Here is a 133,269-nt window from a genome sequence, read left to right as displayed (position 1 = left end):
TTTGCTATGTCACCTTGAGACATTTACTGGATTCTCTTCCTGCAGACAGCTACTGTCTGCAAGTTTGTGTTTTACAATAAGAGATTTAAGTATTATAGGCGACTTTCCTCAGCTGTCTCCAATCTTAAAACCCTCGTATAGCTGGGCCTATGGTTTTATTTCTTTAAAGCTACTCTGTATAGATTCTGCCATGTATGGTAACTCTTCTTAAAAGAAGTTTAGTAATAGTTAAGCCTGATTTATTATCTTGAAAGGTAGAGATTGGATTGATGATGCTCCAATAGGTATCATCAGAATTGTGAACTGTGGGAGCCTTGGGTTTGTTCTTTGTCCTCCCAGTAAATACAGCCCATCACTGCTAAATTGCATGGTGGTATGAATGGAAGATAGGCTGAGACTAAACACCTCCTCACTTGTGCCTTAAACTCAGAGAGGAGCCCTGGGTGTTAGTTCATTGGGCTGCCTAAGCTCCCATGCACGTGCTACTTTGCTACATACAAAAGCCTAAAGCCTGCTTGTACGCAGTGATGTCTCCCATGTCTTGCAGCCTGACCCCATTCTAGTCTGAGCTAACTTGCCAATTTTAGGGTTGCGTTAGCTTGGTGTTGAGTCAATTGATTAAATAGTCAAGAGGCAAACGAACTAAAGTTAGTTTTGAATATTTTAAATAGTAAAGATATATTATTAATACATTTATGTAGATAAATGTCTGAAACACAACAAGCTGCTTTATACATACAAGTCAGAAACCTCAAACTGGCTAAGTCTCTTACCTCTGCCCGGAAGAATTTTACGGGAAGGATGGCCAAATGCTAAGCATGAGAATAGACAAGTGTCCGACTAAGGGTTTGTCTACACTGGCACTTTACAGCGCTGCAACTTTCTCGCTCAGGGGTGTGAAAAAACACCCCCTTGAGTTCAAGAAGTCTCAGTGCTGTAAAGTGCTAGTGTAGACAATGCACCAGCGCTGGTGGCTACGTCCCTTGTTCAGGTGGGTGGGATTTTTTGGGGTTTTTTTTTGGGGGTTTTTTTTTAAGAGCGCTGGGAGACCTCTCTCCCAGAGCTCTGCCACCACTACACGAGTCACGTTAAAGCACTGCCACGGCTATATGAATAATCCATATGAAAATGGCTAAACAGTGTGCATCAGTGCCTTTAGAGCAATCCGTTCCTCTTCCACATTTTTATAGCCCTGAGTGGTTGGTAGGTACTCGGTGCAAACTGTATGCATCTGAATTTCCTTCATAACACAAAAAGAAAAGGAGAACTTGTGGCACCTTAGAGACTAACAAATTTATTTGAGCATAAGCTTTCGTGAGCTACAGCTCACTTAATCGGATGCATTCAGTAAACTATCAACTTCATAACACAGCCTCCCTTGAGTCCTACTACTACCAGATGTGGGTTGTGTCTCCTTCTCCAAGAATCTCTCATGCACACATTTACAACACAGGCATTCTAGTAACCAGTAAGTAGTGTTATGTGGCTTTGGTTCCTCTGAATTAGGCATAGGTGCCCTTCTCCCCTCTTTTATTTAAGAGCCAGTAAAACAGGCTGAAGCGTTGGAATTTAAACCTCATTTCCCCGCTGTCCTTGTGAGTATAAGACCATCAGAGCTGATGAGGCGGCAGTGCCCTCTGAGCATTTCAACTAACTTTTTTTTGGAGGGTCAAGGGGGTAGGGTGTGAATTCACTTTTGGATTAGTTAGAACAACTAGTCTGCAAGTTTCATCTTCCAGGTGGGTGGCTGTGTTCCTGTTTATGGGATCTGGCAGGTACATCTGGTACAAATACTCTTAGGCACACTGCTAAACCTTGCTTTTTACAAATGCTCAAAACTGTAATTTTACTATTGCTAATGTTTTGTAGAAAGTAAAATGCAAAACGATTGCTGCACATATATGCAAGTAAAGTGCACGTGCAAAAGCTCTAAAATAAAAAAACTTATCCAAGCTTTACAGCAATCACTCAGCTCTATCACCAAGCCCCAAGCAGTCACTTCAAAAGCTGTGTGAAGCCAGCATGACCCCTATCAAAACTTAGCAGGTACTCAGCTTGACAAGCATAATCAATGCTAAAGGCCAGAATCTAGCTGGGTCATTAGTGTCCAAGTACACCTGGAATTTACTAGCCTACATCCTTATAGTCACTAGAATGGGAGTGGGTAGTAGGTGATCAAGACATTAGCTTGCATAGTAGTCACTTGAGCCAAGAATGTACCATAATTCAAAAGGGATTTAGAGTAGCAGCCGTGTTAGTCTGTATTCGCAAAAAGGAGTACGTGTGGCACCTTTAGAGACTAACAAATTTATTAGAGCATAAGCTTTCGTGAAGTGAGCTGTAGCTCACAAAAGCTTATGCTCTAATAAATTTGTTAGTCTCTAAGGTGCCACAAGTACTCCTTTTCTTTCAAAAGGGATTGTGTATGTACCAACCAAATCTGAATATCTGCAATATGAACATTTTGGAAGGGTTAAGATAATCACCCTCATTTGCTTACTGTGGGATCTTTACCTTACTTCAGTCTGACAACAGCTAGTAAGAGAAGTCAGACCTTTGGTCTCGGGCAGTTTGGCCATTCCTGTGCAGTAACGAGCTGCGGGTCAGTTCAGCTGCATTTCTTCAGTACCACATAGTTGTCCATACCTGTGCATTTGTTTCTAGCCACTGGAAAGTATGTTCATAGGAATGCTGCCTCTGAGTGGCTGCAGGCCAGTGCTGTCAACACAGTGATGCAAATGAGCTCTGAGCACAGGAAAGTATGTCAGATAAATCACCTAAGCAGTGGCCAGCATTCCCTGTAGGAAGAACAGTAGCAGGCTGGCTTGCTCTAGAGGGGCTATTATGACAGTCCCTTTCCACACTCATGGAAATGGTTAGCCTTGCTTATTGCAGAGTCTCATTTAAACGTTGATGTGAACACAACAGTGAGAGTACTCTTGGGTGCATGAATGGCCATTAGCATTGAATAGGTCCTTGCTGCTTGTATTTAACTCCAGCAGTGGGAAAACATTGGCAAATAAGTAACTTAGGGCAAGCCACTTAACTTAGCATTTGGTGAAAATGGGAAAGCTTATAGGCTGTGCTACCGAGCCCTAGAGAAGTATTTGATTAATACGGAAGCCTTCAAATGAAATGATGGGCCAGGACTGTGAATGCCCAGGAACTGGTGCCAAAGTCACAACTGTTTTTTGCTTCTCTACCCTCTCACTCCAGCTTGGGCTTTTGAAGTCCAAGCTGCCCAGGTAATATTTCAATGTTACAACATGGAAAGATGCATTAATGTTTCAGGATCAGTTGTCTGTGAAGTATATGTATGTCCCCCTATCTTAACTTCAGAACTCAGCCTAAAGTATTCTGAAATATGTTTGAAAGGTGACATCTGCTTATTTTTACAGTACATTGACTGATTAAATATAAAAAGGTTGAAAGATGCTTTCTGTGTGGTCTCATCCTCAATAAAGGTTTTTCCCTCCCCCTCCTAGGAATGTGGAGTATTCACATGCAGAAATGCTAATGTATTGTTTCAGCATTTCTCAGCTCAGCGAGAAGGCATGGAACATTACACTCACCGGTTTGAAAAAAAAAAGGATGCAGTTGTTGTTCCCCAGATACCACATATCTAATCACACTTGAGCGGAACTATTCATCCTTAACTCTCCATGGAATAAGAATGCTCTTCTGGCCTAAGGGAGGCTGAATGCTAATGTAGACTTGTATTTTGAACCAGAGACGTATCAGTATTTTCCTGCAGCAGAAACACCATTTCAGAAACTGGTGATATATTTTTTAAAAAAAAAAAAAAACAACCCAACTCCTAATGAACTAATGCCTGAGCTCAGCTGTGAAATATTCACTAGGGCTGGGGGTTAATTGCAATTAACTAAAAAAACCCTGCAATTAAAACTGCCATTAATTGTGATTTAAGAGAAATTTATTAAATAGTGTGGATTTTTTTTACATTTTCATATATATCTTATATGGTGTTGTAATTGAAATCAAAGTATATTTTGATTACAGTGCAAATATTTGTAAACAAAAATTGTATGAGGTGAATTGAAAAATACAAGTACTGTAGTGCAATCTTTGTCCTGAAAGTGCAACTTACACCTGTAGATTTTTCTTTTTTATGGGTTACAGAACTGCACTCAAAACAACTTAAAACTTCAGAGCCAACACGTCCACTCAGCCAATCACTAAGACAAACAAGTTTGTTTACATTTACAGGAGATAATGCTGTCATCTTATTTACAATGTCCCCAGAAAGTGAGAACAGGCATTTGCATGGCACTTTTGTAGCCCGCATTGCAAGGTATTTGGTATTTACGTGCCAGATATGCTAAACATCCATATGCCCCTTCATGCTTCAGCCACCATTCCAGAGGACATACTTCCATGCTGATGCTGCTCATTTAAAAAAAATGCATTATTAAATTTGTGAAAACTCCCTAGGGGAGAATTATATGTCCCCTGCTCCATTTTACCCACATTCTGCCATATATTTCATGTTAGGGCAGTCTTGGCTGATGACCCAGCACATGTTGTTCATTTTAAGAACACTTTCACTGCAGATTTGAAAGAACACAAAGCAGGTATCAGAGCAGCAGCCGTGTTAGTCAGTATTTGAAAAAGAAAAGGAGTATTTGTGGCACCTTAGAGACTAACAAATACATTAGAGCATAAGCTTTCATTTTTTTCCCACCAAATGCATCCGATGAAGTGCGCTGTAGCTCACGAAAGCTTATGCTCTAATAAATTTGTTAGTCTCTAAGGTGCCACAAGCAGGTACCAATGTAAGATTTCTAAAGACAGCTACAGCACTTGATGCAAGATTTAAGAATCTGAAGTGCATTCCAAAATCTGAGAAGGATGAGATGTGGAGCATGCTTTCAGAAGTCTTAAAAGACCAATATTCCAATGTGGAAATTACAGACTCAGAACCACCAAGAGAGAAAATCAACCTTCTGCTGGTGGCATCTGACTCAGATAATGAAAATTAACATGTGTCGGTCTGCACTGCTTTGGCTGGTTTTCGAGCAGAACCCATCATCAGCATGGACACATGTCCCCTGCAATGGTGGTTGAAGCTTGAAAGGACATGAATCTTTAGTGCATGTGGCACAAATATTTTGCGATGCCAGCTCCAACAGTGCCATGCGAATGCCCATTCTCACTTTCAGGTGACAGTATAAACAGGAAGTGGGCAGCATTATCTCCTGAAAATATAAACAAACTTCTTTGTCTGTGCGATTGGCTGAACAAGGAGGAGGACTGAGTGGACTTGTAGGCTCTAAAGTTTTACATTTTTATTTTTGAATGCAGGTTTTTTGTACATAATTCTGTGTGTGTAAGTTCAGCTTTCATGATAGATTGCCCTACAGTACTTAGTGTTTTTCAATTAATCTAATACATTTTTCTTTATACAGTGCAAACACTTGTAATCAAAAATAAAGTGAGCACTGTACACTTTGTATTCTGTGTTGTAATTGAAATCAATATATTTGAAAACATCCAATGGTATTAGTGATTAATCGCGATTAATTTTTTTAATTGCTTGACAGCTCTAATATTTACACTATCCATTTTATATTTTTTTCCTAGCTTTACCATAACACTGACTGGTTAGCCAGTTCCAGAAAGCTGAAGATGTCCTGTTCCTCCTTAATAGTTAGATGATCATCTCCTGAGCAGTATCCTTCTTCTCTAGTCTTACTTCCCAACACATACTTTCCCCTCATTATTTTAGTCTCTTTGCCTGCCTCTTGAAGTACTTTAGCTGGACCTGGGCACCCAGCAGCCTCCTTGTCTAAAGATCTGAAAGAATTTGGTAAGAGGATTTAATTTAACCCATTTAATAAATGGTTAATTGTAAGATTCAGTAGCAAACACTCCAGGATTCAAGACCAAGAATGGGATGTGGGGACATCAGTCACATATATCCTATAACCAACAAAGTTGTCACTCAGTAAGGGCTTGATCCTGCTCCCATTCAAGTCAGTGGTACAGGATTCAATCTTATCACTTCCCTAAGAGCAGTGAATACATGCACTAAAGAAAGGAAGCAAGTCTTTTGCCTCAGCCAGCGAGCTACTCTGAAATGATCACTCCATCTCATTGCAGACCCCTGCTGGTGAAGGACCTCTGCTTGGGTTTTGACCTCAAGTGGGAGAACATGCAATGATTTCAAATCAATGTACCTCGAGCGCTATGATGGCACAGAGGCCTTCCAGCATTTCAGCTCCAGCAATGTCTGGTGTAGACAGAGCTACAGTTGGCCACCAGTGTTTTTACTCTCCCATCACCTACCAGATCTCAAAGAAGTCAAAGCCACAGGGTCTTTAAAACAGCAGTGGCCATTGGCATTCTACTCTGAACTAGTTCTTCCATAGTTCCTAACAGTAGTGGGAAGTTTTTCACAAAAGTGCCTAGAATAGACAAGGCCTTAAAGCATTAATATAGTGTCACTAACTAGTCACTCAGAGCTTGAGGCTCATTTGCTAGCTAGTGTATCTCAGACCACTAGCATCCACTCAAGTGCCTAAGCCTCTCACCGTTTCTAGTTTACTGTGAAAGCAGTGGTCTGAGTCATTGTGGGTTGCAGTCCAAGGAAAGGATTGCTGCCCTGAGGGGTTCAAGTCAAGAAAAGTCAACTTCAGAATATTTGAGGGAATTTTCAGATGTGCTCTTGAATTACTTCAATACCAGTCCCCATGAAAGTCAAAGGGGAAAAACAGAAAATATCACAGTGCCTCTATATAAATCCATGGTATGCCCACTGTGATGCTCTGTACCTCAGGAGAACACCCTACTCCCCCATATTCATCCTTATGATTGTGTGGTATCCAATGCAAAGTTTGTCATGTCAGGTGTCTTCGGAAGGCTCATGATGCACTGAGCATTGTTATTATAGTAATGTTATAGGTTGTAATTTCATGTATATAGTTATGAGGCTGAAAATGTGTCCTCATGGCTTAAAACAAGCCCAGGCAAAAACTCTCCAAGAGCAGAGGGGCAGTTCACACCTCATCAGGGCATGTATTGGACAAACCCAGCCCAGCCTCACAGGAACAAAAGACACTAGCCTAGGCAGCAACAAAGGATCTGTTGGACTCTTGAGTGAGTCTCCCCCCCTTCCTTTGGTCAGTTTGGGACTATGATGAGGTAATGCTCACCTGACTCCGAAAGGGGGTGGGGGAGAAGCCAAGAGAGAAGAACGAACACAATAAAAGGGCGACACGTTTGCCATGCTCTTCCTCTCTCTTCTAGCTCCATCTACAAACAACACAAAGTGACTGAAACACTGATCAAAGGGGAGAGCCTGGCTGAAGGGCAACTAGCCAGGCTGTGGTGAGAAGCATCTAAGTTTGTAAGGGCACTGAAAGTGTTAAGATCAGCTTAGAATGTGTTTTGCTTTTATTTCATTTGACCAAATCTGACTTGTTATGCTTTGACTTATAATCACTTAAAATATTTGTAGTTAATAGATTTGTTTATTCTACCTGAAGCAGTGCGTTTGGTTTGAAGTGCATCAGAGACTCCCCTTGGGATAACAAGCCTGATGCATATCAATTTATTTGTTAAATTGACAAACTCTCATAAGCTTGCAACTTCCAGAGAGCGTAACTGGACACTGCAAGATGGAGGTTCCTAGTGTTGTGTCTGGGACTGGAGATATTGGCTAGTGTCATTTGGTTGCACAATCCAAGGAGCAGCTTACATGCCAGAGGCTGTGCTTGAACAGCCCAGGAGGGGGATTCTCACAGTAGAGCAGGGTAAGGCTGGCTCCCAGAGTCGAGGATTGGAGTGACCTAGCAGATCACCTGTCCAGAAAACACTAGGGGAACGTCAAACCCACATTTTGAATACTGTGTGCATATCTGGTCACCCTGTTTCTAAAAGGATGATAGAATTGGAAAAAGTAAAGACAAGGGCAACAAAAATGAGGAGGGGGATGGAACAGCTTCCATCTGAGGAGAGATTAAAAAGACTGGGATTGTACAGCTTGGAAAAGAGACGACGAAGGAGGGATACAATAAGAGGGCTATACAATCATGAATGATTTGAAGAAAGTGAATAAAGAAGTATTCTTTACTCCTTCACATAACACAAGAACCAGGTGTCACCCAATGAAATTAATTTGCAGCAGGTTTAAAAACAAATATAAGGAAGTACTTCCCATAACGCAGTCAATCTGTGGAACTGATTACCAGGGGATTTTAAGAAGGCAAGAGTATAACTCTTTACAAACGGAGTAAAACTGAGTTCAAAAGAGAATTAGGTAAGTTCAAGAAGGATAGGTCCATCAATGGCTATTTGCCAAGATGGTCAGGGACACAACCCCATGCTCTAGGTGTCCCTAATCCTCTGACTACCAGAAGCTGGGACTGGCTGAAACGATCACTCCTGGATCACTCAATAATTGCCCTGTTCAGTTGATTCCCTCTGAAGCATTGGGTACCAACCACTGTCAGAAGACAGAATACCGTTCTAGATGGACCTTTGGTCTGACCCAGTATGGCTGTTCTTTTGTTCTTATGCAGTAACTTCCAATGTTCCCTCTTAATTTTTTACATCCATGTGTGGAATGAATTTTGTTATGTGCACCAATATGGAGGTGATGTGGGGTTGGGCAAAGGGGTTTGGAGTGTGGGAGGGGGCTCAGAGCTGGGCAAAGGGTTGCGATGCGGGAGGTGAGGGTCAGAGCTGGGGTTGAGGGCTCTGGGGTGAGGCTGTGGATGAGAGGTTTGGGGTGAAGGCTGCCAGGGGGTTTTGGCGGGGAGAGAAGACTTCCCCAGCCCTCACTCGGCGCAGCAGCCGGGGAAGAGGCATCTCTCCTGGGTCGCAGCAGTTCCTTGGCCAGGGGTGAGGCACCTCTCCCTGCCTGTGTGGCCCTTAATAGTCTGCTGTGCGGCTGCACGGTTTAGAGGGAACTTGGATAACTTCTGTTTACATCACCCTGGAAGCTCCAGAATTCACCCCCCATACACCATGCATTCTCTCACCCACTTAATTCTCTCATCTCCAAGTCTACTGAAGACCCCCCTCCCGCATATTTTCTTTCAACATTTGTCCAAAGCCGTGTGGGCTAAAGAGGACTGCTGCCTGCATGACCAATTATTATGCAATCTTTAAGCTAAATTGTGCTGCCTGGCACTTGTGCCAGCCGAAGGATCCCCAATGTACTTCACAAACAACACATTTAGCACCCCGAGAGGTAAAGCAGTTATCACCCACATTTTACTGATGAAGAAATGGAGGCACCAAAAGTAATCGACGTGCCCAAGGCTACACTGGAACTCTGGAAGAACAGAGAATATATTTTGACATAAGGTCTCATATTTCCTATTCTTTATTCCTCTGGTGTTTCAGAACCCAACATACACTTTTGTTTTAGAAACTTTATCATTTACAGAGAACCAGTTTGACTTTCTCCAAGATGTGCTTTGGCCTTTCTTCCAGGATGCAACAGAAAGATTTTTGTTTAAATGGATAACACACATACACAAGAGACCCAAGTTTGCCATGAAAAACTCACATTTATTTGATTAAACAAAAATAAAATAAACTGCATAGGAACATTTTAAAGTCCAGAGAGACACTGACTTTGTTTTAAGGCTGCCAGTAGCTGATACATCATCTCCTTGCTACATCCTTCAGCCTTCTCTATGGACCACAAAGATACATTCAGAAGCCTCCATTAACACAAGAGTTCTCTAACATTGTTAGTTTGTTCTACGTAACAGTTTGCCCATAACCTGTCATGCTTTCTTCTTTGCAGTATGTAACATTTTAAGTTACAAAATCCAGCAATTTTTGTCTAAATAGACAAGTGAACCCTTTTTTGGATGGTGGGGGTTGTGCTAATGGAAGGGTTTTTTTGACCTGACCTGTTCTATTAACAGTTTTATATGCTCTGGTTTTTAATGAGCTGCTCAGAGCAAAGTCTGTCCCACTGAGAATTTTTTATTATTAGGGAAAACAGCATGGATTAATCGGTACAATAGAAAAGCAGAGTGCAGCAGAACACGAAACTACAAGAGCAACTGGCTCAAGATGCACAACTTCCAAGAGCTGACAGAATAATGCCCACTACTCGTGGCATGACTGTGCTGAACTGCATCAAGATGACAGTACTTCTAATTTAATAATTAGATTTTATAAGATGGGTTTGTATCTATAGTAAATCAAACGAGGACTTGAACGGTCTACAGAATTTGTTAGACTGGTCTTAATTGGACAGAGCTTCCATTTGTTTTTGAGGTTTCCAATGTCTGTGAATCTATGCTTCAACAAAGGACCAAATTAAATGGTACGTAGGGGCCCTCACTCTTTTTACTTAAAATGTATCAACCACCAATCAAGATAGGCATGACAAGTAATGGACAATACAAACAATAGTCACATACAGTAAGAACCCTCCCCTCCCCCCACCAATTTGGGTGACTAAACACACCTTACAAACTAGTTTAAAACTTGTTAGTCATTTTAGGAGGAAAAAAAAAAAGGCAAAAAACTCAGAAACAGGACATCTCTTCCTCTGAAGGAAACTACTACATAGACTGAGAAATATTCCACAAACCTATAAAGGAGTTTACTGGTTTGGTAGTTTAAAGAAAGGCATCTACTCTACTTCACTACATAGACACATAACATTCAGTCAGTAAGGCTCTGTAAAAAGAGCTTTAAAACAAAAATATCTACCTGAGTTTGTAAGCTGATACAATCATTAAGAGAAGGTCTAAGACCATGCAGGTACACAAATCTTTTTTAGAACCATTATTGGTTAAACCATGATGGAAAAAGATGCCAAATTGGCTAGTTAACCCGTAAGATCACTTAAAAAGACATCAAGGTACATTTTCCACCATAACATTTACCAAACCCAACACAGCATATAACCATTAGTGGTTTTCTGTACCCACTCTTCCAACTTTTGTCACTCAACAATGACTAGGGGAGAAAAACAAAGATTTTTAATACAGTAATCCGATAATGTGCTTCTCTAAACTTTACTCTACATGTAAAATAATGGGCCTGTTGAATGCCACTATTAAAGTAAAATAAAAACCCAACAAGGGCTGCCTCTGGTAAGAACATTCAGTCTGAATTGCCCTCCAGGAACTTGGTTGCACTGTCATGGTGGAAAACATCCTGTTGCATCAAGAAAACTACATATACAATCACCAAGTCAAAAAATCAATCTCATTCCCTTCAAGCATTTGGTATAGCATTGCGTTTAAAGAAATTATACCCTTAGAGTCTTTTCTGACAGGATACATTTGTAGGCATGCAAAAATAGATAAAATATTTTTCTCTTGTAGAGAGAAGACCTAAAGGTCTTAAGGACGTAAGAACTCTGCAAATAAAGACACAAAGTATGTCATGTCAACCAGTAGTGTCATAATACTGAAAAAAAATCAGTTTCCGTTTGCATAATTTCTAGTCAAGACGAATCACACTTACAGGAGGATGATTAGAATTAGATTTGCCTGAGTGTACGAATATTTGGTTTTATTTACAGTTCTTTAGAAAGGGCAGCCTAATATTTCCACAAGAAGGCAAAAACAACAAAAAAAATAGCCACTTGTACACATCTAATATTTCCATTTAAACAAAAATGCATATCCTACAGACAGGATGTACCCCTTCCCCTGCATGCAGACTAACACTTTCTTCTGAGACCTATCTGATAGTAAATTGAGGTAGGTGCTTTACTTCTCCATGGTGAAGTAGAACTTTAACAAAAACAGTTGGGTCTCTATTTGTGCATTTTATACCACAGCCACCTGGGTTCCACTGATCTCCAAAGGACTCAAGGACCTGAGGTACAATATTTGTCTAACGCAAGTACCAGTGTTTAATTTTTTAGACAGCTCCAAACTGTTTGTCTAAACATCTCTATTTTTATTTATTTTTTTTAAATACCCTATTACCTTTTGGCACCATTTGGATTCACTCCTTTAACAAATAAAAATAAAAACACTTTGGCACATTTTTTTAAAAACCAGAACTGAACATAGAAATTTTATGATCTTCAAAAGAAATAAAACGTATGGCTGGATCAAGCCTAAAGACTGCTCTGGAAATAAATTAATTTGGCTTAACTATAACTAAACAGACTGTGTCGATCGCCAGCAATTCCAATGGAACGCCACAACGAAGTGCCTTCTTCTGTTTCCAACTTGATTATTTTTGGCCCTCATATACACTAAATTTTAGGTTTTTCCCTCTTTATGGTATGCACTTGTGGGCTTCCCCATATAAGTTATACTTAAAGGGTACAAATGAAAGGAGTGACTTACCGGAGGGTACTGCATCATCTAACACCATGGCTGCCTCATAAGCCCTCAACCAGGACATCATTGAAACTCTCACTAAAACAGTTTTGAAATAACAGGACTGCTTCATATGACTGAATTAGGAGTTTATGAGAGTTAACTGATAACATTTCACATAGCAAAAATTTACTGACAGCCAACCCTGGTTTAACCTGGCACAGTTAAATTCCTTTGGGAGCATTCAGTGCACAAGTCTGTAGATCCAAATCTGTTATTCTTCTCCAAAGCTAGAGCCCGGGGGGAGGGAGGGGGGTGTTGGGATGGGGTGAAGAGATAAACCAACCTTCTCCTTCCCCTAATCCACTTCTACCAATTCAGGAGATTATACCGAACAGTTTAAGAAAATGCAGGGGTTTGTAAACCAGCGTCAAACCTTTGCTTACCTTTCCTACACTCCTCTCCTGTATGTCTATTCGCCTATTTTCTACATGTATCAGGACACTGGAGGCATTATCCAACAATTGTCCATGAACATACATAGAACAAACGCTGAGCCAGATTTGAAATCCTACCAATTATATACCAAATAAACAAGCCCCTATGGGGCATATGATGTTGGCATTAAACTTTTCCCTATAATATTACACTACTTACTCTCATCGCATTATAAGCACTCCATTTTATAAGCTACACTAATATTTTTCAATGAGAACAAGTGTGCTTAGCACTATCTATTACAGTAACAGTATAGGAAATCGTTTGGGTAGCCACACAGCCGTTTTTTAAAAACAAAAGCCTCCCAACATGTGATGTGAAACACTTCAAAGTCAAATAGTCTTGTTTGTGCTGTAAGCAGATCCAGTGAATTAAGTAAACAGCAACTGTAAAGGAAGACATTGTGCCTCCCCCAAATAAAGACAGGCTTGTGGCCTTCTCCAGTCTTGTGCAGCAACATATCACATAGTGAAGGTCAATGGAAATTCCACCAGCCTTCACATGTCTATGCAATATAGGGATGGAGATAGACAAGAAGAATTTTGTTGCAATTCAACTCAAAGTATGTCAGGAGCAGCTAAACAATTTATATTTAAAAATAAAAAATAAAAAAAAAGCCTGGGGGCTGGGGTGACCACACATGGAGAACAGAAAATACAAAAGGGCAACATCAGCAAGCATTAAGCATAATAGCTTTTCTGGCATAATCCAGCAGTGACAACCACAAAGGTCAAGGTAAAAAGGCCAAGCATTTTTAGTAAGACAGAGGTGAAATGGAAGTATTCTGCAAATTGTTAAATTAAAGCTTTCAACCGGTTATCTTTGGTATCTAGGTCTTTGAGTCTAATTTGTTTTCACAGCCAAGTTACAAATAATTCTCTCAGTGAAAAACAAACAAAAACAAACAAACAGCATCAGCTTCCACAGGCTACCACAAAAGGAAGGAAAGAGGGTTGTGAAAGCTAAAAGGAGTAATTTGCTTTCCCTTACACACAAATTCTGAAGAGCCATATACAGGTTTAATGACAAATCTCTCTAAAAGATTATCTTGGATTTTTTTTTTTTTTAAAACAACACTATCCCTAAAATTAAACCCATCTTACTCCCATTACTGACCATTTGCTTCATGAGGTATTAGGTGAAAATAGCACAGTTACGTTAGCCTGTATAATAATTTAGAGGTTTTTTCCGGTTTTAAAAGGGTTCTTCTGATCTCACTGACTCCCTCTTCGTTGTCCACCTCTTAAAATCCTCACCTTCCTATGTGGCTGCTGTCATAAGCCTGGACAAATTATTAGGATTTCTAAAAACAGGAAATGAATTTCTTGGAGATGTTACAAAAAGCAGTGGAAGCAAGTGAAAGTGCACCTTGAAATTTATTAATATGAAAAGAGTCCTTCAATATTTCAGGTTGCTTGTGTATGTGGTGGCTGGGAGAAGAGATGAACCCTTTCTTCTTCAGCCTTTTAGTTAATAACCTTGCTTCTCTTTCAGGGCTCTTCTCTTTTTGGAATTGATAAAACTAATCTTACACCACTGCAGAGGAAAAAAAAAAAACTAATTGATGCATGAACTCTTCAATTTCTGCACAATGCAAAATCTCTCCATCCCCCATATTAGCCTTTATGGTTTGCCAATAACAGTCCCATCCAGAAGGCAAGGCAATTTCTCAAGAGTCCATGTCAACATCAATATCTAACATATTAATACGCAAGCTATTGAAATGTGTACTGTAATCCACTAGGGAATAAAATTCACATGGCTTGGTAACCAAAGCCCCTCCTCAAAAATCTCAGCTTCTCAGAAAAACAAGAAATTCCTATCCCCATTGGAGCTAAATTTTGCAGTTTATTGAGTTTAAAGAATCTGACTAATTTAGACACCGTCCCCATTTTAAATGCAGTTTTTCAGTGACGCCAAGGAATGATGATGCAGAGCTTTTTATGGCTCCATTTTTCTCCATGTTGGTTACCTTTCACCAGGTGCCATTAAGAATGCCTGTACATTAAAAAATGTTCTTCGATCCTTTCAATCCAACTTTTATTTTATTTTATTTTTTTTAAAGGGGAGGGATGAAGGAAAAAGAAAACAAAAAGTTCAGCTGATGTCACTGACTGGTTTTGTGATCTGATTTTTTAAAAAATGTGGACTTCTCTGAAATGCACCCTGAATTTCCAAAGTTGTGCTTTATGTTTATTTTTGGGAAAATTTATTTTGTCCTGTCAAACCTATTAATCTTTACTCCTCTAACTAAAGCCTTTATGGGAACAAAACAAAACAAAACAAAAAGAACCCCACAGACATTTCACATGAAACAAATTTTAACTCCAGGGTTCAGTCTTCTGTGTTTTGATGCAACAGGCATCGATACACATAACAGTGACATACATATGATGGAAGGAAGAATGGAACCTTGTTTTTAAAATGTGACTAATAATCAAACAAAGGACTATAAAGAAATTATAGAATAGAGAACACATTACAGAAAGTCCTGCTTTTTTCATTAAACTTTTTATGACAACCACATGAAGTCACCAAAAATGATTTTTTTCCCCAAGAAATTTGTGCATTTTCACAGGGGCTTCACTTTGTGCTGTAGGATTACTGCACTTTTCAAAAACACATATGCAAAAAAGCAAACTTGCTTTTCCTGACTAGCGAACCCCACCCACTTCCACAAAAAGATCAAAGTCTTCTGGGAACAAGACACTATGTTGAACAATAAATCAAACACACTGAGGTATAAAATGGAGAACAGGAAAAAGTTCTCTGCTGCAGCAGCATTTAAAAAAACCAAAACCAAAACAAAAAACCCCCACAACCCTCCCCCCACAAAACCACAGTACGATCAAGAACACAAATCCTCTACAAATATCTAATGCTACCGATCCCCCCCCCCCATTAAAAAAAATTAGAGCGCGCCTTTTTGGCTTAGTCTACAGAATTCATCATGCACCCACCTCATGTGCACAGCAACACATGTTGGTGCATGATGCCCCATGTGGGGAAGAGGTAAAACTTACTGCGGGGGGTAGGGGTGGGGGAGAAAAGAGGGGGAGAACAAAAAGATAATGAGGTAGATAGAATTTATAACTTCACAGGATCACTCCCTGCAGAAAAGATAAGTACATTCATCTGTAAAAAATTAAAGATGAGGTAGGTTTGAATTAACGTTGTATTTTTCGTTCTCTTAAAAAGAATTTCCCTGAGACAGTTTCTTCCTAATTCAGATAACACAGATTAGAAGATGAGAATTCGATTGTTTCCGAAGTCAACCACAACAATCATTCCATCAGGGGTGACAGCTATACCTGAAGGTCGGTCCATCTGACCAAAGCCACTTCCCTGAGTGCCAAATTTGCATAAAAAACTACCATTTGACTCAAATATCTGCACTCGGTGATTCCTGGAATCAGCCACAATGATGCGCCCCTCTTGATCCACAGCCACGCCTTGTGGGCGCAGGAACTGGCCGTTGCTGGTGCCTTCTGACCCAAGGAAGCGTGCCGACTGGCAATCTGGATGGATGACCAGGAGGCGATGGTTGTTGAAATCTGTCACTACCAGATGGCCTTCATGATTGAAAGTCACACCCCTTGGAGAATCAAAGTGCTTCCAGAGTGCCCCTTCGAAGCCATATTTATTCAGAAATACACCATCAGGTCCAAACAGTTGAATCCGATGGTTCCTCGTGTCAGAGACCAGGATTTTGCCCTCGGTGTTGACTGCCACATCCCACGGGTAATTGAATTGCCCATTCTTGGTTCCCTTTTCCCCGAATTTCAGAATGAACTGCCCATCAAATGTAAAGATCTGGATGCGATGATTATCCTTGTCAGCCACAACAATCCTACGCGAGCCATCACAAGCAACGCCAGCAGGGCGATCGAACTGACCAGGCCTGGAACCCAAGGTGCCAAATTTGTGGTGAAAGGTGCCACAGGGCTTAAACACCTGAATGCGGTTATTACTGCGATCAGCAACCATGATGTATCCTTCTTTGTCTACGCAAACTCCCCAGGGGCGACACAGCTTGCCATCGTTGTCTCCCTCGCTGCCAAATGAAAGCCCTGGCAGTCCAATTCCAATGTAACTACGCCCAGATTTTACCATGACTTTGAACGGACTGTTCTCTATGTGCTGGTTGCACATCATGACAGAGACTAGATGCTCTCCCTCCAGCTGTGGTCTGTAACTGACCAGGTAGGTTCCATTCTGCTGATCATTGACATCTGCACCGAACAAGTTTCCATCAGGGCCCATCACCACTGCAGAGATCATATCGCCCCCTGAAAGGCGTGGTTCACCATCATGGTCATAGCCTATCACTGTGAAGGAGGCCGCTTTGCCCTGTAGTGCACGTTTGAGACCTTCCCCAGTGGCTTTGGTCAGAGGAGCAAAAGCCCCACTGCTGACAAACCCCATTGATTTAATGGCCATATACAAAGCCTGGTCAGGAGGAGTAAACATGACTCTGTCATCCTCCTGTGGCTGCAGAAGGCCTCTCACATTCTTCAGCTCCTGCACTTGAGCCAGCATGCGATCCCGAGCCAGGAGAATATCCATGCTACGACCCTCCTCTAGGACTTGCTGAACTGCACTAATAGTGTTGTCCAGTTTATTTAGATTCTGACGCAACTTTTCAACTTGCAGGTAAAGGGACTTGGCTTTGACTTGACGAATCTTTTCCACCTTAAAAACAAAACAAACCCATTACATTTATGTTAAAAGACAGCTAATAGTTCAGAAATATTTTTCCCGTGTTGCTTTCCTACCAGTAGTAGGATAGTAGGGTGGCACTCTCCAGTACGCAGTACCGGCAAGAGATTTTTAGGGGGTACCCGAAAGACTTGGGGCTGCGCTCTGCTCCTTAAAAGAGCAGAACATGGCTAGAGAGGGCATTCATTCTTTACATGGCTTTAATAGCATAATGCATATGCTAACAAACTTAAACAAAGGCTTTGTTTAAGTTTGTTAGCATATGCATTGTGCTGTTAAATTGGTTGAGTCCTTAAGAAGGGAGCGGTGGGGGGAAGGAAGGTGTTAAACAGTGTTTTTCATTCCGTTTCTCCCCATTGGTCTGAATTATCCATGACGTTCATACAGCATCACATCAAGTCCAAACCATTAGAAGACTGCCTCTGCTTGCACTGACCAGAGGATGTTTGGATTCTGATGTAAGCCCAGTTCTGCAGCCTGACAGGTATCAGGTGTTGTCCCCAGTGTACACAGAATTCTTCTTTGCAGCCAAACTAGTCTAACAGACTCCTGAAACTCTTACTATTTGCATGTCCATGGACCACTTTTGTGGTAAGAAGTTCAGGAGTGTGTTCTGTTCCTATAAAGGAAGCTGAATCTCCCATTGAAATGCAATGTTTGGGTACAATACCATGATACAGTTTAGTTTATCTGTCCAGAGACAGTTCTCATGCATGTTCTGCCAGGCTGATTTTGATTGCCCCTCCTGAATGTCATGCTGAAAAAAATAATACATGGCACACACAGTTCTATGCTTCTTTTCCATCAAACCCAGATGGTGCAGCATCTTTGCTTTCCTAGTGCCTGGGGGAGAGCAATACTTAGATAAAGGCAAGCTGGCAGAAGCTTAGATTGGTCATAAGGGAAGAATTGATAGTGTGTTAAGGGAAAATGGGATGATTGTCTTTCCTATCCATCTTTCATTTAAGAAGTTTTCAATTTGCGGTGCTGCTGGATCCTCAATGACACCTGGAAGTACAGGTGGCACCAAAGGCCCAAAGCATCATTTTACAGATCTGTTTAACAGATGCAGTTGTAAAATTTTAGACAGGTAAGGGGGGTATTGGAGGGGACATGAAGAGAGTGGGGGCCCCGGGCTGGGAGGAGTCACATGGAGGGTCACATGGGGCGGTCACGTGCCCTTCCTTGTGTCCCTCCCACGGGCGCAAGAAATGATTTCTACTTGCACCACTGTTTCCTACATAAAATTGTAGTGTAGTTGCCACAGGGATGTTAAGAGACCATGAATGGAAGAGGAAGTAGTCTGCAGGACAAACTCTCTATGAAGATGTGGTCCATGTGAGGAAAAGAATTAGGGGAAATGTGGATGCACATTGCAAACAACCTGCTGAGAATCACTGGCCCCTCCTCTGACAAATATAGCCTTAATTAAAAACAACACACACTTCTGCCATGAAGTTTTGCTGCATTAGTTTGCTACTTAAAAGAAAGGTCATTATTAACAACTAAAAATAGTCTTCTTTCTTTGCAATTGTCCCATCTTCCCCTCACAGGGAGCACTAAGTGTCATAATAGGATTTATAGGCAGAGTGACAATTTTTTTTCAGTTTTTATATATGTTTTTCTTCAGTACTTTAGAAATCCATTCAAGATGTTAATGGCAAAAACACATGCCTTGTAAAGTTAATGAAATGTGTAATCACTTCATTGTTGCAGAGTGTACTCCACCATCAGTAATGCAGCCAAGCAAACATTCAGAAATTTCAGCCAGTGTGTCCATATGGTCAATGTACATAGCATTTGAAGACTGCAGTTATATGTTTGCTTGACTGTTTAACAGATGAAGGAAGAAGTTCTGCAATGGTGAAGTATGGACATGTGTTATTAAACTTACAAGACATGCAGTTTCTGCCAAGTGTGTTTTCAACATGGACATTTTAAAAAGATGCTCATCCCTTCCTTAGAACAGCTCCCTAAGGCCTAATATTTAAAAGTGACTAGAAAAATCACTAATCGCTTCTGAAAAGTTAGGCCTAAAATGCTATTTATATTAATAATAATAAAGTCTTTAATTTTATCACCCTGGAGGCTTGAACAGAGAAGGAATGGAGGCAGGAGGCACATATTTTAAAGCCTGGAGTTTCCATATAGTCCAGTACTTGCACTGGGGAGGGGGGAGAAACGACTCGCACTGATCAAAACTCCCAAAAAAGAACCCCAATTCTACTCCTAAAACTATAAAAAGACTATAAAAACAATAAACCACTCTAAAACTAGCTATGTACAATTGTATATTTTTAAGTGCATCACACACAAGAGAACACTAATAGTTCTGGGCCAGAGCATGCAGCGGTGAGAAGGAACTGTAAATGCGGTTGGTCTGCCCCACCCTTTATCACCTTGGATGAAACCATGAGGCAAGACAAGGGATCAGCACGGACCAACAGACACTACTAATTTCAAAATCTCCAGCTGCAGATGCATGGTGCACATGCGTTAATCCTCCATGGAATATAATACAGACCATCACTCGAAGAAGTAGTCAGAATTCTTCTGTTTAATAACTGAACAAGCCCTGTTCCCAGTGCTGCTGCAGGGCCATGCAGAAATCAGACAGAAACCAAATTTCACAATTTCTCTGTGAACCAGAAATCCTGTATTTTGGCCAGCTCGGTTTGCAGATCCAGCAAGAATCAAGAGCTACTGCATTTCCTATTCATTCCTCTGTGACCTTACATTTTTGTTCTTAAAAGTACACATTTCAAATCCAAAGGATATATATTTATTATGAGCCACATTCTACCATCCTCATTCATGTTGAAAATACCTTAATCCTCAAACTGATTTTAAAATGGGACCACCTGTATTGTAAATACCACTCAAAATACAACTCAACACAAGGGTATCATAATATGGCCCTATTCTAATTTAAAGACAGGTCAGATTTCCATCTTAAAGGTTAATTGTTAGTAATTAGAACAGCTAACTATACCAATATAAAAAGCTTTTTACCTTCCACAGCAGCTCACACTCCCGTTCTTCCAGGGCCTTCTTATGTCGAGATGTCATAGCTTTGACTTCAGACTGCACCACCTTTGCTTTCATCTCAACCTGCTCGGCCACAGCTTGCGCCTGTTCAATACTCAGCTGGAGAATAAACAGGACACGCATATTGCTTAGTCAAACCACTTTAAGCTGAATTAGGTGATGGCTCTTACATTTAACCCAATGCCTCCAGCACTAGAACAGAAACAGGTCAACTGTGCTCTCATAATGCTATTGTAGGACAAAGTTCAAGGCAGCTGTTTTCATGTAGTTTTCCTGATTGCATGTCAGTTTCACATATTAGACGCTGGAATTTATACAAAATTCACTACATAGGACCAAATTCTTCCTCAACATAGCCTGTGAAACCCCACTGATACCAGTGCAGTTGCACAGGATTCAAGTTAATGTACAATTTGGTCCAGTATGCACATGTTGATTAAGTCTGAAATCAAACCTACATTCTTTAGACATGTGTGTTGAGAATCCAAAATGACCTTCTTATCCCCAAGTATTTTAGACGAACAAAGCATTTGCTACAGGATACAAATCTAGTCTTCTAGTAAGACTGTTTTCCACTAATGCAGAGGTCCCCAAAGTTGGAGCATGCCCCCGCAGGGGGGCATGAAGGAACGTCTGGGGGGGGGGGAGTGGATGCAGTGGGCCAGGCCCAGTCTCCACAAGTGTGGGGAGAGAATGCCACCCAGCCCCTCCCCGCCCCTAGCTGTCCCTGGCTCCCAGCCCCACCCCCAGCCTCGGCTCCATTCCTGGCCCAGAGCAGAAGCTGGGAGCGGAGCCGCACTTTGCCGCAGGCCAGGCACTGGCCCCCACCACAGCCCAGCTGTGGCTTTGCTCCCACCCCCAACCTCAGCCCCTGACCATGGCCCCAGACCCACCCCCAGCTATGGCCCCAGCCTCAGCCCCCTTACACTTGTCTGTGTTTCTTCTCTCCCCCTACCCCCCCACTCCCAAGCCACAACCCTGCTCCCAGTCCTGGGCAGGGTGGGGGCTTGGACAGGGGTAAGGGGGGCTATGACCCTCAGAAGTTGGGAACTACTGTACTAATGTATGCCATTTCTATGCAAGTCAATTGCATGTAGACAGCAATACTTTTTAATATATGACTTAGTAAAAATAAATCAACTTGGAGAAAGGAGTGGCTGCACATGAAAATAAAATTAAGTCTATTGGCACTTTAAAACTGGAGAGACATGAGCAAGTGTTAGATAGAGACTGAGACTTCAAGTCCTCTAGACACAAGTGTAGTCAACTTTCCTTTTTATATTTAATAAAGTAAACTATCAGCATTTTCAGAAGCATGGAAGTTGCAATACACCAGGGTTGTATGGTTAGGACCTCATGTTTTGACAGCCGAGGCTAATAATCCTCAGAAATGCAATCTTGAGAAACAGAATAGAGAAAAAGTGTTGCAGGTAGCTGTCTATCTAGTAGGGGCTTCAAACTAGGTAGAGTATCTTGTGGTAACAGTCATTGGATGGGCTGGTAGGGAGGATGTTAATAGAATCTTATGACATCTGGATCAAATCTGACTTGGGTTAGGAACTTTTAAGAACATCACTTTCAATAAAAGACTCTCATGCTAGAACTCTATAATCTGATTATAAATGTGGGTAAGGAACATCTAAATTTAAGACAAGGGGAGCAATATTCCTGACTGGTGGTAGATCTCCTTGATAAGAGCAGAGAGGAAGTTACTTTTAAAAGGAAACTGCAAAAAATGGGATATTAAAGTTCCAGGCACCTAAATTCGGCCTCTCAAAGCCAGGATAACTTAGACCAGGGGTTGGCAACCTATGGCACATGTGCCAAAGACAGCATGCAAGCCGATTTTTAATGGCACGCTGCTGAGTCCCAGCCGCCGGCCCCGCTCAGCCAGCTGCCGAACCCAAGCCGGGACCCCAGCAGGCAGCAGGATTCCATTAAAGATCCTGCCAGCCCCAGCCCGCTCTTCTCCACCCTCCACAGAGGCAGGGTGAAGAAGCTTGGTCCTGCCGGCTGCTGTTGCAGAGCAGGCAAGCTCCTCCCACCTCTTCCCCCAGCATGCTGGGTACCTGCCCCTCCTCCTCTTCCTCCCTGCCGCCGATCAGCTGATGGCCCTTGCGGGGGAGGGGGGAAAGTGGAACCACAGCATGCTCACTGCTCCGGGGAGGAGGCAGAGAAGAGGTGGGGATGGGGGGTGGAATCAGGGCATATCCCCTCCAGCCCCTTGCTGTGAGTCACTCTGGGCAGGGGGCTGGGAGCACCGCTATGACCCCAGCCCTCTGCCCTGACCCCTACACCCCCCCACACACCCTCCCAGCCCTCTGCCCTGATTCCAGCACCCCCCACACCCCATGCCCTGACTCCAGCACCCTCCCTCACATGTCCCCAGCCCCCTACCCTGACTCCTGCACCCCCACACATACCCAGCCCCCCACACACCCCATGCCCTGACTCTTGAACCCCCCACATTCCCACCCCAACCCTGAGCACCAAACGGGAGCTCCTGCACCCCTTGCACCAAATGGGAGCTGCCCAGGTAAGCACTCCACACCCAAACCTCCTGCCCCAACCCTGAGCCCCCTCCCTCATTCTAGCTCCTGACCAGACCCTACACCCCAACCCCCAGCCTGCTTCTTCACCCCCAGCCCTGTGCTCAGTGCTCTCCCTCCCTCAGCTCAGTGCAGAAAGAGAGGAAGAGAATGGGCTAGAACCAGGGAGAAGGTAGGTACCCACCCTGTGTGGACAGGGCTGGGATCCCAGACTGGCAGCGGGCTGAGCGGGGCCGGCAGCCGGGACCCTGGCTGGCAGGAGATGGCGGACAGAACCCCAGACCGGCAGTGGGCTGAGCCACTCAGCCCACTGCCGGTCTGGGGTCCCAACCGCTGGCCCCGCTCAGCCTGCTGCCGGTCTGGGGTTCTGGCTGCCGGCCCCTTGCCAGCCGGAGTCCAGCCACAGATCCTGCTCAGCCTGCTGCCGGCCTAGGTGAACGGAACCCTAGGCTGAGCGGGCTGGCCGGTGTAAGATCAACATTTTAATTTAATTTTAAATGAAGCTTCTTAAACATTTTGAAAGCCTTGTTTACTTTACATACAACAATAGTTTAGTTTTACAATATATAGACCTATAGAGAGAGACCTTCTAAAAAATGTTAAAATTTATTACTGGCACGCAAAACCTTAAATTAAAGTGAATAAATGAAGGCTCAGCACACCACTTCTGAAAGGTTGCCAACCCCTCACTTAGACCAAATTAACAAACAGCCTGTGTTGTAGGAAGAGTGGAGATTCTATAGCTCAGTAGATGAGGTCAAGGAACTGCAGCCTCAGCAAGAATGGAGTGATGAGAAGGATTTTGAGAACGATGCATGGAGATGGCAGCAACCCATTTTCATTCCTGTAATCACAGTCTGCTGGTCTGTGAGCTCTCCCCCAGAAGCAAGACAGAGCTCCCCTTCAATGAAAGGGCTGGAATATGTGGGTTAGATGAGCAGCAAATTCTAGTTCCTCTTAGGAGTCTGCTTTAGACAGCCTTCCAAATGGCCTCTGAGAACTAAGAATCAGCTTAGTTGTAAGCTGTGTTGGCCAACTGAATACAGTTTAGAAGATGATGATTCCAGTTTTACATTGAAACAATAAAACTAAAGAGGATCTGAAAGCAAGTGCTCAGCAGAAGGCGTCCATAACTCTCACGTGAAGCTACGGATGCACACCCAGATTAATTCAGTCCTAGTCTGAGGTGTGCAAAATGAATTGCTCATCTTCTACCTCACCTGCGATAGGCCAAGTAATCTAAATATTTATCAGCTTCCTCTGCTACAGTGAAAAGGTGAGTGTTTCTTAAATTGATCTGGAGCTTCACCAGCTACAGAAAGAGGTAATCTCATTTTACAACCTGTCACTTTAATACTGCTAGGAGCCTTGTGGGGGGGGAAGGGGGAGTTGTTGTTTTTTTGTTTGTTTGTTTGTTTTGTTTTTACAGTGCATCATTAAGATAAATTTGGCTTTTTGTATTTTCCTCTAATAGGTTACCTTTCCTCAAGATAGTCAAAGAACAAATCCAAGACAAAATGAATCCTCCACACAAACAAGGCTGATTTTGTGGTCTAATTATCCAGTTCAAGTAAATCTTTTTAACTATCTGAATCAAACTCTCCTAGCTCTCCATAGACAAAATTCTGCTACCCAGTGTTTTGACACTTCCATCTTCTCTAGAAATCACAGTTCAGGCAGCCTCAAAGCTCCATTTTTAAATCTGTCTTCTTTTCAGGGTTCAGTTTCTCTCTCAGCTTGGTTTTCAGTAAATACCTCAGGAACTCTACTGTTAAGGCCACAAAAGAATAAATTTAATTTTTGGTTGGATATTGATCCATAGAACACATCTCCTCCTACAGAGTCCCAAAATGAGGTTTTACTGAACTGTATTGATAATTTCTAGTTATTTTGGAGTGATCTATCTAGATGATGAAAATGTAGTGCTCAAAGACTGCTCTTTCAGGATTTGACATGCCTCTGTTTCTGTTGTCTTTTTATTCCTGTTTTCATAGCCTAAACCTTAAAATACACCACATACAAATAAAATGTGTGCGTGTGTAAAAAGTAGTCACTACAAAACCCCAGCTGACTGTGGAAGTGAGAATAGTCTCAATGAAGGATGGCTGTAGCACTGAAACACTGCCAATCACTGAGCTATTGCAGCCAGCAGCCTTTCAACACTGCCAGCTCTCTGCCACAAACCTACTTGTATAGTAGCAACTGTGCAAAGTGTACAGAACTCTAATATCAGAGGAAATGTCAGGCATACTGTATTGTTCATACTTTCAGATTTCAAAGCACGTATTATTACATATACTGCAATAGCTTCTGTTGGAATAGTCTTTATTCGCCAAGTACCTGGGAACTTTTAAGAGGATATATAATTGTTCAGTGTATTATTAATAGGAATAATTACTTAGTACTTACACAGACAACATTTTACATTTTCAAAGCACTTGAGCTATACAAACACCCCGGCATATACAAACATAGTGAGAGGCAAGGTCTGGGCTAAGGAGCCCAATGGATAATACTGGAATCAAACATTCCATTCCAAGGTGAGACAACAGATCCAGACCTGCTCAACCAGTTCCTATACTCTGTAGCCAGAGTGGAGCTCAGTGGCGCTGCCACAAAAAGGGGGAACAGCAAACTGGTATCAGAGGCATTCAGGGACACTTCAGGCTCTATCAGAGAAGTGCATCTTCTGCCTGGACTACATACACTGAGGAAGTGCATTCGGCAATTTAATATGAGACAGGCTACCACTGAGACACTCCAGAGGCCATAGGACTAGGACTTCAGAGATGACTTGACATTAAAGGGGTGTTATCAGTTACATTCACTGTGATATAAAGGCAAGGGTGCCACAGCTGGATGCCAGAAGAAACTAGAAACTGATTGACACTCAAAATAAAAGAGGTGCATTTATTTAAAGACAAAAGGAACATTAGAGATCTGCTTATGAACTGTGTGTAGTGTACAATTACGATCATTCAAACACATAGCTCAGAGCACATCTGTTTTCTACTCTTTAAGAGGCAAGATGAATATATGAAGAAAACCGTATCCAATCATTATAAAAAAGCTATAACAAATTATATGGCATCAAGTTTTTACTTCTCTTCTATCATTATATTAGAAGCTAGAAACTGGGCCAAATGCTGGCATAAATTTTCAGAAACAGTTCCATCTTGATTATTTCCCATCAGACTGGTTTAAGTTTTTATATCAGTAGCATAAAATGACTGACTTTTTAGAATCATTCTTTCCCTATTGTTCCAAGATTTGACTGAAAGAGATATGCCATTTAAAATCTACATAAAAGGATTACTTGATAATCCCACTGACAAACTACATGAAAACAATTTGCATCTTTCAAAGACACGGACTTTCTCCAGTCCCTTTTGAATCATATGCAACACTCAAGAGCCAGATACTCAGCTGTTGTAAATCTGCATAGCTCCACTGAAATTAATGTAGCTATACCAATTTACATAAACCAAGGATCTGGCTCATGTAAATGTTATCTGTGAATATAAAAAATACATTAAAATAGAGTTAAGGTTGAAAGTATGCATCAGTAACTCAAGAGTAAAATCCTTACAGAGATGTCATAATTATCATCACAAAAAGCATTACAAGACCAGGAAACTTGGAAGGAATCCAAACATGTTAAGGTATAGGTGTCTTAACTGTGCATTTCCAAGTAACTTCAATACTAGCCTATAATGACACCATGCAAAACAAATGTACAATTATAATTAGTATATTATAGTATTTGCTGGTCTGGATTAAATTCAACTGGTTTCTAAAAAACATATTTGATTTTTCATTTTTGACTCATGTGGTCACAACAGGTGGAGTTAAGTGCCTTTACTACAGCATTTCCAAATTTTAATATGTTTACATTTCTTTTAAATTTACACCTTGACCCTACCTCTGAATTCCTGAATTAGTAATGCTTGTTTTAGGGATGATTATAACAACATCCCCCATAATGTGTTTATTCCGTGAACTACAGATATGTATCCTTCACCTTAAGTCCATTTACGCAAGTTTTATCTGGGAAGTTTCCTTTTGTAAAAAGATTTAAAATGTCAGAAATGAACATCAAGCAAGAATGCCAAAGAGACTGTTACATGTGGTATTTCTAATGGTTTGGAGATCAGCATCAGCATCTTTAAGCCTTTTTACTTTAGCTTTAAGGGCTAATTTCACCAGTACCACGTGGCTGCTCTCTCCCCACTCTGGCGCAGTGCAAAGCAGTCCGCTTCCATCTCCCCATTTCCTTGTGCACATGCCCAGCTCACCACAGGTTTTCCTCCTACTCACCTCCTCTGAATAGATTTGGTGCAACAAGTAGTTTGAGACTTTTTTTTAGGATTAATGGACATTTTTTTGCAATTCTTCATAATGGAAAGTGTCTTCTTCAGCCACTGTTTCCCACTGTTCCCAACACAAGTGAAGCCAACCTGGCTTCAACTAGGACGGTAGCTCCCCCGTGCTGTCAGGGAGCAGCATCTTAGGGCACGACTTCACTAGCAATGTTAAAGTGCTGCAGTGGCAGCACTTTAATGTGGCTGTGCAGAGAGCCCCCCAGTGCTAAAAAAACCCACCTCCACAAGGGGAATAGCTCCGAGTGCTGGGAGCACGGCTCCCACTGCTGGTGCACTGTCTAAACTGGCACCTCACAGCACTGAAACTTATAGCGCTCAGTGTGTTTTTTCACACCCCTGAGCGAGAAAGTTGCAGCGCTGTAACGTGCCAGTGTAGACAAGCCCTTAGTGAGTGAACTTTGGCACCATCACTATTGGCAACAATGTGAAAGAGGGCACCTTTATGAGATTAAATCTAATTTGCAAGTGGTAAGGCCTGAGGCTAAACAGATGGGTTAAAATAGCAAAGATGCTATATATAGCAATTAGTGACAAGTTGCATTTCTGGATTTGTTTTGGCTTTTAATACTTTGTCAAATTAGGGTAAAACTGAAAGCTTCAATTGTTTTGCTGGTATTTGGGATGTTAGTGCTGCTTCCAATGTGTCCCTACTCCAAGCCCTATCCAATGATATTCCCCAAAGTAAAAACTGACTACCCAGAGATGTATCAGTTTGTCTCTGCTCAATGTTTACCGGGTTTAACTAAAAACTATTCCCAAAATCCACCTAATTAAGCTGGTTTAAGTTTTCAACATAGACTAGGGCCAGAGACCAGCCAGGTGGAAATTTTTGTTGGTTGGTTGGTTTGTTTGGGGGTGGGGAGGGATATTGTTTTGAGCTGGGAGAGGAGCTGAAGGAAGGGGGACTAAAACAAAAATGAAGAGTTTTGATGGAAATAAGGCTAAAAAAGCTAGAACATTGGCAGACCAGAAATAATAACAAAGCTCCATTTTTAGAGCAAAAAGCAGACAACTTGGTTTGCATTTTTTACATATAAGCTTTTCCCAAAAACTTTTAGGCATGAGCAATTTGCAGAAACATCAGCTTTAGCAACATTCATTTTTCCTGACACTCCTCCCACCCCAAATTTTTAATTCAAGGAACTTAGCAAACACAGCGGGACAAAGAATAATATTACATACTTGAAGGGATTCAATCAACCTAAATATCATATGTGGTAAACAAACATTTCTACCACTTTTATAAATAAAATCTTAAATCTAAGAGTGATTTGAGTAAATCTGTTTGATCTGACACTATTTATGGTATTTACAGTTTTACACTTCTTTTAGCTTGGTCAATAAAAAAAACAAACCAGTTTCACTGGCAAAATCAGTGTCAGTTTCAGGATCTCAGCACATGGGGATGGTAGTTAAAAACAAGCTGTTCAAGTGGATTTATTTGTAAATTGTTGACATGTTTTTATCTGTCCTAGGCTTTATAGGGAGCTCCAGTTTGCCAAAAAGTTACATTTTGGACCAGATACAGGCTGACCTATAATAAAGTTCATCGCCATTGTTTGCAATGCCCTTTTACAGCGCGCACACACGCACGCACGCACACACACAAAGTCCATGACATCTTAAAACTTAGAAATAAAGACCCTTTTCTTACACAGTAACTAGCTTAATACTAGTGCAGAACCTGCACAAGGCAGGTCCTTGCAAAAGAGACAGTTTAAGGAGAAGTGTAGAAAAATTGGTTAAAGAAAAAAAAGGATACACCCAGCAGGCTTTGAGAATATTGGACTTTTGTTTGATATTTACTATGCAGCTTCACTGGTGAGACCACTAGATCTGACAGGGCACCAGCACCTCTTTGTCAGTTGACACAGCTCAGAGTAGATCTAGGCAACAATGCTGGTGAACAATGCTGTCTTGCCTACATTAGTACTCAAATCAGTTCAGCAGCAGCGGTGGTGGTGCAGACAGTTCTCTATCAAACTATAATTACGTTAAATACAGTTTGATATGACAATATTGTCCTGATAAATCAGTCTCATTTTATTCCATCAAGGGATTGGCAGCAGCATTTTAGAGTTTTCAGATTTACAATTTATGTCCGCTGATCTAAGACATCAATTACAGCTAGATAATAAAAAAAAAAAAAATAATCCCCTTCTCCCCCAAAACCCTACCAAGTAGCGTATTGTTCCACATCTCTCAAAACATTAAATTCCTACCAATGCCAGCTAAGCATGGAAAGATTTAGGGTGGCCTTCCAGACTCACTGGTGAGTGGGAGAAGGGGCAAGGGGGAGATTGATATGTTCTGCTTTTGGTCTTTCTGGATTCCTTTCAATTTCTTAAGTGTTAGGTGGTCAGACTCCACCTCATCTGCTCCCCAGCTGGGTGCTACTTATTACCTTGCCAACAGGCAATCCCCTCAGCAATCCTCTCAATTTATTTCTGTAAGACAAAAAGACATTGCCCTAATGGCCCTGCCTACCACCAACTCTGAAGGCTTTGATGTTGGAAGATAACAGAACCACTTCCTCCGTGTTCTGCTAACGACCCAGGCCTGTTACAGTCTTCAGCTTTTAAACATACTGTCAAACACCACAGCAAAGGCAACTAAAGGATTGCCTAGGCGAAGCAAGGTAGTGTATTCCTAAAATCTCGTTACCCAACTTATTTGAATCAACATGTTTTGAAACCACTGTAGATGGCGTAAATTGTATTTTAACACATTAGTCTGGAGGTCAATGCTATGGCAGGTTAATGCCCACCTCAAACATCTATTAAAAATACAACTTGCCCTTGAGATAGGGTTTTACAAACAAGTTCACTAACACGTTTTTTAAAACCCACACCTCTTTTATCCTAGTCTAGACATACCCTGAGATGCAGGTCAGCAGGAGCGGCAGACTGAACTAACTCATTTACAACATCCTTTTCAGATTTTTAACTTTGTTTCCTCCAGAACCTCAGAGAGAGTTTAAATAAATTTCCCTTTCTGCAAAACTTCCAGTTGGGGTTATCTGCATGTTTTCCAGACATCTCAACATAGGGGGCTCAATATCCTAACTCCTATCCCCACTTAAGCACAGTTTATCTTTTCTTCTCTAAGAAGCTGGTATATTTTACATAAAGTTCATCAGCATGGCAGAAACCTACCACTTCTATCTATCCTTAAGTTCCAGTGTCAGGGCAACATTCCTTTTAAAGCCTGTCAACACCAACCAGCGGGACTGCTAAAACAGGAACAGGAAATGATCCTCCAAAGATTGAGCATGTCACCTCCACAGCCCTCCCTGTTTGTATCAAACATTTTAGAAAAGAGACTCAACCAAGCTAGTCTACAAGGTCTGGATGCAGCTTCTTCTGGACCTGTCAACATGGATTTGCTAGAGATGTGGGAAGCATTCCCTATTCCATGTGCTGAACCCATAGCTTCGATTCCCTTATGGACTGGAAGAAAAATCTCTCCTCCATAACTGGCTTTCCTGTGTGGCAGTGTCACTAACCTTTTAGCTTGACCCTCACCCTCTGAATTTCACGTATACATTTTTTTCCTCAGTTCTGAATTATTTGTAGGATTCACATTTACAAGATCTTGCAGATCCAACACTTTTTGTGCTTCCCCAATTCTGAACGGTCATTAACAGCTTCACTCATCATGAAATTAGGTGTCTTCTGCCAGCTGTTTTAAGTGTGGGGAAAAAATCAGAAAGGAATGGTGAGAGAAAGTAAAAGAAGCAGAGAAAGGAATGAGGCAGATTTAGGAGAAGAGTGAATGTGATAATACACGTATGACTCTTTGCAGATTGGCACTGTAACCCATGTGGCTAATTTCTGCTTTAAAAAAAATTAAGAGGCACAGTCTGCTACTCAATCATCCCAACTGGTGCAAATAAAGCATCAACATCAACAGAAGTAAAAAACAATCTACTTACCAACAGACCTTGTGCAGGCCAGCTTGAAGAAATTCAACGTTACTGTACTACTGAGGTTCTTTTAAGCTACCATACCCTCCTCTTTGCTCAAACTTGGGGCACATTAAATATTTCTACATGGTTTCTATGGAACAGATCTGACATCTGACAACTCTTGGCTCAGGAACAAAGCTGACATCTTAAGCAGGCCTGGAAGGAGTTGCGACGTACTAGACCCTACATGAGCACAAAGCCTTAGGTGAGCCACTCACCTCTGAGCTCCAGAAACCCCAATGATTTTCTGTGTTCTGGTTCACATGTCTGCACAACCCCCCAAGAATGAGCCTCCAGAAACTGGGAGAGGAAGAAATAACCTAAAATTTAATATCTATGTTATAGTAGTACTTCTTGTGCTACTCATAGTATGAGCATAAAAGTGACAGCTGCTGCCCGAGAGCTTAATTAGCATATTTATGTTTTGTTCTTTATTTCTCTAGCTTAGGTACTTATATGGCCCCCATTACTATACTGAGAGCCTCACAATCGAACGTGTTTATCCTCACTGCATCCCTAAAAGGTAGGGATGTATTAGCCCATTTTAGAGTTGGGGAACTAAGGCACAAAGAAACTAAGTGACTTGCTCAAAGTCACACAAGAAGCCTATGGCACAGTAGGGAACTAGTCTCCCATCCAATTTCTCCCAACCCAACCCATAAATCTCTCTTCTCATGACCAGCAGCAGCTTAGAGACTCCAATTTGTAGCCCTTGGTAAGAGGACATTCTACCAGGTAGAATTAGTGATTTATCACTCAAACCTCAAAATTACCGATATGTACTCTCAAACATAGTTCCATCTTAGGGGGTTTTAATTACAAAGAGTTCCCAGACAAAAACCTCACACATTGCTACCAAACAAGGAACGGAAAGAAATACTACCATGTGGTCTCTGTAATGATTTGAATACAAGTAATATTAACCTTTTTTTCATTTTTAAAACATTCTAACATGTCAAGTTTCACTGGTTTGCTCTGGCTACTCCACCCTACTCTGGAGTAGCACAAAGTAGTGAGAACATACTGGCCTGCAGAAGTGGGTATATTTCAACAATTTCCATCCCTTTCCTGCCCTCCACATCCCTCCCTCTGAGGCCAGACTCACCCTTTCCCCTACCCTTTGGGTGATTTTGAAAAGAAATAGTTAAGAGTCGTGATTTTTACGTCATTTTTCATAATAAAGTTCATCTACCAGAGGCTGGAGCATAACATCTTCAGAAAAACTCAAATAATGTCTGCCCCCTTTCAAAATGGCTGCCTCTCATTTGTTTTTGTCAATGGGAGTGAAGCCGAATTCCCCTCAACTATGCTGAGGACACTCAGCATTTGGGGAACGATGTAGCAAGCATAAAAACATAAGAACGGTCATACTGGATCAGACCAATGTTCCATCTGGCCCAGTATCCTGTCTTCCAACCAGGGCCAATGCCAAGTCCTCAAGTGAGCCATACCCTGTCGCCTATACCCAGCTTCTGGCAAGCATTTTTGCCAAAGGTACCTTGTGGCTTCAGTAGCATTGAGAACAATAGAAAATGGCTGCCATTTTGAAAGAGGGCAGTTTGTAGCCTTCCCTGAAGATTCTGTACCATCCTCCATGGCAGGAAAAACGTTTTTTTTTTTAATGAACAGCCATAAAAAAAAATCAAAAATAATTAATTCAATTAGCCAATACAAAGAATTCAGTGAGTTTTAATCATACGTAAAGTGTTAAGAGTCTGTTATTCAGTTAAGATCATTAAAGACTAAAGAAGTCTGATACCCAGGTGCTAAATTTCTTAAAGGCCTTAATTTAAAATTAATTTTAGCTCCTGAAGAGATTTACTTATAAATCCTCAGAGAAAGAATATAGTGTTTTTCCATACATAACAAAAAGTTTTGAATTCCTGCTTTAAGAGCAAAGCTCATCCTCAACTATGGAGCTGCAAACTAGTATCTCCATAACAGAAGCAAGCTGCCAGGTATCTCTCATGCTCCAAATTGGTGATATGAAGTTGCTTGTTCTGTAGCTCCATTTTAAGGAAGGGGGGGGGGAGGTTATTACAAAGAGTTCCCAGACAAAAACCTCACACAATAGCACCAAACAAGGAACAGAAAGAAATACTACCTTGAGGTCTCTATAATGATTTGAATAAGTAATATCAACCTTTTTTAATTTTTTTTAAAAATTCTAACTTGTGTCAAGATTCACTGGTATGCTCTGGCTGCTCCACCCTAGTCCGTTTGTTGTTGGGTTTGTTTGTTTGTTGTGGGGGGGGGGGGGGGGAGGATTAAAGATACTTCATGCTGCTACTCAGTTTACTTAGATTCAAGTTGGTAAATCATAAGAGTCTATTTTTAGGTTAAAAGAATTATAACAGATTTAGATCATATGGTTCTTTGGGATTGGGACAGTATTTTTGTTTTGCATTTGTATAGCATCCAGCTCAATGGGCACAGGTCCATGACTAGGGCTCTTAGGTGCTACTGCGCTAAAGAAATAATAAAATCAAGAGTTAATTCTGCATAAACCAAACAATCTCCGATTTGTAGCCTGTGTTCCTTATAATAGAAGGAATATATAAGATCGGAGTTAACATCTGAGAGTTGAACATGCAGAATATATTTAATCACAGTATTACTGCGACCATTTCTTAATGTTCTCTTCTAACCCAGGCGCTGAACCAGACATGGCTTTTCCGCACACCCAGATTTCAAAGAACCTTCCAATACCTCAGCCATCAGCTGCATTTAGGGTGGGGTTTCTGCCCTTATTTTTAAATTTACCTTTAGTTAAACTATATTCATTAATGTTTAAAATAAACTGAAGAGTTTTAATTAGTTTCTAATTAAGTAGCGATTATCCTCCTTTTGTACTTTTATTGTGAAAGCATTAAGCATTTCTCCCCTTGATAAGAGGGAGACAAGAGCTGTGCTCTCCAGAAGGAAACGCAGCAGGTTTACTCCACAGGCTAAGCGGCTTGGAAGTAGAATACAAAATGATAATCCCAGCTCTGCTACTAATTCATGGCATTCATAAAAGTGTGTGCTTTGAGGATTTCAGATGCCCAACGGCAAAAATTCAGGGACTGATTTTCAGAAGGTCCTGAGCACCAACAGCTCCAAATGAAGTTTCACTTACACATTGTAGGTTTTCAGCACCTCTGATAATCATGTTCTAAACATCTAAAATTAAGCACTCAAATTGAGACCATTTTTGAAAATTCAACTTATGCTCAGAGCCTCAGTATCACCATCTGTAAGATGGGGACAAACAAAATACAACTACCAAGAATTGCTGAATCTCTTGATTTTACTGAGAGTCTCACAATATTTGGTGTGGTACCAAAGTCCTAGCTACAGAAGACAAATGATTATGTGTAAGTGTCGGCTTTCATTTAAAAGAAAAATTTTCTCTAGCCTTCAGAGTTCCAGAGGAAAACATGAAAACGTGAACTGAATATACTCTAAACAAAACAGAACAGAAGGCAAATCAAAAGCACTCAATTTTCAGGGAGATAGGGAGGATGGTTTAAATTGCATTTTAAAGATCTGATTTAAAGTCTGATTTATGACTTTTAAATGTTTGAGTTTGGCTATACTGCCTACAAGGGTGTTATGAAGATTAATATTTGCAGAGCTTTGAAAGTGGGCAGTGCTGTATAAATGATGTGTTGTTTATTACAACTTTGGAGAAGATAGTAATTTAGGGCCTGATTCTGTCATGCTTCTCACGCTGACCAGTACTTTACTTGGCAAGAAGTTCTACTCATATCAGCAGGATTATCTGCAGAGTCAGGTACTACTCAGTGAGAGTAAGGATGGCTGAATTGGGTCCTTACCTGTGTATCTGGTCAAATTCCTTTCTGTCTACCAAAATTCTTCCTGTCGTTTGAAGGGGTATGGCAATTTTCTTCCATCCTTGTCCCATATTTAGATTTGTTGTGCACTGTTGAACAGCTGCTGCATTCCTCCATAGAAGTGGCACTATTTAATTCTATAACACCTTGCATAAAATGCTTTATGATCCTTGAATGCAGAAATGCCTTCACCCACTCTCTGCTTAAATTTATCCGTGTTCCTATTCTGATAAGGTTATATTTGTAATAGATCCCCACTCACCCACACAGAGTGGAATTCTAATCATTCTAATCCAAGTAGCTGATGCTTACTACTTGTCATGTTACACTGCCCAAAACTCTCAACCATGCTTGGGGACCCATTGTGCTATGCATTGGTCAGAGCCATACTAAGAGACGGTCCCTGTTCTGAAAAGCTGGAGATAGTTGTTGGCAGTTATACAGCAGCAATGAGGCATGTGCCACCTCCAAACCAAGAGAGCTTTACAAGATCAGAACTTTGAGCCTAGAACAAGTTACATGTCAAACTGTGCACAGTTTCATGTGGAAACAGCATGATGTCCCTCTTTATGAACGGATGATGCAACAAAGATGCATGTCATAGTATGTTGGCATTTTCTTTAATTTTGCTGCTGACAAGGAAGTCCCTTCCTGAATAATGAAAAGACATCACCTAGCGCAACAAGGGAGAGGGTAGGGGTAGAGGATAGGGGACAGTGAAAGGAGAGGCTTTTTGCCCTTCACGCACAGGGGACATTAATTAGCAGCAGGCACAGCTGGTGGTAGACAAAAGGGAAGATTCTCTTATCCAGGTGAGCAGCTTACCTGAATAGCCTGGCGTCCTTGCTGAGCATCTGCTAGCAGCTGAATAGTGAGGGTTCTGGAATCCTGGAGGGCATCTTGGAGGTAGATAAAGCTATGACCCACATGTCGTCCCATGGTGCATTCCCGGCAGATTGGGACAGAACAAGTGTCACAGTAGAAATGCAGCACCTGGAAAGGACACAGAGGAAAAAATTGTATGACAAACTAAGCCACCCACAGAAGAAAATAAGTACCTAAACCATAAGAGAGAGATTATGGGTAGTAACGATAAGCAAAGTGTTCACAACAGCTTCTATAGAGGAAAAGCAATCCCTCTTATAAGCAGCCACTCGTACATGGACAAAAATAAAATAGAAGTGTGATTGTTTTCTTTGCAATACAATACCAGGATGTCCATCCCACCCTTCTCTCAAGAACGGAAACCATCTGCCAACACTCACCCCATTTGGGTATGTCACCTATTGCATGTTTCAGATAACTTTTCTTGCATATGCAAACATTGCATAAAGTTACTGAGCCATTTAAAATTTACTGTACTATTGTTGCACTGGGCACATCAAGCAAAAAAACAAGGACAATCCTCTCTCTAATCTTTCAGTCCATCTGGAAGACAGAACATTCAAGGCAAACTGGATGCAAAAGCTTGCCATCACCACCAAAGGTGGTGTCAAAGCCAAGAATTGTGGCAATTCTCCTGTGTCACCCAGGACTTTCAGTGTAAGTGGAACTTCTGGGAAGAAGCTGGAAATAGGAGGAAGAAATTGTACACCAAGTCAGTTACAGAATTTAAAGATTAGCCATTCCACATTTTTAAGACCAATGGAATCATGTTGATTAATAAAACTAAACCAAATCTCAAACCCACATTCACTCCAGAGTAAAACTCTGTATAGGCCATATCATGCATTTATTTACTAGCAGTAACTGCTTGCATGCTTGCATTCCATCCAACAGAGGGAAGTGGTACACAGATGTAGCATCCTATACAAATTTGTGTTTTGTTAGAAGTTAAAGAATTCAGTTGGGCTTTAAAAACAGATCTGTGGAGGAGTGTAAAAACCACCAAGCAACCTCAGAACAAGGAAGTTCAGAGTGAAATCTAAAACTCTAACTTATACCTACACACAGCATTCTTGATGTAGGAGATCATAAAAAGTCCTAGAAAACCCAAAACGCTGTTGAAAAGCCAAATCCACTGTACAATGCAAGTAAGGTCTTATACCATAAGTACAGATTTTCCATAATCCTTAACTAGTAGTTTTAATCTGCTCCATAGGAATGCCCAAGAACAAAACAGAAACAAGAACCAAGTAATGTTCATCTGAGCGTGGAGTATTGGTGGGGTGGGAGACAAGGCAAATCGAATCTAACGGCAACCAACCTTCTCTGTACCAACTTGATTTTTTTTTTTTTTTTTTGGTAGAGAGGGGTGCAGGGAAAAGGAGACTACCATCCTGATTTCCTTTTCCTAAAATTTACTCCATTTATTGATCATAATAAGCCAGGCAAGCAGGCTCACTCCTCCATCTGGCGTGGATACATTTTATATTATGTAGAACCATATCTATAGCAGCATACAAAGTTGTGTGCGTGTAGTTAATCTTTATTTCTGGATAAGTTTTTGAAGGAGGTTTTCCACAAAACCTTTTTAAAAAATGAGTTACATTTCTGGACGCAGACTGTTCTGCTAGAAAAATTAAAGCATCCTTATTAGCATCTGAACAAGACTGGTACCTCAAACATTCTAAATGTTTTGGAAAATATCAAGCTGCTTTAAGTTCTAAATATTAAATTTGGAACTGTGCCTCTTCCTGTACTAGAAAATTCCTTTTGTGCATAATGTGGTAAGTCAGTTTACTGTATTATAGTTTTCTCTTGCAATGCTGTATTTTCAATGCAAGTTTACAAAAAACATACATTAAATATTGCTGGTCCATCCAACTTTTAAACAACTACAGGGGGAAAAAAATAAAAGAGGATGAAAAGCCATGCAAGGTATCAAAGTCAAGTCAAACAAATCTGATATTATTTAAAAACATACAATATGGATTATGCATCTCACTATCAAGGACAACAGTGGAAAAGAAAATGGCGATCATATGAGCAAGAGCCCAGCAGCAAGTTAAACCGGTCATTAGCTGTTTGAGAGAGTTAATGCCAGAAGCAAAGCTAGGACAAAGGCCAGGGAACTGTCCTGTCACACAGATCCAGATGCTGCTGCTGCTCAGAATACAATTCCTAATGTAGGACTCATTCAGGCCACAGACAGAGAAACTAATCAAGCAGTTGCTCAATCAACCCACTCCTGCCCTCCCTCTCCTGATGGATGCAAATGAAGTAATCACATTTTTAATGAAACCAACTAACAAAGATGACAATTTTATTTCAGATATGCAGATTACATAGGGAACATGATAAAGTCTTACGAAAGAACTGAAAAACCAACCTTCTCATTCAAATGAGAAAGCTGTTGGCAAGTTTCTAAGACAAAGGTCCCGAATCTGTGGGGCGCGCCCCACTAAGGGGGAAAAGGAGGAACATTCTGGGGGGTACGGCAGGGGCCTGGGCCAGCCCCTATGGACGACAGGCAGGGAGAGCCACCCAGCCCCCTTCTGGCCTGGGACCAGGCCCAGATGCCGGCCCCATGAGCTTCAGCTTGGTCTCCCTGCCTGGAGCGGTGGGGGATGGGGCTTTGGCCTTGGCCCCTCCCCAGGGAAGTAGGGCTTGGGTGGGCTCAGACTTCGGTCCCCCCTCCCGGGGTCATGAAGTAATTTTTGTTGTCAGAAGGAGGCTGCGGTGCAATGAAGTTTGAGAACCCCTGTTCTAATCACAAGTTGAAAAAGGCAAAAAGCGCATTACTCTTTTGGAGCCAACTTCAGTTTTAATTCTTATACCTTCATACAACATAATGCAACATATTAGAGGCAATTTAGCTGCACTGGTTTCTTTATTTATCCAAGTGTTAGAGTCTGTATTCACCACAATGTACCCACAAAGAATCAGAGGGCCAGACTGTCCCCTTCCGTACTATCTGGGTGACAGAAAGGAGTTGCACCAAGAGGGCTCTGCGCGTAGAAGCATAGCGCCATGCCCACTCACAGCCAACTCCACAGTGAATTAGTGAGTAAGAAAACTGACTGCCATCATTTATTATTCACAATCTCCTTCTCTTAACCCAGCCCCAAGGTTCAGGGCCAGTAGCCAAGTTTCCTGTCCTTTTTTGTTTTTGGTGGTGTTTATTTTGGTACACCCTCCCTAACCCACCCCACTAAACAGGGCCACCTAAGCCCAATAAATCTAACTAACTGTGATATCTGTAGCTCAGAATAAAGTTTTGTATTGATTCTAATCGGGAAGGATTAAGATCCAAAACAACAGCCCTTGCACCAAAACGGTAGAGATTGCAGTTTTTTCTTGCAGTAGAAAGATATATATACAGGTTCTGTTTCAAGCAGGCAAATATGTACTAAATTTGTAGAGAAATCTGCTCCTCCTCCCCCTGCCCAATTCCCATCTCTGGAGTAGCAGAATCGGAAGGGTTTGGCTCATGATTATTAGACATCATGTATCTTTTTAAAAAACTACAGCTAATCTTAGATTAATAAAAACAGAATCTGTAGAAGGACAGAAAGTTAATCTTCCATTACTGAAGAGCATTCTATCATGGCAAAATGTATTCATTTTTAAGAACAGAGTTTAGGTTTGCGCGCAACAAGTTTCAAAAAATTTCAAAGTTCTTCCCCCACTCAACCACATCCCCTAAAACCAAACGTATGGAGCTACCTTGCAAAAAGTTCTTTTTCTGGATGTATATTTAATATTTGGGGGTGCCTTCCACTTAAATTGTTATTTTCTTGTTTTTAAAAACCATAACGGCATAAGATTTTTTTTTCCCATGAGACTTCATTTTTTGTCCCACTTGAAGGTACACAAATAATGAAAGGGCAGGGGCACATTGCCACGTTGTAATTTAACGGATATGATTTTGGAACGACCTCTAAGCCATGATAGCGTTATTAACTGCTGTCCATTCATCTGCACATCCCCAATTTAAAGAACAAATATTTTGTGAATCTAGCCTCAGAAATAAACAGCCATCTTGTTTGGGGCAGGGAGTGTAGAGGAGGAAAATTGGAACTAAAGATCCCCCTTTCCTCCTAAATTAAAAAAATAATTAATTAGGGATCACATGAATTATGTTTACTGGATTTACTGTTTGGTTTTGTAATTATTACTAGGCTGTTCTGCTGTAGAGATAGTTAAGGAATAAGAGATTTTATTTTTTATTTTTTAAATATACCATTCTCCACTTTGTTAAACTCTGGGCAATTTTAGTCAGTTAACTGGAATATTACTGGAAAGATAGAAATGAAATATGTAAAAAGGAAGAGTAATAATGTTCTTATCAATTTGAGAATTCCAGTTTATCACAATTAATATTTTAAGAAGCTCCCTCAAAAAAATACATCATCTTGAGAAAGAGAAAGAGGCAGGAAGGTGGTGATAGGAATGATTTTAAAGATGGTTAACAGTGATTTATTCCAAAATAAGTTAACCATGGGTTGATTATTTCCAAATAGAAAATAATTCTGTGAATTGGTGGCATACAATTTTAAACACAAAACAATAAAGGCAGCCTACTTCAAATTAAACAGAGTCAGTGAACCCTATCAGAGGGCTATTCATCTTTTACAGCCGCAGGAGCCCAAGAAATACGACAGCAAGACAATAAATGTGATTGCTTCAGGAAAGGCTGTACAGTGCACTGTAAAAACATTTTACAACAGCAGAATTCCTGGGTGTCGTTCTCCCCATTTTTTGGTCCATCTGTTTTCAAAGAGGATGGGGGGGATGGGCGGAGATGTTGTTAAATGTCCCCTGGGATTCCACAGCAATCAATCAGCATCTGATGAATGGCCACTAAAGTTAAACTCTGACCCGACTCTACAATTCCCACACCAGCTCTCCCTTCCTTACTGTTGACCAGCTTCCAGAATGCCCCACCCACCTACCTCCCCTCACCAAAATTTCCAAAATACCAGGCACAGACAAAAGCACTGGAATGTAGTAGCCACAAGGAAAATTCAGTGAAAACAGCAGTTGAGGAGCCTTCTCTTAACTTGTGTTTAAAAAGTGTCCTCTTGGTGAAGCCAATGTGTGCCTTTTTGCCCCATAGCTCTCATTGAAAACTTTGATTTGTCTCTCTGTAAAAAATGGATATTTTTAAAAATGTGTTTGCATGTAGCTATATCTCTAAGAGGGAACAAACAGATTTCTTCAAGTTCTTATGCTATCCCAGCATCATATGCAAACAATATTGACACTAAATGTGACTGATTACAATAGTTTTTAAAACTACAACATTAAGAACCTACTGATGGAGGCAATAATATTTAGAAGTTAAAGAAAGCCAGACATTAGGGCTCTAAAGTTTACTGTAATGTTTACACTTTATTTCTCATTCTGCCATGGGAACAGATATAAATATATGGTGAAAAATAGCAGTATGGGAAAAAAAATGAAGCACCTCAGTTTTACACTTTTGAAACAAGCTCAACACTATTTTTACAGAGACCAATATCAGTTTAAAAAGGCAAAAAGCATATCTATTCCATTCAGCTCAGAATTTTGGAAGTTCATATAGCAAAAAGCATTTCACTTCTTTTAGCTGTATTGACTACTGCATCTATTACTGCTGTTGCTTGCTTGGTAGCAAGTGCAGTAGTTAAGGTTGTCAGACTATGAAAGTTTTAAAATGCTACAAAAACATTTTAATCACCACATTTTCCAATTAAAAATGTGTTCGGTTTCTATTCAAGAGCAATGTTTTAGAAGAGTTTGAGAAAAGTCTTTTTGGCTGTGTGACTTCAGAAGCATATTTTTCCATCCTCCCTTGCTTGAGGGAGGGGAGGAAGTATACATGTAAAATAAAAATCAAGCTATGTGAAAAATGAAGATTTGGGTTCCGATACTCAAATTTGTATAAATAGTCATAGCTCAATTGCAGTCAACAGAGCTATGACATTTAACTCAAAAAAGTAGTTATCAATGGTTCACTGTCAAACTGGGAGGGTGCATCAGTGGGTTCCCTCAGGGGTCAGTCCTGGGTCCAGTACTATTCAATATTTTCATTAATGACTTGGATAATGGACTGGGGAGTATGCTTTTAAAATTTGCAAATGACACCAAGCTGAAAAGAGTTGCAAGAACTTTGGAGGACAGAATCAGAATTCAAAACGACCTTTGCAAATTAGAGAATTAGTGTGACAACAAGATGACATTCAATTAAGACAATTGCAAGGTACTACACTTAGGAAGGGGGAGGAAATCAAATGTACAACTACAAAATGGGAAATAATTGGCTAGGCAATAGTACCACTGAAAAGGATCTGGGGGTACAATGGATCACAAATTGAATACAAGTCAGCAACAACATGAAGTTGCGAAAAAGGCTAAATATAATTTTAAAATGTACTAACAACAATATTGTATGTAAGACATGGGAGGTACACCTCTACCCCAATATAACACAGTCCTAGGGAGCCAAAAAAAATCCTACCGTGTTATATGTGAAACCGCGTTATATTGAACTGGGTAGGGAAGGCCATTCCTCCCCAAACAGCCTGACCCCACCCCCATCTACTTCCTGCCCCCTGACTGACCCCGCAGAACCCCCAACCCATCCAACCCCCCCTGCTCCCTGACTGCCCCCCGAGACCCTCTGCCACTTATCGCCCCCTCCCGCCCTCTTAAACTGCTCAGAGCAGCATATCGGAGCCAGACACGCTGCCGCCATAGGCACCAACTCCGTGGGTGCTCCGGGGCTGGAGTACCCATAGAGAAAACTTGGTGGGTACAGAGCACCCACCGGCAGCTCCTCACCCCAGTTCACCTCTGCTCTGCCGCCGCTGCCACTCCGCTTCTCCCCCCTCCCTCTAAGGCTTGCTGCGAATCAGCTGTTCGGTAAAGCAAGCCTGCGAGGGAGGGAGGAGCGGAGCAGCAGCGCACTTGGGGGAGGAGGCAGAGCTGAGCTGGGGCGAGGAGCGGTTCCTCTGCACCCCCTAGCCCCCCGGTTACTTGCTGCGGCCCTCCCCACGCCCCCACCCCATCCCAGCTCACCTCCGCTCCACCTCCCCCCCTGAGTGTGCCGCTGCTCCACTTCTTCCCCATCCCTCCCAAGCTTGCACAAGCCTGGGAGGAAGGAGGGGAAATGCTTTACCATGTTATATCCAATCACGTTATATCAGGGTAGACGTGTAATAGTTAATTCTACTCAGCATAGGTGAGGCCTCAGTTGGAGTACTGCATCCAGTTCTGGGCGCCAAACTTTAGGAAAGATGTGGACAAACTGGAGAGCCCAGAGGAGAGCAACAAAAATTATGAAAACTTTAGAAAACCTGGCCTATGAGGAAAGGTTAAAAAACGGGGTATGTTTAGTTTTGAGAAAAGATGACTGAGGGAACCTAATACCAGTCTTTAAATATGTTAAGGGCTGTTACAAAGAGGATGATGATCAATTGTTCTACACATCCACTGAAGGCAAGATGAGAAGTAATGGGCTTAATCTACAGCAAGGGAGATTTAGTTTAGATGTTAGGAAAAACTTTAACTACTCCATAAGGATACTTAAGTTCTGGAACAGGCTTACAAAGGGAAGCTGTAGAATCTCCATCATTGGAGGTTTTTAAAAACTAGTTGGACAAACATTTGTCAGGGATGTTTACTTGGTCCTGTCTCTGAACAGGGGTCAGACTTGATGATCCGTTGAAGTTCATTCTGGCCCTAGATTTTATAATTCTATATACCCAAGGCGGGGGAGGAGAGAGAGAGAATAAGGTCCTGAAAAGTTAAACTTGTGGTATATTGGCAGTTAGTGCCACTGTTAAGTCATAAAAAAGTGGTAAAGCTAGGTTTGTAGGTCTTTAACTTTTTCAGTGGAGCAACCTTCAAACTATATTAATTTTTAAAATAAATTATATGCATGTAAAATATGAGAAGGTGCTGAGCTTGTTGGTGGAGATCATTTATTTGGGTGATTTGTTTACCTTATTGGCACTACAGGAGAAAGTGTCCAGTTGTAAGCTACATTCCAATCTGCTTTAAATACCAGTTTAGCAGAATTTAAAGCTGTTAAAACACACATATCCAGAGCTCTGTGTTCAAGTACATAATTTTAATAGTCACCTGTCTATTAGCGTGTATGTATGTTTTGAAATGTAAATATTTAGTTTGACAACAAAGCTCTGATGTTAAGCCAGTATTTTCCATACCGTCATTATAAGAACCATCCCTCACAAACCAGAAACTAAGAACCTTGGAATTCCTTAGTGTGAGTACACAACGACTCCACAGGAAACTATATCATGAAATCTGTGGCAAGACACCTGAAAATTTAAAAAACAGAACTGTCTTTGTCTTGCACCCAAGGCGAGCCGTTCCTCAATAACTGCTGAGCCCAAGTCTGCATTTAAAATTGAATATCAGATCTAGAGAGCGTTCACTCCAAAATTAGGGTTAATCTTTGTCCAATAGGATTTTTACAAGAATACTGGCAGCATCTTAAGAAATGCTAAAACTCTTAAATCACACAAGCCAATATGCAGAGAAGTTAAGCATCAGGAGGGATACCAGCTCATGATTTAGTGCTGCTCAGCAACTTGAGAGCAAAATAATGCTCTTTTAGTCTCCATTTAAAGATTCATAGAGTTTAAGTACAGAAGGAACCATTAGATGCCCTAGTCTGAACTTCTGTCTATCACAAGCCATAGAATTTCATCTAATTACTCTTGTATTGAGTCCAACAGCTGCTGTTTGGCTAATGAAAATCTTTCAGAAAAAGTCTAGTCTTGATTTAAAAGATCAAAAGATGGAGCATTCACCACTTCTTTTGGTAGTTTGTTCCAGTGGTTAGTCACCTACATTGTTAAATATTTGTGTCTGGCTTTGGCATCCAGCAGTTGGTTCTTGTCTTTCTTTGCTAGACTAAAGAGCATGTTAGTAACCCAGTATTTTCTCCCCATGAAAATACTTATACGTGGCTATCAAGTCAGCCCTCAACAAGCTAACAAATTGAGCTCTTTAGATGTCTCAGGCCAGGTCTGTACTCAACAGGCTTTGCTGCTATAGCTATACTAGTGTGTATACACACACACACACACACACACACACACACACACACACACACACAAAATACCAGCAAAAGTGCTCTTAGCGTGGACACAGCTTATACCAGCAAAAAGGGAAGTTACTTCCCTTTTTGAACTGGAGTTTGAGGCATCTGGTCCCAATTTGTCCCACTGTGCTCCATACACCTGAGACCACAGAATTCTTGCAAGTAGTGTCTGTTGGTCCCCAGCTGGGCTCTTGCAGTCCTCGTGCTCTGCGCGGATGGTATAAAGGGTGGTAAAGACTAACCCTATCTCCAGTTTCTTCTCTACCTGCACATCAGACATGATTCAAAACACAGGGGAAGGAGGGCAGGCAGTGGAATACAGATAGGGACCACACGTCTTGACAAACTCCAGCTACAGAGGGTAACTTCCCTTTCATCTTTGAGTGACAAGCAGTATTCAGATTGGTGGAGGGTGCGAGGTTGCAGATGGTATAGCTGCTTGTAGAACTGCTGTCCCAAAGGATGCTCAGACCAACCACAGATCAAAGAGGCTGGATCCAGGTGTAACATCTTGTGAATGCATGGATGGAACTCCATGTTGCTGACTTGCAAATACAAAGCAGGGATACCTCTTGAAGTGATGCTATTGAGGCTGCTACACTCTCATAGAAAGCCCTTGCCCTATGTAGGAGAGGAAAATGTCCCAACTGATAAAGTAGGAAATAACCATAGATCCATTTAGAGATTGTCTCAGAGGAAACAGCTTGTCCTCTGACTCATTCAGCTATGGTAACAAAGAGTCTAGATGACTCTTTCATCTGTTTTGTTCTCTGCAGATAAAATGCCAATACTTGTCTTACACTAAGGAAATGAAAGTCTCTTCTCTTCACTGAAAGCCTAGGGATTCAGGCATAATACAAGTAAGTGGGATAGCCTGATTTATGTGACACTCTGAAACTACCTTAGGGCTGAATTTCAGGTGTAGTCATAGTGAGACTTTGTCTTTATGGAATATTGTGTATGGTGGGTCTGCCATTAGGGCTCCGTGTCCACCTACCCATGTGGCTGAGGGGGTGATGAGGACAGGTGAAACATTGAACACGTAACTACATGTTTGAAAAGGCTGTGTTGCCCCCACTTGGATGGAGTCGGGGAGGGATCCAGTCTCTGGAGTGGATGTAGAGGGGGATCTGCTCTTGTGCCTATGAGATTGACCTTTGTTTTCATGGTGAAACTGCAACAAAAAGTCCCTGAAGTTTGCCGTTTCCTGCTTCTGCATCAGACCTTGTGCTAGGAGGAGTGCTCCTTGCTCACGCTGGCCCATGTACAGGGCCTAGGTGCAACTCGGGTCTCATTGCTTTCTCCATGCAGTGCTTCTTTAGTCAAAGTTCTTGCTCCTTTCTGACTTCTGCATTCCTCATTCTAAGATATATAACTTTGCATATGGCTGTATTAAAAGGCATTTTGTTTGACTGGGCCAGCTTACCCAGAGATCCAGCTCACTTAATACAACTGCCAGCTCACTCCATATAACTGCTCTGTCTCATTTTTACCATTATGCCAACCATTACCTGCAAATTTTAATCAGCAACGATTTTATATTTACTTTCATATCATCGATAAAAATGTTGAATAATATTGGGCCTAGCATCCCTAGGATCCCAGTGGAACCCCACTAGACATATCCCCAGGTAGCGATTCCCCATTGGCAACTACTTTTTAACTACTTTAAAAGTATGCTACATCTACACAGTTATCCTTATCAATCAAAATATTTTTATAATCCCAAAGAATAAAATCAGGTTTGTTTGGCAAGACGTATTTTCCATGAAGCGCATGTTGATTCATTAAATTATTCTTATTCTCTAATTCTTTATCACTTTAATTCTGTATCAGCTTTTCCATTATCTTGCAAGGGGTTGATATCAGGCTAACTGGCCTATAATTACCTGGGTCATCTGACTTGCCTTGTTTGAACACTGGCAAATTTTAAAACTCTTCCAGTCTTCTGGAATTTCCCCAGTATTTCATTATTAAAAGTTATCAACAGGCCACAGAGCTCCTAAGCCAATTCTTTTAAGACTCTTGGGAACAAGTTATCTGGGCCTGCTGATTTAAATTTTTTATCCCTAGTAGATGTTGTCTAACATCCTCCTTCATTTCTAGTGGAATGGAAGGTACTTCATCATCCTCCAGTTATGTGATTACATCATCCTGATTCTTTTCAAATACCGTACAGAAATATTTAATACTTCTGCCTTTTCTGCAGCATTAACAATAATTTTATCATTTCCATCTAGTAATGGGCCTGAACCATTGGTAGAATTTCTTTTGTTCCTAATGTACTTAAAAATACTCATTGCCCTTAGCCCTGACAGCCATATATTTTTCCTCAAGGTCTTTAGCTTCCCTTATCAGTTTTCTATCTTCATAATTTCTAATTTATATTGATAGCTATCCATTTCCCCCTTTTTCCATTGGTTATATATAGCTTCTCCCCCCCCCCCCCCCAATTTCTGCCTTCAGTTTGCCACTGGACCAGGATGGGCTTAGCCAAAGTTGTCCTCTTTCTTGATAGTGGAATCATGGCTTTTTGGACATCTAATCTCTTTTAAAAATTCCAAATTTTCATTTGCGTTTTTCTATCTAAGTTTTTCCCTCCGTTAATTTCACTCAATTTTCCTCAGCTTTGGGAATTTAGACCTTTTGAAGCCCCAAGTATATATACTACTGGTTAGAACTGTCTTCCATTTGTCTATACTGAATGAAATCAGGTCATGAGCACTGGTCCATAAGCAACCAACATTTTAGTGGCACTATTACTATTTCTACCCCCATTTTATTTAAGGTATTTTAGTTCTGCATCACTGTCAGCTATTTTATTTCTGGTTATGCTTTTAGTACTATGCATTGTGGGATTTTGTTTTTTTGAGATAGGAAACTCACAAATCTCATGAATATCTTTTCTAGCTCCTTTCAGTAATTTCTCTCTATTCCTACACTGCTTAGGAATGAGAGAATAAAATTTCCAAGACTCTTGCATAGAGAAAAAAGTTAGCAGAAAACATATTCAAGGGAAAAAATGGGTTAAGTTCTACGCTTGAAGTGAGTAGTGCTGGCAAATTTACCCCGCTCCCTCCCGCCACCAGGGAAGGATATACCAACCCTCTGCAGTTATGCAAAAACTAGGGCCTAGGTTTTAAAAAGGGACAGCAATTTTGGGTGCCCAACTTGAGTCACTTGATTTTCAGAAAATCCTGAGCATCCTCTGAAAGTCGGGCACTTTAAGGTGTTTTAATTTGGGCACACAAAATCACTAGTCATTTTTTAAAGTTTCTGTTTCAGTAACTCTTGTTCCTCTTATCAGTTCATAGTCAACAGGAAATCAAGAGGACACACTGCAGATTTCTGAATTCTGTCTAGTCACAGACCAGAAAGCAATAACACAAGCTTCTCCACACATCACTACACCTCAACCCTGTTCTGTCCTCACATCATTACAGGTAAAACAATCTATTCATGCTCATTTGTTCTTTGTATGGTAGAATATTGCCAGAGGTAAAGATTAACAGAAAGCGGTGTCCTTGTTGGTAATTGTGACTAACCTTAAATATACACACAAATTTGGAACTGTGCCTTTTTTACTTCTCTGATATACATAAAGTGACTAAGGAATGCTCTCTTTTAAAAAACGTAGAAATATCAGAATGTCCATTCTTGTATTCCTGAACTTGTTCGAGGACCACTGGATCACTCTGAGAATATATAGTGCTAGTCCGTACACCTTAGTTGGAGATGTGTGTTTGGAGAGGGGGCTTAATCTTTATCAAAGAGGCTCTTTTTCCAAAATGTTGCTTAGTTGATATTAAATAGGTATTTTTAAAATGACCAAAAGATTCTTGTCCCCTCTTGACTCTTCTGATGCAAGTTCACTAGATCTCTAGTCACTATAAAGTCTTCCTAGTAAAACAGATCCCATGGTCCTAAATGTACAAAGAGTATCCTGGGGTGGGGATGGGGCAGAGGGTGGAGCGTACTAGGGAAAGAATCACAGGATTTTCCAGACTTCATTGTACATCAAAGAAACACAAAGGGGCACATACCCAATTTTAAGGAGTACTTGTGGCACCTTAGAGACTAACAAATTTATTAGAGCATAAGCTTTCGTGAGTTACAGCTCACTTCATCGGATGTGAATAAAGACTAACACGGCTAACAGACTAACACGGCTGCTACTCTGATACCCAATTTTGTTTTTCTTCACAAGTCTCCTTTGATTCGAGGTGTGTTTAGTGCTTATGTATTCTGGTACTATAGTTCCTATAGAGAGACTGGGACTTTGTTGAATGTTATGGAATTTAATATTTAATCTCTTTCTGTGAGTTTTCCTCTATATTTTTTTTTCTTCAATTGAGGATACAGATTTAACACATTCTGGAAATAAAATTTTTTCTCCTTTCACATTTTTAGTGCATGAATAAAATGCTTTCCCTCTATGAAAGATGATAAAATAATGAGCAAGTACAGATTATACATTTTCAGTTCAGGATGTAAAGGGTATTAGAAAATTGTATACATTATAGATAAACTATAGCAGTAGATGCTACAGTCTTGAATGCTTTTGTTTGTTAAAGTTTCTTTGCTGGATTATAGCAGTTCATATACAAAAATGATAACTGCACTCTAAATTTGTATAAGATCCACATCTCCCCCTTTAAAAGTAACTGTATGAATTTATCCAACAATTCAGACAAGTAACACTTAAATGGATTAGAGAATATTTTTTTCCAATTTCTTTACTTTAGAACCTCAGAACAAAACATTATAGTTGTTCTTTCAAAAGTTTACAACTGAACATTGACTTAATACAGCTCTGAAACTTTACTATGCAGAAGAAAAATGCTGCTTTCCTTTAATTTTTTTTTAAAAAAAAATTAAAGTAGTTTACATTTAACACAGTACTGTACTGTATTTGCTTGGGGAGTAGAGGGAGGTAGTCTCTGCTGCTGCTGCCTGATTGTGTATTTCTGGTTCCAAATGAGGTGTGTGGCTGACTGGTCATTTAGTAACTCTGATGTTCGTAACACTGAGATTCTACTGTATTTTGTCAATTTGGCAGCTTTTTGGTATAGCTGTCTCCCTCTGTTTGTATAGTTCTTTCCCACTAACACATGAGAGGAAAGAAACTAGAAAGGGAAATTGTAAAGAACAAAACAAAAGCGACTTTGGGGCAGGTGTAGTACCTAAAAGTCCTTTCAATTCGTTTTTAAAAAATTGATTAGATTTTGACACTGTCAAGTGTCAAGTTGACACTGTCCCTTTAAATCAGGATGTTTATCATAGAATTATAGAATATCAGAGTTGGAAGGGACCTCAGGAGATCATCTAGTCCAATCCCCTGCTCAAAGCAGGGCCAATCCTCAATTTTTGCCCCAGATCCCTAAATGGCCCCCTCAAGGTTTGAACTCACAATCCTGGGTTTAGCAGGTCAATGCTCAAACCACTGAGCTATCTCTCCCCCCCCAAAAAAGAAAAAAAATTATATAAATGCATCTAGCTGGTTTTCTAATATTTAAAGTTTTGTACACCAATTTCTGCCTTTAAGACGCACACACTATTGGTTTTAGAGAGAGTATTGAACAAAGAAGGCCAAATCTGGCCCTATGTTAGTCTCTTAATTTGACAAATGTTAATTTGTTTTTAAAAATTTTACAAAAATGTTTTTGAAAATATTACAGTCTCTTTATGGGAAAGCAAAGAAAATAGTGATGACTATCTGGCTATAACAGAATTAACTCCAAAGCCCCTACAAGAAATATAACAGTTTATTTTGCTAAGTGGACATTAATAGGTTGGGATTTAAACAAGTCTCATTTTTACACTGGTGTTCGAACAGTTACTATTTATTTTTTCCACCAAATGCATCCGATGAAGTGAGCTGTAGCTCACGAAAGCTTATGCTCTAATAAATTTGTTAGTCTCTAAGGTGCCACAAGTACTCCTTTTCTTTTTGCGAATACAGACTAACACGGCTGCTACTCTGAAACCTCTATTTATTTTGACTTCCATTTGAGAAAAAAAAATAGTATGTTGGGCAAATGAGGCTGCATGTTTCTTTTTAAACATTCCCACCTACTGGGAATGTCAATATTACAAGTGGGAGTTGCACGATTTAGTGATGAACAGCAATCCCATGAAATTGTTCAGAGCAGGGACTTTGGTGCCATGCACACTGAGGGCACTGTAGATCTAGAGGTCACTAAAGTAAATAGGGTCTCTATGCAGTGACTTTGTCTTGAGGCAAGGCTTACGTACATATGATATATATATATATAGCATATGTGAGGTCAGACTGCTGCATGGTTTTTGGTTTATGCTTCAGATACTATTGCAAGAAAAGAAGTGCTATTTTGTTCAACTTTTTGGAGAAGGTCAGAAACATTACAGCTAAATTTAGAGAAGGTATAAATGATTCTATAGCTATTAACAGTTGCAGTCTAAGACAAAAAGAGAAGAGCAATATAATCTTATGCTTTAGGGTGTAAACTGATCACCTGGGATATTAGGAATTCCACCCTCCCATCATCCACTTTCTTGGTGCAATATTGCACAACTGTCCAGGTGTACTCAGGGAGGAAGAAATCTATTCCTTTAAGGCAGGAGTCTAAGGCCTGATCTACACTATGGGTTTAGGTCGAATTTAGCCGCATTAGGTCGATTTTAAAATTAATGCATCCACACAACCAACCCCGTTCTGGCGACTTAAAGGGCTCTTAAAATCTATTTCTGTACTCCTCCCTGGCGAGGGGAGTCGCGCTAAAATCAACCTTGCTGGGTTGAATTTGGGGTAGTGTGACGCAAATCAATGGTAATGGCCTCCAGGAGCTATCAGAGTCATAGAATATCAGAGTTGGAAGGGACCAAAGTGCTCCATTGTGACCGCTCTGGACAGCACTTTAAACTCTGATGCACTATCCAGGTACACAGGAAAAGCCATGGGAACTTTTGAATTTCATTTCCTGTTTGGTCAGCATGGCGAACTCAGCAGCATAGGTGACCATGCAGTCCCCCCCAGAATTGCAAACAAGCTCCAGCATGGACTGAAAGGGAAACACTGAATCCAATTGCTGAATGGGGAGAAGCATCTGTGCAGGCAGAACTCAGATCAAAAAGAAGAAATGCAAATATATTTGCCGAAATCTCACAGGGCACGTTGGAGAGAGACTACAACAGGGACACACAGCAGTTCCGCATGAAAGTTAAGGAGCTGAGGCAAGCCTACCAAAAGACAAAGGAGGCAAATGGTCGCTCCGGGTCAGAGTATCCCATTTATGCCGCTTCTGTAATCAACTGCATGCCATTCTAGGAGGGGACCCTACCACTACCCCACCACTGTCCGTGGACACCTGCAAGGGGAGAGTCTCACGCAACAGGGAGCAGGAGGAGGAGAATATGCAGCAGGCAAGCGATGAATCCGTTCTCCCCGGCTGCCAGGACCTTTTCATCACCCTAGAGCCAATACCCTCTGAAGGCGGGATCCCCAACCCTGAAGCTGAAGAAGGCACCTCTGGTGAGTGCACATTTGCAACTACAGTACAGGGTTTAAAAGCAATAGTGTTTAATGTCTGATTTGCCCTGAAGAATTGGGATGCATTCGCAGCCAGTATAGCTACTGGAAAATTTTGTTCACTTGTCTTGGGATGGAGCGGGAATCCTCAAGGGACATCTCCATGAAGCTCTCCTGGAGGTACTCTGAAAGTATTCTTGAATCATTGCAGCACAAAGCATGGCAGCGAATGCTCCTGGGTTTTGGTCACATTCAAGCAACATTCGGTCTATAGCTTTCTGTGTTAGCCTCAGGAGAATGATGTCATTCATGGTCACCTGGTTGAAATTGGGGAATTTTTGTAAGGGAACAGTAAAAGGACCCCATTCATGCTGGGCTGTTTGCGCTTGGCTAAAAGGGATCATCCCGGAGAATAGCCACGCGGTGAGGTGGGGGGAGGTGTGTGCTGAACATCCACCTGAAAACCACAGTCCCTCCTTTTAAATGTGAAACCCAACCCATTGCTTGCTATGCAATGGGAAGCCCATTGCTGCAATTTGAAACCATTCCCACATGTTATGTGTAAGAAGCCAACCCCGCGTACCCTTTGCCTTACCATGGCTGCATGGAAACCGAAAAAAATGCACTTGTGATGACATGACATGTTTTCCGAACTCATGCAGTCCTCCTGTACTGATAGGGCACAGCTGAATGCATGGAGGCATTCAGTGTTACAGGCTAGGAAAGCATTAAGTGAGCACGAAGGGCAGAGGCAGGAGGCGAGGCTGAGGCTGATGGGGGAGCAAACGGACATGATGAAGCATCTGGTGCAGCTGCAGTAAACCCAACAAGAGCACAGACCCCTGCTGCATCCATTGTACAACTGCCTGACCTCCTCCCCAAGTTCCATATCCTCCTCACCGAGAAGCCCAAGAACGTGGGGGTGAGAAGAGGCTCCGGGCACCCAGCCACTCCACTTCAGAGGATGGCCCAAGCAACAGAAGGCTGTCATTCAAACAGTTTGATTTGTAGCGTGGCTACAATAAGCAATGTGGCCTTGTCCTTCCCTCCTCCCACACTCCATCCCACCCAGGCTACCTTGTCAGTTATCTCCCTTTTTAAACAGAAATTAAGAAAGAAAGAATACATGGCCTCAAAACAATAGTTACTTTATTTCGAAGGGGGGAGGGTGGTTGGCTTACAGGGAATTAAAAACAAAGGGGGTGGGTTTGCATCAAGGAGAAATACACACAACTGTCACACGGAAGCCTGGCCAGTCATGAAACTGGTTTTCAAAGCCTCTCTGATGTGCAGCGCACCTTGCTGTGCTCTTCTAATCGCCCTGGTGTCTGGTTACTCAAAATCGGATACCAGGCGATTTGCCTCAACCTCCTACTCCGCCATAAACGTATAAACACCTCCCCCTTACTCTCACAGATATTATGGAGCACACAACAAGCAGCAATAACAATGGGAACATTGGTTGCACTGAGGTCTGACTTAGTCAGCAAACAGCGCCAGCGAGCTTTTAAACATCCAAAGGCACATTCTACCACCATTCTGCACTTGCTCAGCCTACAGCTGAACTGCTCCTTACTACTGTCCAGGCTGCCCGTCTATAGCTTCATGAGCCAAGGGAGCAAGGGGTAAGTTGGGTCCCCAAGGATATCTATTGGCATTTCAACATCCCCAATGGTAATTTTCTGGTCTGGGAAGGAAGTCCCTTCTTGCAGCTGCTCGAACAGCCCAGAGTTCCTAAATATGTGAGCGTCATACACCTTTCCCAGCCATCCCACGCTGATGTCAGTGAAACGTCCCTTGTGATCCACCAGTGCTTGCAGCACCATTGAGAAGTACCCCTTGTGGTTTACATACTGTTTGGCAAAGTGGTCCAGTGCCAAGATAGGGCTATGCATTCTGTCTATCGCTGCACCACAGTTAGTGGATGGCTTTGCTGCAATGGGTTTCCCTATGACCTGCACATTTCCCAGAGTCACTATCCTTAATAACAGAACGTCAATGATTGCATTGGCTACTTGGATCACAGCAGCCCCCACGGTAGATTTGCCACTCCAAATTGATTCCTGACTGACCAGTAGCAGTCAGGCATTGCAAGCTTCCGGAGGGCTATCGCCACTTGCTTCTCAACTGTCAGGGCAGCTCTCATCTTGGTATTCCTGTGCTTCGGGCGGGGGGGGGGCGGGGGGGGCGGGGAAGCAACTCACAGAGTTCCAGGAAAGTGGCCTTACGCATGCAAAAGTTTTGCAGCCACTGGGCATCATCCCATACCTGCAACACTATGCAGCCCCACCAGTCTATGCTTGTTTGCCAGGCCCAGAATCGGCATTCCACTGCATCAGCCAGCCCCATTGCCACCATGATGTCTCAACTGCCACAGCCTCTGCTTTCAGGAACATCTGTGTCCATGTCCTCATGAATATCGTCCTCGTGCTCTTAGCTCAGTTCTGCATATAGATTCATAGATACTAAGGTCAGAAGGGACCATTATGATCATCTAGTCCGACCTCCTGCACAGCGCAGGCCACAGAATCTCACCCACCCACTCCTACGAAAAACCTCTCACCTATCTCTGAGCTACTGATGTCCTCAAATCGTGGTTTAAAGACTTCAAGGAGCAGAGAAGCCTCCCTCAAGTCACCCGTGCCCCACGCTACAGAGAAAGACGAAAAACCTCCAGGGCCTCTCCAATCTGCCCTGGAGGAAAATTCCTTCCCGACCCCAAATATGGCGATCAGCTAAACCCTGAGCATATGGGTAAGATTCACCAGCCAGATACTACAGAAAATTCTTTCTTGGGTAACTCAGATCCCATCCATCTAATATCCCATCTCAGGGGATTAGTCCTATTTACCCTAAATATTTAAAGATCAATTACCAAAATCACATTATCCCATCATACCATCTCCTCCATAAACTTATCGAGTAGAATCTTAAAACCAGATCTTTTGCCCCCACTACTTCCCTTGGAAGGCTATTCCAAAACTTCACTCCTCTGATGGTCATATACTCCAGGATAATGTGCAAGGTGTTTACAATGCCCACAACAGCAGCAGTGAGCTGAGCAGGCTCCATGTCTGCAAGAGAGCAGAGTTGCAGCAGAAGCGGTGATGACGACGGATGCCACGAGAATAGATATTTATACAGAACGACGAGAGGACCTGCAAGGTGGAGTCATGGCACCAGGAGAGCAGAGTTGCAGCAGAAGCGGTGGATAATGACCGTTAGCAGTCTGCTGACAGCAGCACCCAAGACACAACAGCAGCAGTGACGGTGAGCTGAGCTGAACAGGCTCCATGCTTGCTGTGGTATAGCGTCTGCATGGAAAAAAGGCGCAAAACGATTGTCTGCCGTTGCTTTCACGGAGGGAGGGGCGACTGACGACATGTACCCAAAACCACCCGTGACAATGTTTTTGCCCCATCAGGCATTAGGAGCTGAACCCAGAATTCCAGTGGGCAGCTGAGACTACGGGAACTGTGGGATAGCTACCCACAGTGCACCACTCTGTAAGTTGATGCTAGCCACAGTAGTGAGGACACACTCCGCCGACTTAACGTGCTTAGTGTGGACATACGCAATCAACTGTATAAAATCTATTTCTAAAAATTGACTTCTATCAGATCACTACGAAATTGGGTCGTTGATATACCCTTAGTCTATTCCAATAGGTGGATCGGGGCCAAATCCAGAAGGCCAGACACTTTTGAACAGACTGCAAAATCTTTTTATTTACTTGTAATTATCATTAGTTATTATTTTTGTATTATTTTCTGTGGAGTCTGGACCTTGACCAAGAAATTTGGACCTTGACAAAAAATAATTGATTACCCCTGCATTAAGGCATTAGCTATTGGTGACTACTACAGGCAGGATAGCTGGCTGGAATGCTGCTCTGATGAGATGTGGTACTAGTGTTACATTGCTTTCTCCCTCGCCCTCTTTTTAAAGAAATCATTTGCATTCCTGATAATTGAGAACTTGATGGGGTTATGGTATCAGTATTGTACTGCATATTCAGCACTTGTAGATAAATGTCTAACGAATAAAAATGTATGGCCATGAACTCTGGGAATACAATTGGTTATTACAGCAAACCAACTTTTTATTGAGAATTGACGGTAAGTCCTTTTGTGTCTGAAAATTGATTTCTAGTCACAGTATTCAAGAGCAGATTATGACTACTCTTGGGGGGAATTCTACACCACTGCACATGCACAGAATTGATGTCCCCCACAGATTTCTTTGCTTCCCTGCAGAAAAATGACTTTCTGACATGGAAGCAAAGGGAAGCCACAAGAGCAGTCATGCAACCTTCCCCAGTAGTATGATTAGGGTGCTCAGGACAGCTAGCAGAGAGGTAAATCACTGTAGGACAGGAAGCAGGACTGGGGAAGACCTGGCTGGTGGCTCCTATCCTGCGCTGGGCTCAGCTGCTAGTCCCGGCTGGGCTAGGGAGGACAGGACTTCCTCTTTCTCTGCACTGTAACCGGGGCCAGGTCAGACCCACCCCCAGATTTCTCTCCCAGCTACAAGCAGCTCTGAAACGCCTCCCTCCCTGCGCTTCCTGTACCCATCGCTCCTCAGCTGCAGGGGGAGGGATTCCTGTGCAGGGAGCTGCTCCCCCATCCGCCCAACCCCAGTGCATCCAGACCCCCTCAGACCCAGACCCTCCCCTCCCCCCAGCGAGCCCGACTTCCATTGCACCTGGACCACCCCAATGAACCTCATGAACCCAGATCCCTGCCCCACCAAGAACCAACCAGCTACACCTGGATCCCCACCCCACTGAGCCCCACTCCCCCAGCACATGAACCCCCCACACCCAGACCCCCACTGCTGAGCTCTATTCCCCCCCAAACCAGACACCCCACCCCCCCACCACTGAACCCCAACCACCTTCACCTGGAGTCCCCTGCAGAGTCCCATTACCATTGCACCCAGAACCCCCCCCAACTCCTGTGCATCCAGATTCCCCCACACACACCTGGATCCCCCAACTGAGCCACCCGTGCCCAGATTGGCCCACACAGAACCCTCTCAACCCACACCTGGAACCCTCCACATTTAGCCCCTCCACACTTGGATTCTGCCTTGCTGAGCCTACCTGCCCAGACCTCGTGCACCAGGCATGGAGGGGCAGAGCCATAGGGTGTTTCTGGGGCAGCTGGGTCCTTGCACTGTGTCAGGATTGGGTGCAGCCTCACCACTTAGTCTGTGTCCCAGGGGACGGGGGGAACTGCACAGTGATCTCCCACCTCTGTGCAGCCCAGTGGCCTGTGGTCCCCAATGCCATGCTGAAGCCTCCATATTTATTTGACAAATAAAATTTGCAGAATTTTAAAATATTGTACACAGAATTTTAAATTTTTTGGCACAGAATGTCCTCAGGAGTATTTTTATACAGTAAGGTTTTGGTTACTACTTATGTACAGTAGGTTTTGTTGAAAACAACTTTAACAAGGTCTGCTTTTTAATGTTTTAAGCAGATTGCATCTCCTCTTGCAGATGTGTAGTTCTTCTATTCCTTGCACTTCCTTAACCATGTTTGAGCCATCCCTTATTATACAAGTTAGTTACACACCCCCTCTTACGGGCTCATGATGAACAAAATCTTTGCAGCAACTTTAAAAGTTTAACATTTACTTTGTAGAAATTCAAAGAGTTTTTAACTGACTTTTAGAAGAATGATGTCACAAAATTTAAAATTAGAGGCTTCTTGGCACTCAGTTCTACAATGCCAGTATAAAGATCTAACATGTTAAAAAAAACAAATTCAGAAGGAGGAAAAGAAACTCTTGCATTTTCATCCTGTATTACTATTTGCATTTAGTCCACATTATGGAGGTTTTTCTTGCAATTCCATAGTTCAATTTGGGCGTCACTTAAACAAAGCAATTATATCCTCAAACAAAATATTTGTGATGACTTCATGTGCACCAGAGAAAAGCAGCAGTTTATACAAAAGTGTACAGTCATACAGTATAAAGGTATTACATCACAATTGCTTGCTTAGATCAATGCTGAATTATATCATCCATGTAAAATAATAATTATTGGCTTTTAATTTATCAGAGCATCTTATTCCCAGAAGAGAAATTAAGATTCTCCTTTGAGAACAAGAGGCTTTGGTGTTTGTAAAAAAGAGATCCAAGACCACACTTATCTATTCTGATTAATATGCTTGTTAGTCTTCATTTTTAGGAGGATTATACTTGTGTGTTGTATGAAGGATGCCTTGTGAAAGCATTTTCTGTTGATGAGCAATTGTGCTCCACTCTCCCTCTAAGCGAGCTCTTATACTTAATGTTTGTTTTGGAAGACTTAGCTGTCTCAGCAGCCAGAAGGGCATTTCAATAATCATACAACAAGCATTACTGCAGGTTATTCTTTAATCCCCTGTGTATGACCAATGAGTGAATTCTTGTCCATCTATCATTTTATGGCACAACATGCAGTTATTGCCAAGAAGGTACTGTAAATCAAAAGAAAAACAGATCTAAGAATAAAAAGATCTAATCACATAAATCACCAATTGTTTATTCAAACATTTTCATCCCCATCACCATGTAGCAATTATACTGAATAAATATTGGCGTTGTTTGACTACAAATATTGGATCAAAAGGCCTTTTGGTGGAAAAACCACTAATAGCTTCTAAAAAAGACAAATATTAAAGATGAATTGGTACATGCTGAAGAGCTCAATTTCCTGAACATTCCAGCTTTTGAACATAAAAATCACAGGCTGAGAATCTGGAGATGTCAGTTTCAGAAATGCCAAACCCAAACAAGTCACTTTATCCTTTCGTTGTGACTGCTTCCAAATTTGTGAAGTGAAATTCTATGGTTTGTATTCTGATCATCTAGGTAGACTTTTCTGGCCTGAATCTATGCAAATTAATACATCTACTCCACAGGGTGGAGCTGTAAATCTTAATTCATTAATCTTAAAAGTACTTTGGAGATATTCTGATAAAAGAGACTGTAAAATATACACTAGCAGCAATAATCTACCCTCTCTTGGCCAAATAGTAGGCAGTTAAATTTAAACAAGGTGAGGTCAAAGTTTCTCAGAACAAAAATATTTCTTTGGGTGAGTATCAGTTTTGCTACTTTCCTCTAGTACAATCATGTAATTTTACACATCTCCTCCCTCCCCAACTTTTTAAGTTAGATATTTATTGCAAGCATTCCCTGTCAAGGAGAATAAACTAGCAATACTGCGATGCCTGGATTCTGGCACTTTGTTCATAATGCTATTGTGAAGGCAGTTTTGGTTTTAGGGCTCGGGGGGGGAAGACTATAGATTCTCCCCCACCCACCTCAATACACCACCATAAATATTTAGTGCATGTTGAAACTAGTCATTCTACAGATAGTTCTGGTGCCTTTCCTCTGTCATTCACAGGCAGTAAATTGAAAAACCCATTCAATTTTTTTTTTTTAAAAAAGTGTTCCTAAAATATATCCCACACATACACCAATCAAGAAGTTGGCTGCGTGGGGGAATGGAATTCCTACATGTATTCTGAATCAGCAAGGAAGAGAAAATCCCTGGTGAACAATGTTTTTAGAAACAGTAATAATGCATGATTCAAGATATCTTCTTTGGCTCCCTTGATTTTAAAAGTGTTTTTTCTTCCCCAAATGGCCTTTATACCACCCCAGATCTTACTACTATAGATTTTTTTTGTTGATTTTAAGCCTTGTCTAGTGTACAAAAAAATACCTTTTGCTTACAACAGGATCAGCAACAAGTGCAGCTAAACTGGTGCTCAGTACTCATCTACAACAGTAGCTAAGAGCAATTTAGATGAAGTGAGCTGTAGCTCACGAAAGCTTATGCTCAAATAAATTTGTTAGTCTCTAAGGTGCCACAAGTTCTCCTTTTCTTTTTGCGAATACAGACTAATACGGCTGCTACTCAGAAAAGAGCAATTTAGTCATAGCTGTTAAAGGCTAGAAGGACCATTATATCTAGCCAGGCTATAGAATTTCACTCGGTAATTCCTATATCAGATGTGTCTCCAACGCATTGCAAGCACACCCATTGCTGACACCCTTGTCATCAACAACAGGTATCTTCTTCAGTAGCACAGATAAGGTTGTAGAACAATTCCACCCTAGAAACAGTTGGAGACTAATCTGAGTGAGCCAGGAGTTAGTTTGTTTTGTTTGTTTAGAAAAGGGGAAGAGGCAGTGCTCAACTTAACTGGAATCATTTACATTTAGGAGTTTTATCGTGTCCTTAGATTAATACAAAGAAAATGCAAATGTGGTTTTAACTTCAATCTGTTACTGTAAGCAGTCTCAACAATAAAGCGTTAATTTGTTTAAAGTGGTTCTATTGTTATAATATTCAAGAGCATTAACATTTTTAACAAGAAAACAGCATACATCTTTCAGCGTTTAGAGATTTACAGGTCCAGCTATTTTGTCAAACGTCTATATTTGCATATGATGTAAGGTGCGCCAGAAGCCCAATGCTAACAATATTTTAATTAAAATAAATACTATTAGTGCAGTGTTGATGTTATCCATTTAACTTCCACACCCCAAAAGGAAGAAGTTATCAGGAAATGCTAAATGCTTCCACAGCAACATTATTTCTGCTACGTTACACATATTTGCATTTACTAGTTTAGATACTTTAAGTGTATTTTACTGTGAATGGACACAGTTTGTGTAAATTAATGAGAACACTAACTGTAAGCTTTATGGGCTTAAATATGTAAATATAAAATACTTAGTAGTTTACATTCAAAGGAAAAGAAAAAAACGGTTTTTGTGGTGTGGACAGGGGATAGCCACACATGTAATCAGGCTCCACAGCATGGTAGAATTAAGCTACTGAGTCAAGTCCCCACATTGAAGGCCCTTTAATTATGGAACCTGCCTTGCCTCAAACCCTCTTCAAACCACTCTTGCATCTGGCATAAAAGTCTCTGAACAGGATTTGCAAATAGCAGCTATTCCTCTTCCCCACATCTTGGCAGTTCCTATCCTGCAGTCCTTTCAACCACCTAGTTCTTAATTAAAAAGGTCTAAAAACCGAGTATCACAATCGTATGTATTTAAACACCTGTATTGTTTTGCCCCACTCTACAGTGCAACAATAGTATTCAGTTGAGGTAAGGAAAGTTATTAAATTCAAACTACATTAAGCCCCATTTAAATCCTGCCAGCAGTTTCCCAAGGCAGGCATTCTAGACAAATCAAGACCTTTAAAGAAAATAATAAGGTGATGAAGGGGCTGAAGAGGATTTTGAGCTATGTCTCACTTAAAAAACAACCAACACAAACCAAAAAACAACCACCCCCACCCTCAGGTTCCTGTGGCTCCCTGGTCTCTAAAACCATAATAGGGCACTAGTTTGCTATTATTTCATCAGAAAGAACATCTACTGAATCAGCAGCATCACTTTCTGCAACTCCCCTTTCCCAGTAATAATCAGACCCAACCCTGATTCACTTAAGACTTAACAAGATCACAGCTTGAAGTGATATAGCCACAGGCCATAAAAAAGACTAATAAAAATTTTAGAAACCCATCTGTTCTGCAAGATTAGCATCCTATGCTTATTTAAAGGATCAAGCTTGAACCCAGCTTTCAGAGTCACACTGTGGGTTTTCAAGGAGCCATGTAACCTGGGTCCCTTGACCAAGCACAGTCTGCCAATTTATTTTTGCAAATTTACTTAGTTGTGTTACTAAGAAAACAAGAAAAAGACTTCACGTGCTCAGGGAGAAGGACTGTCTATCTAATCCCTCAGTGGTCTCTTCATAGCAAGTATAAAGGCGGGGTCATGTTAGGCTGCTTTCCCTCTTCCATTATCATCACCCTTTTAATAGCAGGCTCAAGTTATATATTTTATGATCATTAGAGATCAACTTGATGTAATGTTCACCTCACATTTAGCACATGCAGTGTGTATATGGTTCTAACTCTCGCAGGAAAAACCATTACACGCAACTCTGGTCCTTTACTAACTAGCAATAGAAAAAAGGTTACAACATGAACTGCCTGCGCACCCTGCAATTTCCCACAGTGATCACTTTTCTGCCACCTCACCCTTCCTTTACCCTCTACAGAATTAGACAAACTTGCCCTCTCCACAACGAGAGATCACCTCTCTTTGGGTATGTCTACACTGCATTTTAAAACCCGCAGCAGTGAGTCTCAGCACCCATGGCTACAGAGTCTGGCTCACAGGGCTCACTCTACGGGCTTGTCTACACCACATAGCTTTTAGTGACAAGGCTGTTGACACAGCCTTGTTGCTGAAAGTCAGTGTGTGTAAACGTTCTGCCGACAAAATACTTCCGGCCCCGCGACCGGCGTTAGCTTTGTCAGGAGGAGCCGCCCTTCCCAGGCTTCAGAGTCCATGTTTCAGCCATTGGGCAGGCCCCAGCCTGCAACCATGGGCTGTAAGAATTGCTGCCCTGGGTTTTAAAAACGTTTTAAAACGTTGTGCAGACATACCCTTTATACCCATCAGTATAGACTTTCATCCACAAGTTTATACACAGAAGAGGAGTTTAAAAGCTACAACTGTTTTTAAATAAAATGGCTAGGAAAAACTAAGAGAATGGAAGGTAGGTTTTTACATTCAGTTATGTTTTGTTTTTAAACAGACCTAGAAGAAATGGTGCTTTAAAGAGATATTAGGATTAAAATACAGACTCAACAATGCATCGTAATGCAGGGCAAGTGTTCAAATCCTACCATCATATACCAGGAATTACAGTTAGGTGGTAGAATAATCTAATCTATAGTCTCACTGGAAACATGCAATCTGTAGCTCCAAAGAGTCAATGTTCTGTATTGCTCCTCCCCTTTTTTTAATTAAGAGGATTTTGTTGTTTTGTCCTCAATTCAGAAACAGGCTTCAAAATGCAAGTTACATCTGGAAACAGACAAAAGCCAAATGTCCAGCAGTTTTGGAAAATTAAAACATTGGGTCAGATTCAAATGAACTAGAAAGCCAAAAAGGTCAAAGCAGCATTAAATCATTAGTTTCCCAGCTGCCACCAAGGCATAGAGATGACCTTTGATTTTGTAAGAAGTGGCCCAAGCAATTTTCTGATGGCAGTATGGACAATCTGGCAGAGTGGAAAAATATGTTTAAAAAAAAAAAACACCTTAGGCACAAATTAAACTATAACTTTTCTACTCAAGCACCAATCTTTCATGTGACTCATATTAAGATGTGTTACTATCTTTATATTCATGGGGTAAGTTACATGTAAAAATAAGTCACCACTCTTGTGGGACTTTTTTTCAGCATACTTGAAACACGGGGCAGAATGTAAGTTTAGTAATTATGCTTTTTAGATTTCATGTGCAGTCAATTTTTTTTGTGGTGGGGATTTTTTTTAATCTTTCAAAAAGAGGGTATAAAAAATGACAGTTAATCTTTCATTTTTTTAAACCTACTATTGTTACAAGTATCACCTAATTCTAATACAAATGCAGGAAATTAACGGGGAAACCAACACACTGTACCTAGTCCTTCTGTACAGGCAGTTTTTCATATACTTGGGACACAGTGAAGTCAGAGAAAAGGAAGGGTAGTTTATTATTCTACCCTTCTCCTGGTTTCCATTGTTTTGGATCCCCCCTCCTGGGAATAGCTCCAACGCCTGTCTTTGCTGTTGTTCATAGTTCTGTCAACCATCAGCTGAGAGATACTGACATAGTTGTTCAAGTGTCGTAGCTGTGTCGGTCCCAGGATATTAGAGACAGGGTGGATGAGGCAATATCTTTTATTGGACCAAACTTCTGTTGGTGAAAGAAACGCTTTTGAGCCACACAGAGCCTTCAGGTCTGGAAAAAGGTATTCAAGCCTACTCTACATTAAGACTTTATTTCAATGTAGCTAGGTCTCTTAGCAGTGTGAAAAATCCACACCCGAGAGACTTAGTTATACCAACCTAACCCCTAGTGTAGACCTGCACTAGGTGGCTGGAAGAATTCTTCCATCAATCTAGCTACTGCCTCTTGGTGAAGTGGATTACCTACACCAACGGCACTCCTGTCGGTCGGTGTATGTAGTATCTATGCTGATGCACTACAGCCTTCAGTACACTGCTGTCTACACTTAAAATGCTGCAAGTCCTCAGAGTGTCACAGCTAAATACAACCTATTCCAGGTTGTATTATTTAGCATAAGCAGTTAATATATTCTAAGAGACCATTCAATGTGAAGTGGCTTGTTAACAGAGAACAAAAAAAGGAGGGTTAGTGGGTTTCTGATTGTTGTATCCAGTGCCTTTATTAAAATCATGATTTTTAGTGTCTAGCAAAGTTATGACTAAGCTCCCACACTCTTTTGAAGGTGTTGTGCAGATTTCATTCAGGATAAAGACTGAAGGCATGTCAACACTGCAATTAAAAACCCGTGGCTGGCCTGTGCCAGCTGACTCAGGCTCACAGGGCTCAGGCAATGCAGACATTTGGGCTCAGACTGCAGCCCAGTTAAATAGCCCCTTAGCTCAAGCTCAAGTCTGCTGCAACCAGCCAACCGTGGTTGTCTCATTGTAGTATAGACATATCTAGAGAGATCAGATATGGAGCGATCGTTTTGTGAAAAGTGTTCACCCACAGGTTATATGGTGTTTGTGTCTTTTTTTTAGGTGAACGTTCATTTGAGAGCCTAATGATTGCATGTGAAACTAGACATAGTTGTTATTGGGGCATTTAGTGCACTGAATGAGGTACACCACATATTGCAATAGGCATGCATATATAGGACCCATGGACCTTGAAAGGTGCATTGTGAGGAGCATTTATCATTGTAGCAGTGGAGATACGTCTGCAGGTTTTACATGTGTTGTTTTGGCAGGGTCTGATAATGCTTAGAGTTGGTGGTTTCTGGTCTACAAAGGGACTGCTTCTAATGATGAGCTGGGGGGTTGTTTGAAGGCCAGAAGAGGAGTCTGGGAAAAAGATGTCTTTCAAGACCCATCAAGTATGGGCTGTAATTGTTTAATGAGGCCCTGTATGGGTTATCTGTGGGCTGTGAGGAAAAGTTGTTTTTTTTAACTCCTGTATTGAAGCAGGTTCTTTAAGAGTATTTGGGTGGCTCATTCCATGATGCAATCTGCTTCTATGGTGGAGCGTCCTTGTGTACTGAAGGCTGTTTTAAGTGTGTTAAAATGCATATCCTGGACTTTCCCCTTGGAGCATATTCTGTGGTATCTGTGTATTTGGCTGTAGATAACAGATTTCTTGGGGCATCTGGCATAGTTACTGCACCTGTAGAGGTAATGGTGGTGATCTGTACATTTCCTGTACATCACTGTCTGCAGGGTTCCCTGGTTGAGGCTGATTGCAGTGACCAGGAATTTGATGCTGGTGTGGAAGTGTACTATAGAGAGTTTCCTGGATGGGTGGTGGTGGTTGAAGGTGTGGTAGAAATCTATGAGGGAGTTTAGACCACCTGTCCGAGAATGACAATATCATTGATGTTTCTCAGGTATATCACTGGTTTCATAGTGCAGTTGTCAAGAAATTCTTCCTCAAAGTGGCCCACAAAGAGTTGGCATATTGAGGTCCTGTGACGGGTTGGATCACAGAACCCCCCTTGGGGCTGATGTGCCAAGACTACTTCTGCTCCTGCTTTTCTGCCCTGGCAGCTTGGGACTTCAGTGCCCTGTCTGGTTTGAGCCAGACCTGCTAGCCTGCTGCAAACCCAGACCCAAGTCTGAGCCACGTCCCCTAACAGCTTTAGGCATAAACTGAAAGCAGCTTAAGAAGAAGTGTTCCTGTCTTTAACACTCAGTTGCCCAACTCCCAATGGGGTCCAAACCTCAAATAAATCCGTTTTACCCTGTATAAAGCTTGTACAGGGTAAACTCAAAATTGTTTGCCCACTATAACACTGATAGAGAGATATGCACAGCTGTGCCCCACCCCTCCCCCCAGGTATTAATACATACTCTGGGTTAATTAATAAATAAAAAGTGATTTTATTAAATACAGAAAGTAGGATTTAAGTGGTTGCAAGTAATAGCAGACAGACCAAAGTGAATTACCAATAAAATAAAACATACAAGTCTAAGCCTAATACAGTAATAAAACTGAATACAGATAAAATCTCACCCTCAGAAATGTTTCAATAAGTTTCTTTCACAGACTGGATGCCTTCCTCGTCTGGGCACAATCTTTTCCCCTGGTACAGCCCTTGTTCCAGCTCAGGTGGTAGGTAGGGGATTTCTCATGATTGCAGCCCCCTTTGTTCTGTTCCACCCACTTATATTATATAAAATCTTTTGCATAAATTGGGAATTCTTTGTCCCTCTCTGGGTTCCCACCCCTCCTTTTAAATGGAAAAGCACCAGGTTAAAGATGGATTCCAGTTCAGGTGACATAATCACGTGTCAACGTATGACTTCATTACCCATATGCCAGCACACAGGTATATGGAAAGGTTTACAAGTAAAACAGGGCCACCTACAGACAATTGTCCTGGTTAATGGGAGCCATCAAGATTCCAAACCACCATTAATGGCCCACTCTTTACATAATTACAAATAGGCCCTCAGAGTTATATTTCATATTTCTAGTTTCCGATACAAGAGTGATACATTTATACAAATAGGATGACCACACTCAGTAGATTATAAGCTTTGTAATGATACCTTACAAGAGACTTTTTTCATGAAGCATATTTTAGTTACATTATATTCACACTCATCAGCATATTTTCATAAAAATCATATAGAGCACAACGTCACAGGTCCCATCCCAGTACCTATGGCTGTTCCCATGATACTGACAAAGCATTTGCTGAGGAATACAATATTGTTATCGCAAAGATGAAATGGATGAGTTTGGCAGCACGTTTGGGGTGGATATCTGAGGATTGTCTATTGTCTTGTAGATATTTCAGGCAGGCAGTAATGCCATCATCATGGGGATGTTGGCGTATAGGCAGGTGACAGCCAAGGTGAGAAGGATGGTGCTCAGAGTGGGGTTGTTAATGTTGTGGAGTTTCAGAAAGAAATCTGCTGTGTCCTGAAGGAAGCTGGCCCTTTGTGCGATGAGTGGTTTGGGCATGGTTTCTAGGTGTTCTGATATTCCTTCAGTAAGAGCGCCCTGGCCAGATTTGATGGGTCTGCCTAGGTTCCCTTGTTCATGTATCTTGGAAAGCGTGCAGAAGGTCCCTGAGGCAAGTTCATTGGGAATGAGGTGGTAGAAATTCTCTGGGGAAAATAAGGATATCAGATCTTCACCCAGGAATTTGAGTTCTCTGGGGAACTATGGTATGGGGTGTTCGAGTTCTTTATAGCAGGTTGAATCAGAGTGGTTTGTTGGCCTCATTGATGTAGTCATTGAGGTTGAGAACTACGATGGCACTCCTTTGTCTGTTAGTTTGATCACTATCTGGTGGTTGGGTTTCAGGGACTGTACAGCTGTCTTCTCAATGGAGGAGAAACTGTGATGGACGTGATGTTTGTTCAGGAGAAATATTAACTGTGAAATCCTTAAGCAATCAAAAGAATGATAAAGCAAGTTGCTTTGTCCACTGTGGAGCATCCAGTCAGAGGATTCTTTTTTCTTTTGACTGTCGCTAGGGACGTGGTAATTGTAGGTGATGTCCTCATTGCTGTGAAATAATTCTTTGAGGCAGAGATGGTGAAAAAATTATTTTAGTTCTCCAAATGTTGGTATGGCATCAGGTCCTATGGTGGGGCAGAAATTCAGTCCCTTGGAGAATACAGATAATTCACCTCTGGTTGGGGTAGTCTAGATAAAGTGATGATGTTGGGCTGTCATGTAACATCCACCTGGTGGGTCCTGATGTCACGGTTTCTCCCAGATGTGGTGCTCTGTGGGTTTTTTGTATTTGGTTCCACTTTTTGTTTTTGTGCTGGATGCCTCTCAGTTCCACTACCACAGACCAGGTTCTAGGTAGCGGTCAGTTTCACTGCAGCTAAGTTTTAGAATACTGCTGCTTGACAGAGCTACAAGCTGCAGCAGAGGCATTGAAGCAGTCTTTGAGAGCAAAGTGAATATGGCATTCTCAAAAAAGCTTAAATGCTGCTTTAACAACCAGCTTCAAAAAGATTTTCCATATTTACAACCAACCAGAAAAGAAACACCTGTATTATGTTCAATATGTCAGTTAGTATAGTCCATTTTGAGTGGAGGGAGGACGTCTACAAAAGAACACGAAGGTACCACTAAACAGAAGTTGCTTGTACAGCACATGGTAGTTCAAGTTCTGTTACTGATTTTTTCGCAAAGTTGAGCCAACAGCGTGAGTATGACCTTGCTTTGCAAGAAGAAATATATACATATCAGACCATTAGACAAAAACAACAGTTCACAGGTCAATGGACTTTATTTCCAATTTAAATAAAATTCAGCAACCCAAAATTCTCATGTATGTGGACAAAGTGTGAAGCAACTGTTGTAAATGTTTTTGCTCCATGGTCAAAAGATGAACAAACTGATGCCTGGAAAGATACTGCTGATGCATTGAATCACAGACATGTAAAGTTGCTTCCTGTCTTGCTTTGCTATTTCAAGGCTTATGAATGCTGTGTATGCATGCAAACTGAACTGCAGATTTTACCAAACTATTTATGTTATCAATAAGGAATGGAAAATAAGGTTGCAGCATTCTCAGAAGATAATACAACCTTTGGTGGCCTATGCAGACATGGAAGAGAAAATTTGCACACTAAATAAAGACAAGTTTAAAAAGCGAAGTGATTGGCCTTGGATTCCCTGCTCACATTGTGCACAACTGTGCCCGAACCGTAAAGGATACAATTCCGGTAAACATTGAGAGGATTCTAATTAAGATTTTGGATATTTTCATATATTCACGGTTTGTGTGGAAAGACTGAAAAGTTTTTGAGAGTACATGGGACAAGAATATTGGAATATACTGGCATACTGTAACGCCAGATTGCCGATGATGTTACCTGCTTTAGAGACAATTCTTCAAGTTTGAGTCACTGAAGTCATTTTTCTTGTCAGAGGAAAAGTGCTCAGTAGTTCTTCACAAAGTATTTGAAGAACCATGTACAAAAATCTGGCTTGCTTTTAACCACGCAAATATGACACTTTTTCATTACACAATCAAATCACTTGAGGGAGACGATTGCTATGCTGCAGGGTTAGCCAATATCTTAATCTCAAAAAGAAGTTGATTACAAGGTATGAATACTTTGTGCCTATTTTAGTGAGCAAATTATTTAGAGACCTAGAAGGAGTGGGGGTTGTGACACATCAGTGCTATCTTAATGTGTCAAAATCTTTCTTTGATACAGCCATAAAATACATATGTGCATGGGGAAAGCATATTGATGATTTGAGAGATTTGAAGTGTCTGCTTTTAAAGAAATGTTCTTTAAGATCCAAGATTGAAACAATAGTCGAGTTACTGCAGAAGCTACACCCGAATGTGACAATTAATGAGGATGCACTGTTTGATAAAAAACTGTTAACTGAGTTTGTGACAGGGAAACCACATGAATTAAATGACACAACTACAATGATCACAGTAGGTGGCAAATGGGATGAAGTATTCTTTTTCCTGAACAATGTTTGTGTACTATTTGTAACCAGTGTCTGAAAGGTTCTTTAGTGAATGCGTCACATCCGTGGGTGATTATATGCATATTTGTTTTATATTTATAGTGCATATGTGCAACTGTTAAAATAGTAACTGCTAAAAACCATTTTGCCTCACTATGCTCCACAACTTACATGTTCAGTGTTGGCAACTTTGCTGTGTTCCCACCCTGTCTCTCCCCGGATTTGGTTTACAAAAATACGGTCACCTAACCTAAAGGGAAGCACATCCTGAGGCATGAAGTTAGGCCATCATCTGGCATAGCACTTAAATATGTGCATAAAATTCAGCACCCGAGTATCCACAGTAAAACTAGTGCTTTGTCACACAGGGGCCTTAGTGAATGGCATGATTAAGTAGTACTTAGTATGTCAGAGTACAGTCACTGGAGAAGAACTGAAATTGTTACAGACAATCAATTAGAAAGGAAATGGGAGTGGAAGCTCTAGCACAGCAATGGGGAGTGCAGGTCGCCCGGCAGTCCCCTCTCCCCCATCCTCCCAGGACAGAGATTCAGCAGCAAGGCACAGCTTTAAGACAGAGTCTGCCCCAGGAACACTCCAGGGCCCCACCCCTCCAAGAGTCTTGCTTGCATGCCCAGTCCTTCCCCCCTCCCCCCATCCAGGTGTGGGCAGGCAGGCTCAGCCCAGCAGGATCCAAGTGTGGAGGGGCTTAGTGGGGAGGGAATCAAGGTGTGGGGTGAAACGGTTCTGTGGGAGGCAATCTGGGTGTGGGCAACTCAGTGGGGGGGTCCAAGGTCAGGTGGGATTCAGATGCACAGAAGCTTACTGGGGGATTCCAGGTGCAGGGCAAATGGGCCTCTGCAGGGAGCCCAGGTGAAGGTGGTCAGTGCACAGCAGAGGGTCGTCTGGGTGCAGGTCCAGATGCAGGGGAATGGGGCAGGGATCTGGGTGTGTGGGGCGGAAGTTCCAGATCCTCCCACCGAGTCCCCCATACTTGATGCACAAAGGTGGGCAGATGTGGGGTGGGGGAAGGAAAGAGAGAAGCTCCTTGTACAGCTGGGGAGCAATGGAGAAAGGAAGTGGTGTTGGGTAGGATTAGAGCCTTCCTGCAGCTGGGGGGGAGGTTCCCGGGGATGGCTCTGACCAGTCTCCATGGGCAGCCTGAGCAGGGAAAGAGGAAGTCCCATCTCTTCTCCCCCTCCTGGGACTAGCAGTTGGAGCTCGGCATGGTAGGAGCCACCAGCCCTGTCCATCCCCAGGCACACCATGACAGTGGGCAAGAGGGACAGAGTCTTGCATGCATGCCCAGCCCTGCTCCCCGGGGCGATGATTTACAGCCCCCCCACCCCCGGCTGTTCCCGAAGCCCAGACCAGACATGCCTGCTCAAAACCGCTGCCCAGCAGGGGCATGTGAATCAATTATTCTGCAGGGAGATAGTAAAATCTACCCGGGGGGGGGGGGGGGGAATTAATTCTGTGCTTGCACAGTGGTGCAGAATTCCCCCCAAGAGTACAATCTGCAGAATCTTGGTGAATTTATGTATTGGCCCAGGAGCCACCTAATAGGGCTCAGGACCGGAGACATTATTTATTTGTCTGCCCTGGAATTAATTATCAGTGCTCCCAAACACTGGACTTTTGATGCTTAACAGAAGGAAGGATATTTATTGAATTTTCTCTGGGAATCAATGCGAGGACAGTGTAAGGGCTACTTATCTGAATTAAAAGTAAAATGCTGTGTCTCATCTAAAAAATGCCCAACTTCTAATTGGAGATAGTAAGGGAGATCTACTTTAATGAATAAGTAACATAAGGGCACTTCCCAAAGTGGTTCCATGCGAGTAGAACTTCTAGCAGCAGAATGAGGTGGTGTTCTATGGCATTATGGAGATGGAATATGGAAACATTTATGTTGGGTATACAAGCTTCATTTGCTTTGACATAAACATTATACTACAGCGACTTGAGCTTTTCTCTTGGGCACTCAGACACACGCACTGAGGCCCTTCCAGAGGAGCTCAAGGCAATGGTTCACTTGTTTAACATGGTAGTTAAACTACGGCAGAATAAGTTCTGTTTGACTTCTCTCTGGGGATAATCACTTCATCCAATTATCCTTTTCAACCAGTCTAGTCCTGGATGGAGAACTGGTTTTGCAAAAGCAGACCTCTGAGACAGAGAACATCAGAAGGTCCAATGCTAGGTTAATCAGACATGAAAGTCACAGCCTCTGCAGACCAGAAGTCATCTCTTTCCCGATCTTTTGTATGGTCCTGCGGTGCAGAGGAAAAGCTTTGTAGGGCCATTCACCACCTCGTGTTCCATGTCCTGGCACATGAAGAGGCCACCGGACACTTTATTGCGGTTTCCTAGATGCAGCTAAGTCAATCACCAGCCCACCAAATTGACTTACGATGGAAGATATTTCTGGGTGCAGGTTCTACTCTACTTAATCCAACATCTACCATGTAAATCTTAGCATTTATCACCCCTTGTATGGGAAGTGCAGTGAAATAGGAATCATTGCTCCCCCGAGGACAGGAGAAGTTGATTTTCGCTCTGGGAGCAGGCTGATCATGTTCTCTCATTTTATTTATTAAAAACCTCATCAAAGATGACAACTGTTACAACCAAAACAAATCTACTATATCCATGATAGGAACAGTGCTATGAGACCTTAATGAATCACTGTGTTCTAGCCGGATGGATGCGGTGTTCTCTTTCTGGTACATATTCCCTAATAGGGATTGGGATTTGAATAACCCACCTCCAGTATCCCTACATGGTATCGGACAGAAGAATCACTCTGCCTGGTTCACCAGCAAGTAGATTTCTTCAAAGAGTATGACTGTGTGCACACACTTGAGAGAGCAGAGAATATACAATGGGACTTTTTTTTCCCCCCCACCACATTTAACTCTGTCAGCCCTATAGGTAGAGGCAACATAAATTACTGGGTAGACAGCTTATGAGCCATCTGGTTCATTGAAGTATGTCTGTGTATAAGATGAGCATTCCCAATAGGCTCCAGTAGAAACTGGATTTTTATATCTGTGACACTACTTATTTTTCTTGAGGCCATTTTCATTGTCCATTAACATTCTTCTGAGATGAAACCTTGCATCTTGACGGCATTCATCCTCAGCCCAGGCCTATGACTGACTACCTTTGTGCCATTTGTCTGTTTATCATGAATCCAAGGTACTCAGGGAACAATACAACTGTGCATTTCCTTAAGGGTTTTGAAAACCCTTATCAGAAAAATGGTCCAGCAAGAGAGAAATTAATTTTAGTGTCAATATTAATTCTACCAAGACCTTGGAAGAGACTCTGGTTTAAACTGTCAGATCAAGTGACAACAATTCCAATTTAATATGTATGCTGCCATCCATATTCAAAATGGAAGAACTGTTTGTAGAAGATGGATAGTATCATGACCCAGCATTTCCATGGGTTGGTTGAGTTGGGAATAGGACAAATCTGTATCTCAGATTCTTACACAGTTCCATATAGAGTACTCTTCTCTCCCACTACCAACCAGGTAATGTCCAGTTGCCTCATTTTGTCCAGATCTTACAAACTGACAGTCTAGCACCAAATCAGGATAGGTAGAATTATCTGGATGACTCCCAGTCAGCCCTGAGGCAGCCAATGACTTCGCCTCAGCACACGGCCCTTGTTCTAGCTACCAGCTGCAGAGTAATATTTTCTCCTGTTGTACTTCATGGTCTGCTTCAACATGTGCCATATAACCATTAGTCCTTTCTATCTGGTAGGAGCCAGAATTTCAAGTTGATTTTCCAGATGACTGAATAGCCTCCTCATTCCACAAAGTTTCTCAGTGAATCACTAATATCTGGGAATTGATTTGCCTGAGCATTTATCTCAAGGACCAAAGCCCCCACCTATGCATGCGCATAAAAGATTCGTATCCCACTGTCTGTTCCTAGGAGAAGCCCACAGGCCGTGTGCTATTTAGGTTGTGAGAGACCATACTTTCAATGCTGTCCACCCATGTTTGCATGCTTTCACAAGCAATGCTAAGACACTTAGGGTGTCAGATGTCCGTTCATTTTGGGGGATGGCGAGGGGGATTGCTCTAATACCAATTAACAGCATGGGGAAACTTCTAAAATGCAAGCTGAGGGGCTATAAATAAATGGTGCTTTACTGCCTACTTGTTCTTCCACAGCTGAGTATTGCTCCTTTCCTCCCTCATGTGCTAGCTGTTGGAGGGGAGATGGTGTCAATGAATGGCAACCTGTAGCAGAAGCTGGAACAATAACCTAGACATTCAGGCACGGTGACCCACAGCAGCAGCTGGGAACAAAAGCCCAATACTTTCACAGTCTTGCATGTGGCAGGAAATTCCCATCCTTCCATTACATTTTCCCAGAGGGTATCGGAAGTGATATGGAGCTACCTAGCTTGTGTAAGGCAAATGCAGATCTCCCAAGCAGTGTTTCTCAGGCAGAGTACTCAGTACTGTAAGAGTCTATCCTCTCATGGGGGTTGTTCTTTAAAATATGTATTTTATTATTATCTGATCCCCCTAATCAGTTAGGTCTTAATTGATTCAGATAGCTAGCTTTGCTCACCCAGGAAGGAAGGATACAGCTATGCCCATGCCCAGAGCTTCAGCAAGTTCATGGCTTTGTCTTTTTTGAACTGATCTGCTTTGCTGCAATCTGCAGGTGAAACAATGCTATTTTATTTATTTCCCCTTTGGGAGTTTGTCCCTATAATTCTGCTTCAAGGGGTGGGGGTGTGAAATGGAGCTCAGATTCCTCTATGTATATTTCAAGCAACTAACAATTTCCCTATTAAGGCTGCACTTGTGCCCTCCTCACCCACAGGGGTCCTTTCTGGGCCTCCATGATGGACTCCCCAGAAGCTCCACCTCTCTGTACTACTTTGGATCTACCTGAGACAGATGGTCTGTTTCCCCCCAAAGGCCCCAGCCTGGGATCAGAAGGGAGCCCCAGGAGGCTTGTTATACAAGGGGCAGAAGTGGGAGTGAGCTAAGACTGACACCCCTTAAACCACACACACACAAGCAGTGTCTAGTCCCCTCCCCGTTAATAGCATGAGGGAGGTGGGGAGGATGCAGCAAAGTTCCCTAGCCCAGAACATGGCTGCTGATGCTGGCTTTAGGGAGGTAGGCACATCTTCCATTTGGCATGATACCCTTTGTCCTGCTTCCCCTTATGGAAATGGGAAAAGGGGAGCTGCTAGCCCCTGGAACCAGCCTATTCCCAATCTTGTCTGACTCCTTATCAGCCTGAGGCATAGGCCCCAAGGCGACCTCATCCGGCCTGGTCTGATAGAGGAAGGGGTTGGGGCTACTACCAAAGCCAGCTGAGCTCCCCCAAGAGAGGCTCAACAAGGAATGAAGCAGGAGACACCGACCCATCCTTTTGCCTCACCTCCCCCAAATTTTGCAGGGGGCAAATGCCTCAGAAAGGGAACAGAGCTGAGAAGACAAATCTGCCCAAAGGCGAATACAACCCTAGAACACAGCCAGAAATTAGACAAATTATTGAGCCAAAAATGTTCTGAAATCTGAAGCAAGGCTTGGAATCTCCCTCAGAAGAGCTCTGCTGCAGGGAGGACTGGCTGAGATGTCAGCCACTAGAGAGGCAGATAAAATTAGAGATGTACCCGTGACAAATAGGTCTGGTTCTTCCCCCTTATAGTATGATAAAGAAATAGCAAGGAGGTTACTAGCGAGAATAACTTGCAAGTCTTTTGTAATTGAAGGCACTATCCATCCTTCTGTATACTTGCAAAGAGCTACCAGGACTGAAGTAAAGAATTCCAGACAATGGTTTAATTTTTTGCATACACAGTTGCATCTGATGAAGTGGGTTTTAGCCCATGAAAGCTTATGCCCAAATAAATGTGTTAGTCTCTAAAGTTCCACAAGTACTCTTCCTTGTTTTTGCTGATACAGACTAACACAGCTACCACTCTCAAACAATTACTATTAAGTGTTGGCAGTATGTGCAAGATGCAATATGAAGACAGTCCCTATGCAGCTACACAGATGGATTAAAAACTCCAGTGTACACAAGGCCTTAAAATGCTGCTACTCTGAGCATACAGTTTCCTTCAAACTGAACTTAAAAAGGAGCCATCCAGTGAGACAACAGCTCCCAAATGCTTCTTGATCAAAAACTGATACAGACAGGGAAAGCGGAGAGATTGAGTGTCTAAAAGAACATTACTTAATAGCAGGAAACTTTTATTAGATGATGTCTTGGCATTTTTTAAAAAAAAAGCAGCAAGCTTGAGAGTGAAGGATTCTGATCAGTGCAGTTTGCTATTAAAAAAAAGGGGGGGGGGAGCAGAAGGTCAAGAGGAAATGATTAATCGTGTGCAGAAGCCTTGCGGGATGGGTCCTGGACTGACTTACCAAACAATGCCCTCTCTAATAAGTAGGTCAAAAGACCCTTAGTGTGAACAGAAGCCTTCTCGTCCCCAACAGTTACATTTATTCACTACTTCCAATACAACACACTTGTTTTATTTGAATCCAGCTATCATCAAAAGATAAGTATTTTGAAAGGCAAAATTATAACTTGCTGTCAAATGCAACCAGCAAGTTAGAAGAGTTAAGGTATGTTTGCAAGAATTTTGACAGCATTGTATCATTACTGATCTTAAAGATCTTTGAAATCAGGCAGAAAACTCAGGAGAGAAGGAAGTACCTAAAATAATTCATCTGGACTTTCAGTTCCATGCAATTGTTACCATGTTTCTATATATTGAAGAGTAGCAAGTGACTGCAAACTATGGAAATAGGAACTCTTCCCTATTTAGGTAAAATAATTTATATAGTCTTTATGGTGTTTAACAAACTCTTTGCAAACAGTGTAAAGAACATTCATTGCAGACAATATTTAAAAGAGGACTTGCAAAAGAGTGTGCTTTTAAAAACTACACACTTTAAAACTTCAGAAATGTCAAGTCTGGTCTTTCTAGGTGTCACTGGAAACTTATAGGTCTCAACTTATAGGCTTGGTCCATTTAATGCTCCCACACAAGTGGGCATGCTGGTAGGATTTAGTGGTGCTAGAGCGAAGGTGAGATCATTTCAGAAAATTCTCATTTTTCACAAGCACTAGGAATGCTTAAATCTTTTTGTTTCACTCCTTCCCCAGCCTGAATAGCATATCATATACTACCTATCCCAAACAACAGGAGTCAACACTCTTTTTAACTACTTAAACATGAAGACGACTGCCTTGGAAAGCTGGACCTAAATTTCATAGGAAAGCCCTGGCTTCTGTTTTTGTATTTGGGGTGGTGTGTGTGTGTGGGGGGGGAGAGGGAAAATTGTGGCAGCTTCAAAAAGCACCCAAGTTTTTACCTTATTTTCTTCATTTTCCTGTTTAATTAACAGTAGAGTAATCCTCAAGTTATTTATTGTGATATGCATTCATTTTATGGTGCCCCAACATTTTTCAACATTCCACATTTGTGCATTCCCAATACAAGCTCACTGGAGCAGTTGTCAGGGGCAAGGTGAAGCTGGAGGCTTTGGCAGGTGGATCTGGGGCTGCTTCAAAATTAATAGCCTATTTGAGTTGGGGAAGTTCACATCTCTTTGGAACTGTCTGCAGATTTCCTGGTTCAAGACAACAACATTGCATTCTATTTACGTTTGGAAGGGTCAACAGCTTTTATGGTTCTGAAGGGAAACTTATGGCTTGTATACATTTAAATGGCAAAAAAACCTCTTATGTTGGCATTATTAAAGCAGTTAAAAACAAAAACAAAAAAACACACCTAACATGGGCACAGTTATACCAGTATAAACATTCTAATTTGGGACTTCTGTGGGGGCTCAGCATACCTGAAAAAAAAAAAAAAAGTCAAGCCACTGATGTTTAATTCATTATGAATCAATTTAACTCCAAGTCACTTGATAAAACATTTATAATTCAGTAATTTTATAACAATTATTCTCTCTAGTTTTCATTGGTACCTTTAAAACTTAAGTTTGCTCACATAAGGCAGGGAAGAGCATTGGTTTTGCTAGTGACAACACAAAAACCACAACCTCCTTTTTAGCCTTAGGCCTGAACAGCTCTTTCACCGCTGCTAACTCAGTCACATACACAGGTGAACAATTGAAGATAGAGTCTGTGTAAAGGAATATAGGCAGTTTAAGGGTATTTCTATATGTATAATGATGCAGCGGCGCAGCTGTACTGACACAGTTGTGCTGCAGTAGCGTGTCTGGTGAAGGTGCTCCAAAAAAAACCCACACCACAAACCCTCTGTAAGGGTCATAAGCTAAATTGGCAGGAGAAGCTCTCCCGCTGACATAGCACGGTGCACAGGAACTCTTATGTTGGTGTAACTTACGTCGCTTGTGAGTGGAATATTCATGCCCCTGAGCGACATGCATTCACTAAGGCTGTCTACACTACAGCCTGTGTGTTGGCAAAATGTAACACAGATCTCTTGCATACTAAATCCCAGAATCTATGGTGTATTCAGACATTGAGACATTTGTTTTTTATTCTTGTGAAGCTTCTTGGAGCTAGTTCTCCATCTCTGCAGTGTCAAGAAGAAGAGATGTTTCAGAGTAGCAGCTGTGTTAGTCTGTATTCGCAAAAAGAAAAGGAGTACTTGTGGCACCTTAGAGACTAACATTTATTAGAGCATAAGCTTTCGTGAGCTACAGCTCACTTCGCATCCGATGAAGTGAGCTGTAGCTCACGAAAGCTTATGCTCTAATAAATTTGTTAGTCTCTAAGGTGCCACAAGTACTCCTTTTCTTTTTAAGAAGAAGAGAGTTTCCAGCAGCAGGGGGTTAATGAAAGCTAAAGCATCTGTAAACTGAACTAGAATTCCCTACCCCCTCCTGTGTCTCAATTTGCTGATGCATAGGACTGGCCTGGCATTGTGACCCGACACGCCAAATACATGGACATTAGAAACCCAGAAACCCTTGACTCCAACGCACATGCTCAAGTACATAAAACTCACTTTGCTCCACATGGCTGAAATCTGCTTCCCTCACCTAAGAATAAGCAGCACTACTATTGAGGAGAATCAAAATCTGACTTAAAAAAAAAAAAAAAAGGACCCAAGCTAGCAAGTCCTTAGACTAGACACACAGCACTGAAATTTCCAGACAGCTGAGTCACCACAACTGAGCTTAACCCGCAGGCCCCACATACTCAATAATTCCATGTTCATGCCATCAAGCTTTTTTTTTAATTTTATTTTTAAATTAAACTTCCAACTGTGTCTGTATTTGTAATAGTTATGGAGGTCTTGTCTTGCTTTGAATAGGTACAATGTTAACTTTACAAATTCACAGATGCATTCTGAAAGATCTAAGCTGTACTTTACAAGTGACCACTTTAAAAATGACAAAACTCTTTGGCCAGAAATGGAAAGAATGTGCTTGCAACAAAACAGAATGGTGGGGCATCGACTTGCGTTCATGGAGGGACGGACAAGCCGGACAAAGGTGACTTCAAAATGAAGGTGGCAGGGCAACACGTGATTTCCTTGCACAAAATAAAGTGTTCCATCTTCTCTCATTACCTTTTGATAGTCTCCCGTTTGTTCCTTGCAGTTCACCTATCACTCTGAGCATTCGTCGAAGGAAAAGTACTCTGCTTTAACAAGCAAGTGCTAGTAGCTCTGCTGTCCTGTTTTGTGGCTGGGGTTCACAACAGGCCAAGGTCCACTGTTGGTCACATGCTTTATGAGATATGCAAAATACTTTTGGGCTCACAACAGAGGCTGCTCATTAAAGGTAAGGAGAGAAGGGACAAGCGGCAAGAAGTGCCAGGTCACAGAACACCAAGCTCTGCAGTTCTGGAGTGCCAAAAACTCTTTTAGAACAGCAAACCAGTCCTCAGTCCTGTAACTGTACAGATGGTGCAAACTCAGGCAGGTTAATTGAGTAACTTAACTCTCCAAGGTCACACAGCAAGTCTGTGGCAGTCAGAAATGGAATCCCAATAACCTCTCATCCATACTTTAGTAAACAGGAAATCAATCCCCAGAAGTACCAGGGCCTGGGACCCATTCCCCAATATCCAGTCACACTCTTTCCCTCGCTGCAGTAGATGGCTGCCAGGCAAGTCCTCACTGGATCAGAAGACACCAAATTTATGGAAAAACAAATTTTAATCTCAGCCCCCTAAATGATAAAATGTTAAAAAGACCTAGCTTGCTTTCATAAATGAAAGTGTGACTAAATAAAACTCACCACCACCAATAGAGAAAAGCAATCCATAACAAAGACCTGAACAAATTTTGTTTGAAGCTTTATCATCAAAACAGAAGTTTCTGTGGAAAAGTTAACTGCATTTTTGTCAAAAAGAAAAGCTTTTCAGTTTATAAAATTTTTGGCTTCCTGATGAAGCCTTTTCATTGAGGTTTTTCTGAACAAAAGGTTTTGAATTTTTTGTAGTAACAAATGGGAAATGTTTCCCAACCAGCTCTATACATGCCTACTAAGTTTAGGACTTGACACAATTTGAAACGGGGGAGGAGAGAGGGAAGAGTAGGAGAGGCAAGAGAACTCTGTTTTGGACTACATGAAACATTTGTTGTTATTCTTTTAGCCACATTCCGTACAGTTAAGTTTTCATTAGGATCATTTAAGCATCAACGTAAGAGATACAACAACCATGCAATCAGGCAGCAATAACCAAAGGCTGAGCATTGCAAATATACTGAGCAGGGGTTGGGGGAAGGGAAGAGAGGAGGAAGCCATTTGGCTACTAAAAAGGATCTTTCTTTCAAAGTCATAGGGAATGAATGTCAAAATGGCTTTGGGGTGGGAGGTCAGGCATGTTTGAAGTGTTAAACTCCTGTCCTTCTATTCGTCAAGAAGTTAGGTTTTTTTCCCTTGCCCCTTCAAAATAGTTTTAAAGCAACTGAAAGTAGTTTTGAACAGATTTAAGATGATTTTGCATTTTTAAACCCATCACAGATAGATACTTAAGAGAATTTGAGAAGATAATCCATTTATAAAAGCTACTGAACAAATGTTCCATTATGGAAACATCTTTTGGGAGACTATGGATATTTTGAGTGATTTGCTTGAGAGATTTAACATTGGCCTTAAAATCCTTCATCCCCCACCAAACCCCATTTTGAAAGTGAAGTTTATAATGCTTGCACTATGTGAAAGCAGCAGCCACATTATTTTAATAATATTAATACAGACATTGAGAAGTAGCGATATGGTTAGAGATAAATATCAGCAAGACCAATATAGCACTCCAATACACCACTCATTTTTCACAAAGATTCTTAAAAGAACACTACTATTTTCTCTTGGTTTTGTGGAGGAAAACATGCAATACTGGAGTAATTGTGCATTGTTGGTTGAAGAGAATTGTGGTTGTTAAGATCAGGAATATGGCTACTTGCTTACATCTCTGTTTTAAATACTTGCACTCGCAGCACTTTTAATCTCAAAGCGCTTCAAATGATGGATAAGTGTTTGAGCTGGTCAGAAATCTGTCAAAATTGAGGGAAAAAGTAGAGCAAAGTTGTTGGGATTTTGGGGGGGGGGGGGGGGTTTGGTTTTGTTTTTTAAAAAACAGTATCACCACCATTCCTCTGTTCCCCCTCCCGCACTTCCATCTGTAACAAGAGAGCTGTAAGGATGTTAAGCAAAGATACAGGGGTGTTAAGCAATTTTCCCAAGTTCACACAACACCTTGTCTTCACTGCAATAAAAGGCATATTTTTGTTTTGTTTACGTCAACGTAACTGAGGCGCGTAAGCTATCCCAAGGCAAAAACCACAATGAAGACAAAGCACTTTAGTTTTACTCATGAAGTAAAGTAGGCAAAGAGTCAGTGCTATACACCAGCCTGGGGTTGGCCTCACTTAGTTTTACTCTAGTTTGCCTCATGAGTGCCTTTTTTGTGTTTACCACCTCAGGACAGCTCATGTGCGTTAGTAAGCCTTTTTTTTTTTTTTTTTAAATTAAAACAGTGAATTAGTGAGAAAGATAGGAACAGAACCTAGAATTCTACTGCTGGTATCATGCTAATTATTTTTGATTCACAGGCATGGGGAATCTTACAACACTGTCTCCAAGATGTCTGCAGCTCCAAAGTTAATAACTGGTGGATTCTAACTGTGTGCTGTCCTTGCTAGAGGCCTATTGTAACACACTGTTTAGTTCCTCTAAGTGGCTATATTCACAACTCCATTTGCTATGTGGACATCCTTAATCATCCCACTCTATCCTGTTCTGCTTCCTACTGTAAAATTAGGGCTGTCAAACAATTTAAAAATCACAAATCAATCAGTTTTAATATCACTGTTAAACAATAACAGAATACCATATATTTAAATATTTTTTGATGTTTTCCACATTTTAAAATATACTGTTTTCAGTTACAACACAGTATACAAAGTGTATACTATTCACTTTATAGTATTTTTAATTCCATATATTTTCAGTGTAAAAAAGATAAAATAGTATTTTTCAATTCACCTCATACTGTACTGTAATCTTTCACAATAAAGTGCAACTTACAGATGTATAAATTATTTTTCCTTAACTGCACTCAGAAGTAAAAATGTAAAACCTTGCAAAGCCAGCTACAAAAGGGCTAGGTGAATGCCTGTTCTCACTTTCAGGTGACATTGTCAATCAGAAGCAGGCAGCATTATCTCCTGTAAATGTAAACAAACTTTTTGAGCGAATCGCTAAGACAAACAAGAAGTAGGACTGAGTGGACTTGTAGGCACTAAAGTTTTATATGGTTTTGTTTTTGAATGCAGTTATGTAACAAAAAAAATCCACATTTGTAAATTGCACTTTCACGATAAAGAGATTGCACTACAGTACTTGTATGAGGTGAATTGAAAAATACTATTTATTTTGTTTATTTTTTAAACAGTGAAAATATTTGTGATAAAAATATAAAGTGAGCAGCAGATACTTTGTATTGTGTTACAACTGAAATCAATATATTTTAAAAAGCAGAAAAACCATCCAAAATATTATTATTGTTTAATTGCACTGTTAACTCAATTTGTTTTGAGTTAATCACTTAACTTGATGAAAAAAATTATTGTGATTAACTGACAGCCCTATGTAAAATATATGATTAGGCATCCCACAGCACCCCTTTCCCACATGCAGTGGATACCACTTTATAAGCCTGACCTCTGGGGACTATCCCTTGCGCCCAAAAGTATTCCATGGAGCTTAAACAGCTACATCAACTAAAAGCCACAGGTAGATTTAAAAAAGAGGAACATCAGGTTGTTTTGCTGAACATATTGCTCACACCACTGTCTGGATACACACTACTGTGCAACAGTAGTGACCAGCTGATGAACCATCTCTCTGCTTGGAGAAGCAGAGAAAATATATCTGGCTCAAGAAGGATATAGGTTCTCCTGGCTATATGGAGCAAGGAGAAAACACACAGACAAATCTGAATTCAGTCAATGGACAAAACTATCAGTAAATCCCTAAAAGCACTTTGCTGGGAATGGGAACCTGTGAACAGATGTGCAAGATAAATTACAACAAAGTCCATGAAAGGTTTAATATGATATGGGTAAAAACTTCAAATAAAGGCCTCCATGCAACTGTTTGTGGATAGTGGGAAACCTAAACCCAAGGTCTCAGGAGGAGATGGGAACAGTAGGCTGAGGAACCCATATAGCAACGGGGGAAGGCAACCCCCAATTCAGATATTTAACCTATATCTGTTGAAGTGTATAGTTTGAGGCATGGATGGTGCTTGCGATAGGAACGAGATGGAGCCAACCTACCCAGGTGTTCCTGACAGGATTAGATCATTATCAGTGTTAATATTTTCTCCAGCCCAACCACCAACCCTTACTGAATGACAGAGTGGTCATACTTCCCCATGCATGTGATTGTGGAAGTAGCATTTGCTAACAGCATAAAGACAAGATAGATTAAATCGCGTTGCTCAATATTGACACCTCAGTGCCTGAGGTTCCCTGTGATGGATTCAATCCCTTCAATAAAGGCATCCAATTTGATCCCAATTCCCCATATTGAATTACATGAGAGGAACGCTCAGGAGTCACAGTGGGTAACAAACAACTAAAGGCATCAGGGTTGCTAGCCGTAAACAAGGAGCTAAATCCTTCACAAGCCCTGCCAGTGTTACTGAATTCTACACGTTTTATAGCAGATTAAACAAGAATTAATACCACTATCTAATCTAATGTAGCTGGATGCAAGGTGAGAGGAGACAGTTTTCAACCCTTAGAGTGTCTAGTAAATATGAATGTCACATGAATGATGTCATCTGAACTTCAGTCTGACAGACAAGGCAAGTTCTCAATTAACCTTATAAAAAACAAAAAACAAACACACACATACCACACATCTCTCTCAAGTTAAGCTTCCCTTAATTCTTTTCATTGTGGTTTAGGGTGGGGATGGCAAACAGAAGGAAAGGACAGCAGTGTAAACAGATATTAACAACCCAATATTTAATAGCTGGCCTAGGGAAAGCCCAAGACTGCCTTGCCACTAAATTTTTTTATGTGGCTACCATATATTGGAAGATGCAGCTTCAATCCACATGTTCAGGCTGGGCCAGACATAGGTGTCAAGGTCACAAGCTCTGCCACACCACGTTGTTTATGGCAGCAGGGGTATTTAACAAAGAAGAGCCTGAGACCTCAAGAAATGGGGTCCTTCTGGAACACCACATGGGAAAAACAACATGACAGGCAGGACAGCTTACTCTGAAAAGCAGTTTCTTGGACTGGGAAGAGCTTTTTAAAAGTGTTTAAAATGGGTAACCTCCCATACAATAAGTTCTACTTTACTTGCTCAGAAAAAGGAAAAAAATAGATAGCAAGCCTTTCTGGATATAACTCAGAGCTACACTGCTCACGTTCAGCAAGAACTTAAAACAAACAACCCCCTTCTTCCTCCCCCTCCTCCCCCCCACACGTGTGTTCTCTCACTCATGTTCCCAACTGAAAACTATGCAACACTTTTGTAGGCAAAAACCAGCCTTCCTGTTGTCTAGCCACGTGGCAGCTGGAAGCACAGTCAGGCAAGTGCTAAGAACATCAGATATGAATTATTCTCTTTTCTTAGTTCTCAATTCATTTAAAGAAAGGTAGTATTCTTCTTTCCCCACCCCCACCCCTAAGTGTTGCGCATCCCTTTTTTGCACAAAGGACTTACATTTTTAATGTAATAATTTAAATAAACTTTTTAAAAACTGGTTTTTGGACCCATACCTTAGAAGTAACCATGGACATTTCTTCTACCTCCTCCAGAGAGGACTAGCATAGGTGCTGCTATCAGACCATTAACACCAGCACAGCCAGCTACACAATTAACTGGAAAATTGCTAATCAGTTTCCAAAAAGAGAAGGTTACTTACTTCATACTAACTGGAGTTCTTTGAGCTGTACGATTCCCCCCCGGGTGCTCACTGTGGGTGTGCACACACTTGAGACTGGAAACTCTTCAACAGAAGAGTCAGTTGTTGGTCCATGCCTGCACTCTTTGCATCCTTATGCTCCCAACCAATGGCATCAGAGGCAGTGGGGAAGAATGACTTCCTTAAGTTCATTGCAGAGGAGGATGTAGTTAGAAATCCATTTTTAAAGTCTTTGGGAAGAGACTGCTTCCCCTTTCATTCTCTCAGCGATAGAGATAAATCGCCTCAGAGATCTTTGGAAGGGCTTTGTCCTGGTCAGATAGAAGGCTAGAGCTCTGCATACATCCAGGGAATGGAGGCTGCTGTCTTCACTACTATTGTGAGGATTTTCTGTGAAAGAAAACGTAAGCCAAGTCTGTCATGAGGGCCCCAAGCTCACCTGGCCACGGTGATATGGGTTAGGAAGGCTACCTTAAAAAAAAAACACTTATCTTTGGTGTGTTTGTTTAAGAGGGACCAGGAGGCCAAGGGCTCAAATGGAGGGGTCATAAGTGTCAACTGCACCAGGTTCAGATGCCAGACAGGTGTAATGCCAACAAGAATGTTCCGATGATGCCTTTTAAGAACCTTACAGTTGTAGAATGGGTGAAAACTGACTAGTTTTCCCACTGGCAGATAAAAAGGGATTAATATTAATAGCTGATAAATGTACCTGCAGTGACTTGATAGATAGGCCCAGTGACTTCACAAGAGAGAAGACATTCCTGAATAGGTGGTTAGTGATGTTGCTGACGCCATAGGGAGGAACCTCTTCCACCTGGCAGCACAGCACTTCCTTGTAGAGGATTTCCCCCAATTGAGAAGATGGACTGAACCTCCTCTGAACAAGACAAGACAAGACCTTTGCCCATCCAAAACGCTAGGCCTACCAGATGGAGGGACACCAGGCTGGGGTGGTTTGTTCGGCCTCTGTTCTGGGACAGTAGACTCAGGAAGGGCTGTAGGTGTAAGAAAGGTGCAAGAAGGTGCATGGGTAAGAAGCCATCTAGAGGATAGTGAAGAACCAGAACTGTTTCTGCCACCATGATCTGCTTGATCTTCTGAAGGATATGAGGTAGCAGGGGAGTGGGAGGGAAGACGTACATGGACAAGTTTGGCCACTGCACTAGGAAGAAATCTCCTCTGGAATTGTGCCCAAGGTATCCCAAGAGCAATAGGCCAGGAATTTCCTATTTCCCTGGGTTGCAAAGGAGTCCCATAATTGTAACGCCCACTGCCCAAAAATTCTGCTACACCACCAGAAGAACACAGCTAGCACTTGAGAACCTCATGAAAGTGTCTGCAGAGGTGGTCTGTTACAGAGTTCACTGCAGAAAAGGGTTCTCTGATGCTGGACACAGAATTACAGAACTTCATTGCTTCTCTGCAGAGAGGGGTGGATCTTGCTGCCCCTTATTTGTTTATATAATCAGAACGGCCATACTGGGTCAGACCAAAAGGTCCATCTAGCCCAGTATCCCATCTTCCAACAGTAGCCAATGCCAGGTGCTTCAGAGGGAATGAACAGAACAGGTAATCAAATGATCCCGTTACCCATTCTCAGTTTTCCGCAAACAGAGGCTAGGGACACTTCAGAGCATGGTTTTGCATCCCTACCCATCCTGTTTATAATAAACCAACAGTGGTCAAAATGTCTGACACTACCTGGACACGAGAGGACCTGATGAAGGGCAGAAATCTTGCTGTGCAAACTCTTGTGCAGCCAGGAACCCTGAGCTGTATGGTTGTCCAGGTGCACTCCCCAACCCAGTAAGGGGGCATCTGTCATGAGTGTCTTTATAGGTGGAACAGGAACAAAAGGAACCCCTATGCAGACATTGTCCTTTATTTCCCCTCAGATGAATGATTGACAGATGTTACAAGACCTGTTTATCCAGAGGGGTCTCTGCTTGGAGCCCAGACCTTTCTCAGCCATGCCTAGAGGTGCTGGAGACAGTGCCTTGCAAAGGGGGTCAGTGCACCAGGCCATGTGGCTCAGTAGGACCAAACTCTCATTGAGGGCTGAGTTCAAGATGAGTATTGAGGTCACTCATGGGGAGGAATCTGTTGAGGCTGGTATGCCCTGACTCAATTGAGAACAGATTCACGCCAAATAAATTCTATAAAACTCTTGGGTTAAAGTGGACTTTTCTGGATTTATCTGGAGCCCCAAGGAGTGAAACAGGTCAAGAAAGGAGGAGACTTCTGATATGACCATCCCCTGAAGAGCCAGTCGTCTAAGGAAATACTGGTTTGCATTGTCAGAGCTGGTGCATCACTACCACAGCGAGAACCTTTGGAAAGATTCTTGGGGCAGTTGATAGGCTGAAGGGCAACACTGTATTGGAAGGGCTCTAGGCCTACCATAAAACAGAAGAATCTGTGTACTGGGCGAGTATCCTCCAAATCAAGGACTCCATACCAATTGCCTTCATTCAGGGAAGGATTATAGCAGCCAGGGTAAACATCCTGAATCTTGATGATGGATGAAGATATCCAGCTGCTTAGGTCCAGGATAGGTCTCCAGACCCCCTTTCTTTTGGGGATTAGGATGTATGTGAATTAAGGGTCCTTCTACCTGTATTGAGGCTATATGGGGTCTATTGCTCACAACTGTATTAGGGAGCCCACCTCCCGTTTGGGAATCCTCTCATGAGTGGGGTCCTTGAAGAGGGACAGGCAAGGGAGTTTTGGAGAAAGGGGAGACAGGAATTTGATTGTGTAGCTGATTGAAATAAATGTACAAGACCTCTCTGTCCGAAGTTATATGCTGCCACTTTGGAAGAAAATGAAACAGGCAGACACCAAAGGTGACGGGGGAAGACTGGTTGTGCAAGGACTGGTTGATGGCTCAAGTGCCCTGTCAAAATGCCTTCTTGATAGGTGCCTGGGGTCTGAAGAGGGGATTGTGATGGTGTGAGATGTCTGGCATATCCTTGGGAGCTGGTCAGTACCTACGAGGTGGCAGCTTAGAATGTTTCCTGCAAGGTGCCAGGGTGCACGTTTCCAAGGAGCAGAGCATGGCACGAGAGTCCTTGAGGGAGTGAAGCTACACAGTCTTTTCACTAAACAGGCTGTTACTCTCCAAGGGAAGATATTCAACTGTCGCATGGACCAAGGGAGCGGGCCTGGACTGGTACAGCCTGGACCATGAGGTAGCTCAGGTTAGAGCGAGAGAACAAGTATTCAGTCCCTTTAGAGGGCACAGAGTACTTCTCAGCCCTCTTTAGCAACAGGGCACAGGTGGCTGATGTGTGCCAAACAGCTTTAGCAAGCTCCCATATGGGCTCATTGACTGTGAGCACCACTTTAGAAGAGCCAGAGTGTGGAGAATGTCTAGAAGCTTATCGGTGGAAGGATCCTGAACCTTTCCCAATGGGATCTGGAGGGTTTCTATAACCCTCCTCAGGAGTTCTTGGCCTATCATCTGGGGGAGAGGAGAGACTGATGCCTCACCCAAAAATGAAGATGCTGTCAGTGAATCGGACAATACCAACTGTTCCTGTTAAGCAACAAGTGGCGGAGACTCCTCCCTTGGAGGTGATCTCTGGATGACAGTGCCCAGGGTCCTCATAGTCTGGGTTCCAAATGTATGGATTCCATGGGCCCCACATAGGGCCAGAGGGTAGGTATATAAAGGGAACAGATACAGACCCCAGCAGGGTACCATTGATCCCTAACCCCATAGTATGGGTCATAGTAGGACTTCCAGAGCCTCCTAGAGCTTCCTCTGTCTGGGCTGATGATGTCTTGTGTTTGGGCTGCAGGGGAAGCTACTAGCACTGTGTTAGTAGGGCACACTGGGGGGTGAGGAGGGAAGAATTTACTGCCAGATAGCTGGGGTAAGGCCAAGAGGGAATATGTACGGTTTGTGTACACACAGCCTAGTGCAATTAAAACCTGGTCCATGACTGAAGCTTTTAAGTACCGTAAATACAAACAAGGGGCAGGGGGGTTAATATACTCGGGAAATCTTTCCAGTCATTCGCTCAAGCAAAGATGACACAGAAGTAACTTAAAGTACTCAGTAAAGATCAAGTAGACTTTCTGCTGATTTCTGATCCCATAAAGAAATATGCTTCCCCAATAAATAAATAAAAAAAAAAGCTGACAGAAAAATGGAAGCTATGGCTCCTTTGTCCAAAAATTTCAGAATAGTTGAGTCATTTAATCCCTTCTCCTGGCCTACGGGATTAGGTTTCAATGTAGGGGATGGGGAGAAGAGGTGAACGAGAGGAAGGAAACTATAGTTTGGTACCTTTAAGTTTTATTTTGTATAGCAATCACAGGAAAAAAAAAAAATGTTTTCTTGCTCAGGGACGTTGCTCAGTTAATTTCAGTTTGCTGTCCGAATCCTGCACTTTATCTTTTTTCCCCACCCAATCTTCCAATTTAGCATGTTTAGCTGGGATTCCTCCAGCCTTAGTTCTGCAGTTGCTCCCCAATGGGTAAATATAACAGGGGAGAACTGGCTAGGAAAATTAAGCCAGTCCAGAAGAAAGCAAACAAATAATGGTTCTCAAACTTTTGTACTGGTGACCCCTTTCACATAGCATCCTCCCCCCCAATAAATTAAAAAAACACTTTTTAATATATTTTACACCATTATAAATTCTGGAGGCAAAGTGGGGTTTGGGGTGGAGGCTGACAGCTTGTAACCCCCCAGGTAATAACCTCACGGACCCTCTGTTTGAGAACCCCTGGATTACACCATAGATTTAAGCATTGACACTAGTTTTTACAAAATGAAGCTTTTTGTGAGACACTATATTTGACTTGGAGATGCCAGAGTTAAATGTAGATTCTCAAGAAATGTATTGTTTACTAATGTCTTAGGTCTTGGTTCTAGTTGTGTTGCTCTGTATAAGTATGGGCTTGAAGCAACAGCTGGAATCACATTGGTAATGAAATAAAGCTAGAAAGCAGTTTTGACACCGTGAATGACCTCCAAATCAAACAGACTATAACAAACAGAAGGGTCCATTTAATACAATGCAGTATGCAATTACCCTGCCACATGCATGATTAATGAACAGAATTGTGATATGAAAACAAGGATATTCATTAGTCTAATTGTTTAAGCCTAGTTCAAAGTGTAATACATTTTTCATTTTGATGGCAACATTAAGCTTATTTTATTACACACACACACACGCTTCCCCCTTTCTTACCCCAAAAAAGTATACAACTCTTAAGTGGGGCTTTATCAAGGAACATAAAGTCAGAATACCAGTATATATTGTGAGCAATCTCTGACACATCTCACGTCACTGGCCATCATGGATATGACACAATGATGAAAGAACTGCTAGTGTAAGAAGAGTCTTTGGAACCAGTCCAAACCCTTGTGTACAGCATGCCGCTATAAACTAAGTAATATTGAGGTTGCACATGTTGAACTCACCAATATGCAGCCAATGCCACAAGGTCCATACCAAGATGAACAACGGGGTCTATGTTCCTTGTAATTATCCTGCCACAGAATAGCAAGCAGAATCGGTCTCACCAGAAGCTCTCATTTACAAAATTAAACTTTCTAGCCCAAGAACATAACTTTCAGACTGTGACTGCTGCTATCCCATCTGCTCATGTCTACAAATTACCTCTTGGAATATTGTTTTAGTCCTAGCCTACTCCCATTCAGTTTAACTCTGAAGTCTAATGATGACAATGCAAAATGTCAGCACTGAATCACCTGACTGCTACACATTTTATTAGACATACAGCCAATGTTCTTAATCTTTTTCAGACTGACAGATAATCCATGAGAGACAGTGATGGGTGGCTGATTGTTGCCAATGATTGCTAGAATAGGGAACTAGGAGTTTAATCTCCAAAAGATCTCAAGTCACCTCTGCCCACAAGGAAGGAAGGTAGATTAATTCCTTCTCCAGGGAGATTAATAGTTTTGCCTGGTTAAGCCTCATCTAAAGATTCTCAATTCAAGAATTTTTGACTCATCTTCAATACAAACATGTCTTCATCTTCTTTTACATATTCTGCTGACTGAACTCTCTCTCAAGCAGTATATTTTGTTTCAGACTACTTACAATTCAGGGAACAAACGGCCAGATTTTCAAAGGCATTTTAGGTGCCTAAAGAAGCAGATGGGATTTTCAGAAGCACCCACAAGTGTAACTCATATTGGCGTTCGGTACTTTTTAAAGTCCCCCTAGGCACTTATCCATATCTTTAGGCACCTGTCATAAATATAAAGGAAAGGATAAACACCTTTAAATCCCTCCTGGCAAGAGAAAAAACCCTTTCACCTGTAAAAGGTTAAGAAGCTAGGATAACCTCGCTGGCACTTGACCAAAATGACCAATGAGGAGACAAGATACTCTCGAAGCTGGGGGGGGGGGAGGGGAAGAGAAACAAAGGCTCTGGGTCTGTGTGATGCTTTTGCCGGGACCAGAGAAGGAATGCAGGTCAGAACTCCTGTAAAGGGCTAATAAGCAATCTAGTTAGATATGCGTTAGATTCTATTTTGTTTAAATGGCTGAGAAAATAAGTTATGCTGAATGGAATGTATATTCCTGTTTTTGTGTCTTTTTGTAACTTAAGGTTTTGCCTAGAGGGATTCTCTATGTTTTGAATCTGATTACCCTGTAAGGTATTTACCATCCTGATTCTACAAAGGTGATTCTTTTACTTTTTCTTCTATTAAAATTCTTCTTTTAAGAACCTGATTGCTTTTTCATTGTTCTTAAGATCCAAGGGTTTGGGTCTGTGTTCACCTATGCAAATTGGTGAGGATTTTTTATTAAGCCTTCCCCAGGAAAGGAGGTGTAGGGTTTGGGAGGATTTTGGGGGGAAAGAAATTTCCAAGCGGGCTACTTTCCCTGTTATATATTTGTTAAACGCTCGGTGGTGGCAGCAATAAAGTCCAAGGGCAAAAGTTAAAATAGTTTGTACCTTGGGGACATTTTAACCTAAGCTGGTAAATATAAGCTTAGGGGGATTTTCATGCAGGTCCCCACATCTGTACCCTAGAGTTCAGAGTGGGGGAAGGAACCTTTACAGCACCTAAATACCTTTGAAAAAAAAAAATCTAACTCAGTCACTACACCCTGCTGTTTGGTATGGTTGGTCTCACTCCTATAGTAAGCCCTGTAATGGATACAGTTTGAAGATGAAATATTGCTCATTTTAGTAGATAATGACAATTAGCACCTATGTGAAGCCTTCCCCAAGCAAATGAGCTTGCCTGCAGCCATTCATCAGCTCCTCTCTACACCGAGGGTATTCTACACTGCAAAAAAACAAAAACAAAAACAAAAACAAAAACCAAACCACACACAACACACAACACAAAAACCCTGTGGCTGGTCCAGCTGACTCAGGCTGTCTGTTTGCAGCATAGGCTTCGAGTCTCAGGCGGCAGCCCGAGCTCAGGGACCCTCCCACTTTGCAAGGTTCTAGAACCTGGGCTCCAGCCTGAACCCAGAAGTCTACACTGCAATTAAAGAGCCCAACTTCCACAAGCCTCAGTCAGCTGGCAAGGACCAGCTGCAGGTGTCTAACTGCAGTGTAGAAATACCCTAAGACTCTCTATAGTCCCTGAAAAGGAAACCAGTAGCTAATGAGTCAGGAAAAAGAAAAGCCACCACAAACTAAATACAGCCAACTCATGTAAATCCACACAGACATATAAAATGGAAATTAGGATAGATGATCTGAATGTCTAACAAAGGAGATACATTGTGCTGCTTTTTAGTGAAGGTTTGTCAATAGCCATCACCTTTGAACTTCAATGGCTTTGTCACATAGGCAAACACTTACTACAAAGAAAAGCAAAAATAGTCAAGTATTAGGACACTTGTAATCATTCCCATTTAAAATTAGATTGGTGCCAACCTTGGACTAAGGCAGTTTCAAGGCTCTCATGGTTTCAGTAGTTATTTTGCGTTGTTTCTTGTAGTTACTGCTGTTTTCAGACTGATTCCTTACTATCGGGGCAGCATCCATGCCTGGCTCCAACAGAACTTCTCTGCCTCTACTCAACGGTTTGTGTTACATGGCCTCCCAAGGGTTTATGGTCTCAGAGACATTGTTTTTAATTGCATTTGTGACACCAAACCCCTTGCACTTTTGTCATGTTCCAGTTTGTTTCCAATAAATGTATCAAATCTGGTATCTGCTATTTGTTTGCTGTTGTATTAAGTCTTTGTGCTTTGGTATTTTTTAAGTTAGGTGCACTTCAGTTTTCATTAAAAAGAAAAGGAGTACTTGTGGCACCTTAGAGACTAATAAATTTATTTGAGCATAAGCTTTTGTGAGCTACAGCTCACTTCATCGGATGCATTTGGTGGAAAATACGGAGGGGAGATTTATATACATACACACACACACACACACACACACACACACACACACACACACACAGAGAGAACATGAAACAATGGGTTTTATCATACACACTGTGTTTTATGTTCTCTGTGTGTGTGTGTGTGTGTGTGTGTGTGTGTGTGTGTGTGTGTGTATATAAATCTCCCCTCCGTATTTTCCACCAAATGCATCCGATGAAGTGAGCTGTAGCTCACAAAAGCTTATGCTCAAATAAATTTGTTAGTCTCTAAGGTGCCACAAGTACTCCTTTTCTTTTTGCAAATACAGACTAACACGGCCGCTACTCTGAAACCTGTCAGTTTTCATTGCTTGCCAATGCTCTACTTTGAGAGGCATAATTTTTATCAGCTCTACAATGCCCATTGCTCTCTTGAGTTGCATCAGGGTCACATTCATTTGTGGTTTAAATTTTGGCCCAGTTATCAGTTGTAACAAATAATTTAGCTTCCACTTCGTTCATCTATTCCCACAACTTAGCTCTATTACATAGATCTCTAGCATAAGGCTCAATGATCTAATTTGCCAGACAGTTTCTTGGGAAAAGCTGTGCTTTTCCCAAGTGACATCCTTGATTCTGCTCTAATTTCTCTGCAATAACATTTGCTCTTAAGAAAAGCACTGGAAGCACTGGCATGGGGGGAAAGGAGCAACCCCACCTACCCAACAAGACACTCTACTGCACATGCTTTTCCCTCTGGGAAGATGATGAGAGAATACATACACACGACAAATGTATAGTCATGGTGCTTAATTCACTACTGGAAGCTCAGAGGCTACAGTGATGAGTAGGGCCCTACCAAATTCATGGTCCACTCTGGTCAATTTCATGGTAATAGGATTTTAAAGTTAGTAAATGTCATTATTTCAGATATTTAAATCTGAAAATTTCATGGTGCTGTAGTTGTAGGGAGCCTGACCCAAAAAGTTGTTGTGGCAGGGTTTGCAAGGTTATTGTAAAGAGGGACAGGGGTGTGCTGCGGTACTACTACCCTTACTTCCAGCAGCAGTGCAGAAGTGGCACTGCATTCAGAGCTGAGTAGCTGGAGAGACGCAGCTGCTGGTCGGGGGCCCAGCTCTGAATGTAGCACCAGCAGCAGCACCGAAGTAAGGATGGTATTGTATGGTATGGTATTGCCACCCTTACTTCTGCCCTGCTGATGGCATGGCATTGCCTTCAAGGCTGGGGGCCCAGCCAAGAGCCGCCACTCTCCAGCCACCCAGCTCTGAAGGCAGTGCAGAAGCAAGGGTCACAATACCGTGATCCCCCTAAAATAACTTTGCAACACCCCTGCATCTCCCTTTTGGGTCAGGACCACCAATTTAAGAAATGCTGGTCTCCCCCATTAAATCTATATAATATAGTGTTAAAGCACACAAAAGACCAGATTCACAGTCCAGAACACGTTTTTCATGGCCGTGAATTTGGTAGGACCATATCAATGAGCATATTAAAAGTCAATATAGAATAGTTCTAACAGGTTCCCTTCCACAGTGAGGGATTCAGGTGGCTTCATTTGCTCTATTATTTGCAAGCATATAGTTTACTTCCAGTACCATGTAAAAGTTGCAACACAGAAGTGCTAGAAGGTCTTTATCTTGACACCCTGCACCCAGTTACCTGACATGACATGGGTCAAGGTCACAAAAAAATATTAAGCTTGTCCCATGACAGAGACCTATACTGACTAGTCCAGTGGTTACTCATAATCCATCCATACTACTAAACAGAATCATATTGTACAAAAACAATGTTACCAGGTCCCTTGACATGATAGTAGGTTGTATTATTTAGTCATAATTTACGTTACAGCATCAAACAAATGGTTCTCTAGTGCAGCATATTCTAAAGATTCCTAGGGTGACGGGGTGGTTTTTTTTTTTTTTAATAAATATTTATTTTCAGGCATTTTAAAGCTACTTTCTGGGGAGGAAATGTGAAGCTTTCTAGCTATAATTAACCTGCATAATAGTGTTAGATAGTAGAAAACTAAACATACGGGGTAAAAGTCTACTTGCATCAGCCAGCCATCCTAGGCAAAAATCCTAAAACTTTGCACATTCAAGAGCAGGGGGAAAAAACCCTGTAACAAATCCTGCAGTTCATCAGCATGTGTGGGCATTGTATTTGAAAAAGAGATAGGCAATGGATCTGTAGGAAAGCAGCAACAGTAGGTTTGGAAGGATTATATATATATTTTTTTTTAATTGGTACACATCAATCTCACTGTACACACAAACTGACAAAAACAAACTTCCTCCTATAATAAAACAGAAATTTAGGCAAAGTAAGAAAAATGCTGCTTCAGAACTTAGTCAAAATCCAGTGATGTAGACTTTTGAATTAGGCTGGTTAGAAATGGACTAGTGAATTAATCATAAAACAGGTATGATTTGTTGAGTTTAAGATATTTACTTTGTATATTTTGTCACGTGGACAATTTGCATTATAATGGATGTATGAAGTTAACTTTTGGAATCTCAATGTCTATTATTAAATTGTCTGTCCCCTGCATAATTTCCTGCAACTGTGAATTTAAGAGAAATGTTTTAAAAAATTGCTTAATAAGAAGCTTCTATTACCCACCAAATAATAAAAAATAAAAAAAAATATTGCCAGGCCTACATAACAGCAAAACAGAAAGCATTTGAAGATCATATACTCTTGACATTATATAGGCTAGGAAAAAAAGTGTTTAAATTTATTTAACTCAAGTTAAATTTGAAACAACTTAGCACCTAGTATAGGCATAGGTTTAACATAAGAGAGCTGGCTGTAGTATGTCCTAGGGGGAGCCCAAGTTACACCACAACCAGCTAGCACAAGTTTAAAAAGGTATTAAGCTGTTAATAGAAAAGGAGTACTTGTGGCACCTTAGAGACTAACAAATTTATTTGAGCATCTGATGAAGTGAGCTGTAGCTCACGAAACTTTTCTTTTTGCGAATACAGACTAATACGGCTGCTACTCTGTAAGCTGTTAATGGAGCAGATGCAAGCATGTTTGAATTTTCTAGTTTTTAGATTTTTATATCTATAAAAAAAAATATCAGCCTTTAGAAAGGAAAACTAATGTAATACAAGATCTAATTGCTACAGCAAAAAAAAAAAAAAAACCCTCCCCCCCATAAAATCCACAGTTCTGACAGCTCTTCATTTCTCTTTTGAAGAAAAACAATTGTAAAGGCATCTGAACTCACAGGTTTTAATGTTAAATAGTACTGAAGCAGACAGGAGTTCTCAGTGTTGATATTAATGTTGCCAACTCTTGTAAATTAACTGCAAGTCACACAGCTTTGGAGCAGGAATTTTGTAGCAGGAGCTCTTGCGAAAATGCAAAAGTCTCCTTTGCTCCAGTGATTTTCAGAGTTGGTTTGAAAACAGGGGTGCACAGCTGTGCGCAAGAGACCCTCTGGAGGACCAGACCTGTCCTTGCCACTGCCCTGCCTTCATCCCTATGAAAGGAGCAGAGGGTTATGGTAGCAGGAGAAAGGGAGGTGTGGAAAAGCCCAGGGAAACAAATTACACCTAGCTACTTGCAGTTATGTTTGTTTAAAATAAAATTAATGTTTTCTGATTTATTGTCATTGTATAACTGATCAAAATATTTAAAAGATATTTTACAAATACATTGAGATCTTTTTAAAACAAAGATTCTAAATAATTATAGTGTTAAAAACACAGTCATGCCACACTGAGGCCCAGACAGTAGATGACTCCTTAAATCTTACCCATGTATGCATCAGTTATGAGATATCCTATGCTAGATGGACAATGCCAGGTTATGTACTGCTAGCCATCACAAGCAACAGGATTTCCGAGAGTGTGGGAGTTGGTCTCCCCATGACAAGAGACGCTCCAACCCCGTGCGAAATTCAGCCCTGTTGGAAGCTGGCAGTCTCTCCCCTTTGCTCCCTCTTGGGAGAGCAAACCAACAGCTCAGCAGAGCTCCATTCCCTCTTCCCCTCCTTGGAGGGACGTGGACAGGACAATGCCTCTCCTCCTCTCCTTCTGCACCCCAAGAACCCTAAGAGGAGCAGTGATCAGGTGGGGGGGCTGAACTGAGGAAGAATGCGGGACAGAATTAATTGCTGTGCAGGGAATGGAGGTGAGAGAGCTCCTTTAGCAGGGCCAAAAAAAAAAAAAAAAAAAAAAAAAAAAATCACCTTTCCCAATACACTTGTGAAAAGAGCAACACTAACTCTCTCACTTACACCCAACAGAATTTTTAAAAAAATTCAAGAGAGACTAAAAAACCCACAATATAATTTTCTTTAACAAAACAAAATAAAAGCACGATTTTGGGGGTCTGACTCATGATTTTTGATCTCTTGAGATCTGCATAATTTCAGTATTGCCAGAGAAGCAAAATTTCAATATACACCAATGAGCAGCTTGTACATGCACACAATATGCATGTCTTCACTGTGTTTTTCGTGTAATCTATTACAAACTCAGCAATTTATAGTTTAGTTTGTCTCTTTTAGACGTTGGCAACACTGGCTAGAAATTGTATGCAGACTAGGCTTTTTTTTTTTTTTTAAATTAAAGAAAAACAAAAACCACACACAACCACCCACACACAAAAAAGCACTTATCTAAACAGTTTCAGGGATTTTGAGTTTCTTCAAGTTTTGTTTCAGTGGAAACTGTCTGAAGTCATGCTTAATTAGGCAAATAAAGTAGCGATGTCAGAATTTACTGACACCAGAATAATAAGATTTCTAGTTTTGTTTAGCCAAAAATGCTGAGAATTGCTGTAGGAATGTTTGGGCAAAGATTGTATGGTGCTTGCTACCATAACAAGGAATGCAAACTGGCCATGTTAAACACCAAAAAACAATATTAGTAAAAAGTAAGAATCTCAGTGTGATGAAGCATGAAAGACTAAAAACTACATGTTTAAAACAAAAACAATGAGGAGCATGCCTCTGAAGAAGTGGGTTTTTTACCCATGAAACCTTATGCCCAAATAAATCTGTCAGTCTTTAAGGTGCCACCAGACTCCTCGTTGTCTTTGTGGATACAGACTAACACAGCTACCCCTCTGATGTTTAAAACACAAGATACATTTGAAGTCACTGTATGTGAGATATGAAAAGTTCGGGACCAGGGAAACTTCTGAAAGAATCAGCAAGGAACACCGCAGTCCAATACATATCCATATAATCCTCAGAAACAGAGGATTCTTTCACTGTAATATCATAGCACTATTTTGCATCAAACAAGTAAAATTTGTGCATTGTTACAAAAGCTAGACGGCTGAAGATATTTACTTCTACACTCCTAAAATGAAAAGGGTTTGAACTGCTCTAAACATGTGCACTGGGAGGACAGAGAATAGGCTACATAGTGTCCTGGTTTAATACTCTTCTGAATTAAAGTATGTATGGAGCAACAAAAACAATTTGCCCCTAGTGGACTATAATCGTGTTATATAGACTATTTCTGTTCAGGACTAAGGGGCATGTCTACACAGGAAGACAAGCCAAATTAACTCCAGGTGTGAATTTAAAAAAACAACACCACACTTGTGTGGATGCCCTCATTCAAAAGTAAGGTAGCCTTTGTGAATTATGCTGAAGTGAACTAAAATAACTCTCTTCTGAAAGAAAGTGTTCACACAGGGGATTTAAATGCGCTTAAAAGTCACATCTTTAGTTAATTTGGAGTAACTTCCCATGTAGAAAAGTCTGTGAAGATAAAGTCTTAAAATAAAGAAAAACATGATCGTTAGACTAGAGAAAGTAAAAAGTGTTCAATTGCAAATTTAAAATAGGATCTTAAACAAAAGAAAAATGGATTTTTTGAGTATCAGAATCATATTGCTTAATTTGTTTTACTGCTTAAGGCACCTGTGATCATCGAAGAGTCAACATTGCAAAGACCTTGACTAAACTAGGCTTCCCCTCTCTCCCCCCGCCCCATTTTCAAATGGAGCTGAGCCAGTGAGAGCAACGAAGTCAGTAATAATGGGGACACTAATGTAGATGGCTTCTGGCAATTGATGGTATTCTGTCTACACTAACCCGCCTATCATTACTAGGAACACAACTGAATTGGTGGTAGTAGTGATTGAAAATTTTGTGCATGAAACCAAAAAATCCCTGGTGTAGACACCCTTTAAGAGTGAGATGTGGTTACCATTTCATTTGAATTGTTTAAGTGACAGTTAGTTAGCCCTCTGCAAATCCTAGGAGACAATGGAGAGCTCAAACATAGCCAATATCCTCATCTGTGGTGCAGAACTTTAACTGTCAATTATGTGAAAGAAAAAATTAAAAGGTCACTTAAATACCAGGCCAACTAAGGAATATCAGCTGGGCTCACTTGACAGTTATCATTGGGACCCAAACACTGAATCCCACAATGCCTTTTTAAAAGTTAGTTCTTGGAGTAGAGCCATGTTTAATAAAGATGCATCTGTGTGCAGCATTTTCCATTACAGTAATGCTCCAAACTACTATTGCTAAGAAATTCTTCAAATTTCATAGCGTAGATATTGTCAACAAACCCAGACACTACATTTTGCTTACTATTGGGTTTTTACATAAAATCTTTCAGCCACAAATCTCAAGGCACTTTACAAAGCAAAGCACATTAAGCCCCTACATGAACACTTTTTATTGTGAAAGAAAGTGGTTTTAGTTCACTTGTTTAGCTTAATTCACAAAGGCCACTTTACTTTTGAAAGAGGGCATCCACACAGGGATTTGATGCACTTTAAATTCACATCTGCAGTTAATTTGGCTTAACTTCCCATCTAGACAAGCCCTTAGTCCTGAACAGAAATAGTCTACATAAACAAGATTAAAGCCCAGTTTGCTTCATTTTTCCTAAGTGCAACATTATCATATTAAAACATTAAAGAAAATGGGGCTCTATGCAATTTTCAGTGTTGCCATGAAGTCTCATTGAATTGTCAATAACTAGGGCCCTACGAAATTCACAGTCCATTTTGGTCAATTTAACGATCATAGGATTTTTAAAATAGTAAATTTCACGATTTCAGCTATTTAAATCTGAAATTACACAGTGTTGTAATTGTAGGGGTCCTGACCCAAAAAGGAGTTGTGTGGGGATCACAAGGATATTGTAGGGGGAGGCTGCAGTACTGCTACCCTTACTTCTGTACTCCACCATGGTGAGAGGCGGAAGTGGAGTCAATGGCAGTCGACCCCTGCCATGAGGATGCAAGGTAAGTTGACCTAAGATACGCCAACTTCAGCTAGAAGCATAGCGTAGCTGAAGTCAACATATCTTAGGCCGATTTCCCCCCCCCACACACACACACACACAAAAAAAGGGTAGACCAGGCCTAAGAATGGCATGATGTGGTATTGCCACCCTTACTTCTGTGCTACTGCCTGCAGAGCTGGGCCCTCAGTCAGCAGCCGCTGCCCAACTGCCTTGCAATACCAGGACACCCCTCCCTCCCTCCCCCAAAATAACCTTGCAACACCCTTTTAGATCAGGTCCCCCAATTTGAGAAACACTGGACTCCACCTTAAAATCTGTATAGCATATGGTAAAAACACACAAGACCAGATTTCACAGTCCAGGATGTGTTTTTCATGGCCATAAATTTGGTAGGTCCCTATCAATAACTTTGTATAGAAATAGTCATCGTACACAACACAGCTGTGTAGTCTGAGCATCAACAGTATAGAGCAGAACAAAACCCAACTTATCTAAAGAGACCTTCCCAAACAGACTACAAGAAACTTCATGTATCTACAGTAAAAGGCTGAATGACTATGTTGATCCTGTTGTAACTTTAACTTCCAGTCCCAAGGAACCTGGGTATTTCAATTCTGAAACTGTGAACAAGTAACTATCCATAACACTCACCTCTATCCTCTCCTAACATTAATGCATATGTACTTATGTTTTAAACTACTGTTAGAGCAAGAAGATTTCAAGGTGAGGCTGCCACTCCAGCCTTCCTTTGGAGTTTTCTGGCTTTTGTTAGTTACATTATTAGCTATTTGAATGAATATTTTCTTTTTAGTGGAGTGTTTAAATAGTGGCTCAGGGAAGACTGTTTTTCCATTAGAGGCTCCTAAAAAGTAAAAACCCTCATTTAAACAATGCATTTTGTTAACAAGATGACAATTCTCACCGTTTCTCAGCCACCCTTCCCCATGCGGTATAGTTTTGCTACCACAGATCTTTATTTCTTGGTCAGTTATGTTTCTGTAGAACGATTAGGAGGTTTCTTCCAGAGGATGGTCTTAGTATTTTCAAAGTACTTATTATTCATTTATCCAGACACCACATGTACATCAGTTAATATACAACCACCACTACGCTGCCATCAATTAGTACTTCAATAATGAAGTGCTACAAATATATTACTAAATTTCATAGATCCATATTCCTATATTTGAAGCTGTAATGTAAATGAAACATTTGCCATTTTACAAAGAAGTCAGAGTGAAGTTTTATAGAAGAGGATGACCATCACAGGAGGAGCTCCATTGCTCATGTAATAAACTTTAAAAAGTACCCCAGAAAACACATACATCTAAAATAAAAAAGAAGAATGCAAGATGGCTTACTTCTCCCTTGGAATTTAACCTGTATTAAGCGGGAGCTCGAGCTCCTGAACTGCCCTTAGCTGGTTGCTGGAGAGTACGGAGCACACACTTTGAAAGCTGCAACACCACTCTTCTCATAGTCTTATAGCATGTGGTTGTGCTTTGGTAGGAAATTGTGACAAAGAACTTTAAGAACACTTAAGAGTGAATGAATTTCACTACAGTTATCACCACACATCCAATAAGTCTGTTCTAAACTAAAGCACTATGGGTCAAATTTCCTTCCTTTAAAAATATCTGGCCCTTAATGCTGAACAAGTATTGTTTCAAAGGGTAATAGTTACATTTGTTATTTAGGACATCTACTAGTAGACAGAGAGGAATTTTGCGAACACTACAGGAGGTCCAAGTGCTAATGAGGAGATTTTTGCATTTCCGCTCATTGTCCCTCCCCCTTCTCCAAAACATGCCTTTCTAAAACACTCATTCTGTTAAATTTAAATGTTCTGTTCTTTGCTCCTCTAACAACCTTATCAAAAAACTGAACTAGAAAACAAATCAATTAGAATTATATTGGCATAAACTCTAGTAGCCTAGCTGTCCCTACTAAATAGAACTAACACTTCCTAATGCATCCAGTTTTTCAACCAATTGAAAAGATATTTATTCAGCAGCATCCATGGAATTTTTCTGCACTCATTCAGTCTTCAGGCAGGGATCTTATCTCCAAAAGTAGTACAGAATCAACAAAAAAATAACTAGAAGGGAGTAAATCATCCTGAACAATGAAGTTAATGGAAAATTCCACTGAGGCATCATGCTAAGCTCCAAAGAGGAAAGGGAAAGAGGAGTGCCATTTTCCAATTTTAAATTAAGTCAGTCCAAACTGACACATTGTTACTATTTTAGGACAGACAGACATTTCAGCTGTATGTTGAAAATGTGTGTCTTCACAACTAGTGTCGTTAAGAAACTATAGCCATCAAAAATAACTATATTAATTTTTTAAAAATTAGACTAGATTAAGTAAGAGGAGATGAATTTTGATATTACCAAACTCTTTGTAATACAAATATATAGCTATAATCTTAACCAGGAGTATGTAGACAAGTATGAACAAATTTGCAAAAACTGATTACTTCCTTCGAAAGTTTATTTTTCCCGCTGTATCATATTCTCTTCTTCCAACACCTTTTAATGGGTTTCTACTTCTACAATGGAGTATTCATAGCATTGCTAATGCTAGACCAATATCTTGTAGACAAGTCTGTCATTTTTACCGTTAAGTATTCATTTTGATGGTGTTAACTCCAGAAGTAAGATTCCTTACTGTCAAGACTTAAGTACAGTAAACTTGACTATCTAAATATTCTCTGCATTCCAACAAACCTCTTCAGATCTTTAAAGATACAGTTCTACATGTTATTTGGTTTTTAAACTTTTTAAAAAAAAAAAAAAAAAAAAAAAAAAAAGGTGTATAATGAATGATTCCCCATCCCCTCAAGCCAGTTTACCATGTATTCCAAAATTTTGATCAGCTATAAACTTGAGATTCAGGGACTCTTTAAGACTGTTTCTGATTTCACTATATGTGCTTTCAAGTTTGAGGGGAAATCTGTTACCCAAACTATTTAAGCCTATAAAAAGTAGTTTGTGCTGTGGAAAGCATACATCCCTACCCCACAACCACCCCTCCCCTCCAAAAAAAAAGTAAGTGAGAGACACCAACAGAAGTTGGCCCAATAAAAACACTCTCACTCACCTTGTGTATCTAATATCCTGGGACAGACAGGGCTACATATGCATTTAACCAAACACACACACACACACACACACACACACGCTATTAAATTTATTAAAATTTGATTAAAATTTAATTAAGTCTAATTGATTTATTAAAATTTGTTAGTCTCTAAGGTGCCACAAGTACTCCTTTTCTTTTTGTGAATACAGACTAACACGGCTGCTACTCTGAAACCTGACAAAAGCTATAAACATTCCCCATCTCACAGATCTGACCAGAAGGCAAATTCACAACCATACTCTTTGTCTATGTGTACTCATTTCTCCATCACAGAAAAACAAGAATTTTAAAAATGCACAACCATCTTTTGAAGTGAGCAATGAAACCCAATGACAACTTTTCACCTACAGTACTTTTAGGTTAGCAAAAATAGGTGTTAGATCCCTGAAGTCAATATTTCTTGTTGTTATTGTTGTGAAATATTTATATTTACAATACCAAGTGAACTGTTAAGAACACTGGTGGGTCTTCCAGCGGTTCAGAGCCAATGAAACCGTAAAAGTTTCTAGATTAGTGCTCTTAAACAATCAAGCAAAACAAAAAACCCCAACACACCCCACCACGCTCCTGGGGACTAAAAACAATCTCCAAGCAAATGGAAGTGGAAAAAGGTTTAGAACTCCTCTCTTCCCCCTTTTGATTGAGGCAGGAGAGTGCAGTCGAGATGGGAAGCTTCCCACACAGGACAGTCTGAAGCAAAGCAGCACATTCTCCCTGCCAACCAGTAAAGAGGCTTCTGGGACAGAACTTAAAGCTTAGCCGGCTCTCAGGCCCATTCGGAAGCGCTTGTTCTGAACGCAAATACCCACTCCCAGTTTAGCACAGCCAGCGTTAGACAAGAGACGCTCTGATGTTACACTTCCGTTTCTGACAGGAAAATTAAGAGCCACTAACCAGCTCCCGCCCACCCCTCGAATATTTCCGACTAGGTTTCCAAGGGAAAGGAATCCCGAGGACCCGCTGGCTGGGGCGAGGAGAAGCCAGGCACGGGCAGAGCAGCCGCCGCCGGCCCTCTCCGGGTGCAGGCGGAGGCAGCCCGGAGCCCCAGGAGGGCGAACGGACTCCACGGCACCCGGCGGGAAGAGCTGGGAGCAGGGGCCCGAGGCGGGCGTCAGGCCGGCGCTCCCCGGCGGGGAGGTTTCTCGGGGCGGGGGAGCGCGGACAGCTCCCCCAGCGGAGGGAGGTGGGGGACGGGGCCCGCGGGGCGTGAAATGCCGGCCGGCCGGCCGGAACTGGCGCGGGCGGGTGCTCACCTCGTCGTCGTGGTGCTGGCAGTAGCTGGCCCGGTCCGGGAAGACGGAGGCGAGGATGCTGTAGGGCGTGGCGGGGAACGGCTGGCCGAGGGCGAGCGGGGCGGCCGGCCCGGGGGGGGCGGCGGCGGCGGCGGGGGGGGGCGCCCCGCCGAAGCGCTCGATGAAGTGGTCCTTGGTGAGGCGGACGCGCTGGTGCGCCCGCACGCAGTTGTCGCACAGGTGCTCCTGGCAGTCCAGGCAGCGCGAGCTGGCCGCGTTGCCCTCGTCGCAGGAGCTGCAGCGGGGCTCGCCCTGCCGGCTGTGCGGCCGCCGGAGCAGCAGCGCGGAGGAGCCGCCCGCGCCGGAAGCGGACGGGGACGGGGCGGCCGCGGAGGCGCCGGCGGCCGCGCCGCTGCCGCCGGCCGCGCGGTGCTGCTGCTGCTGCTGCTGCTGCTGCCGGGGGTGGTGGTGCCGGTTGTTGCTGCCGCCGCCGCCGCCGCCCCGGCCGTTGTTCTTCTGCTCCTCGGCGGCGGCGGCCGCCACCACCACCACGTCCAGCAGGTTGCTGAGGAGGAAGTTGGAGGAGGGCAGCGCGTCCATGCCCGAGGGCTCCGAGATCACCACCTTCTGGTCGCAGATGGGGCAGCGCAGCTTGAGCGCGTCCCCCGCGCCCGGGTGCTGGTGCTGGTGCTGGCGCTGCGCCTCCAGGCACTGGCGGCAGAAGGCGTGCAGGCAGGGCAGGACGTGCAGGCGGCGGGACGGGGCGCAGGACGAGCCGCCCGCCGAGGAGGAGTTGGAGGTCTGCGAGGAGGAGGAGGAGGTGGAGGAGTTGGAGGAGATGGGAGCCGGCGAGCCGCACATCTCCTTGCACAGCGGGCATAGCTGGAAGTCCGCCTCGGGAAACGAAGCCATTTGCAAGCGGCCTGGCGGGGGGCGGGGAGGGGGGGGGGCACGAGCCGCGGGGTGCAAGCGCCTCAGCAGCAGGGACTCATGGAGGAGCCGGATTGCAAATCGCTCGGCATCGATTATTAGTCGGTGTCTGCAGGGAGCCGGGCCTCGGAGCGCCTCGCCCCCGGGGGAGGTGGGGGGCGCTGGGTGCGGTTGCCCCGTTCGCTGCTTGCCAATGGAGTCCGCCTTCCCTACCCGCAATTAGCTTCCAATCGCGGTTCGCATTGGACAAATTGTATCGATTCCCCAAAACTAGTCACAGGCTGACACAGAGTCTCTCTGCCCGTTTCCCCCGGGGTGGGCAGTTCGACAACGTGGTGGGTGACGATGTTCTTCTTCAAGTGCATGGGCGCCACTCCTGTAAACCCCCTCCCCCCCCAATCCAGTGTGAACTGGACCTAGCGCTGCGGGAGGTTCGGCTCCGATTTCCTCAACAGCGGGAGAATAGCGTCGGGGGATCTGCGGGGCAAGCCCCCCCCCCCCGACCCCGAGGGGCTGCTGGGCGGCGAGGCAAAGGGCTTCCAACTTAGCTCCTCTCTTTGGGGACGGGGGAAGAGGAAGGAGAGAAATATTTTGTTTCGGTTTTCCCCCTTTTGCGGCTCAGTCCAGCTCTAGGAGAGGCAGAGACACAAACACAGTGGCCAAGCAGACTCCTCCGGCTCCAGTCCTCCCCCGCCGACGCCTGCTCCACCAACGCATGACTGGGGGATGGGGATGGAGAGCGGTGTTGGTGCCGGACCCCGGGGACACTCAGGCTGGCGGGATGCAATAAAGAGAGACACCCAACACTGCAGCGAGATCGCTTCGGTGCTCCTCGGTCCCGCTAAGCGCTGAATCGCGCCGAGCCGCTGCCCGCACGCCCCCCTGGGCAGGCTCTGCTCCCGCTCCGGGTCAGCCCCAGACCGGCTCGCTCCAGCACGCGGTCTCCCCTCTAGCCTCGCAGCCCGGGCAGGCTCGGGGTGGCTTGCACACGCTGTAGCAGCAGCGGTAGCCGCCGGGTAGAGTAGCAGCGGCAGGTCCCCGCCGGCCGCCCTGAATTATTCATGGGGGGTGTATTATATTCGCTTGCACAAATTGGAGCCGCTGTGCAATGCTATCCGAGAGTCCCACGCTCACCCCCCCCCTCCTCTCCGCTGCTCGCTCGAGCCTCTGCAACGACGGGGATCACATTTCCTTTGTCATCTCGCCTCTTCGTGCGGTGTTTTATTAGGAAACAAAAGTAAAAAAAAAAAAAAAAAGCTTGCCCCGCAATTTGCACAACCAAATCCACTAGCAATTGGCACCAGGTTTGAATTAGCAACAGCGGCAGCAATAGCAATTACTCACTCAGCAGCAGCAGAATCCCAAGTGATACAGATAACGTTGGATTCCAGCAGAGCCATCGCACGGGGCGGGGGGGAATGGGTGGCTTCTCCCCTTCCCCTCTTTGTCGCGGTGGGGGTTTGGAGTGGTTGCTTTCCCCTCAGGTTGAGTTTGAGAGCATGGCTTTTGCAGGGGCTCCGGGCAGCTCGTGCTCTGGCTACGCGCCCTCTCCTTTTCCCTCTCTCTGGACGCCTGTTATTGAAACTGATCAGAGTTCGGAATCCTTTTAATCTCCAAAGGAGCGAACTCACTTCCGCCTGAGCTCTGAGGGGGTGGCTAGGGGGAGGGGGGTCTAAAGGCAAACAGGAAACATTAACCCTCTTACTATTGCTGGCTTTTCTGTGCTGCCTCTTGCCCTAGCAGCCGTGGATTCCTGAATCTTCTAGTAATTCGGCTTTTTAAGACTACGAGGGCTGCTTATAGTATTTTAAGGATTCTAATGCTTTGTCTGTCCGTCTTTATATTAATTAGTCCTTTTATAACTGCGAGACACATTTAATATGTACGAATTGTGATTATTTTACTTTTTGTCTTGTATACGTGTAATCATGTGATTCTCATTTGTAAAGAAGGAGCGACTTAATGTTAAAAGCTATTGAGAGGACAATTATACAACTTTGATTAAACTTTGCAAACATCTAATTAAAAATATAGTTCTAAGCCTTAAGTCACTCAGTTTAAATAACACCTCTTGTTATGTCCTGGACAACTATTTATTGACTAAACCCCCATACCTGTGATCCAGTTTAAAATTAAAACAACAAGAAATTCTGTATCAAAATGTAAGGGGTGTGTGAAAGGATTCTAGGATTAGTATTTAAGAGCTCTTTAAAAAGATAAGTAAATACACTAGACTAGCCTTAATGTAATATTAAGATTAGAAAATAATTTTTTTTTAAATGAAGGTTTAGTGTTTTCACCAAGCTCTCAAAAGGCAGGAAATTCCAAGAGTTAAAGTTGCTGCCTTGCTGTTAACTCAGCTAGATTGCCTGTCCTCTGTATATATGGTGTGCTTTAATGCACCATACATAAAAAGATACATGATGTTTTAGAAATAATACGGGAAACAGAAACTACTGAAGAGATTTAAAAAATTAAAATGAGGTAGGGTTAGAGTTAGAAATGAGCTACAAAGCCCAAAAGGGTACAAATATATCAATGAAAATATTAGGAAAGTGCTCAAACTGTCAAAACATGACATAAACAGGGTATGAAACAAACAGCTAAAAGGCAAAAGCTAATAAAATAAATGAGCAAAATAGGAAAAAGAAAAACAGGGTAAACATATTGTATATCGTTCTTCCTCCTCTTTTAGCTCTGTCCTGCAAATATTTATTCACAAGCTTTCCTTTTGTGCCAAGAAGTAAGCACATGTTTAAGTATTTGGAGAATAGGGGCCTTACTCTGTATGGTCCCGGCTGCTGCAAAGAGATTTGCAAATGAGGACCCTTTTGTCAATGAGACTGTGCAAGAGAGAGTAGGACTCCCTGAGAATGTAAAAGTCCACACATAAAGATCAGACTATGGGAGTCGGCTGTAAAGTTGATGGGACTGCTCACATGCATTCATTTATGTATAGGTACAAATGTTTACACTACAGGATCATCACCCTAGATTGTAATATCTTCAGGGCAGGGATTTGTCATATTTATAAAGGACCTAGCACACTTCCTGATGCTATATACATTTATACTACATATACAAATGTCCAATGTGGTTGAGTTAATACTACAGAAGACATCCATTTTGCATTTAATTTCCTCATTCTGTTTTTGTTGTTTTGTTTCACCCAAAGGAATAAAAGGAAAAATACCAAGCTATCCATTGCGTACAGGTTAAACACACTACAGGCTTGACCAGGGGAGATTACAAAATCATTGTGCCACAGTCAAACTTCTATTATCTGAAGTCTGGTTAACCAGAATTCTGTTATCTGAAAGTCAGTTGTGTCTCCCAAAATTTAAACAAGCTTAGGTCTACTGGACCAGCAGAGGACTCTACTACTGGGGAGCTTTTTCTATTTAATGTAGAGCTAGTTGACTGATTCATACTGCAAGGTGCACTGGCTCACCAAACAGCTAACACTTTGCTAACATGGTCACTTCGTTGCTCAGATAAGAGCTTCCACCAGCTTCCCCAGTGGATCTTGTCAGCTTCTTCATTCAGAAATCATCATCTAATCAGACAGAATTTCCAAGGTGGACTATTTCCATGTACAGCATACACCCCTGCTTTGCATGGTGACACTATTTGGCTTTTTCAGCTAACAAACTTGAACAAAGGAATTTTGCTCCTCCATGCTCCAAGTGCCTCTACTAGGGTCCCGGTGTTTCACACACATTCTGTAAGCTCCTCAACACTTACAAGATCCACTGCATTTGTGCTAAACCTTCTAAGCCTTACAGCACACAGTTTCTTCCTGTTTCAGCAACAGAGCTTGTAAACTGCTGTAAACAATTAGCTATCTACAGTGTTTCTTATTCCACAACTATCACCTTCAGAGCTGAACACCTACAGTGTTTTTTTTTTTAATTGAAATTCTGTCTCCCCCTCACCCTTTAAAGATCAGAGCAAGTTACTTGTTTTGATTACGGGTGGGTTTTTATTTTGAGTCCAAAAAAACATATTGAAGTAAAGCTAAACTTAGTTTTGAATTTAGTTCTAAAAGTGGTGAGATCCACACTCCAGTATTAGCTAACTGATCATTCATATACACCTCATCTATCTTTAACAGCACAGTTAATAGCTTAATGGATTTTTCTGCTGAAAGTGCTTGTCCCCACGTTTTTGAATCAGCAAAATTTTGTTACGTTAAAAAACATTTCCTCCCCCTAATGTGTTAAATCATCTATTGTTCACTAAAACCCTCATCTTGAAAAAGCGGATGTAATAGTCTAAAGGTGATGGGTGCAGCTTAAGAACCTCCACTTTCATAGGTAGAAAGCATGATTAGAAACATTTTTCTATTAATTTTTTTATGGGCAGGTAATTAAAATTTGCTTGTGAAAATTGTCCTAATTTTCAGGCCATAGTCTCATTCTCTTCTGACAGCTAAAACGAAATATTGATGCTTTTGTGTTTGTCTAGCAATGTTTCTCTGCATTCTGCTAATTCTCTTTTGGACTATTGTGCCAGTGTTTCCTTTTTTTTTTTTTTTTTTTAATGTGTGTTTGACTCACACTTGGTCTTAAATTTTATTTTGTCCTGACTTAAATATAAATTAAAACATCATTACCAATGCTAGTTTGAGACCATGAGTTAGAATTGAGACTATGTAATAATTTATTTTGAATTAAAGTACAAATTCTAATACCTAAACAATATTAGAGTTAATGTCCATTCAGTTGGAAATCTATATCTGACAATAGCACTTGTCTAATCCTCCATTAGTGCTGTCTTCCTGTGCTCATCATAACTGTGTCTATGAATGTTTTGTTCCGGTCCCTCTTCAAACCAATGGAGAATAGCATGATGGAGCTGGAAAGCAACTGCGCTTGAGCTATTCACTAGAATCTGCATCACATCTTGGAGCATGCTTTTGTCAATATATATATGTGGAGGCTTGTTTTGATTAATGTCATCATGGAAAGCCCATGTTCTAACACTGAAGTGTTACAGGACAATTATTATTGTATTCTAATACATCCTGAAAGGCAGATTACCTGCTGGTTAAAAGCTTTTGTACACATGAATGTGAACTGTAATTTGTTGTGGATTTGGTAGCATTTAACTGTAATTTTAGAGGCAACCACTGATACAGGGAGCTCTCCTTTTCCTCCTCCAACACCTATGTAAAGCAGTCCAGCTGATTGTTAATTTGTATACTGCCATACTGAACCAATTCTTATTTTAGCAACAAGGCAGTATATGGAGTCAAAGCACTGAAACCATGTACATGGTAATTGCTGTAGCCTGGGGAATCTGATCTCTGTATGTGCATTGACAGCTACAAGTATACTGATCTGATTGTTGGTTTTGTTTTTGTTTTTTGCATCTCTATCTCCAAAGACCCAGAAATGTTTACCCCTTCAAATTATCTATCTCTGGAGATAAGATTGTAGACATAAAAGGCAGGGTTGCCTTTCACTGCTTTGAGTTCTAGCATATTAGTTTTTAGCTTTTGCACAGCCTCACACAACACAAGATCCTCTCCTGGTGAATAAGTCCATCATGAAACACAATGTGCCCACAAACCTGCTTGTCTTGATCTCCTTAAGAATGCCCCTGACTCACTTTATTACAAATAAGTGATGGACAAACCATAGCTTTTTATCATTTCCTTCAGTGCTCTGACAACCAAGTATAGTTGGTGGTTAAATCCAAAATATCTCCGTTTCCAAAGGCCTCAGCAAACGCTCAAAGTTGGCATCATCTTTTGGGATTTAAATAATAAAATATGACACCATATTTCAAAATTAACTCTAGACAGGGATAATATTTTTGAGATCCAAAATAGCTAGCTTATGGTTGTGGCTGATACAATGCACAATACCATGAAAAGTATCTTGTCTCTGCTTGGCTTGTACACCATCTGAATAACTGATAGTCCCAGCTGCACCATCTAAATCCAGACAAACCAATTCTGGTTTGATCTCTTTCGGGCTTGATCCTCACAACTGCTAAAGTGACCCCAGATTCCAAGTTTACTGTGTCAGCTAAGAAAGTACCAGATTTCCCCACCTGTACATTGACTCTTGCTCAGCTACGTATCCATCCATGAGCAAGTACAGTAATAAACCCAATATATTCTCTATATTTCTCTGTGATACTTCCCTAAGTGACTTTCCAATTACCTTTTTAAGATCCAGTGGATCCTGACTTAGGGGGCACAGAAAGGGTAAGTGCTGCCTACATAACATAATGCTCCTGAATCTGCAGGAACTGTCTACTCATCATGATTCATCCAAGTCCCCAAGATTTAGTGGATTTAGTTGGCTTTGGGATCTGCTTGTGGGAAAGCTAGACTGCAAGCTGGGAAAGAGGGATGGCTGGGGAGGCAGAGCCTTCCCTCCACACCAAGTCTATGGAACTTTTGTGGAGGGTAAGTCAACTTATCCACCTTCCCGCTCTGCACCCTTCAGGGGCCACCAGGGAGCCTATGGCAGAATGGCTCCTGTACAAGTCATACTGGCTGGGCAGATAGGGGCCAGTCCAGAGACAGGGCCTTCATCTAGGAGGCTTATGTCTCTGTCTCTTAAAATCAACTGGCTTTTGTGATTAACCCTCCCTCCCCTCACTTCCATGGAGAGTCAAACTTTGCTCCCCTTAAGAACACAGAGGGAACTGAATGAGAAGAATCTCAGTTTCCTGTCTCCTGCATGTGAACAGCCTGCATTTTTGGGTGTTCTAAAGAAGGGCTCACTGGGCTGTAATTTATGAGTCACCTTTTTCAAACATGAAAACAACATTGGCCATCCTCCAGCTCTGCTACTACTGTGTGTGGGGGTACAATCTGGGAGAGAGAGAAAATACAGATTTTTTAATGCCTCAGAACTGTCAAATGAGTGCCATCCAATGCTGATAATTTATTACAATTTAATTTCACAAGGACTTCTATCCCCTCTGTTCCCCAATATCTCTAACACTGAGTGCATGTCTGTTGTCACAATTTCCTCTTATACAACCACTCTAATACTTACCATGTACCTATGATCAAACTGAGCATCCTATTCCATTGAACACCTGCCCTGGTTTTAATCCCAGGTTACTGCACTATAGTCATTACCTCTCCAAATTATGCTCAAACTAGGAGCGGGGAACTCCTTAAATTCTAATCCTGGACCTACCAGTGATTTGCCTTGGGCAAGTCATTTAATCCACCACAGTTTTCAAACTTGGGTGCCTAAAGATAAGTATGGCTAAATTAAGATCTAGATTCCTAAATAAGTGGCCTGGTTTTCAGATACCAACTGCTCACAGTCCCACTGACTAGATGCCATAAACAGTTTATAAAATGCATACAAAAATGCCACTAGATTAATATTTAAAAGCTCCCAAGCCCATCCCAAATAAACTTTGCCCCCTTCATATCACTTCCCCCTGCTCAACAAACATCACATTCACCCCAAATAAGATCTCTCCCACTATATCAATCAACCCACATTTCAATTCACTTCAAGGAAAGGCTAGGAGAATAGATAGGCCTTGTAACATACCATGAAAGTCAAGAAATCCAGGCTCTTGGAAGGCAGTAGGTGAGACCAGGTTCCAGCACTAAGGGCTTATAATTGAAAATGCATTGCTGCCAGCCCTCTGCTGTTTAAAGTGCATGGGGTGGGGGGAGGGGAGTAGAGGTGGCTATCCACTGAAGCACTCCAGGAGATTCAGAGTAGCAGCCGTGTTAGTCTGTATTTGCAAAAAGAAAAGGAGTACTTGTGGCACCTTAGAGACTAACAAATTTATTTGAGCATAAGCTTTCATGAGCTATAGCTCACATGAATCCGATGAAGTGAGCTGTAGCTCACAAAAGCTTATGCTCAAATAAATTTGTTAGTCTCCAGGAGATTGCAACTGCTATGGTATCCCACTTAGGGATTGCTTTCAGTGCACAGTTAACTCAAGTTATAATTCAAATGTTGCCACTGACTCATCTCCTATTCACACACACAAATCCTTAACTTGAGCATGGTGGTGTTTTAAACTCAAGTTGGCTAGCCAATCGGGCTATGGGCTAAAGCAGTGAGTAAATACAACTCATCAGCTGCTAACATCTCCACACACTACTGTTTCAGAACTGTAGCTGTGTTAGTCTGTATCAGCAAAAAAAACCAGGAGTACTTGTGACACCTTAGAGACTAACAAATTTATTTGGGCATAAACTTTCATGGGCATCCAATTAAGTGGGTTTTAGCCCACGAAAGCTTATGACCAAATAAATTTGTTAGTCTCCAAGGTGCCACAAGTAATCCTTGGTTTTTGTTTGTTTGTTTTTTTACACACTACTGTGTGAATCCGGACTAGCTCCATAAGTGCTGCTACTTCTCCAATGCCTTCCCACTGTTCCTCCTGTATGCCCAGACTAATTCTCCCACAATGCACCATGAAAGAATTCAGTGAAGATCAACCTACTGCTGTGCTAACAATCATAGGATGTGCCTCCAGAAGTCTTAGTGCCACATGGGGGTGAGTGTGGATGCAGCAACCTGAATGTTATTTCTAGGCTTGACAGAATTTGATGGTTTTTTTTATAATTTTCACAGATATCTATATTTATTTTTAAGCATTTGTTTCAGTTTTTATCAATTTAGATTTTCAGTTGCACAAAACTGGATTGTAAGTAATTTTTATTTTATCTATTTAAATTTTCACAGTTGCAGGAAATCATGAGGGGAGAGTTAGACAATAATAATTTAATGAAAGTAGATGTTGATTCAAAGAGGGAAAGCTTTATAACCATTAAAACACAAGTTGTCAGCATCACATATCAAAATATACAAAGTAAATGTCCTTAAATCAAATTTTAATAAGTTCTAAATTTCAATGATCATCAATGGAAATATTTTTTTTGGTTGGTTTGTGTGTAGGGTGAAATCAACATTTACCCACAAAAATTTAATCCTTCCACATCTAGTTATTTCACAGTGTGGCTGCTTACGTTTGAGGTAGTCCAACTTGAGAGGAATAACTTGAATGTAGGGTGAGATAAACTAACTCTGCAGTGAAGATACACTCTTAGCAGTATAGTCTCTGAGATAATCAGGTCCAAAAGCATTTAAGGATTTATAGGTCAAAAACAACACCTTCATCTTCAGCTGGAAACTAACTGGAAGCCAGTGCAGTCTAGTGCACCCAAATATAACATGCTCCTTAAGTGAAATACTGCTTAATAAAGAGAGCCACATACTGCGTTAACTGAAGTTTCTCAGAAGTCTTCTTGTGTAATCTTATAATATCAGGCTCCTATAGGAAAAGCCAGGGAGGGGACTGGGAGAAGTTTTCGCAAGGTTGGTCTTGTAGAGTTTCCTCCAGATTCCTCTGTTTGGGGAAGGAATGGGATGAGGCATTTACACCCATGCAAGATGCAAGGGGTTCCACCCCCTGAGTCCCAGGGATGTCCAGAGGTTTTCTGGAGCCACAGGGTAATCTGTGTAGAGGCCCTGGCTGTTAGTCCTCCTTCTGGCCCCAGATTCAGTTCCCTGACAGTTTGGTTCCAAAGGAGCTATGTTGCAAGGCAATCCTGCTCAGGCAGTGTCCCTTCAATACTACTTTTCTGAGTGAGCAGCATGGTTTCCCCTTTATGACAGAGGTATTTTCAAAAGGAATCATATTACTTGTATACAGTACAAAACTCTTTTTGCATGCCCCAGAGGATGGCATGTATGATTTCCAAAACATACAAGGCCAGATCCTCAGTGGGTGTAAATTGGTGTAGCTCCATTGAAGTGAATGATTGGGCCCAGGTTTTAAGCATATACGTATACACTTGTTCTTAGGGAAGATATTAAATATCTGTTTCTTGTGTTTTTAATTTCTGTGTACAGAAATGCAAACAGGACTAGAGGTATAAAATCATTCCATATTCCTATTCTGAAACACCTTGATCGGGCCTGGCATGGGAGATATAACTAGGCTATTTGAAAAAACAAAGGGTAACTTTCTGAAAATGTCAGGGGCTGTAGGTATAGATTTCAGGTGCAGGAACATTAAAGCAAAACAGTGCTTCCCCATTCAGGCAAACTCCAGGACATCAGCTATCTGGTCACAGCTGCAGGTTTCAGTCTGGGGAAACTATAACTGATTGTCTACACCATTTACAAAGAAGAATATAGCCTTTCATTTTAAAGGAAAAACAAACAAATTTATCTGATGGTGTGTGGTGGTGTGCTATAGATCATTTGTATCTATTTTATTTAAAAGAAAGAGAGAGCTGGTGTTATGTTAAATCTGACAGACCCTTTTGTTATCCAATAACTTTAAGGATAACTGTTTGTGTGTGTGCGGGAGGGGGAGGTTGTTTTTGAAATAAAAACAACTAAGTAGCTTGTGAGGGTTTTACAAGAGAGAGACTGTCTTCCTCTGTGTTTTAAAAGTGCTAGCACCTTTTGGGTGGTAAAGCAAATCAGTAGTAATCATGAGAAAGGAGAAAGCTCTGACTCACAAAGCAAAATCAAATGGCAGAAGCTGCATCTCAGGAAGCTTTACAAAGACAGTGGGTATAGTGCAGGTGAAGGAGAGCAGAAAAGTAGGAAATCAGGGAAACAGATGTGACTATGCCAGGATCCGAGGATGGCGATCTCAAGATTCAGGAGAAGGATTCCCATGCTTTCCCATCTGGCAGCAAAGGAAGTTATGTGAAGTGAGGGGGCAAGGGGCCTCCTCTCTCTTTCTTCTCCATTTCTTTCTCTTCTCAATTCCCATGATGCCATGAAATATCAACTGCTGACATCAACTATATGTGCTGAATGCAGGTATTGTTTTTATTGTGCTATGCTACACTATATATAGATTAGATGCCAATCTCTGCCATTAACCAGAGAGAAGACACATGGGGAATTCACTGGGAAGTTGTGCCGTAGGCACCACATTCTTTTCCTGTATAGGAAAATAAGACAGAGTATATTGTAGAACTGGATACATTCACGGTAAATTATTTTTTGCTCTGTTTGCTGAGCTGAAAAATCATTAAAGATTAATTTGCAGTGATTATTTTTAGCATCAGGTAAAATCAGCATCAGATTATTTTTAGCATCAAGTAGCAGCCTTGGCCTTGTAGAACCCTCTGCAAGAAGCTTGAAAAAAAAATGTAATATGAATATGTGAGCAGCTTCTTGCATTAAAATAAATGTCTATGTATTAATTCCCACTAGTTGGACTTTATGCTAGGTTATATTATATAGGCCTAGATTCTATTGGATGGAAAAGCCTCACTAGGGGTCTAAAGTTAGGTGGAAGAAAAATCTGTGGTCTTGACCCCGTTGTTTGAGGAGTGAGATTTATCAAAGACCCCATAAGATATATTGCAAAAGGCCTAAGAGCAGTAGTAGAAATTACTGAAGCCCAATAAATCCAGTGTGTTTGGAGGTAGGGGGTCCCAAAGCTTGCAAATGTGATGACAAATCTCAGCACCACTTGAAGGAATATTATCATTTTAAGGTATAAAGGATCACAGAAGTATCTGTACAGTGCTCTAGCCATGTAAGTCCTAGGATATTAGGAAGACAAGGTGGGTGAGGTAATATCTTTTATTGGACCAACTTCTGTTGGTGAGAGAGATAGAAGTTGGTCCAATAAAAGATATTACCTCACTGAAGTATCTAGCACTGCCTGACAGATAATCTGTTGCACATTAAAAACCCTATTGAAGTAATTTCTGCCAACATTAATTTAGGTGGAGTCTTACATACATACTTCTGAATGAGCCATTGGAATTAATCTCATATTCCATTCTTTCCCTCCAGCTCCTCTCTTTTTCACTAGACAGGCTGCTTTTTTAATAACTTAGTTGAAGCACAGAGTTTTTGTATTGCCTTTACAAACAGCCAAAGTTTGACCCTAATGGAATCAATGGGAGTTTTGCCATTAATTTCAATAGGACCAAATCTAACCCACACCTCAGGATGTCAGATAATTGCTGACCATGCTGTTTTGTTTTCCCTGCATTGCCATCCTAAATCCCTTCTAGACCATTTATGGCTTTTCCTTTCCTAAGGGATAATTTAGCCCTCAGTCAATAGATGGTGCAGTTTGTTACTATGGTTCCTGCCGGGCTTTAAGAAGAATTGAGTCAGGTGAAAGTGTTTAGATACAGTATCCCACAGCAGACTGAGGGAAAAGAGCAGTTCCTTTGAATTCCTGGTTCTCTAGGTTAATTTTGCAACTTGCACATCACAGTTTGGTGATGACAATGGCATCACCCCTCATGTGCAATTTGAGGAGTGTAAGTAATGCAAAAGGCGACTTCCATCTGAGATTCTTCCTGGTCTAACTAGATCAAGGCTAGCTCTACACTACAAACTTTTGCCCCCACAACTTGTGTTGGCATAAAGCCACTGTAGTTGGTATATCACTTGTGAACATGCTTTGGCTCCTTGCATCGGAACTGCGTATACTCACCAGGAGAGCTTGTGTTGATGTACAATGTGTGGGGTTCACCATGAGTAGGTATCCCAGCATGCGATTTGCCACCGTTCAGTGCGCTGTCTTTTTAGAAGTTGTAGCAATGGATGGGGGCGGGGGCAGAAACAAGAGATCAGCTTCCCAGCATGCAACTTTCTCCATTCCATAATGTCCTGTGTATCCCATAATTTTCACACCTTTGCTAAAATTCCCATGAACCCCTTGGCCTTCCTTGCTGCCTTCCATCTCAGTCAGAAGTATGGAAGCTGCACAGCTCTGCACTATTGTCATGAGCATTGTAAACACAGGACACATGGTCCTCTGGTATTTGCAGAGCTGCAAGATCAGTGGAGAAATTGACAGTTTCATGGAGGACAGATGGCTGTGGGATATAGCAAGACCCAAGTCAAGGTTCTTGGTAGTGTTCACAGAGCAGCTGCAGATAGTGGAGTGCCACTTCTGGGCCTGAGGAAAGGGCACTGACTGGTGGGATCCCATCATAACGCAGGCTTGGAGTGATGAGCAGTGGCTGCAGAACTCCTGAATGAGCAAGGCCACATTTCTGGATGTGTGTACTGAGCTCTCCCCAGCCCTGCAGTGCAGGAACACCAGAATGAGAGCTGCACTTATTACCAGAGAAAATTCTCCAGTGTCTACTTTGTATTTTTGATCTATTCTGAATAAACAAAAAAATCACTCCACCCTGAAAACACTCAGTGAAAACTTAGGATTTCTTTAAAAAATAAAGTGCCCTGGCACAGAGCCAAGTGGGTATGGGTATGGGTGTGGCTTGGCAGAATCACAGCTCTGATTCAACAGTGAGCATGTACAATAGTGGCAACTATTGAATATGTGCAGTAAGGGGCAACAGGTCAGTGAGAGAAGCAGCTAGCTGGTCAGAACTCACTCATACCAGTCACAACTTGTTGTAAAGGTCAGAGTGTCAATCAGAATTCTGAGATAATCCTCAAGACTGTGCATGTGCGAGTAAGGACCTGTTTTTAAGAATAGGAAGCTAGATAAAGAAAGAGCATAAAAGGCCCTTTGTCAGCAACAGTTTTGGAGTGCAGAGGCTGCATCTGAAAAGGAGATAGGCGTGCAGGAAGAGCCGGAGAGCCAGCAAGAGAAGCCAAAGAAAAGCTGCAACAAAGAGAGAAAAGAACGCTGGAGCAGAGCGGAGCTGAGCTGACTGACCAGGAGTTGAACAGCAGCAGCAGTGATGTGACTTTTAAAAGAAAGCAGCAACGGATTTATAGAGTAAGCTTATGCGACCAGGGTTCCCGGGGAGCCCACTGAGGTCACTCAATTAGGGTGAACTGCAAAGAATGGGGCAAACAAAAAGTTGGTGGATATTCCAATACTTAGATTTACCAAGCCAGCACAAAACAGCCTCTATAATACTTCACTGGTTACCCAGAAGCCAACAACATAGTTACCTTAAAGTAACCCAGCCTCAGGCCTCCACCCAGACACCCAAGTCAAATATGATGAGGATTACTGAAAATTTTATTCATCGTATAAAAAAGTTCTACTAATCCCAAAGGATCAGACACATTACCTCCCAGGTTAATGAATATTTCAGATCTTACCCAAGTTCAGACTTACAGACAATTCTTATTAACTAAACTAAAATTTATTTAAAAAGTAGAGAGAGAGAGTGAGTATTGGTTAAAAGATCAGTGTACTTACAGACATGAGTACAGCACATAGCTATAGCTCACGAAAGCTTATGCTCAAATAAATTTGTTAGTCTCTAAGGTGCTACAAGTACTCCTTTTCTTTTTGAGAATACAGACTAACACGGCTGCTACTCTGAAACCTTTAATAAAAAGGTACATTATTGTGGGAAGAATACTGCCTGTGTCAATTACTTTATTGAAAGGTTATATCTGTGTCCTTTAGTGTTTCCTTAGCAACCCCGGGAACTTGTACCTTGGAAAGAACAGATTAAAGAGGCAATAGGTAGGTTATTGTATCAGTGCCCTAAAACTAATTTTTTGGAATAACACAGACAGTGGAGAAGTGAGTGGCGATGACACTGTGGAAACTTGCAATGCCAGATTGCTAGTGGTCAGTGGGAAATCATTTGGAGTGGGAAAATACACTGTGAGGGCCATTGTCATGCAAGTGTGCAGGGCTATTAATAGTCTCCTGCTATGCAGGGTTGTGACTCTTGCAGGATATAGTGGATGGATTTATAGCAATGGGGTTCCCGAACTGCAGTGGGGCAATAGATGGCACCCTGTGACACGCTGTACCTCAGAATGGTACCCTGTAATCCTCATATTCATCATTCATATATGGCTGTGATATTTCATACAAAGTATGTCATGTAAGATAGCATATGAACGGTCATGATCTGCTGAAACCCATTGTTCTGTCCAAATATACATATCATTAATGTGTATAAAGTTATGAGATTTTGTTGTATGCTTGTTACTGAAATATGCTGTACATTTGCTAATGACATACAAAGGACCCCGCCTAGGTGGTGGTCAATGACCATTAATCAGCAGGGAGTTGTAATCAAGGGATTTACAATTCAATGATAGCTGCCCAAGCACCACACAATGGGCACTGCTCAACTCTATGATTCAGTTGCACAAGACCCCACCGGTGGATTGCTCAACCCAGTGACGCAGCAAAGCCCAACAAGACATGTCTGGGCAAGCAGAGGTGCTGGAACAATTTTTATAGCGGGATACTGAGAGCCGTTGAACCAAACTGTAAACCCCTGTATATAATGGAATCCACTTCAAAACAGCACCTCCAGCACCAGCACCCATGGTGGTGTTTTCTAGGCACCTGGACAAAGGACATAAAACAGGGAACAGTTGCTGCATGCTTTTGCTTCCCCCCCCCCCCACATTGGAAGCAACAGGAATGCCGAGATGACAAAGGTCATCTGAGGAGAGTGGTCCAGGCTTAAGGAGAAGCCTGTGCATTAAGAACTGAAATATCCGGTGGGGTGAGAAAATTGCTGATCTAAATACTGCCTAGTGTAAGAAGGTTTAAGATTTACACTGTGCATTTATCTTTTATTTTCTTTGGTAACTTTCTCTGATCTTTTATGCCTATCACTTATAACCACTTAAAAATCTATCCTTCAGTAGTTAATAAATCTGTTTAATGCTTTATCTAAAACAGTGTATCTTGCTTGAAGTGCTTGGGAAATCTCAGCTCAGTTTACAAGACTGGTGCCTGTCCTCTCCACATTGAGGGAGGGGCAGCCTTCTGACCAGGGCAAGATGGTATAGTGCATGGATGCAAGGTTGAGGAGCTAGTGGGAATTGGCTGCAGCCTCTCTATTGTTAGTTCATGAGTGGCTGGAAGAAGCATTCATGTAACTCAGTTGTGTGTATCCCTTCCCATGGACGTCTGTGTAAGTGCAGCACCTACCAGAGGTTTGCAGCTTGACACAGCATCACAGTGTGAGAGGGATCCCAGGCTGGTGAGTCAGAGGGCTCTGCAATCTCAGAGGTCAGGTTGCACCCCCGGGATCCCGTCACACACACACAGTCCTGTTTTGGCACCAGACTACCTTACCCCAGAGTTCATCAACAGAAAGGGCAAAGCATTGGTGGATCACTAAGGATGCTTCACTGACATCTCTGTTGGCTGGTGAGGGAAGGTGTATGACGCTCACATCTTTAACAACACAAGACTGTTCAAAAAGCTACAGGCAGGGGCTTTTTCTTTCATGACTGGCAGATTACCACTGGCGATGTTGAAATGCCAACAGTGATCCTGGAAACCTAGCATACCTCTTTCCCCCTGGGCCCAAGAAGCCATACACCGGCCATTTCAACAGGACCAAGGAGAGATATGACAGCTGACTCAGCAGGGGCAGAATGACAGTTGAATGTGCTTTTGGTAGATTGAAGGGATGCCAGCGTTGTTTACTCAAAAGATTGGAATCAGTGAAAAAGCATCCCAATAGTTATAGCTGTCTGCTCTGTCCTGCATGATACCTGTGAAGTCAATGAGGAAAAATTGCTGCTGGGGTGGAGGTTGGAGGTGGAGCAGCTGTATACTAAGTTTAAACAGCCAGACAAAGGGCTATTAGGGAGGCCTTGAAAGACAGTGAACCACAGTAATGTGTTATGGTGGACTGTGATCTACCTGGCCCTGATGTTTTGGGGCCTGTTAGGAATTGTGTGCTGCTTGGTATATATCTGTGAATATAACACTGTCAGTGTATTATTAATTTTGTGGTGCTTGCTGTACATTTATGATTGTTACACTCACTGATCCAATGACTTGTCACATTGTACAATAACAAGTAAGTGGGTGCTTTCAGTACCACTAGGTACGCTACAGCATATGATAGGAACTAATAAAGATTAATTTCCAAACGATAGAATTTTACTGAGTGACAAAACCAGGGCAAAGAAGTCTGTGCAAGTTAAGAGCAAATACATTAAAAACATAATTAATGGAACAGAACTTAACAAGGGGAAAGAACATTCATGTCCATTTTACCTCCACATACTGCAATCGTGGCTCTCACGGGTCAGTGTATCTGAAGTTGTGGTTGTCCTTAGTGTCCCCCGCTGTGGGGTGGCAGGGGTAGGGATGTGGCCCCTAATGCCACCTGGAATGTTGAGAGGGGGGTGTAAGGAGGTGCTGTAGTGGAGTTCTCCTTGGACTGCAAAGGGAGACGAGCCTGTGATAGCTGAACCTGTAGGTCCACAAGATCCTGCAGCCTGCACTCATTATGTCCTGGTGCATCTCCCTCTCCTCTTTCTCCTGAGACACCTGGACCTCTCATGTCTGCTCTTTACTTTTCCAGTCTGTCTGTAATGTTCACCCTCCAGGCCCTGTGCTCATGGTCTGATGCAGCCCTGGCTGGCAGGATCTCACTGAGCACATAATTCTGAGTAGTCTTCTTTTTCCTCCTGATACGGCGCAGGTGTGTAGGAGGAAACCCCTACAGGCCACAATGGCAGCAGCTACAGATAAAGCATGCAGAGGTACCATCATCAGTATAGTCACAACAGAAGTCGAAAGTTAAGATTCATAACTCCCTTTTCATGCTCCTCTAAAATTTTAAACAAGATGTGCTTATTGACACTTCTGCTTCTGTGTGCTTGTGCAGGGCACTATGCACAGCACCAGCTATGGTGAGCATGGCCTGCCAGTAGGGAGAGAAATGAGAAGGGAATTGCTCAGTTGCATGAAACTATGAGCACAGGGCAATGGCGCTGAATGCCGGCACCATCTTCCACAGGGGGTGGTGATTTGAGGGGATCTCTCACTCATGAAGGTGACAAAGGCACATAAAGCACAGCTGCTGCTGGTGTCCTGAAGCCACCCATGTCCATATCCCTGGGGTGGGGTCTCTGCCAAGTATGGCATGCAACTCTTTGTAGAAGCAGCAGGTCTGTGGCTCGGTACTTGATCGGCTGGTGGCTTCCCTGGTCTTCTGATACACCTGGCTGCAGTTCCTTCACTTTCCCATGGCACTGCTGCTGCTCCCTGTTGTACCCCTTCTTCTGCATTCCCCCATGCAATCTGCTGATAGATGTCCAGCCATCTAGGACTGGTCTGTATTGGGCCTTCACAGCCTCTTCTCCCCATAGGCCCAGGAGAGCCAATATCTCGTCCAGGCCTGAGCATGCCTGGAGCACGTAGCCAGCATGGCTAGCTGGGCAGTTGCACACAGCAGTGGCGACGTGCAAGGTGAGCTTGCCAAGCTGGATAATTAGGAAAAGGCTTTTAAAAAAAAATTAGAGAGTTTTAAGGGAGGAGGAGGCGGCTTCTGGTCTCCGTGACCCCTGGGCAGTGGAGTTCAGAATTGTGACCAGAGCAGGCAGTGTAGGGTTTTGTGGGACAGCAGCTGGAGAACTGTTAGGGACAAGTGTCTACACTTGTGCTACATTGACCCTGGCTAAATGCCACTCAGAGAGGAGGTGTTATTGCAGTACTGTTACAGGGCACTTACATCAGTGGGAGACAAATTTAAATGTAGACACATGCACAACTAGGTCGATGGCTTATGTCGACCTAACTTTGTAGTGTAGACCAGGCCCAAGTGTATGTTTCACTCAGATGGTAGTTGGACCTGCTGTCTTTGGACCACAAACATCTTGAATGTGCAGTATAGGAGCATATACAGTAAATTCACATACAGTGTGGGGTCCTCCATTAATGGATTCTTTTTTCTAGTAGCTGGCCACTACTTGGCAGATCCAATGCAAATATTTAATGTTGGACGAGTGAGGGATGAAATACCCCCTACCATCACTCCAAGCTATTCAGGATTTTTCTAGCTGAAGTAATCTAGGTTGGGGAACATTGCGTCCTGGCAGGAGTTATGAAATGTTGCACATGTGCAAATATTTTCAGAATCCAAATTTTACATTAGTGCCAGATGAGCTTGTACATCAGGAAAAAGAAACAAATACCATGTTAGCTGTTTTACCAATCCCAACTAACCAGACTGTTATGCTGAAAGATCCTAATAGGTGCCATTAAGTGAATCTTTACTCCATGGATCAATCACAGACCTGGTTAAAGTCAGTGGGTATATTAAGCACCCTTCATTCAGGCTAAATGGAAAGAGCAATTAAATCCCCCTTTGAGTAGTGACAACTGAAACAGAAGCCGCCATCCAAAGCATTGCCCACATGGAAAGGCCTGAGCAGAAGTTGAGCCATGTGCACTGATTTGTTGCAGCTGTGTTAGAGAGGCCAGAAGCAACCAGAAAGTGAGAGAAAGCCAGCAGATGGCAAGAGAAGCAGTAGTGAATATGGCACTAGGAGGAAGCCAAAAGACAGAACATCTTTTGGAACAGTACTCACTGGAAAGGCACAGTTGGATTTCTAAACAAAAAAAACGACAACTCTCTTTTCTCCTGCCTACTGTATTCAGGGAAATATGACATGGTATACATTCTTTGTGATCAGAGAGGATTGCACCAAAAAATACCTGACTTGTATTGCCAAGTTGTTTCTATTAGGAGCACAAATTGATAACCCCAAATGGCTAACCACTCAGGCCAAAAAGGTGTACGCAAACCAATGACAATTAACCAACACTGAGTTACTGCTGTCTCACATGAGAGAGGTAGCCGGTCCATGGTATTGAGCTAAAATGGTTTGAGACCTTCCTGGAGGGAGATACCAATGACCAGTGATGGGAAACTGGACTTCACCATTAGAATCCTCACTTGTAGAGTCCCACAAGGATCAATTCTCTCTCTGGTTCTTTTCAGCATCTACATACGACCACTAAGTGAACTGGTCAGACAACATGAACTCAAGTGCTAGTAATATGCAAATGACTCAACTCTACCTATCCTTCACTATGTACAACCACACCACTACCAACAAGATGGCCCGCGCTTGGATGAGATCAGCTCATGGGTTCACAACAGGTGGCTGGTGGTCAGAGGAAAGCATTTTGAAGAGTTTGCAGCCAGGGTGCTGTCTCTGCTGGTGGAAGATACACATCCACAATTGGTCAATTCAGTCTGATCTAGGAGTACTCTTTAATTCCTCGCTGCTCCCACATAGCAGCAGCTACGAGTAGTGCTCTCTATCCTCCTCTCTAGGCCAGGAGACTCAGCGGACAATGCCCTTGCCTCAGTTATTCACACTTTTGTCAGTTCTCAGCAGGACTACAGCAATGCAATACACATCCAAGTGAAGCCATCAGCTTTTAGGAAACTCCAACTGGTGCAGAACTGCAGCATGTCTCCTCAGCAACACAGGCTACTGAGAGTGCATGAAGTCTGTCCTCCTCATTATACACTGGCTTCCGATGGAATACTGAACCAAGTTTCCTGATCTTCAAAGCTTTCTACAACCTGGTCCCAGGATATCTTAAAAGACCACCCAAGGCTCCAGGATGAAGACCATTATTGACAGCTATGCTCCTCTGGCACAATGGAACTTTATACAATAAGGATAAAGCTTGTCTGTGCGGGAGACAGAACTTTCTCAGGGGCCAGTCCAAGACTGTGGCATGAACTCCCACAGGCACCAAGGACCATTACAAATCTTATCACCTTCTGCCCCAAGTGCCAGGCATTTCTTTGCCTTTGCATTCTCTAATATAAACACATAGCAACATGCTTCTAAATAAAAATAATCCTACACTCCACTGACGCACTCCACTGTACATTTCTCCCCTAGGGGAGAGGATGAAAGACCAAACCACAAGTGACAAATGTGTAATAAGGTACTTGACTAACTACTAAAGGTACTCAGATGCCACAATGATAAGTACATTGTGAGAACCTATAAAGAACAGAACACAACACAACTCAAACCACAAAATTTGACAAGTACAGTCTATGGTCAATGTAAAGAGTTAAATACATGTCTCAAACAACTAAATGTGAGGAAATTGTCAACTCCTCACAGCTATTCCTCCAGCAGAAGCAAAGGACCTAATATCATACATGTTATTTTTTGTGGGTAGTGATCTGATGTGTATGAACTTCCTCTTACTGTTTGTGCACACTATTCCATACAGAGCAAGAAAGCCATAGCTTTGGATCTGGAAGGATATTAATTTTTTTTAATTGATGTGATCTAAAAAACCTCAAATGTGGGCATGCTTCAAACAGGTGCAGATGGGTGCCTTCCCCATTACAACAACATGGACAGTCAAAAGTGGCTGAAGATTATGTTGATGCTTCTGGAGGGATTGAGATTCTATGCATCTGGTATGCAGGCAATATTTTCTAATAGTAAGTTGCGATGATAATCTGGAGCCAGTCTCCTTCCCATCTTCCTCCTTCCTGAGTGTTTTCCGGAATCCCTGTTAGACTGAATCTTAATTCTTGGACTTACATTTGTATCTCACCTTGGTAATAGTTTAATACACAACTATGAAAGCATCTCTCTAACACAGGAATAACATTTGGCTTATGAAGTGGAAACATTCTATGCATTTTAGATGTTCATATTTTCCTTAAGGATATTGTGGATATTGATGGAAAGTATGTCTAGTGAGGGTGATAAAGTCTGGGACTTCTAAAACAAAAATCCCAGAATATTGTTCACCCATGGGAAAGTGGGTGTCTCAGAAAAACATCCAACATTCTCTGCTCCTGACAACAACAGTTTAAGCAGTATGGGATTGCTGTCCAGATTTTTCCAGAATATACTATTTCAAACACACTTGGGCAACTTTCTTGTTGTGGACAGGCCAACACATTTCATAGTTCACATAGCTTTTCGGGGTGGGGGATGGGAAATGATGGTTTATGAAGGCACCAAAGCTTGGCAGTTGTAGATCAGTGGTTCTCAACCAAGGGTACAAGTACACCTGGGGGTATGCAGAGATCTTTCAGAAGGTACATCAACTCATCTAGATATTTACCTAGTTTTACAACAAGCTACATAAAAAGTACTAGCAAAGTCAGTACAAAGTATAATTTCATGCAGAAAATGACTTGTTTACCTAACTGCTCTCTATACTGAAAAATATTGTACTTACATATATTCCAATTGATTTATTTTATAATTATTTGATAAAAATGAGAAATTAAGCAATTTTTCAGTAGTAGTGTGTTGTGACACACTTGTATTTTTATGTCTGATTTTGTAAGCAAGTAGATTTTAAGTGAGGTGAAACTTGGGGGTACTCAAGACAAATCAAACTCCTGAAAGGGGTATAGTAGTCTAGAAAGTTTAGAGCCACTGGTATAGATGATATATCGGAGCCCAGTCACATTGACTATGGCTCAATTTCTACTGTACGTGAGTGAGTCTGAGTTTAGTGTCATTTTAGGTTATGTGGTATGTAAAACATGGCTTGCATTTCGGGATAGGTTTTGAATTCTTAGCCTTAATGTTTGGCTAGCTTAGGGTTTTGAGTGAACCAATTAGTTTTGTTAGATAAAAGATGTTTATTCAACTTTTGTTCTGTGAATGTAATGGCTTTGCAGATCCAAACTGTATGAGACAAACTAGCCGTAATATTCCTCAGGAGGTGGTCTGAGAGCCTATACTTAGATAAGACTCAAGCACTGTTCTCCTGAAATAGCATCTGATCTTGTGAGAAATGAGCAGAGAGAAAGAGATCTGTAAAGCTATAAACTGAACTACATCTGCAGCCTATAGATTTCAGATAAAGGCAAGCTGAATGAGCCTTAAGGCTTTCAGGTACAGAAACCGTGGCCAGTTAATAAGGCTGAAATGCATAATCTGATCCACCTTTAGGCCAAAATAGCTTGATCTTTAGATTTTCCTCCAAAGCTCTTGAATAATGTATTACTTTTCCCAAAAAGCTGAGTTCTAGCTAGGCAATAACTGACAGCTCTCTTGACATCGACTAACTGTAAGCTGGCCTCTCCTGGAAGGTTATGAAGTTCTGGAGAAAAAACAAAACAAAAAAACAGGCAGTAAGAATGACTAATGTAAATGGAAGCCAGAAATGATCTTGGTTGGGAATTAGGAAGCAGATCTGAGCTCTATCTTGTCTTTATACACAATGATAATAAAATGGGTTTCCAAACAACATTTACAATTCTGAGAGTCTCCTGACTAAATAGTTAGCAGGGAACAAACATCAGGAAGTGATGATGATAGCAAGAACTGTTGGCTCAAAGAGCCCTTCTACAATGTAGTGTATACGATCCATAGATTAGGAGACTTGTGAATTTCTTCTTCTCATCCCAAAGCGTCTTTCAGATATGCATGGGGAGCAGTACAGTGTTACCATTCATTCCTGTCCATGGATTGTTCCTCTATTAAGGCTTGCCTGATCATGCCCCTGCATAAAATGTCCCATCGTCTAGTTGGTGGCTGGCCTCGAGATGGGACTAACCCTTGGTTGTGTTTGCATTATTTTATTTGGCATCCTGTATTCTGTTTGTCTATTACAGTCTCCTCACCATCCTAATCTTTTCAATTGCAGCCAATCCCATACCGTGATTTCACATCCTGCTCTTCTTTTAACTTCATTTGTCTTAAAATCATTCCACCTTACAGCTGCCTTCTTCCAAAGAACTCTCCTCTCTACTGCCTCCAGACAGCTGATATCTACTTCATTTAAGGTAGCTGTTTCCAGACCACAGAGTAATATTGTTAGTATGCTGGTTTGATAAATTTTCACTTTGGTACCAAAATATATTTGTTTTTATCAGTCCATTCTTTCATCAGTTTCTGGGGAGACCTTGTAGATAAAATACATCTCCTTTAAAATATCCTCAATGGAACCACTGGCACTGATCAAGCTTCCTAGTACACACAAAAGTACTTTTTCTATGATTTCACCGCTGCTGCATTTCAACAATTTATCTATTGTCCCTTTCCCAAGATGCAACCACTTTGTCTTCCTGGCATTTGTTGACTACACCAGTTTTAGCGAAGAGTAGCATCATTAATTCAAATGTATCTGCCAGTTGCACAATGTCATCTCCATAAGCTAATGAACTTAATTCTAGATTACCCAGTAACACAACTTCCAACTTGTCTACTATTCTTAACATCCAAGATAAGACTATGATGAAAAGCAATGGCAATTCCATGCCCCCTTGTCTTACACCAAACTTTGACTTGAACCAGTTGCTTAATTTTCCACCAATTCTAATGGCACTATAGGAGCCTTCATATATAACTTTTTCTAATTGCAGCTATCTGGAACGCCATATGATTTTACTACTTTCTGTAGTGCTTCCCTCCAAAATCGAATCAAATGCCGTTGTGAAGTCAATGAAACAATCAACATCTTTAATTCTCATTCTCACTCCTCCCCCCATCAACTGTCAGAGCATGACTAGTGCAACTTCAGCCTGGTGTGAAGCTGCACTGTTCCTCGTCCATTACTTCATGGATTTTCCCAGGACTGGTAATTATTCGGATTGGGCAGGATCTCCTTTCTTCAGGATTGGTGCAACTATTTCCTTTAGCCAGTCATCTCATACATAGAAGGTGTGAGAGCAAGAGAAGGTATTTTACCTAATGCTTTGACAGAACTTGTCCCTCTCTAACTCTTAGCAGGTCAGCTGTTATATAAAACGGTTACTCACCTTCTCCTAACTGTTGTTCTTCGAGAGGTGTTGCTCAGATCCATTCCAATTAGGTGTGCATGCGGTGTGCCCAGCTGTCAGAAAGTCTTTCCCCTAGTAGCACCTGTCAGGTTGGTTGTGGAGCCCCCTGAAGTGGCGCCTTCATGGCGCTCAATATATGACTCTGCTGACCCGGCACTTCCTCAGTTCCTTCTTGCCGGTTACTCTGACAGAGGGGAAGGCGGGTGGGTTTGGAATGGATATGAGCAACACCTCTTGAAGAACAACAGTTATGAGAAGGTGAGTAACTGTTTTTCTTCTTCAAGTGATTGCTCATATCGATTCCAATTAGAGGACTCCCAAGCCTTACCTACCCAGTGGGGTCGGAGTTATGGAATCGCAGATTGGAGCACTGCTCTGCCAAAAGCTGCATCATCTCTGGCATGCCGGATGATGGCGTAATGAGAAGTAAACATATGTACCGAGGACTAAGTTGCTGCCCTGCAGATTTCTTGTATCAGGACTTGTATCTTGTATCAGTATCCTGGGTGAGGAACGCCGCTGATGAGGCCTGGGCCCTCATGGTGTGTGCCATAAGAGCCCGGGCTGGTATTTTGGCCAGCTGGTAGCATGTGCGGATGCATGACATGATCCAGGAGGATATTCTTTGGGATGAGACCGGGAGTCCTTTCATCCAAACAACTGGTTCGACTTCCTTGTGTGCTTGATGTAAAAGGCTAATGCTCGCTCAACATCTAGGGAGTGCAGCCTCTGCTCATGCCTACTGGCATGAGGCTTAGGATAAAAAACAGGCAGGAAAAAATGTCCTGACTAGTGTGGAAGTGTGACACCACCTTGGGGAGAAAGGCCAGGTGAGGTCTTAGTTGCACCTTACCCCTGTGGAAAACCATACAAGATGGGGCTGAGACGAGGGCCTTTCACTCAGACACCCTCCTTGCTGATGTAATGGCAACCAGAAAGGCTACCTTCCAAAACAGATAGAGAAGGGAGCAAGTCATCAGCGGTTCAAACGTGTGCCCCATTAGCCTGGAGAGGACCAGGTTAAGGTCCCATGTGGGGACAGGCTGTCTGATCTGGGGATGTAGGCATTCCAGACCCTTGAGGAACTGACCAAACATAGGGTTGGCGAAGATGGAGCGTCCAGATGCTCCCGGATGAAAGGCTGAGATAGCAGTGAGGTATATCCTTATGGAGGACGCTGCCAGGCCTTGCTGTTTCAAGTGCAAAAGGTACTCTAGGATGAGAGGTATAGGTGCCTGGAGAGGGAGTGTAAGACGCTGGTCACACCAACATGTAAATCTCTTCCACTTTGCCAGATAGGTGGCTCTAGTGGAGGGCTTCCTGCTGCCAAGTAGGACCTCTCTTATTTGTTCTAAGCACAGAAGCTCTCTGGGGTTCAGCCATGAAGCTTCCAAGCCGTGAGGTGGAGGGACTGCAGGTTGTGGTGATGAAGACGACCATGGTCCTGAGTGATCAGGTCAGGGAGGAGAGGCAATGTGACCTGGGCTTCCACCCACAATTCCAGGAATGTGGTGTACCAATGTTGTCGAGGTCACGCTGGTGTCACCAGAATTATCTCTGCCCCATCCCTATGGACCTTGAGTAGGGCCTTGTGCACAAGAGGGAACAGGTGTGGAGCAGGTGGCCTCCCCAGGGTAGCAGGAATGCATCTGTGATTGAGCCTGGGCTGTGTCCCTGGAAGGAGCAGAGCACTGGGCACTTTCTGTTGCTTGGGATGGTGAACAGACCAACCTGGAGAAACCCTAACCTTTGGAAGATGAAGTGTACAACATCTGGCCAGATGGATCACTCATGCGTGCGGAAGGACCTGCTGAGGTGGTCTGCCAGTATGTTCTGAACTCCTGGTAGATAAGAGGTTTCCAGGCAGATGGAGTGAGCTATGCAGAACTCCCACAGCCAGGGGGCTTCCCAACATAGGGAACGGGCTCCACCCTGCTTGTTGATGTAAAACATGGCCGTGGTGTTGTCCTTCAGAAATGCTACACACTGACGTCTTAGTCAGGCCTGAAAGGTCTGGCATGCTAGTTGCACTGCTCTCAGCTCCTTGATATTGATATGCAGGGAGAGCTCGTCTTGCAACCAAAGGCCCTGTGTTTGGAGGTCTCCCAAATGCGCATCTCATCCCAGAGCTGACACATCCATTACTAGGGACAAGCAGGGCTGAGGGCTGCTGAAGGGGACTCCTTCGCACACTGTCTGAGAGTTGAGCC

The 133,269-nt window shown here is 42.1% G+C and overlaps 1 protein-coding gene across 1 annotated transcript; it reads right to left on the bottom strand.

The window, feature by feature from the left end:
* Nucleotides 1-13,845: 13,845 nt before the first annotated feature.
* TRIM71 (tripartite motif containing 71) lies at nt 13,846-108,470 on the bottom strand. Its single transcript, XM_038393192.2, has 4 exons — nt 105,709-108,470; nt 36,100-36,267; nt 20,505-20,639; nt 13,846-17,465 (listed from the first exon to the last, which is right to left on the bottom strand). Exons 1-4 carry the CDS (start codon nt 106,597-106,599, stop codon nt 16,014-16,016), a joined length of 2,646 nt encoding a protein of 881 aa, XP_038249120.1. The 5' UTR covers nt 106,600-108,470; the 3' UTR covers nt 13,846-16,013.
* Nucleotides 108,471-133,269: the final 24,799 nt, after the last annotated feature.

Source organism: Dermochelys coriacea, chromosome 2 (assembly GCF_009764565.3).
Source record: "Dermochelys coriacea isolate rDerCor1 chromosome 2, rDerCor1.pri.v4, whole genome shotgun sequence".
Taxonomy (NCBI): Eukaryota; Metazoa; Chordata; order Testudines; family Dermochelyidae; genus Dermochelys; species Dermochelys coriacea.
The sequence above is the reverse complement of the archived record's forward strand: the minus strand, read 5'-3'. Positions and strand labels throughout refer to the sequence as shown.

Coding starts and splice junctions, on each gene's coding strand:
- TRIM71 (XM_038393192.2), bottom strand. CDS start 106,599: ATGGCTTCGTTTCCCGAGGCGGACTTCCAGCTATGCCCGCTGTGCAAG. Junction 20,640..36,099: donor AAGGACGCCAGGCTATTCAG/GTAAGCTGCTCA, acceptor TTTATTCTCCAG/CTGAGTATTGAACAGGCGCA. Junction 17,466..20,504: donor AGTGTGAGCTGCTGTGGAAG/GTAAAAAGCTTT, acceptor TTTGTTTTTAAG/GTGGAAAAGATTCGTCAAGT.